Below are 144,179 nucleotides of genomic sequence, written 5' to 3'. Positions count from 1 at the left end.
GGCTTCGGTAAAAAATGTCAGAAGTTAGCAGATTCATTAAATTCAAAACAACATTCACAAAAACTGCCGTTTTGACCCCTTTCCCAACATTTTACAGAAAACAATGTTTTCTATATAAAATCTACCCCTACTCTTCTGCTTTTCAAGCAACAAGTCGGATTTCAAATCGGGTCTACCAATCTGTAACTAGAGCTATTTTTGTAACCCTTCGCCTGTTTTTCTGGCTTCGGTAAAAAATGTCAGAAGTTAGCAGATTCATTAAATTCAAAACAACTATCATTTTGACCACTAAACCAAAGAGTTTGACAAAAATATATTGGATTTAAACTTCCCTCTACTTCTCTGCTTGTCAAATGCGGAGAAGGTTTATTCAGTATGGAGCTTACGTTACAGCAGTTTTACTAAATGCACTACCATGTGTTTTTTAAACTTTCACAAACAACTGCCGTTTTGACCCCTTTCCCAACATTTTACAGAAAACAATGTTTTCTATATAAAATCTACCCCTACTCTTCTGCTTTTCAAGCAACAAGTCGGATTTCAAATCGGGTCTACCAATATGTAACTAGAGCTATTTTTGTAACCCTTCGCCTGTTTTTCTGGCTTCGGTAAAAAATGTCAGAAGTTAGCAGATTCATTAAATTCAAAACAACTATCATTTTGACCACTAAACCAAAGAGTTTGACAAAAATATATTGGATTTAAACTTCCCTCTACTTCTCTGCTTGTCAAATGCGGAGAAGGTTTATTCAGTATGGAACTTACGTTACAGCAGTTTTACTAAATGCACTACCATGTGTTTTTTAAACTTTCACAAACAACTGCCGTTTTGACCCCTTTCCCAACATTTTACAGAAAACAATGTTTTCTATATAAAATCTACCCCTACTCTTCTGCTTTTCAAGCAACAAGTCGGATTTCAAATCGGGTCTACCAATCTGTAACTAGAGCTATTTTTGTAACCCTTCGCCTGTTTTTCTGGCTTCGGTAAAAAATGTCAGAAGTTAGCAGATTCATTAAATTCAAAACAACTTTCACAAAAACTGCCGTTTTGACCCCGTTCCCAACATTTTACATTTTCTATATAAAATCTACCCCTACTCTTCTGCTTTTCAAGCAACAAGTCGGATTTCAAATCGGGTCTACCAATCTGTAACTAGAGCTATTTTTGTAACCCTTCGCCTGTTTTTCTGGCTTCGGTAAAAAATGTCAGAAGTTAGCAGATTCATTAAATTCAAAACAACTTTCACAAACAACTGCCGTTTTGACCCCTTTCCCAACATTTTACAGAAAACAATGTTTTCTATATAAAATCTACCCCTACTCTTCTGCTTTTCAAGCAACAAGTCGGATTTCAAATCGGGTCTACCAATCTGTAACTAGAGCTATTTTTGTAACCCTTCGCCTGTTTTTCTGGCTTCGGTAAAAAATGTCAGAAGTTAGCAGATTCATTAAATTCAAAACAACTATCATTTTGACCACTAAACCAAAGAGTTTGACAAAAATATATTGGATTTAAACTTCCCTCTACTTCTCTGCTTGTCAAATGCGGAGAAGGTTTATTCAGTATGGAACTTACGTTACAGCAGTTTTACTAAATGCACTACCATGTGTTTTTTAAACTTTCACAAACAACTGCCGTTTTGACCCCTTTCCCAACATTTTACAGAAAACAATGTTTTCGATATAAAATCTACCCCTACTCTTCTGCTTTTCAAGCAACAAGTCGGATTTCAAATCGGGTCTACCAATATGTAACTAGAGCTATTTTTGTAACCCTTCGCCTGTTTTTCTGGCTTCGGTAAAAAATGTCAGAAGTTAGCAGATTCATTAAATTCAAAACAACTATCATTTTGACCACTAAACCAAAGAGTTTGACAAAAATATATTGGATTTAAACTTCCCTCTACTTCTCTGCTTGTCAAATGCGGAGAAGGTTTATTCAGTATGGAACTTACGTTACAGCAGTTTTACTAAATGCACTACCATGTGTTTTTTAAACTTTCACAAACAACTGCCGTTTTGACCCCTTTCCCAACATTTTACAGAAAACAATGTTTTCTATATAAAATCTACCCCTACTCTTCTGCTTTTCAAGCAACAAGTCGGATTTCAAATCGGGTCTACCAATCTGTAACTAGAGCTATTTTTGTAACCCTTCGCCTGTTTTTCTGGCTTCGGTAAAAAATGTCAGAAGTTAGCAGATTCATTAAATTCAAAACAACTTTCACAAAAACTGCCGTTTTGACCCCGTTCCCAACATTTTACATTTTCTATATAAAATCTACCCCTACTCTTCTGCTTTTCAAGCAACAAGTCGGATTTCAAATCGGGTCTACCAATCTGTAACTAGAGCTATTTTTGTAACCCTTCGCCTGTTTTTCTGGCTTCGGTAAAAAATGTCAGAAGTTAGCAGATTCATTAAATTCAAAACAACTTTCACAAACAACTGCCGTTTTGACCCCTTTCCCAACATTTTACAGAAAACAATATTTTCTATATAAAATCTACCCGTACTCTTCTGCTTTTCAAGCAACAAGTCGGATTTCAAATCGGGTCTACCAATCTGTAACTAGAGCTATTTTTGTAACCCTTCGCCTGTTTTTCTGGCTTCGGTAAAAAATGTCAGAAGTTAGCAGATTCATTAAATTCAAAACAACTATCATTTTGACCACTAAACCAAAGAGTTTGACAAAAATGTATTGGATTTAAACTTCCCTCTACTTCTCTGCTTGTCAAATGCGGAGAAGGTTAATTCAGTATGGAACTTACGTTACAGCAGTTTTACTAAATGCACTACCATGTGTTTTTTAAACTTTCACAAACAACTGCCGTTTTGACCCCTTTCCCAACATTTTACAGAAAACAATGTTTTCTATATAAAATCTACCCCTACTCTTCTGCTTTTCAAGCAACAAGTCGGATTTCAAATCGGGTCTACCAATATGTAACTAGAGCTATTTTTGTAACCCTTCGCCTGTTTTTCTGGCTTCGGTAAAAAATGTCAGAAGTTAGCAGATTCATTAAATTCAAAACAACTATCATTTTGACCAATTAAACCAAAGAGTTTGACAAAAATATATTGGATTTAAACTTCCCTCTACTTCTCTGCTTGTCAAATGCGGAGAAGGTTAATTCAGTATGGAACTTACGTTACAGCAGTTTTACTAAAAGCACTACCATGTGTTTTTTAAACTTTCACAAACAACTGCCGTTTTGACCCCTTTCCCAACATTTTACAGAAAACAATGTTTTCTATATAAAATCTAAATCTGAATTTAATGAATCTGCTAATTTCTGACATTTTTACCACATCCGGTTTGGAGCGAGCGGTCGCATTTGCATTCGCTCTGCAGGTAATATAACTTTTCATTACATTTCATTACATTTCATTATAGTACAACGGTTTAATTTGTCCAACCTTAGCAATTTCTTCTTAGCTAGCTACATAGCCGTCTGTGTATCAAAGATAATTGCGTAATTATCGTATTTCGTCGTCTATCGTAGTCCACACTGCTATCTGCCCAGCAGCTAGCCAGCTAGCAAACGTCCACCGTCTACCGAATAGTAGTATAACTTTTCATTACATTTCATTATAGTACAACGGTCTGATTTTCATTTTCATTACAGTACAACGGTTTGATTTGTTTGATCTTAGCTAGCTACATAGCCGTCTTTGTATCAAACATAATTGTGTAGTTATTGAGGTTCGCTAGCCAGCTATTCTCGTCCTAACGTAACGCAACGTAGCCAACACTGCTAGCTAGCCAGCTTGCCACCGAATAGCAGCATTGTAGAAACGAGTGCATTACAACGGAACGACTTGATCAGTGTAGTGTTAGCTGGCTACACAGTTGTCTTTGCTATCTTTGATTTGTTTGATCTTAGCTAGCTACTTAGCTGGCTACATAGCCGTCTTTGTATCAAAGATAATTGTGTAGTTATCGAGGTTCACTGAGGTTCGCTAGCCAGGTATTCTCGTCCTAACGTAACGTAACGTAGTCAACCCTGCTAGCTAGCCAGCTAGCCACCGATTAGCAGCACTGTAGATACGATTACATTACAACGGAACGACTTGATTTGTGTAGTGTTAGCTAGCTACATAGTTTTCTTTGCTATCTTTGTATCTAAGATAATTGTGTAGCTTTGATTAATTATCGGTTAGCTAGCCAGCTATTTTCGCCTGCCGCGCTGCCGTCCTCCTACCTAGCCAACACTGCTAGCTAACACTGCTAGCTAGCCAACTTCTACCGAATAGAGCACTGTAGAAACTTACATTACAACGGAACGACTTGATTAGCGTAGTGTTAGCTAGTTGTCTTTGCTGTCCTTGTATCCATGATAATTGTGTAGTTTAGAGAAATTTAGAGAAATTGTCGAGGTCACCTAGCCAGCTTCACTTTCAACAACGCAGCCACTGCTAGCCAGGCTACTTCACCAGCCAGCAGTACTATATCATTTTAGTCAATCAGATCAGATTTTTTTGCAACGTAAGCTTCACTTTCTGAACATTCGAGACGTGTAGCCCACTTGTCATTCTAATCTCCTTTGCTTTAGCGTAGCCTCTTCTGTAGCCTGTCAACTATGTGTCTGTCTATCCCTGTTCTCTCCTCTCTGCACAGACCATACAAACGCTTCACACCGCGTGGCCGCGCCCACCCTAACCTGGTGGTCCCAGCCCGCACGACCCACGTGGAGTTCCAGGTCTCCGGTAGCCTCTGGAACTGCCGATCCGCGGCCAACAAGGCAGAGCTCATCTCAGCCTATGCGTCCCTCCAGTCCCTCGACTTCTTGTCACTGACGGAAACATGGCTCACCACAGATAACACTGCTACTCCTACTGCTCTCTCTTCGTCTGCCCACGTGTTCTCGCACACCCCGAGAGCTTCTGGTCAGCGGGGTGGTGGCACCGGGATCCTCATCTCTCCCAAGTGGTCATTCTCTCTTTCTCCCCTTACCCATCTGTCTATCGCCTCCTTTGAATTCCATGCTGTCACAGTTACCAGCCCTTTCAAGCTTAACATCCTTATCATTTATCGCCCTCCAGGTTCCCTTGGAGAGTTCATCAATGAGCTTGATGCCTTGATAAGCTCCTTTCCTGAGGACGGCTCACCTCTCACAGTTCTGGGTGACTTTAACCTCCCCATGTCTACCTTTGACTCATTCCTCTCTGCCTCCTTCTTTCCACTCCTCTCCTCTTTTGACCTCACCCTCTCACCTTAACCCCCTACTCACAAGGCAGGCAATACGCTTGACCTCATCTTTACTAGATGCTGTTCTTCCACTAACCTCATTGCAACTCCCCTCCAAGTCTCCGACCACTACCTTGTATCCTTTTCCCTCTCGCTCTCATCCAACACTTCCCACACTGCCCCTACTCGGATGGTATCGCGCCGTCCCAACCTTCGCTCTCTCCCCCGCTACTCTCTCCTCTTCCATCCTATCATCTCTTCCCTCTGCCCAAACCTTCTCCAACCTATCTCCTGACTCTGCCTCCTCAACCCTCCTCTCCTCCCTTTCTGCATCCTTTGACTCTCTATGTCCCCTATCCTCCAGGCCGGCTCGGTCCTCCCCTCCCGCTCCGTGGCTCGACGACTCATTGCGAGCTCACAGAACAGGGCTCCGGGCAGCCGAGCGGAAATGGAGGAAAACTCGCCTCCCTGCGGACCTGGCATCCTTTCACTCCCTCCTCTCTACATTTTCCTCTTCTGTCTCTGCTGCTAAAGCCACTTTCTACCACTCTAAATTCCAAGCATCTGCCTCTAACCCTAGGAAGCTCTTTGCCACCTTCTCCTCCCTCCTGAATCCTCCTCCCCCTCCCCCCTCCTCCTCCCTCTCTGCAGACGACTTCGTCAACCATTTTGAAAAGAAGGTCGACGACATCCGATCCTCGTTTGCTAAGTCAAACGACACCGCTGGTTCTGCTCACACTGCCCTACCCTGTGCTTTGACCTCTTTCTCCCCTCTCTCTCCAGATGAAATCTCGCGTCTTGTGACGGCCGGCCGCCCAACAACCTGCCCGCTTGACCCTATCCCCTCCTCTCTTCTCCAGACCATTTCCGGAGACCTTCTCCCTTACCTCACCTCGCTCATCAACTCATCCTTGACCGCTGGCTACGTCCCTTCCGTCTTCAAGAGAGCGAGAGTTGCACCCCTTCTGAAAAAACCTACACTCGATCCCTCCGATGTCAACAACTACAGACCAGTATCCCTTCTTTCTTTTCTCTCCAAAACTCTTGAACGTGCCGTCCTTGGCCAGCTCTCCTGCTATCTCTCTCAGAATGACCTTCTTGATCCAAATCAGTCAGGTTTCAAGACTAGTCATTCAACTGAGACTGCTCTTCTCTGTATCACGGAGGCACTCCGCACTGCTAAAGCTAACTCTCTCTCCTCTGCTCTCATCCTTCTAGACCTATCGGCTGCCTTCGATACTGTGAACCATCAGATCCTCCTCTCCACCCTCTCCGAGTTGGGCATCTCCGGCGCGGCCCACGCTTGGATTGCGTCCTACCTGACAGGTCGCTCCTACCAGGTGGCGTGGCGAGAATCTGTCTCCTCACCATGCGCTCTCACCACTGGTGTCCCCCAGGGCTCTGTTCTAGGCCCTCTCCTATTCTCGCTATACACCAAGTCACTTGGCTCTGTCATAACCTCACATAGTCTCTCCTATCATTGCTATGCAGACGACACACAATTAATCTTCTCCTTTCCCCCTTCTGATGACCAGGTGGCAAATCGCATCTCTGCATGCCTGGCAGACATATCAGTGTGGATGACGGATCACCACCTCAAGCTGAACCTCGGCAAGACGGAGCTGCTCTTCCTCCCGGGGAAGGACTGCCCGTTCCATGATCTCGCCATCACGGTTGACAACTCCATTGTGTCCTCCTCCCAGAGCGCTAAGAACCTTGGCGTGATCCTGGACAACACCCTGTCGTTCTCAACTAACATCAAGGCGGTGGCCCGTTCCTGTAGGTTCATGCTCTACAACATCCGCAGAGTACGACCCTGCCTCACACAGGAAGCGGCGCAGGTCCTAATCCAGGCACTTGTCATCTCCCGTCTGGATTACTGCAACTCGCTGTTGGCTGGGCTCCCTGCCTGTGCCATTAAACCCCTACAACTCATCCAGAACGCCGCAGCCCGTCTGGTGTTCAACCTTCCCAAGTTCTCTCACGTCACCCCGCTCCTCCGCTCTCTCCACTGGCTTCCAGTTGAAGCTCGCATCCGCTACAAGACCATGGTGCTTGCCTACGGAGCTGTGAGGGGAACGGCACCTCAGTACCTTCAGGCTCTGATCAGGCCCTACACCCAAACAAGGGCACTGCGTTCATCCACCTCTGGCCGGCTCGCCTCCCTACCACTGAGGAAGTACAGTTCCCGCTCAGCCCAGTCAAAACTGTTCGCTGCTCTGGCACCCCAATGGTGGAACAAACTCCCTCACGACGCCAGGACAGCGGAGTCAATCACCACCTTCCGGAGACACCTGAAACCCCACCTCTTCAAGGAATACCTAGGATAGGATAAAGCAATCCTTCTGCCCCCCCCCCCCTTAAAAGATTTAGATGCACTATTGTAAAGTGGCTGTTCCACTGGATGTCATACGGTGAATGCACCAACTTGTAAGTCGCTCTGGATAAGAGCGTCTGCTAAATGACTTAAATGTAAATGTAAATGTACCCCTACTCTTCTGCTTTTCAAGCAACAAGTCGGATTTCAAATCGGGTCTACCAATCTGTAACTAGAGCTATTTTTGTAACCCTTCGCCTGTTTTTCTGGCTTCGGTAAAAAATGTCAGAAGTTAGCAGATTCATTAAATTCAAAACAACTTTCACAAAAACTGCCGTTTTGACCCCGTTCCCAACATTTTACATTTTCTATATAAAATCTACCCCTACTCTTCTGCTTTTCAAGCAACAAGTCGGATTTCAAATCGGGTCTACCAATCTGTAACTAGAGCTATTTTTGTAACCCTTCGCCTGTTTTTCTGGCTTCGGTAAAAAATGTCAGAAGTTAGCAGATTCATTCAATTCAAAACAACTATCATTTTGACCACTAAACCAAAGAGTTTGACAAAAATATATTGGATTTAAACTTCCCTCTACTTCTCTGCTTGTCAAATACGGAGAAGGTTAATTCAGTATGGAACTTACGTTACAGCAGTTTTACTAAATGCACTACCATGTGTTTTTTAAACTTTCACAAACAACTGCCGTTTTGACCCCTTTCCCAACATTTTATAGAAAACAATGTTTTCTATATAAAATCTACCCCTACTCTGCTTTTCAAGCAACAAGTCGGATTTCAAATCGGGTCTACCAATCTGTAACTAGAGCTATTTTTGTAACCCTTCGCCTGTTTTTCTGGCTTCGGTAAAAAATGTCAGAAGTTAGCAGATTCATTCAATTCAAAACAACTATCATTTTGACCACTAAACCAAAGAGTTTGACAAAAATATATTGGATTTAAACTTCCCTCTACTTCTCTGCTTGTCAAATACGGAGAAGGTTAATTCAGTATGGAACTTACGTTACAGCAGTTTTACTAAATGCACTACCATGTGTTTTTTAAACTTTCACAAACAACTGCCGTTTTGACCCCTTTCCCAACATTTTACAGAAAACAATGTTTTCTATATAAAATCTACCCCTACTCTGCTTTTCAAGCAACAAGTCGGATTTCAAATCGGGTCTACCAATCTGTAACTAGAGCTATTTTTGTAACCCTTCGCCTGTTTTTCTGGCTTCGGTAAAAAATGTCAGAAGTTAGCAGATTCATTCAATTCAAAACAACTATCATTTTGACCACTAAACCAAAGAGTTTGACAAAAATATATTGGATTTAAACTTCCCTCTACTTCTCTGCTTGTCAAATACGGAGAAGGTTAATTCAGTATGGAACTTACGTTACAGCAGTTTTACTAAATGCACTACCATGTGTTTTTTAACCTGTTGAGGATGGGGGCGCTGTTGAGACTATTTATGCTAATTGGGTAATTTTTGAAACGGCTTCCCACAAAATCCTTGATCGTACAATATGCATATTATTATTATTATTGGATAGAAAACACTCTATAGTTTCTATAGGAGTTGAAATTTTGTCTCTAAGTGGAACAGAGCCCATTCTACAGCAATTTCCCTGACATGGAGTCAGATTTCAGAAATGTTGGCCACTGTTCTGAAGTCAGTTAAAAGGGCACTGTTATTGCTATGACTATACAGACACTGCTTACGTCTTCCCCTGGATGCCTTTACGTGATGACGATTTCAATGGGGTCGATTGCGCGTTAACAGGCACTACAAATGAAAAAACCCTGAGGCTAGTCATTCTTTGGGAGCTGCGTCATGCGCCTAGAGGACACCGGCCCGCACCTGTTCCAAGCATTAGTGAAGGGGGTAATATTACTCTGGTCATGTTTCTACTCGTTATGGGAGTTAAAAACATCATAAGGTAGTTAATTTAAAGCGTTTTATAGCAATTTATATCCGTTTAGTGCGATTTTGGGACATTTATTTCTTTAACGCTGTGAATAGCTGGGCACGCTTTCAGTTCATCCCGAACGCAGTTGGCATTTCCACATGGCAAGAGGACAGCTTTCCACCAAAAGACGATTAGACCCAAGAAAGGATCCTTTGCCCAAGATACTGATGGAAGAACAGCTCAAAGTAGGACATTTTTATTATGATAAATCGTGTTTCTGTGGAAAAATTTTAGTGGCTTAGGATGCCATGTTTTTTGACGTAGCTTCGCTTGGCGCAAACTGTATTGAAAAGTAAGGATAAATTAAAAAATGTAATTCCGCAATTGTATTAAGAATTAAATTGTCTATCAATCCCTGTCCACCCTATATTTTTTAGTCACGTTTAGGAGTATTTATGTATAAGAGTAGATCACTGTCTAAGTGGCGCAAGGACATTTTCTGACCAGCTGAGCTACATTTCACATTGTCTAACCATGATTTTGGTGGCTAAATATAAACATTTTCGATCAAACTCTATATGGATTGTGTAATATGATGTTACAGGAGTGTCATCTGAAGAATTCTGAGAAGGTTAGTGAAAAAATTTATATATTTTTGGCGATGTTGACGTTATCGCTCTCTTTGGCTAGAATCAATGCTGGGCTGCTATGTGCTATGTGCTATGCTAATATAACGATTTATTGTGTTTTCGCTGTAAGACACTTAGAAAATCTGAAATATTGTCTGTATTCACAGGATCTGTGTCTTTCGATTCGTGTATGCTGTGTATTTTTACGAAATGTTTGATGATTAGTAAGTAGGTAAACACGTTGCTCAATGTAGTTTTTCTATTCCATTTGTGACGGTGGGTGCAATTGTAACCTATGCCATCTACCTGAAATATGCACTTTTTTCTAACAAAACCTATCCCATACCATAAATATGTTATCAGACTGTCATCTGATGAGTTTTTTTGTTGGTTAGGGGCTATAAATATCTTAGTTTAGCCGAATTGGTGATGGCTACTGGTGTTGGTGGACAAATAAAAGATGGTGGATTATGCTAATGTGTTTTTAGGTAATAGATGTACATCTTTACATATTGTGTCTTCCCTGTAAAACATTTTAAAAATCGGACATGTTGACTGGATTCACAAGATCTGTGTCTTTCATTAGCTGTATTGGACTTTAATGTGTAAAAGTTCAATATTTAAAAAAAATATTTTTTTTGAATTTCGCGGCACTGGTTTTTCAGTGGGGGGGGGGGTGTGCCGCTAGCGGCACGCTGATCCTAGACAGGTTAACAAAAATAAAATCTCTCCATATTTTTTTTACTTCTAAAATACATACATTGTCCCAATGTGTTTCTTGCAGGCATAAAATATCCAAATTCTTAATTTTAACTATTCTTTGAAATTTTTCCATTGTTCTTAAGACGAGGCCCGAACCCAAATCTTGCCAAGGCCTCTAACAGGAGCCAATGCTCCACCCGATCAAAGGCTTTATTCAGATCTAGACATAGCACCGCCCCACCCACTTCCCCCATCTGCTTCACTACATCCCGGGTAGTGCAGAGGGTGTCCACTACATCCCGCCCTGGAACTCCATAGGCCTGAGTAGATGCTATGATGCTTCCCATCACCTTATTCAACCTATTGGCCATTATCTTAGCAAGCACCTTATTGTCTGAGTTCAAAAGGGTTATTGGTCTGTAGTTCTCTAATTTCAGTCTGCTCCCATTCCCTTTATATAACACAGTCAACACACCCATAGCTAAAGATTCAGGGACTACCCTCTTCTCCTAAATACACACATACACACGCAGCATCAGTAGGGCCAGTATGTCCCTAAACTCACGATAAAACTCTGCAGTAAGACCATCTGAACCCGGGCTCTTATTCAAGTTCAGGCCCAAGATAGCAGCTTTAACCTCTGCCAATGTAAAATCAGCATCACACATCTCTACATCCTCAGTCGACACCCTAGCCTCCACTGCGTCTAGCACTCTTCTCATACACACTTCATCTACCCAGCCTGACGTAAACAAACCCTTCAAAAAGAATGCACTGTATTCAAAATACCTTCCAGATCTGTCACCCTCTCCCCACTCTCATTTAACAGCTCAGTTAGAAAACTCCTTTCCTGCTTCCTCCTTTCTAACCCCAGGAAAAAATCAGTATTCCTCTCCCCCTCCACCACATACTGTGCTCTACTCCTCAAAACTGCCCCCATACACCTGTGCCTCTCTACTACCCTCAACTCCTCCCTCACCCTCAGGTACTCTGTAACATCATAGCCTGGACAGTTTTCTACCTTTTCTAACTCCAATAACAGGCTGGATTTAAGAATCCTCTCCTCCCTCCTCCTTAACACATTTGCCTGTCTTGCACTAGATATTGCCAGCCGCTTGAACTCCCCTTTTAATCCTTCCCACCACACACTCACATCAGACTCAAATAGAGGATCTGAGACGACGTCATTCACACACTCTTTCACTGCTGCCTTAACAATGGCAGGGGGAATTCAAGTGGTGTTGCTATTTTATTGAGGAAGGATGTGGTGGATAATGTGAAACAGATATATAATGATAATAATGGGAGGATTTTAACTGTAGATTTTGAATATATGAGTATGGTTTTTAGAATTATAAATATTTATGCGCCTAATACTGAAATAGAGCGCAAAGATTTGTTTTTAGAAATAGGAAAATGGTGTGAGGGAAACTGTATTGTAGTTGGGGATTTTAATGTTAAAATTGATAGACTGGATATGACAAGAGGAGCTATTTTTAGAAGTGATGTATCTAGGGGGGTTTTAAAAAAGATTATGTTAGAAAAAGGAATGATTGATATATGGAGAGAGGAAAATCCAGAAAAAAGAGAATTTTCTAGAAGGCAGGTGGTTTTCGGGGATTTGAAACAAAAGAGGATAGATCTGGTTTGAGTAAAAGAAGGGTTAAGGAATTTTATGAAAGATATTAAGTATGTTTTTACAACTTTTAGTGATCATGCAGGTTTAACATTTTCAGTGGGATTAGATAAGGAAAGAACAGGGGGTGGAATATGGTGTATGAATGCAGGGTATTTAGGAGATGAGGAATATGGGAAACAACTTAAATCTTTGATAGCATGTGAAATGCAGGATAAGCAGAAAGAGAATGATAAGTGTTTATGGTGGGATAAGGTTAAGGAAAAAATTAAAGTTTTTAGTATAAGATATGCAAGGAAAAAGAGAGGTAGGATGAAAAGAGAAGAAAATGAGTTGAGAGCTAAATTGGATGAAGAAATGAGGAAGTGTGACAGTGAACCTAATTATAATATGGAAAAGTTTTGGGAATTAAAAGCACAATTGACTAAATATGAAATAGATTAGTGTAAGGGTGCAATTATAAGAAGTAAGGCAAAGCATGTTTTGGAAGGGGAGAAATGTACTTTATTTTTACTTGGTTTAGAGAAGAATAAACAGAGGAGAACATATATTAGAGAGATCGAAAATATAAATGGTGAAGTTGTCAATGATTATGTAGAGGTTTTAGAAACAGTGAAGAATTTTTATAAGGATTTATTTAAGAAAGGGGAGGTGGATGAGGGGTGTGTAAAGGAGATATTGGCTAGTGTGGATGTGCAAATCAATGTAGAGGATAAACAAATGTGTGATGGGAAGATAACATTGCCTGAAGTTAAAGATGCGATTAAGGGTTTACAAGTAAATAAGAGTCCTGGAGTAGATGGAATAATTGCAGAGTTTTATAAAATATATGCCAGTTTTTTAGCACCTGTTTTTGTCACGCCCTGGCCTTATTATTCTTTGTTTTCTTTATTATTTTAGTTAGGTCAGGGTGTGACATGGGGGAATGTTTATGTTTTGTTAGTTTTGGGTGTTTATTTGGTAAAGGGGTTATGGTGTATAGTATATGGGTTTGTGTGGAGTACATGTTTCTAGTATTGTCTATGTATGTTTAGTTGTCTAGGAGAGTCTATGGTTACCTGAATGAGTTCCCAATTAGAGACAGCTGATTTCGGTTGTCTCTGATTGGGAGCCTTATTTAGGGTAGCCATAGGCTCTCATTGGTTGTGGGTAATTGTCTATGCACAACGTTTGTAGCCTGTCTGTCTATGCACAACGTTTGTAGCTTCACGGTCGTTTTGTTGTTTTGTTTGTTTGAAATAGTGTTTTTTCGTTTCATGTTCATCTTCGTTCGTTTAATTAAAAGAGAAGATGTATTCATATCCAGCTGCGCCTTGGTCCTCATTCTCTCCAGTACACGATCGTGACAGTTTTATTGGAAGTTTATCAATATATGGAGGATAACGATAGTATTTCCGAATCTATGGTGACAGGGCTGATAACGATTTTATATAAAAATAAGGGGAGCAAATTAAAACTGGAAAATTATAGGCCAAATAGTTTATTAAATTCGGATTATAATATTTTAGCTAAGATACTGGCAAATAGAATGAAGCAAGTTTTAAATGATATTATAGCACCTACACAGAATTATAGTGTGCCTGGTAGAGATATTGCTGATACAATTAATAGAATTAGAGATGTGATAAATAAAATGAATCATGATAAGATGGGGGGAATTGTTTTAAGCATAGATTTAAATAAAGCTTTTGATAGGGTGGAACATGATTTTATGTTTAGGGTAATGGATAAATATGGTTTTGGTAATAGAATAATAGGATGGATAAAATTATTATATAAGAAGGCAAAAAGTAGGGTGAAATGTAATGGGGTTTTAACTGATTCTTTTATTCTTGAGAGATCTGTGAGACAGGGGTGCCCTTTATCAGCTTTATTATTCGTTTTATCGGTAGAACCTTTAGCAGCATTTCTTAGAAAAGATAATCTTATAAATTGTGTACAGACTCCGCAAGGAGGTTTTAGTTTGATTCATCAATACGCAGATGATACCACTATAACAGTTAGATGCGGGTAGTGTAAAAAGGGTGATGGAGTGTTTTAAAGTATATGGACAAGCATCGGGTGCAAAGGTTAACATGGAGAAGTCAGTAGTAATGTATATTGGGAAGATTAATGAGGGGAATTTTCCTTTTAAAGTGGTTAAAGATTATTTGAAGGTGTTTGGAGTGTTTTTAGGGGTGAAAGAAATGGAAGCTAGGGATTTGACATGGAGTGGTGTAATAAATAAAGTTAGAAAGGTTGTAAATATGTGGAGGGGGAGGTCTTTGAAATTAAAAGGGAAAGTAATTGTAATAAATTCATTGTTGATGTCAATTTTTATTTATGTAATGAATGTTTTGGATATGCCAGAATGGGTTTTATCTGAAATGAATAAAATTGTAGTTGATTTTTTTTATGGGAAGGGAAAGGGGTGAAAATAGCTTTTAAAACTTTGATTGCAGGTTATGAGGAGGGGGATTTGAAGTTGGAAGATTTAAGTGTAAGGAAAACAGTAATTAGAGTAAAAATGGTACGGAAATATTTATTTGGTGAATTGGATTATGGGTGGAAAAGGTATTTTAAAGAGTATTTGCAGGAGATTGGGAGGATGGGGACAATGGTTTATTGATGAGTATGAAGAAGGAAATGTTAGGTAATATACCTTTGTTTTATAGAGAAGTGTTTGAGGCTTGGGGGCAGTTTTTACCAAATGTTTATTATGAATGTACCATTTTAGAAAATATTTTAAATCAGCCGATATTTTTAAATCCAAAGATAAAGTGCAATAATATGATGTTGTTTTGTAAATATTTTATGAGGGCTGGAATGAGGCAGATAGGTGACATAGCATATGAGGTAATTCCTGGGTTTCTTCCATTTCAGGCTATATATGATAATGTGGTTGAAGTAGATGAAGAGATAAGTAAAACTACTGTGGAGAATATGTACAAGAAAATATTAGGATGTATTCCTGGGGAGTGGGTGATTTTAATAAACAAAGAGGTGGTCAAAAAATCTAGGGCTTTACCGGTTTTATAATATGAAAATAATGGGGAAACATGATTTATCAGGTCTAAAAGTTAAAATGGTTTATAGAAAATGTATTTTAACCTGTCTAGGATGAGGGTGCCGCTAGAGGCACCCCCCCCCCACCCCCACTGAAAAGGCAGAGCCGCGAAATTAAAAAAAAATATATTTTTTAAATATTTAACTTTCACACATTAAAGTCCAATACAACTAATGAAAGACACAGATCTTGTGAATCCAGCCAACATGTCCGATTTTTAAAATGTTTTACAGGGAAGACACAATATGTAAAGATGTAAATCTATTAGCTAAAAACACATTAGCATAATCCACCATTTTTCTTTGTCCACCAACAACAGTAGCTATCACTAATTCGGCTAAACTAAGATATTTATAGCCCCTAACCAAGAAAAAAACTCATCAGATGACACTCTGATAACATATTTATGGTATGGGATAGGTTTTGTTAGAAAAATGTGCATATTTCAGGTAGATGGCATAGGTTACAATTGCACCCACCGTCACAAATGGACTAGAATAACTACATAGAGCAACGTGTTTACCTACTTACTAATCATCAAACATTTCGTAAAAATACACAGCATACACTAATCGAAAGACACAGATCCTGTGAATACAGACAATATTTCAGATTTTCTAAGTGTCTTACAGCGAAAACACAATAAATCGTTATATTAGCATAGCACATGTGCAAACATTACCCCAGCATTAATTCTAGCCAAAGTGAGCGATAACGTAAACATCGCCAAAATATATTATTTTTTTCACTAACCTTCTCAGAATTCTTCAGATGACACCCCTGTAACATCACATTACAACATGCATGTACAGTTTGTTCGAAAATGTGCATATTTAGCCACCGAAATCATGGTTAGACAATGGGGAAAGTAGCCCAGCTGGTGAGAAAATGTCCGTGCGCCATATTAGACAGTGATCTACTCGTATACATAAATACTCATAAACGTGACTAAAAAATATAGGGTGGACAGCGATTGATAGACAATTTAATTCTTAATACAATCGCGGAATTACATTTTTTAAATTATCCTTACTTTTCAATACAGTTTGCGCCAAGCGAAGCTACGTCAAAAAACATGGCGTCCTAAGCCACTAACATTTTTCGACAGAAATACGATTTATCATAATAAAAATGTCCTACTTTGAGCTGTTCTTCCATCAGTATCTTGGGCAAAGGATCCTTTCTTGGGTCTAATCGTCTTTTGGTGGAAAGCTGTCCTCTTGCCATGTGGAAATGCCAACTGCGTTCAGAATGAACTGGAAGCGTGCCCAGCAATTCACAGCGTTTCAGAAATAAATGTCCCAAAATCGCACTAAACGGATATAAATTGCTATAAAACGCTTTAAATTAACTACCTTATGATGTTTTTAACTCCAATAACGAGTCTTAACATGACCGGAGAAAGATTTGTCCCAACACTAATGCTTGGAACAGGTGCGGGTCGGTGTCCTCCACGCGCATGACGCAGCTGCAAAAGACTTACTAGCTACAGGGTTTTTTAATTTATAGTGCCTGTGAACGCGCAATCGACCCCATTCAAATCGTCATCACGTAAAGGCATCCAGGGGAAGACGTAAGCAGTGTCCGTATACTCATAGGAATAACATTGGCTTTAAAACTGACTCCAGAACAGTGGCCAAAATTTCTGAAATCTGACTCCATGTCAGGGAAATTGCTGTAGAATGGGTTCTGTTCCACTTAGAGACAAAATTTCAACTCCTATAGAAACTATAGACTGTTTTCTATCCAATAATAATAATAATATGCATATTGTACGATCAAGAATTTTGTAGGAAGCCGTTTCAAAAATTACACGATTACATAAATAGTGACAACAGCGCCCCCAGCCTCAACAGGTTAAAAGAGATAAAAAGTCCTCCTTCGGAGAAAGTGTGGTCTAGTGTGTTTCCAAATATGGATGTGAAATCAATATGGAAGAATGTAAATGTAAAATATAATTTTATAGAATGTGAAGACAATGATTTTAAATTGAAACATAATAGGTATTTTACAAATGTGGTTTTGCATCAAATAAAAAGGGATATTAAAAGAGAATGTGATATTTGTGGTTCGGGGGTGGAAAATGTTATGCACTTTTTTGTTGAATGTAGTAGGTTGAAAGATTTTCACGAGTTTTTAAAAGGGCTTTTAGTAAAACATTGGGGGGAAGAGATTTTTACTGGGGTGGAGTGGATGAGGTTGTTTCTTTTTGGTTTAAATGGGAAAAGTAAAGTTTTACATTTTAATTTGGTGAATTTTGTACTAAGTCATGCTAGATATGCGATAAGATTAAGAAGGAATTTAGGTCATTATGAAGGGAAAATTGTGAGTGTGGAAGGTTTTTTTTAGGAGTATTTTAGAGAAAGACATAGAGATAATATATAGATACGGTGGAGGAAATTTTGAAAAATTGTTTGTGTGGGGGAGTACTTTTATTGAAATTCTGTCAAATGGAAAACTTGTATTTAATTATTAATTGGTTTTAGTGAAGGAATTGTGATATTAATTGTTTTTCTTTTCATTTTCTGTTTTTGAAAAAAGCGTGAATTGTTCATCCTTATTTATTATTGACTGAATGTTGTAAAAATTGTTTGGTTTTCATAATAAAAGATAAAAATAAAAATAAAATAAATAAATAAAAAATACGCCCTATCTTGTCTGAACTTGGAAGCTAAGCAGGGTTGGGCCTGGTTAGTACTGTGGATGTCCCGTGTATGTCCCGTGTAGCTCAGTTGGTAGAGCATGGCGCTTGCAACGCCAGGGTTGTGGGTTCGATTCCCACGGGGGGCCGGTACAAAAAAGTATGAATGTATGTACTTGTAAGTCGCTCTGGATAAGAGCGTCTGCTAAATGACTTAAATATTCAAAATATAAATAAATATTAAATATACTTGCATGGGAGACTACCTGGGAATAACAGGTGCTGTAAGCATTTTGTCCACTAGGGTGTGCTCTTGCATTATTTCATCAGCAACACTGCCTTGTCGTAAGCATTTGATGCTACAGTACATGTAATTTCTTCCACTTTTTGAGTGACCCAAAGTTCAAGCTGCTTATCTAATTGGTGAAAATGCAATGTCTGTTTATCAGACTCACTTTGACTTTATATGGTGTACCAGGAGTTGTTCCTTTGTTACCGGCCATACCAGCCTGAATACGCTATTCCTGATTGGAGAAGTGACGACAGGTGCGAGCTTTGAGCTGTGAGTGAGTGTTTGCTTGAGAGTGTTTGCTCGAGAGCTTTGTTAGTTTATTTTTGTGGATTTCGCAATATAATATATTGTTTTTTTCAGTTGAATAGATTTAAGTTTGGTTAGTTTTCCCCCCTTGGAGTTTTGCTGCTTGGGGGAGAGCTTTTTTGGATTCATTTTTGTACTATGATGGACAACATGGAAACAACAAACAGAATGGACAAGGACAACGAAAATGCGCAACGAAAATGCGCAACGGAAGGAAAATGAAGATAAAGGAGGAATGAAATATAGCAAATAATACACGGTGGCAATTGAGTTGGTAGGAGAAGAAAAGGTGACGACAATGGAACTACTGCGAGCAATTAAGGAGGTGTGTGGAGAGGTGGAGGGATGCCGAATGAAAGGGGATAAGAAGTATGAAATTACGATGAGAAACGAAAAAGGAAAAGAACGGCTAATGGATTGATTACGGATAAAGGACACCAGGATTCTAGCGAGAGATATGAATGTGAAAGAATTGGTGGTATCTTTCATGAATCTCCCAGTATACGTAGAAGATAGTGGGCAAGCTGAGTAGCTGGGGAGTAACGGCCGTCTCGGAGATAAGGAGGAGAGTTTGGCTAGGAACGGAGGTGGTTAACGGGACACAATTTTGCAAGGTAAAATTCACAGAAAAAGTTACATCATTGCCATATTCTACAAGAATTGAGACGCTGGAGGGAGCAGAATACTTCAGGGTAATTCATGACAGACAGGTCAGAGTTTGTAGATTGTGTATTCAACCCGGGCACATAGTTAAAGACTGCCCGGAATTTAAGTGTTTCAAGTGTGGCAATCAAGGCCACTATGCGAGAGAATGTGCCGGAGAGAAGGAAAGGAATTTCTGTGGTGGATGCAGAAAGACGGAGTGGCGGAGTGCAACTGTGGGGAGGTAATGGCTGAAGAGGGGAGTCAAGCACTATTCGAGGAAGCAGTTGTATTGTCGCAAGAAGGAGAAGAAGATGGAGGAGAGGACGTGGTAGAAGGTGGAGAGACGGCGGAAGGAAGAAGCGAGAAGAAGGACCAGAAGATGAATGAAATTGGGAGCAGTATGGACTCAGAAATAAGACGAGGGAGTTTTCAGGAGGAGGGGGCGAGTGGACTGGGGGGAAGCACGGGGGACTCACAGGTTTTGGGGGAACTCACAGGTTTTGGGGGAAAGCACAGCACTAACACAGCACTACCTCGGGGGGTGAAGAAATGGAGAGGGTTTTGGATTTGATGACAATAACAGAAACGGAGATGAACACGGGGAGCACAACGACGACTATACATGAGACGGAGATGAACACGGGGAGCACAACGATGACAATACCAGAGACGGCGATGGACACGGGGAGCACAACGACTATACCAGAAACGGAGATGAACAAGGGGAGCACAACGGATGTGGATGTCAAGAGTGTGAGTTGGCTGGATAACATGGACTTGGAGGAGATATCGGACACGGATGATGGGGAAAAGATGGAAAGAACGAGGGAAGAATACAGGAAGAGGAAAGCGGCGGGAGGAGGGGGAGAGAAAGGGTGGAAGAGGAAAGAAACTGGATAACAGGTAGAGGATAATGAAATTATATTTTATCATTTTATTATTTATTAGAATGGTAAATATAATGTCAATAAATGCAAATGGTTTGAGAACAATGGGAAAATTTAATAGAATAGTACAAATGAAGAATTCAGGTATTTTATGTATTCAAGAGACGCACTGGGATAATGTATGTGTTTTAGAAGTAAAAAAAATATGGAGGTATTTTATTTATGTAAACAATGGGAGGGGAAATTCAAGTGGGGTTGCAATTTTATTAAGGAAGGATGTAGTAGAAAATGTGAAGAAGATATAAAATGATAAAAATGGGAGGATTTTAATTTTGGATTTTAACTTCTTGCGACTACAGGGGGTGCTGTTTTCTCATCAGCATAATTGCATTACAGATTAAACGGCTTCCTACTAAATTCTTGCTCGTACAATATGCATATTATTACTATTATTGGATAGAAAACACTCTCTAGTTTCTATAGGCGTTGGAATTTTGTCTCTGAGTGGAACAGAACTCATTCTACAGCAATTTCCCTGACATGGAGTCAGATTTCACACATTTTGGCCCCTGATCTGGAGTCAGTTTAAAGGCCAATGTGAAAGCTATCAGGATACGGACACTGCTTACGTCTTCCCCTGGATGCCTTTACGTGATGACGATTTGAATGGTATCGATTGCGCAATCACAGACCCTATAAAACAAAAACACGTGTAGGTAGGAACTCTTTTCCAGATGCGTCGGGCGCCCGGTGGACACCGACCTGCTCTTTTTCCAAGCATTAGTGTAGCCAGTTATATTTCTCCGGTCATGTTTCTACTCGTTATAGGAGTTAAAAACATCATAAGGTAGTTAATTTAAACCGTTTTATAGCAATTTATATCCGTTTAGTGCGATTTTGGGACATTTATTTCTGAGACACTGTGAATCTCTGGGCACGGTTCCAGTTCATGCCGAACGCAATGGGCATTTCTACATGGCAAGAGGACAGCTTTCGACCAAAAGACGATTAGACCCAAGAAAGGATTCTTTGCCCAAGATTCTGATGGAAGAACAGCTCAAAGTAGGAACAATTTATTATGATAAATCATGTTTCTGTCGAAAAATGTTAATCGCTTATGACGCCATTTTGTTTGACGTAGCTTCGCTTGGCGCAAACTGTATTGAAAAGTAAGGATAATTTAAAATATATAAATCAGCGATTGTATTAAGAATTAAATTGTCTATCAATCGCTGTCCACCCTATATTTTTTTGTCACGTTTATGAGTATTTATGTATACGACTAGATCACTGTCTAATATGGCGCACGACATTGTCTGACCAGCTGGGCAACTTTTGTCATTGTATAACCATGATTTTGGTGGCTAAATATGCACATTTTCGAACAAACTGTATATGTATGTTGTAATGTGATGTTACAGGAGTGTCATCTGAAGAATTCTGAGAAGGTTAGTGAAAAAATTAATATATTTTGGCGATGTTTACGTTATCGCTCTCTTTGGCTAGAATCAATGCTCTGGTAACGTTTGCATATGTGGTATGCTAATATAACGATTTATTGTGTTTTCGCTGTAAGACACTTAGAAAATCTGAAATATTGTCTGTATTCACAGGATCTGTGTCTTTCGATTAGTGTATGCTGTGTATTTTTACGAAATGTTTGATGATTAGTAATTAGGTAAACACGTTGCTCTATGTATTTATTCTAGTCCATTTGTGACGGTGGGTGCAATTGTAAATTATGATATCTACCTGAAATATGCACATTTTTCTAACAAAACCTATCCTATACCATAAATATGTTATCAGACTGTCATCTGATGAGGTTTTTTCTTGGTTAGTGGCTATCAATATCTTAGTTTAGCCGAATTGGTGATAGCACCTGATGGAGTAAGAAACTGATGGAGTTAGAAAAGTGGTGTCTTTTGCTAACGTGGTTAGCTAATAGATTTACATATTTTGTCTTCCCTGTAAAACATTTTAAAAATCTGAAATGGTGGCTTTATTCACAAGATCTGTATCTTTCATTAGGTGTCTTGGACTTGTGATTTAATGATATTTAGATGCTACTATTTAATTGTGACGCTATGCTAGGCTATGCTACTCAGTGTGGGGGGGTGGGGGGTGCTCCCGGACCCGGGGTAGGTGAAAAAGAAGGCCAGAGAAGATTTATATTACGGAGTTAATTAATGATAAGGGGGAAAAGGTTAATGATTTGGTGGGAATTCTGGATACGGTCGAGAGATATTATGAATGTTTATTTAAAAAAGAAAAGGTCAATGAATCCTGTATGGATAAGGTGCTTGATCATGTGGATACTAAGTTAAACAGAAGGGGAAAAAAACATGTGTGATGAAGATATGAGTCTAACTGACATTAAGGAGGCCATATTAGCTGCTAATTGCAATAAGAGCCCGGGGTCTGATGGCCTAACTGCAGAGTTTTATAAATCTTTTGCAGATTTGTTGGCTCCAATTTTAAGAAAACTGTATGAATATATTGAAAAGACTCAAGTGGTGCCAGATTCGCTGGCCACAGGAGTTTTAACCATATTGTATGAAAATAAAGGGAGTCGTGTAAATTTGGACAATTATCGACCGTTGACACTTTTAAATTGTGATTATAAGATTTTAGCCAAGGTCTTAGCTAATAGAGTTAAAAATGTTATGGGAGGAGTAATAGCAGAGACACAAGTATATAGTGTACCAGGGAGGGATATTTCTGACACAGTGGGAACAATAAGGGATGTGATAAAGCATATGGGGGATGAAGGGGGGTTTGTGATGAGTTTGGATCTAAATAAGGCTTTTGATAGAGTTGATCATTCCTTTTTATTGCGTACACTTGGGAAATTTGGTTTTGGTGAAAGAATGATAGGTTGGATTAGATTACTGAATGGATCTGCAAGGAGCAGAGTAAAATGTAATGGGATTTTAACAGATTCTTTTCCTCTGGAGAGATCTGTTAGGCAGGGGTGTCCGTTATCAGCTGCTCTTTATAGTTTATCGGTGGAGCCGCTTGCAGCAATGATTAAAGCAAACAAATTAATTCGAGGTATACGGATACCGGATGGGGGGGAGAGTGTTATACAGCAATATGCGGATGATACTACATGTACTGTGATAGATGTTGAAAGTGTGAAGAATGTAATGGAGTGCATTGAGGTATATGGCAAGGCATCAGGGGCAAAACTTAATGTTGAAAAATCTGAAATAATGTATGTGGGGATAGATGAAAATGTGGACTGTGGATTCCCTTTCAAAAAGGCTGAAGGTAATATAAAGACTTTAGGGGTGGTTTTGGGGGTGGATGAAGAACGGACGAGAGATGTGACATGGACTGGGGTTTTGAATAAAATAAAACATACTCTATCCTATTGGAAGGCAAGAAAACTGTTTTTGAGGGGGAAAGTGGTGGTGATTAATTCATTGGTGGCATCCAAATGTATCTATGTTTTAAGTTCGTTGGATATGCCACAATGGGTGTTAAAAGAATTCAATGGTTTGGTTACAGATTTCCTATGGGAGGGGAAGGGGACTAGGATTGCAAGGGCAACTCTTATCTCGGATTTAAAGGATGGGGGGTTGAAATTGGTGGATTTGGATGTGAAGAGAAAAGCAATGAGAATAAAAACTGCGCAAAAATACTTATATGGGGAGATGGATGGAAAAGGTTTTTTAAATATTTTTTGTACAAAAGTGGGGGTTGTGAAGAAAGTGGATTATTGATGTCATGGAAGAAGGATATGTTGGAGGATTTGCCTGAGTTCTATAAAGAGGTGTTCTTGGCATGGGGGGAATTTCTTCCTCAGATTGAGTACACATGTACACATAAGGACAACATATTTAATCAGCCTGTGTTTTTAAATCCGAAAATAGAGAGTGATGGGAAGATGCTGTACAACAAATTGTTTATGAAAGCTGGGTTAATATTGGTAAAATATTTTCTTTACGAGGTTATACCTGGTTTTTTAAGGGGGCAGGCAATTCTGAATACTGTGTGGGAGTTTGATGATACAGTGGAGAGAAAATTAGTATTAAAGATATATGAAAGAATTAAATTATGCATTACGGGTGAGTGGATAAAAGTGATAAATGGGGAGGGGGAATATGAGGACTTGTATGTGCTGCCAAGTCTCTATGTGGGTAAAGGATCGGGGAAACAATTATTATCAAAAGTAACACAGAAAAGATTGTACAAGTGTATGTTGAAGTCTGTGTGTGTGAGGCCTGCGGCTGAGAGGATGTGGAGAAAAATGTTTATTGATTTGGATGTTTCTTTGCTGTGGGAGAATTTGGTTTTGTTTGGGAATAAACGGAATTGTGAGAACATGGATTTTATGTTAAGGCATAATCATATATACACAAATATTATTTTACATCAGATAAACAGAGATGTACGTGTGTATGTGATGTATGTGTATGTGAATGTGATGTGTGTATGATGAAGCCAGAGTCTTTGATGCATTTATTTGTTGAATGTCCATGTCTGACAGATTTTTTCAATTAAGTAAAACTTTTGTTGTGGAGGCACTGGAGAAGAGAGTTTTTAGAAAGTTTTGTATGGGATAGGTTAATATTATTTGGAGTGGTGGGGAAATGTTTGCGTGTGAATGTGTACCTGTTGAATATTGTTTTGAGTTTTGTGAGGTATGCAATTTACTGTAGAAGGAATATGAAACATTTTGAAGGAAAAAAGGTGAATGTCTGGGTAATCTTTAAAGCAGGTTTAAGAAAGCAGGTGGAATTAATGTATAATGCAAAACTAGAGAAATTTGAAAGTATGTTTATAAAGGGGAGTACTTTAGTGTCTATGAAGGAGGGAGGAGGGGGATTTAGGGTGAACTTCTGAAATGGTGTATGTCTAATATCTATATTAGATTAGGTATTTTATGTTGATTAGTGAATAATGAAGGTGTAATTGTGTTAATTTGCAGTTTTGTTTTGTTGATTTTTTTTTTTTGTAATTTGGTTTGTTGGTGTTTTGGAAAATGTTTTTTTTTTAATTAATTGAAGGATTGTTAGTAGTTATGTGATTTGGTTGTAAATTACTATGACATTTTTATAATAAAAAGATTAAAAAAAAAAAAAAAAAAACGCCCGACCTTGTCTGATCTTGGAAGCTAAGCAGGGTTGGGCCTGGTTAGTACTTGGATGGGAGACCGCCTGGGAATACCATGTGCTGTAAGAATTTTGTCCACTAGGGTGTGCTCTTGCATTATTTCATCAGCAACACTGCCTTGTCGTAAGCATTTGATGCTATAGTACATGTCATTTCTTCCACTTTTTGAGTGACCCAAAGTTCAAGCTTCTTATCTAATTGGTGAAAATGCAATGTCTGTTTATCAGACTCACTTCGACTTTATATGGTGTACCAAGAGTTGTTCCATTGCTTACGGCCATACCAGCCTGAATACGCACCTGTTGTTGGGTAATTGACACAGGTGTGAGTGATTGCGCTGAGTCTGAGTGTTTGCTCCAGAGAGTTTGTGTTTGAGTTTTGGGCCCTTTTGCCACATTTTACAGAAAAAAATGTCTGCTACATAAACTCTTCCCCTACTTGTCTGCTTTTCAAGTACGAAGTCGGATTTCAAATCGGGCTACCAATCTGTAAAATATGTCAGAAGTTAGCAGATTCATTCAATTCAAAACAACTATCATTTTGACCATTAAACCAAAGAGTTTGACAAAAATATATTGGATTAAAACTTCCTCTACTTCTCTGCTTGTCAAATGCGGAGAAGGTTTATTCAGTATGGAACTTACGTTACAGCAGTTTTACTAAATGCACTACCATGTGTTTTTTAAACTTTCCCAAACAACTGCCGTTTTGACCCCTTTCCCAACATTTTACAGAAAAAAATGTCTGCTATATAAAATCTTCCCCTACTCGTCTGATTTTCAAGCACGAAGTCTGATTTCAAATCGGGTCTACCAATCTGTAACTAGAGGTATTTTCGTAACCCATCGCCTGTTTTTCTGGCTTCGGTTAAACATGTCAGAAGTTAGCAGATTCATTCAATTAAAAACAACTGTCATTTTGACCACTAAACCAAAGAGTTTGACAAAAATATATTGGATTAAATCTTCCCCTACTTGTCTGCTTTTCAAATACAAAGTTGAATTTCAAATCGGGGCTACCAATCTTTGTGTTAGTGCATTTAGTAAAACTGCTGTAACGTAAGTTCCATACTGATTTTTTTTTTACGCATTTGACATGCAAAAGTAGAGGAAGGATTTAACTAGAGCTATTTTCGTAACCCATCGCCTGTCTTTCAAGCCTCTGTAAAACATGTCAGAAGTTGGCAGATTCATTCATTTCAAAACAATTATCAATTTGAGTTAGACACAAATATTTTGGATTAAATCCTTCTTCTACTTTTGCATGTCAAATGTGGAAAAAAAAAATCTGTATGAAACTTACGTTACAGCAGTTTTACTAAATGCACTAACATGTGTTTTTCAAACAACTGCCCCTTTGACCGCTTTCGCAACATTTTACAGAAAATAATGTCTGCTATATAAAATCTGCCCCTACTTGTCTGCTTTTCAAATACAAAGTTGAATTTCAAATCGGGGTTACCAATCTTTAACTAGAGCTATTTTCGTAACCCATCGCCTGTCTTTCAAGCCTCTGTAAAACATGTCATAAGTTAGCAGATTCATTCATTTCAAAAACTTCAATTTGATCACTAAACCAAAGAGTTAGACAAAAAAAATTGGGATTAAATCCTTCTACTTTTGCATGTCAAATGTGGATTTTTTTTTTTCAGTATGAAACTTACATTACAGCAGTTTCACTAAATGCACTAACATGTGTTTTTCAAACTTTCCAAACAACTGCTATTTTGACCCCTTTTGCAACATTTTACAGAAAATAATGTCTACTATACAACATCTGCCCCTACTTGTCTGCTTTTCAAATACAAAGTTGAATTTCAAATCGGGGCTACCGATCTTTAACTTGAGCTATTTTCGTAACCCATCGCCTGTCTTTCAAGCCTCTTTGAAACATGTCAGAAGTTAGCAGATTCATTCATTTCAAAACAACTATCAATTTGACCACTAAACCAAAGAGTTATACAAAAATATTTTGGATTAAATCCTTCCTCTACTTCTGCTTGTCAAATGCCGAAACATGTTAAACCATTTTAATGAATTTGTGCAGATTTTTTTTCATATTCGTGACCCAGAAACGGTGACTCCGGACATACCAAACTAGCAAAATTCTGGAAAGGCCTAAATAAATATTTTCAAAACTATTTCATAAAAAAGTAAAAAAACATTTTTCTCATATTCGTGAGCCAGAAATGGTGGCCTTCTGTATAGGCCTAAAAAAAGATTTGTAAAACCATTTTAATGAATTTGTGCATTTTTTTTTTCATATTCGTGACCCATGCTGAAATGGCGATATTCTGGCAAGGCCTAAAAAATAGATTTTAAAACCTTTTCACAATTTTATTTTTATTTTTTTCATATTCATGACTCCGGTCATGCCGAACTAACGACTATCCGGATAGGCCTAAAAAAAAGATTTTAAAAACTATTTCAGGAAAATGGGAAAAAAATTTTTTCTCATATTCGTGACCCAGAAATGGTTACTCCGGTCATGCTGAACTAGCTACATTCTGTATAGGCCTAAAAAAGATTTGTAAAACCATTTTAATGAATTTGTGCAGATTTGTTTTCATATTCGTGACCCAGAAATGATGACTCCGGTCATGCCGAACTAGCGACATTTCGGAAAGGCCTAAAAAAACGACATTCTGGATAGGTCTAAATAAAATATTTTATAACCATTTTCACGAAAAAGTGCAGATTTTTTTTCTTCATATTAGTTACCAAGAAACGGTGACTCCGGTCATGCCGAACTAGCGACATTTCAGAAAGGCCTAAAAAAAATATGTTAAAACCATTTTCACAAAAAAGTGCAGATTCTTTTTTTCATATTCGTGACCCAAAAATGGTGACTCCAGTCATGCCAAACTAGCGACATTCTGGCAAGGCCTAAAAAAATATATTTTAAAATAATTTTCACGTAAAAGTAGTATTTTTTTCATATTCGTGACCCAGAAATGGTGACTCCGGTCATGCCGAACTAGTGACATTCCGGATAGGCCTAAAAAAAGATAATAAAATCTTTTTTTAGGCCTATCCGGAATGTCGCTAGTTCGTCATGACCGGAGTCACCGTTTTTGGTTCAATGATCTGGCTTAAGATGAGAAGTGGTGGTGAGGAACCAGAACTTTCAGTTAGCTGGGAAGGGACCATTGTGTAAGAGTGGGAGGGGTCTGCAGCTATAGTGGGAGAGCGAGCTTAGGAGAAAGGGGTCAGCTATTCCTTTAGGATACATGGCAAATAAAGCATATAGGAGGGAAATACTCAGACTACTAAAGCATTGGAGCTGCGTTGGACTTAATGCAACCTTTGAGATACACGTCTTCATAATAAGCCCAGAGATATTTTCCACAGTGTGTGAGAGATGATTGATGACTAGTGTTGGAGTCGTGGGAAAGGAGAGGCAGATCTTAGTATGACAATATAGAGAGGAGTTGACCTGCTTGTGATTGAGGATGTTATGTATAATGATGCTGTTGTATCAAGGGTCACTAATGTGGAAATGAGCTCCTGTTCCACTTGTAGACTCACAAGGTCTGTGCAACAGAGAAAGGTAAGGACGACTTGATGACTACTTGTACATTGGCTGAGTTTTATAATATTGTGTTAATTTCTTGTCCTGTGTCAAAATTCTAGGACCTCAACAAGGCTGATGAACGATAATAATGTGATATTATGTATGTCCTGCTGTATATCCAGAAGTTTGTGAACCCCTGGTGATTTTTCATCTTATCTACGACATAGTATACAGCATCAAATCACATTTTATTGTTCACATACACATGGTGGGAGTGTAGCAAAATGCTTGTGCTTCTTAGTTCCGACAGTGCAGTAATATCTAACAAGTAATCTAACAATTCCCCAACAACTACCTAATACACACGAATCTAAAGGGGTGAATGAGAATATGAACATATAAATATGGATGAGCGATGGCCGAGTGGCATAGGCAAGGTGCAATAGATAGTATAAAATACAGTACATTCATATGATATGAGTAATGTAGGACATGTAAACATTATTCAAGTGGCAGATATGCAGTCTAAAAGGGGCTGCTTGGGAAACTCTACCCAAGATCTTCTCAGAGGCCAGTGAACTGAGAGACAACGCCCTGAGACCCGAAAGACAGAGACAGAGTTGACTCTCATAGAGGAGCGAGCTGGGTGGTTAAAACATTAATATTCGCCATTGTGACAGTGACGGGGGTTAAAAAGTATCAGTACCCCCACTCCAATAGTGATTTGTGACTCAAATGTTTTATTTGTGTACTGACTTAGCCCCTCATGGGATCTGAACTACTTTTGTCATGGTTTTGTATGAGACTTAACTGGCTGTGCAATATACTGTAGGAAACCAGATGTGAGATGTGAATGAGAGGTGGAAAATCAGTTATAGGATATTATTCTTACACTGATCCAGTCTCACTGGGACAGAGATGCCTCTACTCTAGATGTCTGGCTAGGGATTTTTTGGGCTTCATAGACATATCTACATGACTCTAGAACTAGGATTAATGGAATCCAAAATATCTGATCTCTCTCTTTCTGCTGTATCCCTTTGTGTGTAACTGTAATTTAAAACGTGTCTCTATCTTCCTGTCTCTCTATCTACAAGTGTATGCTGAGAATGGAGTTTGCTAGCAGGATGACTGCAGGGCAGGACTGCCTTCACCAAATTGTCAACAAGTGAGTATGATGAGAGTGGGGACCTGTAATGTAGGGGGAATATTTATGGGTCCATTGAAAAAAAGATCACCAAGAAGATCATGGTTACAACGTAAAGTGGTTACCTTTAAGCCATACTATTCTTTCAACTACTAATACATTTCCCAATTCAAAACCATCAACACACATACAACTAATTCAATTTCTCTTTAATTAACGACTGTTACGTTTTTATTTGGGTGCAGAATGCTTACTTCCTCTATTTGCTTATTTCCATCTAAAACAAAACATTTTTAGATGTCTCTGGTCCAAGTGGCTCTGGTCCAAGTATGTGTTTGTTTACTGAAGATCTGTGAGAAGAATATGGTCAGTCACAGGCCTGTCCTCATGACATCTATGCTACCGCCAGCCTAAAGACCCTGACTTTCCCATCAATGACTGAACAGACTGGAATGTTCCTTAACTTCTTATGGCTGCAGGGGCAGTATTGAGTAGCTTTGATGAAAGGTGCACAGAGGTGCACAGAGTAAACGGCCTGCTCCTCAGTCCCAGTTACTAATATATTCATATCATTATTAGTATTGGATAGAAAACACTCTGAAGTTTCTAAAACAGTTTGAATTATGTCTGTGAGTAAGACAGAACTCATATGGCAGGCAAAAACCTGAGAAAAAATCCAAACAGGAAGTGGAAATTCTGAGGCTGGTCGAGTTTCAACCAAGATTCCATTGAAATCACAGCGAGATATCAATGAGTATTCGCTTCCTATGGCTTCCACTAGATGTCAACAGTTTGTAGAACTTTGTCTGATAACTCTAATGTGAAGGGGAGCCGAATGAGAGGAGAATTAGTCACCACTGCCATGAGGTGAACATTTTTTGACCATGCGCGTTCACATGAGAGGCAGCTCCGTTCCATCGCTCATCTGAAGTCAATGTAATTCTCCGGTTGGAACGTTATTCAAAATGTATTTTAACAACATTCTAAAGATTGATTCAATACATCGTTTGACATGTTTCTACTGACTGTTACGGAACTTTTGGACATTTCATCAGGTTTTAGTGAACGTGCTTCGTGACTTTGGAAATGTTTACCAAACGCGATAACCAAAGTAGCTAATTGGACATAAATAACGGACATTATCGAACAAATCAAGCATTTATTGTGGACATGGGATTCCTGGGAGTGCATTCTGATGAAGATCATCAAAGGTAAGGGAATATTTATCATGTAATTTCTGGTTTCTGTTGACTCCAACATGGCGGCTAATTTGACTATTGTTCTGAGCTCCGTCTCAGATTATTGCATGATTTGCTTTTTCCGTAAAGTTTTTTTGAAATCTGACACAGCGGTTGCATTAACATAAATGTTCAATAATGTTCCAACCGGAGAATTCCATTGTCTTCAGAAATGCAATGGAACAGGGCTCCCTCTCATGTGAACGCGCATGGTCAGAACATGGTTAGCTCATGGCAGACCTTACTCATTCCTCTCTCCTTCGGCCCAGTAGAAGCATCAGACAAGGTTCTAACAACTGTTGACATCTAGTGGAAGCCGTAGGAAGTGCAAACTGACCCATATCCCACTGTGTATTCGATAGGCGATGAGTTGAAAACCTACAACCTCAGATTTCCCACTTCCTGGTTGGATTTTTTTCTCAGGTTTTTGGCTGCCATCGTCATTCTGTTATACTCACAGACATCATTTGAACATTTTTAAAAACTTCAGAGTGTTTTTTATCCAATACTACTAATAATATGCATATGTTAGCAACTGGGACTGAGGAGCAGGCAGTTTACTCTGGGCACCTCTGGGCACCTTTTCATCCAAGTTACTCAATACTGCTCCTGCAGCCACACAAAGTTAAATGAGTCTTTTTATGTTGACTAAATAGAGAATTTGAGGTCTACAACATATTTAAAGTCTATTTTGCCTGAATTGAACATTTAAGGTTGTGTTTGAGGTCTAAAAGTTTTAGTTGCCTGTGTTAATATGGGTTTGTAGCCGTTGTGTTGACTACCATTTGGACTGATATTTCAGACCACTGCGTCGTGACCTGCTGAAAGGGGACAGTGCACCTACAGACCCTAACAACAGACAAGGGCAGTCCCAGGACAGGGAGGGGCAAACCGAGATGCCCCTCATCTCCCTAGACAACCTGAACAACAAGCTAGAGGTCCCAAGCATAACTATGCAGGCTGAGAGGAACACCTTGGCTGGGGGAAGAACACTCTCCAAACCTCCCCATGCCACCATCAAAGACAAGATCTCAAAGTGGGAAGGAAAGGAGTTTTCCCCATCCCCAACATTAACAACAGCTACAACTACGCCCACACAGAGTATTGTGGAAAGAACTGACTCCTTAATTAACAGTGATTCCAAACCCACCATGGAGGACTGCAAAAGACCAACCAGCAGGGAGAAGCAGAAGAACAATGGGAAGGAGAACATAGGAAAGGCTGGGGATTCAATACATATCTCCCCAACAGTCCCTACAGTTCCTCTTGGGAAAATAACAGAATCCCTGAAAAAGATTGACGCCAGACCCACCATGGAGCACTGGAGTAGACCAGCCAGTAAGGAGACACATCAGAACCATGGGAAAGATAATGTAGGAATGGCTGGGAATTTGAGGAATACCTCGCCTGTGGGGCCTGTAAAGGACACTACTGTGAAAATAACTGAATCCCTGCAGAAGAAGGATGTCAGACCCTCCGAGGAGCAGCATAAAGGACACTGCAGCATGCTGGCCAGCAGGGAAAAGCAGCAGAACCTTGGGAAAGCGATCATAGGAAGGGCGGGGTTTTCTCAGCCTACTGTGGATCCTGTGAAGGAGCAGGTGATGGGGATGCTGAAGAAAGACAACGGTAGGAGACTGGTGGAGCAGAGAGCTGTCTTCACTCTCTTCAAGAAGCTGGAGCAGACCATGAGGGAGGAGAACCCCAGCAAGAGTCCTCTAGAGCTACCTGGAAACTACTTCTGCCCTCCTAGCAGAGATGCACAAGTAGAGGCCAAGAGAAGAGAGATAGAATCCATTTTAGGAACATTGGACGCTGACCAGATGTTTGGGGAGTCAAGGCAAGGTGGGCAAGAGGGACGAGACCTACAGAATGTGTACACAGAGCCAGGGTCAACACCCATAAACCCGGTCCCCAAACCCCAGCGCACCTTCCAGCAATGTACCTTTCAGCATCTCTCCAAATTTGAAGTGAGGACCCGCTCATTACCGAGAAATGGGAAAGGGCAGAGGAATCTGCCCCCACTGCCTTCCATCTTCCCTCCACCTCTGTCCAACCAGCCTTTCCCCAACATCTACAGGAGACCCAGAACAGACAGACAAAGAGATAGAGACAACCCCAAGAGGTAAAATAGCCATACAGAACAGACAACACTAAATTCACACTAACAGTAATTAATTCACTCTCATATAAACATACACACAATATATTCTAATTATTTTCCCCTTTATTTATTTTGTTCCTTCACAGGAAATCATTTGAGTTCGAGGACATTCCATCATGTCATCCGCCTTATCATCATTATGAAATTATTACAGGTGAAGAATAAAATACTGATCGATCACAAATAATATTTGAACCTAAATTCAATAGTGTTTAATTATCTTTGGTCTTTCTGCAGACTCTTCCAAGGAGAACCCATATGAGGACATTGAGGTATCCAGTCATTGCTCATCACAACCTTCTCTACCTTCCTCTCCTGGGTCAGAATGCTCCAAGGTACATAACACTGTCTTAATGATGACAACATATGTCATCAACAGTCATGACAGTTTGTGTCAGTGTAGCAGATGGGGATCTGTGATGCTCACTCCTCAGCCTGAAGAGTCCACATGCGCTGTTAGAAAGCCAGCTTTTCGGTGGCATGACTGGGTAAGATGGTCATGTGTGTTTGCGGGGCAGTGATGTGGGTTTGAGTTTTATGAGCCACATCAGGAGGTACTCGCTAAAGCAAGCAGTGTGATGTCCTTAACATTAGCTAATGACTTTACTTCACAGATTGATCAGATTATTTTTAATCTCTGTGCAGATCTCCAGGCCTGGTTTCTTCAGACAGAACTCTGGTGGGAGTTGCAGTTTCAAGCTTCCAGATCTGCGTAAGACCAACCACCACCGTAGTGATAGTGGAGGAGTAGCATCTCCCCCCCGGCTCAGCCCTCCGTCCACCCCTCACAGCGCAGATGAGCTGCCCCACTGGCTGTCTGGAGGAGATTCCTATAACCCCGCCTGCAGGAGGATACCAACAGTAAGAGACTGTGGGGGAATCTCAATAGTCTTAAGTGGCTTCATCTCCTCTCCTCGTTTCCTCTCATATACACTGAGTATACCAAACATTAGGAACACATTACTAATATTGAGTTGCACACCCCCTCCCCCCTTTTGCCCTCTGAACAACATCAGTTCATCGGGGCATGGACTCTACAAGGTGTTGAAAGAGTTCCACAGGGATGCTGGCCCATGTTGTCTCCAATGCTTCCCACAGTTGTGTCCAGGTGACTGGATATCCTTTGGGTGGTGGACCATTCCTGATAAACATGGGAAACTGTTGAGTGTGAAATACCCAGCAGCATTGCAGTTCTTGACACAAACCGGTGTGCATGGCACCTACTACCATACCCCATTCAAAAGGCACTTAAATATTTTTTTTGCCAATTCACCCTCTAAATCGCACATATACTACACAATCCATATATCAATTGTCTCAAGGCTTAAACATCCTTCTTTAACCTGTCTGTGTCACGGCCGTGAAAAGAAGTGGACAAAGGTGCAGCGTGGTGAGCGTACATTTTCTTTTATTTAATAAAAATGACGCCGAACTAAACAATAAACACTACAAAAAAACTAACCGTGAAGCTAAAGGCTATGTGCCCTAAACAAAGTCAACTTCCCACAAACACAGGTGGAAAAAAGAGCTACCTAAGTATGGTTCTCAATCAGAGACAACGATAGACAGCTGCCTCTGATTGAGAACCACACCCGGCGAAAGAAAAAGCAAACATAGAAATAAAGACACTAGAAGGCCCACCCTAGTCACCAAAAGAGAGAATAAAAACCTCTCTATGGCCAGGGTGTGACAGTCTGGTCCCCTTCATCTACAGTGATTGAAGTGGATTTAACAAGTGACATCATCAAGGGATCATAGCTTTCACCTGGATTCACCTGGTCAGTCTATGTCATGGAATGGCATTCTTAATGTTTTGTATACTCTGTGCATATCCAATATTGATATTTCTAACATTCATTCTTCCAACAGGATGTGCTTAAAATCAACAGCATCTTCGAGGCTCGTGTTGGAAAGAAACATCTGAGGAGGGTCTATCACATTGCTGAGACCAGCTCAGGGAGAGGTGAGTGTGAGATTCTTTCAACCCCCAAAACTTGATTAACATTATTTTAATGCTCTCCATTTTGTAACACTTTTTTCATTTTTGTTGCAGTCACAGATGAAAAGACTGACTCAGAGAGTGAAACAGAGGACAGGGTTAAAGGTACTATGTGACCAACTGACATCTTTCACATTTCCATGAAGTGCTTCTGTCAGTATCAAATTAATATTCCCTTTATCTACCCCTCTCCTTCATTACCGTTGCCTTCCCTTCCTTTCCTTCCATACCCTCCTTCCGCTCTCTCAGCCCATCGGCAGCGTCTGTCCTCAGTCCAGTCTATCCTGAGCCAGCCGAGTGAGGGTCAGTACTGTAACAAACACAGCTCTCTGGACCTTAACAGGAATCTGAAGGAGCTACATCAACGCCAGCTCTTTGAGTACTTTCTGGTTGTGGCGCTGCACAGCACCAAGGCTGGCGCCCACTACCTGCCGGAGGTCACACAGCACTTTCCCCTCAAGGTGAGGAGAATGAAGGAGTTTGAACATGGAGCTGCCGTCTTAGAGGCTCCTGCTGTTTTTAAAATAATTGTCTATGCTGATCTTAGATTTTATTGCACATAATGTCTCCGCCATAATTTCCTATGACCGAAAACAGCTTCTGGACATCAGCACAGCGATCAATAACCTGCATACAAGGCCCTCCCTTGCCCTCCCTTTGGCAAATCAGACCATATCTCGATCCTCCTGATTCCTGCTTACAAGCAAAAAAACTCAAACAGGAGGTAGTGTGTTGTTTACCTCGAAGCGAGCGTAGTTCAATATGGAAGTGGTCTGACAAAGCAGATGTTAAATTACAGGACTGTTTTGGTATAGCACAGACTGGAATATGTTCTGAGATTTACAACATCAGTCACCAGCTTCATAAATGAATTAATCGACGTCGTCATCCCCATTGTGACTGTATGTACATAACCCAACCAGAAGCCATTGATTACAGTGAACATTAGCACTGAGCTAAAGGCTAGAGCTTCCGCTTTCAAGGAGCGAGACATTAATCAAGACGCTTATAAGAAATCCCACAACAACCACCGGTGAGCCATAGTTCAGGCAAGGCGCCAATACAGAACCAAGACCGAATCCTTCTACGCTGACTCTGATGCTCATTGGAAGTGGCCATGAAATGCTTTGAAAGGCCAGTCATGGCTCACATCAGCACCATCATCCCAGACACCCTGGACCCACTCCAATTTGTGCACTGCCCCAACAGTGATGAGGGGTGGTTGTTTGACCGTGGACCCATAGCGGATGCAGGCAATGAGGCAGTGATCGCTGAGATCCTGACTGAAAACAAAAGATGATCATCCACAGATGATCTCTATTGCACTCCACATTGCCCTCACCTACCTGGACAAAAGGGAATACCTACATAAGAATGCTGTTCTTTGACTACATCTCAGCATTCAACACCATGGACCCCTCCAAGCTCATCATCAAGCTCAGGACCCCGGGACTGAACACCTTCCTGTGCAACTGAATCCTGGACTTCCTGACGGGCCACACTCAGGCAGTGCGGGTAGGGAACAACAGATCCGCCACATTGACCAACACAGGGCCCCTCAGGGGTGGGTGCTTAGTCCTCTCGTACTCCCCGTTCACCCAGGGCTGCGTGGCCATGCACGACTCCAACACCATCATCAAGTTTACAGATGACATGACGGTGGTAAGACTGATAACCGATGACGATGAGGCATTCTTTAGGGAGGAGGTCAGAGAGCTGGCAGTGTGGTGCCAGGACAACCTCTCCCTCAACATCAGCAAGACAACGGAGCTGATCGTGGACTACAGGAAACGAACGACGGTGCGAGCACGCCCCCATCCACAGCGATGGGGCTGTAGTGAAGCGAGTCGAGAGCTTCAAGTTCCTCTGTGTCCACATCACTGAGGAATTAACATGGTCCACATACACCCCACGCAGTTGTGAAGAGCGCACGTCATTACCTCTTCTCCCTCAGGAGGCTGAAAAGACTTGGCATGGCCCCTCAGATCTTTGAAAAGTTCTACAGCTGCATCATTGAGAGTATCTTGACTGGCTGCATCACTGCTTGGTACTGCAACTGCAAGGCACCCGGCCACAAGGTGCTACAGAGGGTGATGAGCACGGCCCAGTATATCACTTGGGCTGAGCTCCCTGCCATCCAGGACCTCTACACCAGGCGGAGTCAGAGGAAGGCCCAAAGAATTGTTAGACTCCAGCCACCCAAGCCATAGACTGTTCTCTCTGCTAGCGCAAGGGAAGTTGTACCAGTGCACCAAGTCTGGAACCAACAGGACCCTGAACAGCTTCTACCCCCAAGCATAAGAATACTAAAACAAGACTGCTAAATAGCTAATCAAATGTCTACCCGGACTACCTGCATTGACCCTTTTTTGCACTAAATCTCTTGCACTGACTCTATGCACACACACTAAACTCTACCCACACACTAACACATACTTACGCTGACATCCTAACACTTACATACACACACACACACTACATATGCCCACACACATACAGTGCCTTCAGAAAGTACTCACAGCAGTGGCGGCTCCTCAGAGGAGGAAGGAGAGGACCATCCTCATCTGTGAATTTCATAAAAATTCAAATTGTAAAACCAATAAAAAGTTATAATTTTTTGTTTAAACTATACGAAATATAATCACGTCACCAAATAACTGATTAAAACTTTATTTTGCAAAGAAGGTCTACAGTAGCCTCAACAGTACTCTGTAGGGTAGCACCATGGTGTAGCCAGAGGACAGCTAGCTTCCGTCCTTCTCTGGGTACATTGACTTCAAAATAAAGCCTAGGAGGCTCATGGTTCTCACCCCCTTCCATAGACTTACACAGTAATTATGACAACTTTCGGAGGACGTCCTCCAGCCTATCAGAGCTCTTGCAGCATGAACTGACATGTTGTCCACCCAATCAAAGGATCAGATAATTAATCTAGAACTGAAAGCACAAGCTACAGCTAGCTAGCACTGCAGTGTATAACATGTATTGTAGTTGAGTCAAAGAGAGAGAAAGAACAGTTTTGAACAAATTTCTTCCAAAATGAAGGAGAAGCAGAAGAGAAAGAGAGAGAGAGTAACTTTATTCCACTTTCAGTTTCACTTACTTAGCTAGCAAATGCAGCTAGCTAGGTTACCCTACTGAAACACCCTGCTCAAACAGAGTGATGCTATGTTAGCTAACTGGCTATGACTTTCCAACACAACACTGGAACTCTTCCAAGTCATGGTAAGCTTTTGGTATTACTCATTTATTGCCACCGGGGCCCGCCGGTGTATCTGCTTACTATTAGCTATGCTGACTATGACGTTACTTTAGCTAATATGGTGACAATGATGTAGGCTGTGTGTAGCGGTTTGGCTTGGAGAGTTTCTTTTCACCTGGTTACATACTGCTGATGTGTTGTGCATTGAAGTCCAGAAGCGAAGAGATGAGGTGAGAGGAGGAGAGATGCAATAAGGAATACAACGTGGCTGCTGTGAGCTGTGTTATGCGTGATCAGGGGTGTATTTAATTGCCGATTCTGTTGAAAAAATGTCTTAAATGGAAGCATACGGAACAAAACGGGGATAACATACCTGAATTTGTCCATTAGAAACTCTTGTCTGCAACTGTTGGACTAATGATTACACTATCAGCTAGATGCAGGCAAGAGCGTGCAAGGTATTGAATGTCACTATCTGTCCATGTTTCAATGTCTCAAATTTGTCTCTAGACCTGTGTGCACTTACATTGTAGCAAACTCATGATGGGAAAATTAGAGTATCATGTAGTAGGCTAAACCTATCGCTGTTACATTGAACTGGGTGAATGGAATATGAATGAGAGTCATCCAATATGCTATAATAGAAGTAAGCCCATGCTCATGAAAAAAAATCCTCCCGCTACACCATGGCGCTACAGAGTGCCAAGCGTGGCTACTTTGAAGAATGTCAAATATAAAATATGTTAGATTTTTTAACACTTTTTTGGTTACGACATGATTCCATATGTGTTATTTCATAGTTTTGATGTCTTCACTATTATTCTACAATGTAAAAATAGTAAAAACAAGTTATAACAGTACACAATACAATCGAGGTGATGGCGTTGAAAACGCTTTTGGCTGTTAATCTGCTTCTGTTCTGTAGGTGGCACTGTGTGGTCTTTTTAAATGGTGGGTCCCAATCTCTCAAAGGCCCTAAGACCCAGGTGGACGGGGGGGTCTGCCAGTCACCGGGACGACAACATGAGATAGGGGGAGGTTTTAGCGGGTGGAAAAGTCAAGAACGATCGGAGGTTTTCTGAGTAGCAGTGCAAATATCATGGTACCGCTATATGGACACTCAATCATCATGGTACTTTTTAATGGTACATTTACAAACATATATTATGATAAATGTGTTTATGATGGTCGGGCACCATCATATGTATAATGGTGCCGAAGGAGAAGGCTGCCATCTTATCGGCTCTTAACCAACCATGTCCTTTTGTTCGTCTTTTTGCGTTGTTCGTAACTTGTTTTGAACAGGATGTTGCTGCAACCGTCTCTTATGAGAAAAAAAAGCTCATGGACATCAGAACTGCAATTGCTCACCTCAAACTGGAAGAAGAGTTCTTCTTCAATGAGTCAGATGGGAGGGATATAATACAAACACCCGACCAGGCCCAGATCCCCGTTATTAGCTGGAGAAAGATTTCACTGAAAGAGATCATGGTGTTTTGTGAGGATCAGGCAACGAGTGGCTAATCTTCCTTCCGTCCTGCTAGCTAACGTTCAATCGCTGGAAAATTGGACGAACTGAAAGCACGTTTATCCTACCAACGGGACGTTAAAAACTGTAATATCTTATGTTTCATCGAGTCGTGGCTGAACGATGGCTCTAAGAACATGGCGGGTGGGTTATACACTATCGGCAGGACAGAACAGCAGCTTCTGGTAAGACACAGGGTGGAGGCCTATGCATTTATGTAAACAACAGCTGGTGCATGATATCTAAGGAAGTCTAGAGGTTTGCTCGCCTGAGGTAGAGTATCTCATGATAAGCTGTAGACCACACTATCTACCTAGAAAGTTTTCATCTGTATTTTTCGCAGCTGTCTACATACCATCACAGACCGACCCTGGCACTAAAACCGCAGTCAATGAGCTGTATACCGCCATAAGCAAACAGGAAAATGCTAATCCAGAGGCGGCGCTCCTAGGGGCCGGAGACTTTAATGCAGGGAAACTTAAATCAGTTTTACCAAATTTCTATCAGTAGGTTAAATGTGCAACCAGAGGGAAAAAATTCTAGACCACCTTTACTCCACACACAGAGAAGTATACAAATCTCTCCCTCGCCCTCCATTTGCCAAATCTGATCATAATTCTATCCTCCTGATTCCTGCTTACAAGCAAAAATGAAAGCAGGAAGCAACAGTGACACGGTCTCTAAAAAAGTGGTCAGATGATGCAGATGCTAAACTACAGGACTGTTTTGCTAGCACAGACTGGAATATGTTCTGTGATTCTTCCCATGGCATTGAGGAGTACACCACATCAGTCACTGGCTTTATCAATAAGTGCATCGATGACGTCATCCCCACAGTGACTGTACGTACATAACCCAACCAGAAGCCGTGCATTACAGGCAACATTTGCACTAAGCTAAAGGCTAGAGCTGCCACTTTCAAGGAGCCGAACTCTAACCCGGAAGCTTATAAGAAATGCTATGCCCACCGAAGAACCATCAAACAGGCAATGCTTCAATACAGGACTAAGATCGAATCGTACTACACCGTCTCCGACCCTCGTCAGATGTGGCAGGGCCTGCAAACTATTATGGACTACAAAGGGAAGCACAACCGCGAGCTGCCCTGTGACACGAGCCTACCAGACGAACTAAATAACTTCTATGCTCGCTTCGAGGCAAGTAACACTGAAACAAGCATGGGATTATCAGCTGTTCCGGACAACTGTGTGATCACGCTCTCCGCAGCTGATGTAAATAAGACCTTTAAACAGGTCAACATTCACAAGGCTGCAGGGCCAGATGTATTACCAGGACGTGTACTCCAAGCATGCGCTGATCAACTGGCAAGTGTCTTCACTGACATTTCCAAACTCTCCCTGTCTGAGTATGTAATACCAACATATTTCAAGCAGACCACCATAGTCCCTGTGCCCAAAAACACTAAGGCAACCTGCCTAAATGACTACAGACCCGTAGCACTCACGTCCGTAGCCATGAAGTGCTTTGAAAGGCTGGTAATGGCTCACATCAACACCATTATCACAGAAACCCTAGACCCACTCCAATTTGCATACCTCCCAAACAGATTCACAGATGATACAATCTCTATTGCACTCCACACTGCCCTATCCCACCTGGACAAAAGGAACAGTTATGTGAGAATGCTATTCATTTACTACAGCTCAGCGTTCAACACCATAGTAACCTCAAAGCTCATCACTAAGCTAAGGATCCTGGGACTAAACACCGACCTCTGCAACTGGATCCTGACGGGCCACCCCCAGGTGGTGAGGGTAGGTAGCAACACATCTGCCACGCTAATCCTCAACACTGGAGCCCCCCAGGGGTGCGTGCTCAGACCCCTCCTGTACTCCCTGTTCACCCATGACTGCATGACCACGACTCCAACACCATCATTAAGTTTGCAAACGACACTACAGTGGTAGGCCTGATCACCGACAACGACGAGACAGCCTATAGGGAGGATGTCAGAGACCTGTCCGTGTGGTGCCAGAATAACAACCTATCCCTCAACGTAACCAAGACTAAGGAGATGATTGTGAACTACAGGAAAAAGAGGACAGAGCACGCCCCCATTCTCATCGACGGGGCTGTAGTGGAGCAGGTTGATAGCTTCAAGTTCCTTGGTGTCCACATCAACAACAAACTAGAATGGTCCAAACACACCAAGACGGTCGTGAAGAGGGCACGACAAAGCCTATTCCTCCTCAGGAAACTAAAAAGATTTGGCATGGGTCCTGAGATCCTCAAAAGGTTCTACAGCTGCAACATCGAGAGAATCCTGACTGGTTGCATCACTGCCTGGTACGGCAATTGTTCGGCCTCTGACCGCAAGGCACTACAGAGGGTAGTGCGTACGGCCCACTACATCACTGGGGCTAAGCTGCCTGCCATCCAGGACCTCTACACCAGGCGGTGTCAGAGGAATTCCCTAAAAATTGTCAAAGACCTCAGTCACCCCAGTCATGTTATCTCTACTACCGCATGGCAAGCAGTACCGGAGTGCCAAGTCTTGGACAAAAAGGCTTCTCAACAGTTTTTACCCCCAAGCCATAAGACTCCTGAACAGGTAATCAAATGGCTACCCGGACTTTTTGCATTGTGTGCCACCCAACCCCTCTTTTACGCTGCTGCTACTCTCTGTTTATCATATATGCATAGTCACTTTAACTGTACATTCATGTACATAATACATTAATTGGCCCGACCAACCAGTGCTCCCGCACATTGGCTAACCGTGCTATCTGCATTGTGTCCCGCCACCCACCACCCACCAACTCCTCTTTTACGCTACTGCTACTCTCTGTCCATCATATATGCATAGTCACTTTAACCATATCTACATGTACATACTACCTCAATGAGCCCGACTAACCGGTGTCTGTATGTAGCCTCGCTGTTTTTATAGCCTCGCTACTGTTATTTTTCAGTCTTTTTAATGTTGTTTTTATTTCTTTACTTACCTATTGTTTACCTAATACCTTTTTTGCAACATTGGTTAGAGCCTGTATGTAAGCATTTCATTGTAAGGTCTACCTACACCTCTTGTATTCGGCTCACGTGACAAATAAACTTTGATTTGTTTTGATAGGCTCAATCAAGCTAGTCGTCTTCACTACTTTCTTATGTCCTTCTCGCTGGCACCAAAGGTTTAAAACGTGTTGATAGGATACAGAATGTGGTCGGACCATCAAATAATTGGAATATACATCACTCTTACAGAATTTCCACATGGGCGAGGATATTGGAAATGTAATCAAAGGCTATTGGATGACTTGTTTTTAACCAGGACAGAATAATTTACAACTGACTTTCCCAACATAGCATAGATACAGCAGATCCCATTATTGTATGGGACACTTTTAAATGTGTCTTTAGAGGTCATGCAATTCAATACTCATCTTTTAAACAAAAGCCATTTAGGTCAAAAGAGTTCATATTAACAATGGAAATAGTACAGATAGATATAAAAAAAAAAGTCCCATAGAGACACAGAACTTTTTTTAGGAAAAACTAATAGAACTGGAGGAACTTAATTCAAGAAGATCAAATATAATATACACTGCTCAAAAAAATAAAGGGAACACTTAAACAACACAATGTAACTCCAAGTCAATCACACTTTTGTGAAATCAAACTGTCCACTTAGGAAGCAACACTAATTGACAATAAATTTCACATGCTGTTGTGCAAATGGAATAGACAAAAGGTGGAAATTATACGCAATTAGCAAGACACCCCCAATAAATGAATGGTTCTGCAGGTGGTGACCACAGACCACTTCTCAGTTCCTATGCTTCCTGGCTGATGTTTTGGTCACTTTTGAATGCTGGCGGGGCTTTCACTCTAGTGGTAGCATGAGACGGAGTCTACAACCCACACAAGTGGCTCAGGTAGTGCAGTTCATCCAGGATGGCACATCAATGCGAGCTGTGGCAAAAAGGTTTGCTGTGTCTGTCAGCATAGTGTCCAGAGCATGGAGGCGCTACCAGGAGACAGGCCAGTACATCAGGAGACGTGGAGGAGGCCGTAGGAGGGCAACAACCCAGCAGCAGGACCGCTACCTCCGCCTTTGAACAGGAGGAGCACTGCCAGAGCCCTGCAAAATGACCTCCAGCAGGCCACAAATGTGCATGTGTCAGCATATGGTCTCACAAGGGGTCTGAGGATCTCATCTCATCTTGGAGTGTCATCTGATGAAGATCATCAAAGGTTAGTGATTCATTTTATCTCTATTTCTGCTTTTTGTGACTCCTCTCTTTGGCTGGAAAAATGCCAGTGTTGCCAATCATTTGGTGTGCTTTCGTCGTAAAGCCTTTTTGAAATCGGACACTGTGGCTGGATTTAAAACAAGTTTATCTTTAAAATGGTGTTAAATACTTGTATGTTTGAGGAATTTTAATTATGAGATTTCTGTTGTTGAATTTGGCGCCCTGCACTTTCACTGGCTGTTGTCAAGTCGATCCCGTTAACGACATCTCAGCCATAAGAAGCTAGCTTGCTAGCTAAGTCCAATCAAAGCTATGCTAGATATAGCGTGATTTGACGTCATTTTATCTGTTGCCAATGAGCCTTCTTGGATTTGCACTTCTAATGTAACTCTATTGCAGCACCCAAAGGTCTTGAATTTTTGAGCTCACCGTATATTTTGCGTTGATGTAGTGTGCCCATGAATGACAGAACACTGAGCCAATCACAGCGCAACTAGAGAACATTACCAACTCCTATGCTCAGTATTTTCCGTTGGCTGCCCCACCACCATAGAAAGCACTGAGCTGGGTTGAAACACCTGCATTTTGGAGCTGCCTTACTCAAGAAAGCAAAAAAGAGACCTTGTTTGCATGCGACTTTATTAACTCAATTGTTTTTTGTTTTTACATTGTTTGCAAACTGATATTTGACAAATCAATTTAAATCAAATCAAATCAAATGTATTTATATAGCCCTTCGTACCTCAGCTGATGTCTCAAAGTGCTGTACAGAAACCCAGCCTAAAAACCCAAACAGCAAGCAATGCAGGTGTAGAAGCACGGTAGCTAGGAAAAACTCCCTAGAAAGGACAAAACCTAGGAAGAAACCTAGAGAGTAACCAGGCTATGAGGGGTGGCCAGTCCTCCTCTGGCTGTACCGGGTGGAGATTATAACAGAAAATGGCCAAGATGTTCAAATGTTCATAAATGACCAGCATGGTCAAATAATAATAATCACAGTAGTTGTTGAGAGTGCAGCAAGTCAGCACCTCAGGAGTAAATGTCAGTTGGGTTTTCATAGAGCCATTAAGAGTATCTCTACCGCTCCTGCGGTCTCTAGAGAGTTGAAAACAGCAGGTCTGGGACAGGTAGCACGTCCGGTCAACAGGTCAGGGTTCCATAGCCGCAGGCAGAACAGTTGAAACTGGAGCAGCAGCACGGCCAGGTGGACTGGGGACAGCAAGGAGTCATCATGCCAGGTAGTCCTGAGGCATGGTCCTAGGGCTCAGGTCCTCCAAGAGAGAGAAAGAGAGAATTAGAGAGAGCATACTTAAATTCACACAGGACACCGGGTGAGACAGGAGAAGTACTCCAGATATAACAAACGGACCCTAGCCCCCCGACACAAACTACTGCAGCATAAATACTGGAGGCTGAGACAGGAGGGGTCAGGAGACACTGTGGCCCCATCCGATGATACCCCCGGGCAGGGCCAAACAGGAAGGATATAACCCCACCCACTTTGCCAAAGCACAGCCCCCACACCACTATCTTCAACCACCAAACTACCATCCTGAGACAAGGCCAAGTATAGCCCACAAAGATCTCCGCCACGGCACAAACCAAAGGGGGGCGCCAACCCAGACAGGAATATCACGTCAGTGACTCAACCCACTCAAGTGACACACCCTTCCTAGGGACAGCATGAAAGAGCACCAGTAAGCCAGTGTCTCAGCCCCTGTAATAGGGTTAGAGGCGGAGAATCCCAGTGGAGAGAGGGGAACCGGCCAGGCAGAGACAGCAAGGGCGGTTCGTTGCTCCAGAGCCTTTCCGTTCACCTTCACACTCCTGGGCCAGACTACACTCAATCAAATGACCCGCTGAAGAGATGAGTCTTCAGTAAAGACTTAAAGGTTGAGACCGATTCTGCGTCTCTCACATGGGTAGGCAGATCATTCCATAAAAATGGAGATCTATAGGAGAAAGCCCTGCCTCCTGCTGTTTGCTTAGAAATTCTAGGGACAATTAGGAGCCCTGCGTCTTGTGACCGTAGCGTACGTGTAGGTATGTACAGCAGGACCAACTCGGAAAGATAGTTAGGAGCAAGCCCATGTACCGCTTTGTAGGTTAACAGTAAAACCTTGAAATCAGCCCTTGCCTTAACAGGAAGCCAGTGTAGGGAGGCTAGCACTGGGGTAATATGATCAAATTTTTTGGTTCTAGTCAGGATTCTAACAGCCGTATTTAGCACTAACTGAAGTATTTAGTGCTTTATCCAGGTAGCCGGAAAGTAGAGCAGTGCAGTAGTCTAACCTAGAAGTAACAAAAGCATGGATTAATTTTTCTGCATCATTTTTGGACAGAAAATTTCTGATTTTTGCAATGTTACGTAGATGGAAAAAAGCTGCCCTTGAAACAGTCTTGATATGTTCGTCAAAAGAGAGATCAGGGTCCAGAGTAACGCCGAGGTCCTTCACAGACTTATTTGAGACGACTTTACAACCATCAAGATTAATTGTCAGATTCAACAGAAGTTCTCTTTGTTTCTTGGGACCTAGAACACGCATCTTTGTTTTGTCCGAGTTTAAAAGTAGAAAGTTTTCAGCCATCCACTTCCTTATCCTGTTAGGGGTGCAGCCCGACACCGGTACACTTATGACAACATCCAGCTCAAGTGCAGGGCGCGAAATTCAAAAGATATTTTTTTTAAATATTTAACTTTCACACATTAACAAGTCCAAGACACCAGATGAAAGGTGCACATCTTGTGAATCAAGCCAACATGTCCGATTTTTAAAATGTTTTACAGGGAAGACACAATATGTAAATCTATTAGCTAATCACGTTAGCAAAAGACACCAATATTCTTACTCCATCAGTTTATGACTCCATCAGTAGCTATCACAAATTCGGCCAATTAAAGATAAAAATAACCATTCCCAAGAAACAACCTCATCAGATGACAGTCTGATAACATATTTATTGTATAGCATATGTTTTTTTCGAAAAATTTGCATATTTCAGGTATAATTCATAGTTTACATTTCAGCTACAATCAGAAATTGCACCGAAAGCAGCCATAATATTTACAGACAATAACGTCAAATACCTAATTACTCATCATAAAACATTTCTGAAAAATACATAGTGTACAGCAATTGAAAGACAGGCATCTTGTGATTCTAGACAATATTTCCGATTTATTAAATGTTTTACAACGCAAACAAAATGTAGCGTGATATTAGCATAGCCACAATAGCCAGAAACACTTGGGCGCCCACGAACAGTCAACATGCACGACAGATATATGAAATAACATCATAAATTGGGTCTTACTTTTGCTGATCTTTCATCAGAATGTTGAACAAGGTGTCCTCTGTCCAGATGAGTCGTTGTTTGGATTCAGAATGGCAAATTTCCCTCTTCACTTAGCATTGGCACTAGCCGAGTGGCACAAATCTCTCCGACGTAAACACAATCAGAGGACGGAACACGGCAAAACTCCCGAAAAAATTTCAATAATCTGATTAAACTATATTGAAAAAACATACATTACGATGATATGTTCACATGTATCAAAAAAATTCAGAGCCGGGGATAGTTGTCGTCTATTTCGGCAGCAAAACAGAAGGCAATGGCACTTCCTTGTCGCGCGTTTCAGAGTACCGGAAGTGGACGGTCACGTCAAAGAAATAGCTTTTATTCCACCCCAGACCAAGATGAACACAAAATTTCTTCTCTCACATCCTCTTGACACCAAGAGGAAGGCGTATGGAGTGTAAGTAGACTCCTAAGTGTCATGACCATGTATAGGCATCAAGTTGAACAGAACACATATTTCTGACATTTCACTTCCTGGTCAGGGAAAGTGCTGCCAAATGAATTCTGTTTCACTCAGAGAATTAATTCCAACGGTTTTAGAAACTAGAGAGTGTTTTCTATCCAATATTAATAATAATATCCATATTGTACGAGCAAGAATTGAGTGGGAGGCCGTTTGAAATGGGCACGATTTCACTGGCTACTCAACACTTTCCCTTGCAGCCAGAAGAAGTTATCCTGTTTGGGGTGCAAGCCCGAAATCGGAACGAAAATGACAACAGCTGCAGGGCGCGAAATTCAAAATCTATTTTTTAAAAATATTTAACTTTCACACATTAACAAGTCCAATACAGCATTTGAAAGATAAACATCTTGTCAATCCAGCCAACATGTCCGATTTTTTAAATGTTTTACAGAGAAAACACCACATATATTTATGTTAGCTCACCACCAAATACAAAAGTGGACAGACACGTATGAATATGATTATGATGTATGAATTATGATTCAAGTAGCATGCACAAGCCAACCGAAATAAACTAAAACCAACCTAAAGAACCCAGAAAAAACTACCTCAGATGACAGTCATATAACATGTTACACAATAAATCTATGTTTTGTTCATAAAAAGTGCATATTTTAGCTATAAATCAGTTTTACATTGATGCTACCATAAATGCTACCACATAGCTACAGCCTGAATCCAGACGGGAGTAGCCAGAGAAAATACATACACCAACGTCGACTACTAATTACACCTCATAAAACATTTCAGAAAAACATATGGTGGATAGCTAATGAAAGACAGATATCGTGTGAATAAAGCCAATATTTCCGATTTTTGAAGTGTTTTACAGCGAAAACACAATATATCGTTATATTAGCTAACAACATAAGCTAGCATAAGGCAGCACTAGCATAAGTCAAGCGCTAGCCTAGCACAGTTAGCAGAGTTAGCATAGCACAGTTCGACAGATATATGAAAAAGCATCCCAAATTGGTTCCTTATCTTTGTTGATATTCCATCAGAATGTTGTAACGGGGTCCAATGTCCAGTAGAGTCTTTAGTTGGGTTCCAGAACGAACTATTTCCCTCTTTGGTTAGCAAGCACAATAGCATTGCGGCGCTAACCTCTCCTTCTTCAAAAAATTCTTCCAAAACATCACGTCTAAAGTCCAGAATAAATTGCAATAATATAATTAAAGTATATTAAAAAAACATACTTTAGGATGATTTTGTGACATGTATCAAATAATATCGAAGTCAGAGATCATATTCACCTTTATCGAGCTTCTTCCAGGAGCCGAGACCAAATTATGCTTCGCGCCCGGAATTTTTTTTTAACTGCGCAGGTCTTACAAGAAGGTGTGTTATTCAGTCCATGGACGAGATATTCAACTGCTTTCAATTCTCACTTCCGCATTACAGCCTGATGAAGGCGTGTGACGTGTTTCTACGGTCCTAAGTGTAATGACCTTTTATAGACAAGGTCTTAAAGAGACACATCGCATTTTGGAAATCTCAATTCGGCTGGGAAAATGGCTGTAAAAATATTTCTGTTCGACTTAGAGAAACAATTCAAACCTTTTTAGAAACTATAGACTGTTATCTATCCAACAGTAGTAAATATATGCATATTGTAAAATAAAAAGTTTCTTAGGAGGCCGTTTGAAAATGTGCACATATTTTCCAGTTTTTTCAACATTCAGCTTGCAGCCCAAACAGGTTTTAACTTCACTGCTATGCGGATGACACACAGCTGTACATTTCAATGAAACATGGTGAAGCTCCAAAATTGCCCTCGCTAAAAGCCTGTGTTTCAGACTTAACATTATGTTTTCGAATGACATCCCCAAGAGTTAAAATATATGGTGAAAACAATAGTGGTCCTAAAACGGAACCTTGAGGAACACCAAAATGTACAGTTGATTTGCCAGAGGACAAACCATTCACAGAGACAAACTGATATCTTTCTGACAGATAAGATCTAAACCAGGCCAGAACTTGTCCGTGTAGACCAATTTGGGTTTCCAATCTCTCCAAAAGAATGTGGTAATCAATGGTATCAAAGGTAGCACTAAGGTCTAGTAGCACGAGGACAGATGCAGAGCCTCAGTCTGACGCCATTAAAAGGTAATTTACCACCTTCACAAGTGCAGTCTCAGTGCTATGATGGGGTCTAATACCAGACTGAAGCATTTCGTATACATTGTTTGTCTTCAGGAAGGCAGTGAGTTGCTGCGCAACAGCTTTTTCTACAATTTTTGAGAGGAATGGAAGATTTGATATAGTTAGTAGATAGTTTTTTATATTTTCTGGGTCAAGGTTTGGCTTTTTCAAGAGAGGCTTTATTACTGCCACTTTTAGTGAGTTTTGTACACATCCGGTGGATAGAGAGCCATTTATTATGTTTAACATAGGAGGGCCAAGCACATGAAGCAGCTCTTTAAGTAGTTTAGTTGGAATAGGGTCCAGTATGCAGCTTGAAGGTTTAGAGGCCATGATTATTTTCATCATTGTGTCAAGAGATATAGTACTAAAACACTTAAGTGTCTCTCTTGATCCTAGGTCCTGGCAGAGTTGTGCAGACTCAGGACAGCTGAGCTTTGGAGGAATATGCAGATATGCAGAAGAGGAGTCTGTAATTTGCTTTCTAATGATCATGATCTTTTCCTCAAAGAAGTTCATGAATTTATTACTGCTGAAGTGAAAGCCATCCTCACTTGGGGAATGCTGCTTTTTAGTTAGCTTTGCGACAGTATAAAACTTTTTGGGGGGATTGTTCTTATTTTCCTCAATTAAGTTGGAAAAATAGGATGATCGAGCAGCAGTGAGGGCTCTTCGATACTGCACGGTACTGTCTTTCCAAGCTAGTCGGAAGACATCCAGTTTGGTGTGGCGCCATTTCCCTTCCAATTTTCTGGAAGCTTGCTTCAGAGCTCGAGTATTTTCTGTATACCAGGGAGCTAGTTTCTTCAGACAAATGTTTTTAGTTTTTAGGGGTGCAACTGCATCTAGGGTATTGCGCAATGTTACATTTTTGTCCTCTGACGTTCTTGGGTAGGCAGAAGGAGTCTGGAAGGGCATCAAGGAATCTTTGTGTTGTCTGAGAATTTATAGCACGACTTTGATGCTCCTTGGTTGGGGTCTGAGCATATTATTTGTTGCGATTCAAAACGTAATAAAATGGTGGTCCGATAGTCCAGTATTATGAGGAAAAACATTAAGATCTACAACATTTATTCCATGGGACAAAACTAGGTCCAGAGTATGACTGTGGCAGTGAGTAGGTCCAGAGACATGTTGGACAAAACCCACTGAGTCGATGATGGCTCTGAAAGCCTTTTGGAGTGGGTCTGTGGACTTTTCCATGTGAATATTAAAATCACCAAAAATTAGAATATTATCTGCTATGACTACAAGGTCCGATAGGAATTCAGGGAACTCAGTGAGGAACGCTATATATGGACCAGGAGGCCTGTAAACAGTAGCTACAAAAAGTGATTGAGTAGGCTGTATAGATTTCATGACTAGAAGCTCAAAAGACGAAAACTTCATTTTTTTTTTTGTAAATTGAAATTTGCTATCGTAAATGTTAGCAACACCTCCGCCTTTGCGGGATGCACAGGGGATATGGTCACTAGTGTAACCAGGAGGTGAGGCCTCATTTAACACAGTAAATTCATCAGGCTTAAGCCGTGTTTCAGTCAGGCCAATCACATCAAGATTATGATCAGTGATTAGTTCATTGACTATAACTGCCTTTGAAGTGAGGGATCTAACATTAAGTAGCCCTATTTTGAGATGTGAGGTATCACGATCTCTTTCAATAATGGCAGGAATGGAGGAGGTCTTTATCCTAGTGAGATTGCTAAGGCGAACACCGCCATGTTTAGTTTTGCCTAACCTAGGTTGAGGCACAGACACAGTCTCAATGGGGAAAGCTGAGCTGACTACACTGACTATGCTAGTGGCAGACTCCACTAAGCTGGCAGGCTGGTTAACAGCCTGCTGCCTGGCCTGCGCCCTATTTCATTGTGGAGCTAGAGGAGTTAGAGCCCTGTCTATGTTGGTAGATAAGATGAGAGCACCCCTCCAGCTAGGATGGAGTCCGTCACTCCTCAGCAGGCCAGGCTTGGTCCTGTTTGTGGGTGAGTCCCAGAAAGAGGGCCAATTATCTACAAATTCTATCTTTTGGGAGGGGCAGAAAACAGTTTTCAACCAGCGATTGAGTTGTGAAACTCTGCTGTAGAGCTCATCGATCCCCCTAACTGGGAGGGGGCCAGAGACAATTACTCGATGCCGACACATCTTTCTAGCTGATTTACACGCTGAAGCTATGTTGCGCTTGGTGACCTCTGACTGTTTCATCCTAACATCGTTGGTGCCCGACGTGGATAACAATATCTCTATTCTCTCTACACTCGCCAGTTTTAGCTTTAGCCAGCACCATCTTCAGATTAGCCTTAACGTCGGTAGCCCTGCCTCCTGGTAAACAGTGTATGATCGCTGGACGATTTGTTTTAAGTCTAATACTGCGGGTAATGGAGTCACCAATGACTAGGGTTTTCAATTTGTCAGAGCTAATGGTGGGAAGCTTCGGTGTCTCAGACTCCGTAACCAGAGGAGTAGAGGCAAGTGAAGGCGCCGCCTCCGACTCGCTGCTTAATGGGGAAAACCGGATGAAAGTTTCTGTCGGCTGAATGAGCGACACCGGTTGAGCATTCCTACAGCATTTCCCTCCAGGAGCCATGAGAAAGTTGTCCGGCTGCGGGGACTGTGCGAGGGGATTTATACTACTATCTGTACTTACTGGTGGCACAGACGTTGTTTCATCCTTTCCTACACTGAAATTACCCTTGCCTAACGACTGAGTCTGAAGCTGGGCTTGCATCACAGCTATCCGCAATTAGAAGGCATCATGTGAATGTTACTACTTAGCTTCAGCTGTTGAAGGTGCTGATGAACCATGTCCAGATAAAGCGTCCGGAGTGAAAAAGTTGAATGAAAAAAAAAGTTGAGGGAAAAAACGAAAAAAATATAAACGGTAATTAAAAAGTAAAAACCGTAAAGTTGTCAGGTAGCAAAGTAAGGTTGGCAACAAAACGCACAGCAACACGTCTGCAAGTTGCCTGGTGGTGACCTATGTGACAGGTATTATTAATAAAATGACATGCAAAACAGGCAACAAAAATATATATTATTATTATTATTATATATACGGTCAAAAGTTTTAGAACACCTACTCATTCAAGGGTTTTTCTTTATTTTTTTTACCTTTTTCTACATTGTAGAATAATAGTAATTAACCTCTCTGGGATAGATGGGACGCTTGCGTCCCAACAGCCATGTCAAAATGTAGAGCGCCAAATTCAAAAAAATTATATAAAATTAAACTTGATTAAATCACACATATAAGATATCAAATTAAAGCTACACTCGTTGTGAATCCAGCCAACATGTCAGATTTCAAAAAGGCTTTTCGGCGAAAGCATAAGATGCTATTATCTGATGATAGCCCAATGTAAACAAGAGAGTGTAGCCTATTTCAACCATGCTAGCGCTACTCAAAACGCTAATATAAAATATAAAACATGCATTACCTTTGACGAGATTCTTTTGTTGGCACTCCAATATGTCCCATAAACATCACAAATGGTCCTTTTGTTCGATTAATTCCATCCATATATATCCAAATTGTCCATTTATTTGGCGCCGTTGTACCAGGAAAAACAGCGTTCAATTTGAACAAAATCACGACACAATATCTAAAAAGAATTACCTCTAAACTTTGCCAAAACATTTCAAAGTACTTTTGTAATACAGCTTAAGGTATTTGTAAACGTTAATAATCGATCAAATTGAAGACAGGTCAATCTGTTTTCAATACAGGATATCAACAAACTCACGGAACATTTCACGTCTTGCCCAAATCTCAAACATAAACAAACGACGTCCCTCCACTTCCGGGTCAATATCTTGTTCACCTCACTAAGAAAAAACCTTAACCATTTTCCATACAATGGCGACATCCAGTGGAAGCAGTAGAAACTGCGCATTTACTGATTAGAATTCTGGTTTGCCCAAAACAATCCATTGAACATAGAGGAACTTAACAATAAAAAAGTTAGTCCTCAGGGTTTTGACTGCTATATAAGTTCTGTTATACTTACAGATATGATTCAAACAGTTTTAGAAACTTCAGAGTGTTTTCTATCCAAATCTACTAATTATATGCATATCTTATATTCTGGGGATGAGTAGCACGAAGTTGAAATTGCGCACGCTATTTTTCCCTAAGTGAAAATTCTGCACCCTATCATCAAGAAGTTAAGACATCAAAACTATGAAATAACACATATGGAATCATGTAGTAACCAAAGAAGTGTTAAACAAATCACTATATACGTTATATTTCAGATTCTTCAAAGTAGCCCTATTTTGCCGTAAAATGTACATAGGTTCAGAACATTTGCGAAACATCACAGTTTAAAATATATGGAAAATAGACATCAAAACTGGATGGTCTTCAGAGATAACTAATGTAAAATAATGTAAAATATACTGTGTCCGTGAAATTTATATAGAATGTATATATGCAATATTAAAGCTGATCCACCCCCCTTTAAAGATACTGTTTTATTTTTCATTAATGTTCATTAATCTTCTACTTTGACATTAAAGAGTATTTTGTGTAGATTTTGACAAAACAATTATTAAATCCATTTGAATCCCACTTTTTAGCACAATAAAATGTGGGAAAAGTCAAGGGGTGTGAATACTTTCTGAAGGCACTTTATAGCACGTGCACGCACACACTCATACTGACGTCACAAATACGCACGTACACACACATACACACACACACACACACACACACACACACACACACACACACACACACACACACACACACACACACACACACACACACACACACACACACACACACACACACACACACACACACACACACACACACACACACACACACACACACACACACACACACACACACACACACACACACACACACACACAAGCTGCTCCTACTGTCTATCATCTATCCTTTTGCCTAGTTACTTTATCCTCTACCTACAGTATATGTACATAGCTAACCTTAATTACCTTGTACCCCTGCACATTGACTCGGTACTGGTACTCCCGGTATATAGCCATGTCACTTTTTTCTTTATTATTATTCACTGTGTATTTATTCCTCGTGTTACTATTTACATGTTTTATTCTATATCTTTATCTTAACTCTGTATTGTTGGAAAAGGACCAATAAGTAAGGCTTTCACTGTTAGACTACAACTATTTTTTTACGAAGCGTGTGGCAAATAGAATGTGATTTGATTTGACTGCCTGGACAGAAAATGTGTCCTGACCTAGTCCCTTCTTCTTTTCGATTTGCAGATATAAAATTATGCTGCACAGAAATTGCACTTTGGGGAGTATAAAAATGTTCTGAATTTTAAAGTGACAGGATAGTTAGCAATCTGTCGATGGTTCTACTTAACCTTCCAATTGTCTTAGCATTGAGTAATCCTCTGAGATCTGCAATGGGTCTTCAGGAAAGTGTTTAGAAATTAAAGGCTAAGTGTTGATTTCAGTCGGGATTAGACTCGGTTTTTGATGGATTTCGTATTTTGACCCAGACTTATGCTGTTTTGTCCTGCTCTGTCTGCAGCTGGAGCGGAGCTTCAAGTTCATGAAGGAGACAGAGGACCAGCTAAGGATCATCCCCCAGTTCTGTTTCCCTGATGCTAAGGACTTGAAGCCAGTAGAGAACTACCCCAGGTCAGCAGGATCACACTCATAATGAACTAATCTAATATAACCTACATGTCTTTGTAATCATACACAGTTCTAATGTTTGAGAAAAGCACTTTATAGATAGAATGTATTTAGCTATTTATTATGGATCTGTACCATACTTTACTCTTATTAACCTCATAAACCAAAATACTGACCTTGGAGACTATGTGGCCCAGTAAACATTACCCCATTGGCCCCATGTCGGTATTCAGTGGGAAAGGTGGGCACGGGGCTAGCCCACAGCAATCCAACAACATCCCAACACACTAAGCCCACACCAGCCCCAAACGGGCTATTCCACAACAAGCCCAACACAGGGTAGCCTACACCAACCAAACAAAGGTTATCCTACACCCATCCCACATCAGCCCAACATGGGCTAGCCTACACCAATCCCAAATCAGCCCAACACAGGCTATGTATTTGGGGCCAAAGCATACATTGGAGGGGGGAAAAAACACTTAAAACATCTCAAACTTGTATCTCAAACAGACCACTTAAAAATGCTTGCCATTTTGTCATAGATGAGCTGGCCAATCAGCGGTCTACTCACAGAAAAGCAGCTTTTTAATTAATTCAACTTTTATGAAAGGAAAATTATTTCACTCATACTGTAATTAATTATTGGTCATATTTCATAAAAATCAGAAAACACTGGACAGTGACTTTATGTTCTGTTATGTGATGAGACATTTTTGGGGAATCTTGTACACTGCCAAAGATGAGGTCTATAAAATTACTTAAATAAGTGCCAAATGTGATATATGAGACACTTAACAGTTTCTCTTGTAAAAATATACTTTGAAAGCAACATCTTGGTCATCCATGATCCCTTAAATACCTTTAAGTCTTGACAATTATGCAATTCATGCATTGAAATAAAGTATAATTAATTAATTATAAATAAATATATTCCTATGAAATTGCAACAGCGTATTGGCCTAATGTGGGCAGCTTACATGGGGCCAATATTTTTGTCCGCATTGGGCCCACATCGTTCTAATATGGACATGTTTGCTGGGAAAGGACAGGCTTATTTCAGGCAAAGTGAGGGCTGCCCTCACCAGATATGGGCTGCCCACATTGGGTCACACTGGGCAAAGGCACATTGGCCCAATATGGGGAGTCAGCATGGAGACAATATGTTTGCCTGCAATGGGCCCACATCATACCAATGTGAACATGGTTTCTGGGGGGTTTATATCACAAACCAATAAGCATATTATACATACATTTATTGTATTTTATTTTTCCACAGTGAAATGTTCTCCTTTGTTTTGACTGGCGAAGATGGAAGCAGGAAGTTTGGATACTGTCGTCGTCTACTGGTACATTTTGCATGTATTCCTTCAGTACACATATACACTACTTGACCAAAAGTGTGTGGACACCTGTTCATTGAACATCTCATTCCAAAATCATGGGCATTAATATGGAGTTGGTCTGCCCCTCCACTTGTCTGGAATAACTTTCCACTAGATGTTGGAAAATTGCTGTGGGAACTTGCTTCTATTTAGCTACTAGAGCATTATTGAGGTTGGGCACTGATGTTGGGCGATTAGGCCTGGGTCGCAGTCGGTGTTCTAATTCATCCCAAAGGTATTTGATGAGGTTGAGGTCAGGGCTCTGTGCACGTCAGTCAGTTTCTTCCTCATCGATCTTGACAAACAATGTTTGTATGGACCTCGTTTTTGCATGAGGGCATTGTCATGCTGAAATAGCAATGGGCCTTCCCCAAACTGTTGCCAGAAAGTTGGAAGCACAGAATCGTCTAAAATGTCATTGTATGCTGTAGCGTTAAGATTTCCCTTCACTGGAATTAAGGGGCCTAGCCTGAACCATGAATAACCGCTGCAGACCATTATTCCTCTCCTTTACCAAACTTTACAGTTGGCACTATGCATTTCGGGCGGGTAGCGCTCTCCTGGCATCCACCAAACCCAGATTTGTCAGTCGGACTGCAACAGTGAAGCGTGAATCATCACTCCAGAGAACGCGTTTCCACTGCTACATAGTCCAATGGTGCTTTGCACCACTCCAGCCGACGCTTGGCATTGTCCACGGTGATATTAGGCTTGTGCCCGACAAACAGTTCTTGTGCTTATGATGCTTCCAGAAAAAGTTTGGAACTTGGTAGCGAGTGCAGCAACAGATGAATGTTATGTGCTACGTGCTTCAGCACTCGGTGGTCCCATTCTGTGAGCTTGTGTGGCCTACCACTTTGTGGCTGAGCTGTTGTTGCTCCTAGACATTTCCATTTCACACTAACAGCACTTACAGTTGACCGGCGAAGCTCTAGCAGGGCAGAAATTTTATGAACTGACTGGTTGGAAAGGTGGCATCCTATGACGGTGCCACGATGAAAATCACTCAGCTCTTCAGGCCATTCTACTGCCAATGTGTGTCTATGGAGATTGCATGGCGTGTGCTCGATTGTATACACCTGTCAGCGATGAGTGTGGCTGCAATAGCCAAATCCACTAATTTGAAGGGGTGTCCACATACTTTTGTGTATATCTATAGTGTACCATACAGACAGACAGAGTCACGGACAGGAAGTGGTTATCTATGATGTTGGCTGAGTAAATAACCATGATACTGCAAATAGAGATGGACTGGTGGGAAAATGTTATTCCCTGAGATGGATTCAGCGTAAATATGTGTGTGTATGTGTGTGCTTTACTGTGTGTATGGTGTTGTAGATGCTTGTGTGTTGTTATTTTTGTGAAAACATCCTCAGTCTCTTTCACCCTGCTGAAAGAAACAGCATAGACCAGCATACATTTCAAGCTGGTCAGTGCTGGTCTATGCTGGTTAGTGCTGTTCAGATGCTGGTCAAACTGGTATGACCAGCATGGTCTAACTGGTCAAGCTGGTCTGATCAGCATGGTCTAGCTGGTTATGCTGGCAGACCAGCCTTCATTGTGTTTTCGCTTGTGATCAGCATTTGTTGTGTTTTTGCTGGTGACCAGCCTTCGTTGTGTTCTCGCAGGTGACCAGCCTTTGCAAAAACCAGCATCAAAACACATTATGCTGGCCAGCCAGAGTGGATTTTCGCAAACTACATTCAGAATAGAGAGCAATAGTAATTGCTTTTTTTTGTAGGCACTAACTCCGCCATGGCTCGTTGGCCAAAGCCTATGGAGAAATTTATGTTTTTTTGTAGGGTCTTTGAAAAAACACGGAAAATAAGATCTGTGGTAAACTCAAGCTTGGGAGATCTGATGCATTTCGTTCTATGAGTTCATCTTCATCAGCTGACAGCACTTGTGAATTTTGAAGCATTTTGTAATCAAAGCAACCACATAAAGCACATAATGGCTTGAAAATTCATAAAGGTAATGTAATTTTGGGGGCTCCTGAGTGGCGGAGCGGTCTAAGGTACTGCATCTCAGTGCTTGAGGCGTCACTACAGACACCCTGGCTTGATTCCAGGCTGCATCACAACCGGCCGTGATTGGGAGTCCCATAGGGCGGAGCACAATTGCCCCAGCGTCGTCCTGGTTTGGCCGGTGTAGGCCATCATTGTAAATAAGAATTTGTTCTGAACTGACTTGCCTAGTTAAATGAAGGTTAAATAAAAAAAGGTAACTGATATTATTTATTAGATTGAGCCTGTGATAAAGGTGAACTGCACTGACTGATTCTGCATGTGTTTGTTCCGGTGCTCATTTATAAATGCAGTGGTTATTACTGAAGCCCAAACGGGTTGTCTTTGGAGTGTGGTTTAATGTCGGTGTTTCTTAGGTCTGTCTTTGCCATTCAATCGCAACAAACAAACAAGGGCAGTAGGGAGTAACTTAGTGACAGCGAGGTAAGCTATGCTAGCTTTGTTATGGAGTTAAGTTTTGAAGTTGAGGACTTCTCCTTACTGACTCGCCATCAGAAGATATTCTTGTTTTTAGCCAACTTGACAGCAGCTAGCTAGCTAGCATAGCTTGGGGATAGCTAGCATATCTAGGTAGCTGATATTTCTCTGTCAAATCACAGTTATGCCAAGATAGCAAGAAGTACCAGCGTCTGGAATGTGTTTCATGAGGCACTCGTTCTACAACACCTTGCTACTAAAGTAAAGTAAAGACATGTTACAGTGGAAACAATATCAACTGCCAACACAATATTCTACAACTGGCTAGTTACACTTTACCTATCAAATGAAAATAAGTTGTGGGTAGAGTACAACGATAGACAGAACAAGGGTTATATCTGTGGTTATATTCTACACACAATTAAAATAAGTTGTGCACCAAATTCACCATATTCTTTTTTCATCTTCAACATAGAAATGCTGCCAAAAATAACTTACTGAAACTTGTTACAAATGACGGAGTCATCCATGATTCACCAAACTATATTTTGAAAGAGGAAGCAAAATTACTTTAAGCATATGTTTTCGTTTCATACTCCTCCATCTCTACTAACCGAAGTTAATTGTATGGATTTTTTTTCTATTAATAATGTAAAACTAACAGCCTTACAGAAAGACTCAGGTAAAGGCCAAATTACAGATGAGGAACTTCTTGATGCAATAGCAAAAGTGTGCAAAGCTGTCATCAAGGCAAAGGGGGTCTAATTTAAATAATCTAAAATCTCAAATATATTTTGATTTGTTTAGCACTTTTTTGGTTACAACATGATCCCATATGTGTTATTTCATAGTTTTGATGTCTTCACTATTGTACTACAATCTAGAACAGTACAAATACACGTTTGACTGGTACTGTATATCTTCCATTGCCGATACAGATACTGTAACTATCATAATTTTGTCTCTTAGTTGTCATCGTTTCGTATGGTGTCCCATATAAGACACTTCTCTGACATGTTTGAAGAATACACAGGGTCTAGTTTGGAAGTTTTTTATATTTTTATTTCACCTTTATTTAACCAGGTAGGCCAGTTGAGAACAAGTTTTAATTTAGAGCTGGGACATGGCCAACATAAAGCAAAGCAGTGCGACAAAATCAACAACACAGAGTTACACATAAACAAACGTACAGTCAGTAACACAATATAAAAATCTATGTATGGTGTGTGCAAATGAAGAAGAGTAGGGAGGTAAGGCAATAAATAGGCCATGGAGGCGAAATAATTACAATTTATCATTAACACTGAAATCGACACCTACACCACCCGATGTCACAGGAAGGCTATAAAGATCATCAAGGACAACAACCACACGAGCCACTGCCTGTTCACCCCGTTATCATCCAGAAGGCGAGGTCAGTACAGGTGCATCAAAGCAGGGACCGAGAGACTGAAAAACAGCTTCTATCTCAAGGCCATCAGACTGTTAAACAGCCACCACTAACATTTAGTGGCCGCTGCCAACATACTGACTCAACTCCAGGCACTTTAATAATGGGAATTGATGGAAATGTATGTAAAAATGTATCACTAGCCACTTTAACACAATGCCACTTAATATAATGTTTACATACCCTACATTACTCATCTCATATGTATATGTATATACTGTACTCTATAGCATCTACTGCATCTTGCCATCTTTATGTAATACACTTTAAACTATGCCACTTTATGTTTATATACCCTACATTACTCATCTCATATGTATATACTGTACTCTATACCATCTACTGCATCTTGCCTATGCCGTTCTGTACCATCACTCATTCATATTTCTTTATGTACATATTCTTTATCCCTTTACACTTGTGTGTATAAGGTAGTAGTTGTGGAATTGTTAGGTTAGTTTACTCGTTGGTTATTACTGCATTGTCGGAACTAGAAGCACAAGCATTTCGCTACATTAACATCTGCTAACCATGTGTATGTGACAAATAACATTTGATTTGATGATTTGATTTAATTTGCTATGGGTGGGTGTTGCTATGGTGACAAGTGAGCTGAGATAAGGCGGGGCTTTACCTAGCATAAACTTATAGATGACCTGGAGCCAGTGGGTTTGGCGACGAGTATGAAGCGAGGGCCAGCCAACGAGAGTGTAGAGGTCGCAGTGGTGGGTAGTATATGGGGCTTTGGTGACAAAACGGATGGCACTATGATAGACTGCATCCAATTTATTGAGTAGGGTATTGGAGGCTATTTTGTAAATAACATCACCGAAGTCGAGGATTGGTAGGATGGTCAGTTTTACAAGGGTATGATTGGCAGCATGAGTGAAGAATGCTTTGTTGCGGAATAGGAAGCCAATTCTAGATTTAACTTTGGATTGGAGATGTTTGATGTGAGTCTGGAAGGAGAGTTTACAGTCTAACCAGACACCTAGGTATTTGTAGTTGTCCACATATTCTAAGTCAGAGCCGTCCAGAGTAGTGATGTTGGACAGGCGGGCAGGTGCAGGCAGCGATCCGTTGAAGAGCATGCATTTAGTTTTACATCTATTTAAGAGCAATTGGAGGCCACGGAAGGAGAGTTGTATGGCATTGAAGCTCGCCTGGAGGGTTGTTAACGTCTCTGGGATAGGTGGGACGCTAGCGTCCCACTTGGCATAAATCCAGAAAAAATGTAGCGCGCCAAATTCAAATATATTACTATAAAAATCAATCTTTCATGAAATCACACAAATTAAGACACCAAATTAAAGCTACACATAATGTGACTCCAGCCAACATGTATGATTTCCAAAAGGATTTACGGGGAAAGCACACCAAACAATTATGTTAGCTCAGTACATAGCCACAGAAAAACACAGCCATTTTCACAGTAAAAGATAGTAGTCGCAAAAATCAGAAAGAGATAAAATGAATCACTAACCTTTGATGATCTTCATCAGATGACACTCATAGGACATCATGTTACACAATACATTTATGTTTTGTTCGATAATGTGCATATTTATATCAACAAATCTCGGTTTACATTGGCGCCATGTTCAGAAATGCCTCCAAAATTTCCGGAGTAATTGCCGAGAGCCACGTCAAATAACGCACAATGTATTGCGCAATAAAGTTAATTTTACAAATGTAACAAAGCGATTGCATTAAGAACTAATTTGTCTGTCATATGCTGTCCACCCTGTATTTTTTAGTCAAGTTTATGATTATTTATTGATTAGAAGAGGTGCCTCTCCAAGATGCCGCCCGACATTTTCTGGGCAGCATGGCAACTTTTCTCATTGTATAAACACGAATTGTGCGGCTAAATATGCACATTTTCGAACAAACTCTATATGTATGTTGTAATATGATGTTACAGGACTGTCATCTGAAGAATTCTGGGAAGGCAATGTAAACTATGATTTATACCTGAAATATGCACATTTTTCTAACAAAACATATGCTATACAATAAATATGTTATCAGACTGTCATCTGATGAAGTTGTTTCTTGGTTAGTCGCTATTTATATCTTTATTTGGTCGAAATTGTGATAGCTACCTATGCAGGAAAAAAATGGTGGGAAAAAAAGTTGTGTCTTTTGCTATCGTGGTTAGCTAATAGATTTACATATTGTGTCTTCCTTGTAAAACATTTTAAAAATCAGAAATGATGGCTGGATTCACAAGATGTGTATCTTTCATCTGGTGTCTTGGACTTGTGATTTAATGATATTTAGATGCTAGTATTTACTTGTGATGCTATGCTAGGCTATGCTAGTCAGCTTTTTTTACTGATGGGGGTGCTCCCGGATCCGGGATTGTGTGCAAGTAGAAGTTAACATAGACCAGTCTCAGAATTTTCACTTCCATTTTGAATTTTTTTCTCAGGTTTTTGCCTGTGATATGAGTTGTGTTATACTCACAGACATCATTCAAACAGTTTTAGAAACTTCAGAGTGTTTTCTATCCAATAGTAATAATATGCATATATTAGCATCTGGGACAGAGTAGGAGGCAGTTCACTATGGGCACGCAATTCATCCAAAAGTGAAAATGCTGCCCCCTATATCAAAGAAGTTAACACAGTGTCCAAAGAAGGGTCAGAAGTATACAGAATGGTGTCGTCTGCGTAGAGGTGGATCAGAGACTCACCAGTAGCAAGAGCGACATCATTGATGTATACAGAGAAGAGAGTCGGTCCAAGAAATTGAACCCTGTGGCACCCCCATAGAGACTGCCAGGGGCCCGGACAACAGACCCTCCGATTTGACACACTGAACTCTATCAGAGAAGTAGTTGGTGAACCAGGCGAGGCAATCATTTGAGAAACCACGGCTGTCGAGTCTGCCGATGAGGATGTGGTGATTGACAGAGTCAAAGCCTTGGCCAGGTCAAGGAATACGGCTGCACAGTATTATTTCTTATCGATGAGGGTTAAGATATCGTTTAGGACCTTGAGCGTGGCTGAGGTGCACCCATGACCAGCTCTGAAACCAGATTGCATAGCGGAGAAGGTATGGTGGGATTCGAAATGGTCAGTAATCTGTTTGTTGACTTGGCTTTCGAAGACCTTAGAAAGGCAGGGTAGGATAGATATATGTCTGTAGCAGTTTGGGTCAAGAGTGTCCTCCGCTTTGAAGAGGGGGATGACCGCAGCTGCTTTCCAATCTTTGGGAATCTCAGACGACACGAAAGAGAGGTTGAACAGGCTAGTAATAGGGGTGGCAACAATTTCAGCAGATAATTTTAGAAATAAAGGGTCCAGATTATATAGCCCGGCTGATTTGTAAGGGTCCAGATTTTGCAGCTCTTTCAGAACATCAGCTGACTGGATTTGGGAGAAGGCTTGGGCGAGTAGCTGTGGGGGGTGCAGTGCTGTTGACCGGGGTAGGGGTAGCCAGGTGGAAAGCATGGCTAGCCGTAGAAAAATGCTTATTGAAATTCTCAATTAGAGTGGATTTGTCGGTGGTGACAGTGTTTCCTATCTTCAGTGCAGTGGGCAGCTGGGAGGAGATGTTGCTATTCTCCATGGACTTTACAGTGTCCCAGAACTTTTTTGAGTTTGTGTTGCAGGAAGCAAATTTCTGCTTGAAAAAGCTAGCCTTGGCTTTTCTAACTGCCTGTGTATATTGGTTTCTAGCTTCTCTGAAAAGTTGCATATCACGGAGGCTGTTCGATGCTAATGCAGAACGCAATAGGATGTTTTTGTGTTGGTTAAGGGCAGTCAGGTCTGGAGAGAACCAAGGGCTATATCTGTTCCTGGTTCTAAATTTCTTGAATGGGGCATGCTTATTTAAGATGGTGAGGAAGGCATTTTTTTTTAATAACCAGGCATCCTCTACTGACGGGATGAGATCAATATCCTTCCAGGATACCCAGGCCAGGTCGATTAGAAAGGCCTGCTCGCTGAAGTGTTTCAGGGAGCGTCTGACAGTGATGAGTGGAGGTCATTTGACCACTGACCCATTACTGATGCAGGCAATGAGGCAATGATCGCTGAGATCTTGTTTGAAAACAGCAGAGGTGTATTTAGAGGACAAGTTGGTTAGGATGATATCTATGAGGGTGCCCGTGTTTACGGCTTTAGGGTGGTACCTGGTGGGTTCATTGATAATTTGTATGAGATTGAGGGCATCAAGCTCAGATTGTAGGATGGCTGGGGTGTTAAGCATGTTCCAGTTTAGGTCGCTTAGCATCACGAGCTCTGAATAGATGATAGATGGGGGGCAATCAGTTCACATATGGTGTCCAGAGCACAGCTGGGGGCAGAGGGTGGTCCGCAGGCGGCAACGGTGAGAGACTTGTTTTTAGAGAGGTGGATTTTTAAAAGTAGAAGTTCAAAATGTTTGGGAACAGACCTGGATAGAAGGACAGAACTCTGCAGGGTATCTTGCAGTAGATTGCAACACCGCCCCCTTTGGCCATTCTATCTTGTCTGAAAATGTTGTAGTTAGGGATGAAAATGTCAGAATTTTTGGTGGTCTTCCTAAGCCAGGATTCAGACACAGCTAGGTGTTCTGGTTTGGCAGAGTGTGCTAAAGCAGTGAATAAAACAAACTTTGGGAGCAGGCTTCTAATGTTAACATGCATGAAACCAAGGCTATTACGGTTACAGAAGTCCTCAAAAGAGAGTGCCTGGGGAATAGGAGTAGAGCTAGGCACTGCACTGCAGGGCCTGGATTCACCTCTACATCACCAGAGGAACAGAGGAGGAGTAGGATAAGGGTATGGCTAAAAGCTATGAGAATTGGTCATCTAGAATGTCTAGAACAGAGAGTAAAACGGCGATGAAATAGCTTCAAGGAATAATGTACAGACAAAGGTATGGTAGGATGTGAATACAGTGGAGGTAAACCTAGGTATTGAGTGATGATGAGAGATATATTGTCTCTAGAAACATCATTGAAACCAGGTGATGTCATCGCATATGTGGTGGAACTGAAAGGTTGGATAAGGTATAGTGAGCAGGGCTAGAGGCTCTACAGTGAAATAAGCCAATAAACACTAACCAGAACAGCAATGGACAAGGCATGCTGACATTAAGGAGAGGCGTGCTTAGTCGAGTCATCATAAGGGTCCAGTGAGTAGAGGTTGGTTGGGGTCACGGCGATTCAGACAGCTAGCCGGGCTATCGGTAGCAAGCTAGCATAGGATGGAGGTCTGTGTTTTAGCCACCTCGTGCGTTTCCGTCGGTAGATTAGTGGGGTTCCGTGTGGTAGAGGGGATCAATCCAATTGGCAAAAAATATATAGTTATAGTGACCTAAGAAAAATTGTCCGATAGACTTATTCAGATAGCAGCCGATAAGACAGCTAACGATTAGCGGGCCGCAGATGTGCGTTCAGGTAAAGTCGCGACGGAGGTGCCAGTTGGATAACTCCCTCGGGCAGATAACGTCGGTAGTCAATCTTGAAGGCCCGGAGTGGCTCCGCATTGGCAGTAAAAAGGGTCCGGATAGGTGATTGTAGCCCAGGAGTGGCTGATGGAACTCTTCAGCTGGCTAGCTCCGGAATAATTGATGTTTGCTCCGGGATTGACGTAAGCCAATAGTCACACGGGTGGCAGCTAGCTAGCTGCGAAATCAAGGTGTAAATGTCCAGAGCTTGCGGTTGAAATCCGGGGATAAGGAGAAAAATAGGTCCGGTATGTTCTGGTCTGAGTCGCGTTGTACAAAAGTGGCGATAGATTATCGAGCTAAAGGAATAGCTGATGACCACAAACTGTGGTTAGCTGAAATACTAACGTTAGCCAGTAAATTGGGTAGCTTCTGGCTAGCTTCAGCTTAGCTTCTGGCTAGCTTCTGGCTAGCTTCAGGTTAGCTTCTGGCTAGCTTCTGGCTAGCTTCAGGTTAGCTTCTGGTTAGCTTCTGGCTAGCTTCTATTGTGGATTTTCAGATTTGAGGTAAATAATTAAAGAAAATTGTAATTGGTGAGACGGGTTGCAGGAAAGTGTTTTGAAGTTGAGTTTTTGGAAAATAAAATATACAAAAGATATGCGAAGAAAGGTGTAAATATATATATATACGGGACACGACAAGACAAGGACAAAGGACGTCTGACTGCTATGCCATCTTGGATGAGACCATATATGGTTCTATGTAGAACCCTTCTTGCTTTCCAAAGAATCCATCGTGCCTTTCAAAGAATCATCAGAAACCCCTTTCCTCCAAAAACAGGTCTTATGATGTTAAAGGCTCTTGGTAGAACCCTTTGCCTTACAAATAATTATTCTCTTCCAAAAAGGTTTATTCAGATCCAAACGGTTCTTGCAGATGCTGGGGGTTTTACAGCAGGGACACGGCTTAGTTTTTCCTAGAGGGGCTATGACAAAGCATTAAAATATCCTCTTCTCGTCTCCCAGCCCAGTGGGAAAGGAAAGCGTCTCCCTGAAGTCTACTGCATCGTCAGCCACCTGGGATGCTTCCACCTCTTCTCCAAGGTATAGTGTACTGTACTTCAGCCTCCTGGTTGCCACCTCTCATCCTGTTTCCCATCAAGCGCAGGATTCATGTTGGCAACTGTTCCATTGTTGGCTCATCTCTCTAATGTCTAGGCTACCTGCTGATCTCTCTGTCCTGCCGTGTGTGTGTGTCAGATCCTGGATGAGGTGGAGAGGAGGAGAGCCCTGTCTCCAGCCCTGGTCCAGCCCTTCATGAGGGCCATTATGGAAGCTCCGTTCCCTGCTCCTGGCAGACCCATCACCATTAAAACCTTCCTGCCCGGATCTGGTACTGCGGTAGGTCCTTGATTTTACGTTTGTCGCCAAAGAAGACTTACAATAATATTACATACAGGTGCCATGCAAACTGTTTGAGTTGAAGTTTTCTATGCTGCATCCGTTTTGTATTACTTAGTAAAATATGTCTCACTCTCCATTCACTTTGTCTCTCTCTCTCTCCTCTTCTCGTTCTCTTTCTTTCCATGTCACTCCCTGTCTGTTTCTCGCTCCCCCCTTCTTTCTACCCACCCCTCCACCTGTCTCAGGTAATGGAGCTATGTCGTCCGTCTGACTCTCGTCTGGAGCATGTGGACTTTGAGTGTCTCTTCTCCTGTCTGAGTCTGCGTCTGCTACTCAGGGTCTTTGGTTCTCTCCTGCTGGAACGTAGGGTCATCTTCACTGCAGACAAACTCAGGTGTGATGCCATTAGCCTGATAGGCTACTCAGCTACTGTATGGCAAAGTTAATAAGTAGAAAACAAAACAATGATGTATTATTTGACAATTATATTATATTTCAAAGCATCCCCAAAGAGGGTAGTGAAACTGGGACTGTGGATTTTATAGCTGAGAGGAAAGATACAAAACATAATAAACAGAGAAAATAAAATAGTGGCACAGCCTCATGGTTCAAATGTTTTTCTTCAATGTGACAGGGAGATAATGAGTGATGCCTGCTGTTGTGTTGATTCTGTCCCTTTTAGAAATTGTTTATTTCTCTTTGGAAAAAGCCTGTGAGAGCCAGAGATGAATAGGGCAACTGGGGTCAGTGTAGTAGAGAAGAGGTACGCAGAATGGAATGACATAGTTCTAGAGCTGGGTTCCCCAACTGGTGACCCACGGGTGATTACATTGATGGACATAAAAGACTGTAAAAGACTGTAAAAACAAAAGCAAATCAGCTTGAAGTGATTTTAATTGAGGAAATCTGTTCCAAAGTATTCCCACGCATAATAGAGAGATATACACTGAGTATACCATACATTGCACACACATCCAATGCTTCCCACAGTTGTGTCAAGTTGGCTGGATGTCCTTTGGGTGGTGGACCATTCTTGATACACACGGGAAACTGTTGAGCATTAAAAACCCAGCAGGGTTACAGTTCTTGACACAAACTGTTGCGCTTGGTTTGTCTTTCCCACACACCCTCTGAAAGGCAGATATACACAATCCATCTCAAGGCTTAAAAATCCTCCTTTAACCGGTCTTCTCCGCTTCATCTACACTGTTGAAGTGGATTTAACAAGTACCACCAATAAAGGATCATAGCTTTCACCTGGATTCAACTGGTCAGTCTATGTCATGGAAAGAGCAGGTGTTTTGTATACTCAGTGTACGTGATCATATACAAATGTAAGCAAGTTTGAAATGATTGGGTTTTAGTCAAATTTTATATCTGCTTGGGCTACTTATGGTCAATTTCCAGCTACATATTATTTGTAATTATGTTCCGGCCCCCTGACCATCCACTCAAAATCAAATCAAATGAAATGTCATTGGTTACATACACATATTTAAATCAAATCAAATCAAATTTTATTAGTCACATACACATGGTTAGCAGATGTTAATGCGAGTGTAGCGAAATGCTTGTGCTTCTAGTTCCGACAATGCAGTAATAACCAACAAGTAATCTAACCTAACAATTCCACAACTACTACCTTATACACACACAAGTGTAAAGGGATAAAGAATATGTACATAAAGATATATGAATGAGTGGTGGTACAGAACGGCATAGGCAAGATGCAGTAGATGGTATAGAGTACGGTATATACATATGAGATGAGTACTGTAGGGTATGCAAACATAAAGTGGCATAGTTTAAAGTGGCTAGTGGTACATGTATTACATAAAGATGGCAAGATGCAGTAGATGATATAGAGTACAGTATATACATATGAGATGGGTAATGTAGGGTATGTAAACATTATATTAAGTGGCATTGTTTAAAGTGGCTAGTGGTATATTTTTACATAATTTCCATCAATTCCCATTTTTAAAGTGGCTGGAGTTGAGTCAGTATGTTGGCAGCGGCCGCTAAATGTTAGTGGTGGCTGTTTAACAGTCTGATGGCCTTGAGATAGAAGCTGTTTTTCAGTCTCTCGGTCCCTGCTTTGATGCACCTGTACTAACCTCGCCTTCTGGATGATAGCGGGGTGAACAGGCAGTGGCTTGGGTGGTTGTTGTCCTTGATGATCTTTATGGCCTTCCTGTGACATCGGGTGGTGTAGGTGTCCTGGAGGGCAGGTAGTTTGCCCCCGGTGATGCGTTCTGCAGACCTCACTACCCTCTGGAGAGCCTTACGGTTGTGGGCGGAGCAGTTGCCGTACCAGGCGGTGATACAGCCCGACAGGATGCTCTCGATTGTGCATCTGTAGAAGTTTGTGAGTGCTTTTGGTGACAAGCCGAATTTCTTCAGCCTCCTGAGGTTGAAGAGGCGCTGCTGCGCCTTCTTCACGACGCTGTCTGTGTGGGTGGACCAATTCAGTTTGTCCGTGATGTGTACACCGAGGAACTTAAAACTTTCCACCTTCTCCACTACTGACCCGTCGATGTGGATAGGGGGGTGCTCCCTCTGCTGTTTCCTGAAGTCCACAATCATCTCCTTTGTTTTGTTGACGTTGAGTGTGAGGTTATTTTCCTGACACCACACTCCGAGGGCCCTCACCTCCTCCCTGTAGGCCGTCTCGTCGTTGTTGGTAATCAAGCCTACCACTGTAGTGTCATCCGCAAACTTGATGATTGAGTTGGAGGCGTGCATGGCCACGCAATCGTGTGTGAACAGGGAGTACAGGAGAGGGCTGAGAACGCACCCTTATGGGGCCCCAGTGTTGAGGATCAGCAGGGTGGAGATGTTGTTTCCTACCCTCACCACCTGTGGGCGGCCTGTCAGGAAGTCCAGGACCCAGTTGCACAGGACGGGGTCGAGACCCAGGGTCTCGAGCTTAATGACGAGTTTGGAGGGTACTATGGTATTAAATGCTGAGCTGTAGTCGATGAACAGCATTCTTTCATAGGTATTCCTCTTGTCCAGATGGGTTAGGGCAGTGTACAGTGTGATTGCGATTGCATCATCTGTGGACCTATTGGGGCGGTAAGCAAATTGGAGTGGGTCTAGGGTGTCAGGTAGGGTGGAGGTTATATGGTCTTTGACTAGTCTCTCAAAGCACTTCATGATGACAGAAGTGAGTGCTACGGGGCGATAGTCATTTAATAATTTACCTTAGCTTTCTTGGGAACAGGAACAATGGTGGCCCTCTTGAAGCATGTGGGAACAGCAGACTGGGATAAGGATTGATTGAATATGTCCGTAAACACACCAGCCAACTGGTCTGCGGATGCTCTGAGGACGCGGCTGGGAATGCCGTCTGGGCCTGCAGCCTTGCAAGGGTTAACACGTTTAAATGTTTTACTCACCTCGGCTGCAGTGAAGGAGAGCCCGCAGGTTTTGGTAGGGGGCCGTGTCAGTGGCACTGTATTGTCCTCAAAGCGGGCAAAAAAGTTGTTTAGCCTGTCTGGGAGCAAGACATCCTGGTCCGCGACGGGGCTGGTTTTCTTTTTGTAATCCGTGATTGACTGTAGACCCTGCCACATACCTCTTGTGTCTGAGCTGTTGAATTGCGACTCGATTTTGTCTCTGTACTGGGACTTAGCCTGTTTGATTGCCTTGCGGGGAGAATAGCTACACTGTTTGTATTCGGTCATGCTTCCGGTCACCTTGCCCTGGTTAAAAGCAGTGGTTCGCGCTTTCAGTTTCACGCGAATGCTGCCGTCAATCCACGGTTTCTGGTTTGGGAATGTTTTAATCGTTGCTGTGGGTACGACATCGTCAATGCACTTCCTAATGAACTCGCTCACCGAATCAGCATATTCGTCAATATTGTTGTTGGACGCAATGCGGAACATATTCCAATCCGCGTGATCGAAGCAGTCTTGAAGCGTGGAATCAGATTAGTCGGACCAGCGTTGAACAGACCTGAGCGCGGGAGCTTGTTGTTTTAGTTTCTGTTTGTAGGCTGGAATCAACAAAATGGAGTCGTGGTCAGCTTTTCCGAAAGGGGGGCGGGGGAGGGCCTTATATGCGTCGCGGAAATTAGTATAACAATGATCTAGGGTTTTTCCAGCCCTGGTAGCACAATCGATATGCTGATAGAATTTAGGGAGTTTTGTTTTTAGATTAGCCTTGTTAAAATCCCCAGCTACGATGAATGCAGCCTCAGGGTGTGTGGTTTCCAGTTTACAAAGAGTCAGATAAAGTTCGTTCAGGGCCATCGATGTGTCTGCTTGGGGGGGAATATATACGGCTGTGATTATGATCGAAGAGAATTCCCTTGGTAGATAATGCGGTCGACATTTGATTGTGAGGAGTTCTAGATCAGGTGAACAGAATGACTTGAGTTCCTGTGTGTTGTTATGATGATCACACCACGTCTCGTTAATCATAAGGCATACCCCCCCGCCTCTCTTCTTACCAGAAAGATGTTTGTTTCTGTCGGCGCGATGCATGAAGAAACCAGCTGGCTGCACCGACTACGTTAGCGTCTCTTGAGTTAGCCATGTTTCCGTGAAGCAGAGCACGTTGCAATCCCTGATGTCTCTCTGGAATGCTACCCGTGCTCGGATTTCATCAACCTTATTGTCAAGAGACTGGACATTGGCGAGTAGTATGCTAGGGAGTGGAGCGCGATGTGCCCGTCTCCGAAGCCTGACCAAGAGACCGCTACGTTTGCCCCTTTTACGGCGTCGCATAGGGTCCCCGGCTGGGATCAGATCCATTGTATTGGGTGGAAGGCAAAACACTGGATCCGTTTCGGGAAAGTCATATTCCTGGTTATAACGATGGTGAGTTCACGTTAATCGTATATTCAGTAGTTCCTCCCGACTGTATGTAATGAAACCTAAGATTACCTGGGGTACCGATGTAAGAAATAACACATAAAAAATCAAAATACTGCATATTTTCCAAGGAACGTGAAGCGAGGCGGCCATCTCGGTTGGGGCCATCTTTACAGCTGTAGCAGATGCTATTGCGGGTGTAGAGCAATGTTTGTGTTCCTAGCTTCCTAGCTCTGCAGTAGTATCTACCAATTCACAACAATACACACAAGTGTAAAAGTAAAAGAATGTAATTAAGAAATATATACAGTGGCTTGCAAAAGTATTCACCCCCTTGGCATTTCCCCCCTTTGGCATTTGTTGCCTTACAACCTGGAATTAAAAATGATTTTTTGGGCATTTGTATCATTTGATTTACCTTTCTCTGCAATTACAGCTGCAAGTTTCTTGGGGTATGTCTCTATAAGCTTGGCACATCTAGCCACTGGGATTTTTGCCCATTCTTCAAGGCAAAACTGCTCCAGCTCCTTCAAGTGGGATAGGTTCTGCTGGTGTACAGCAATTTTTACCTGTCTAGGATGAGCCTGCCGCTAGCGGCACTCCCCCCCCCACCCCCACTGAAAAGGCAGAGCCGCGATATTCAAAAAAAATATTTTTTTAAAATATTTAACTTTCACACATTAAAGTCCAATACAGCTAATGAAAGACACAGATCTTGTGAATCCAGCCAACATGTCCGATTTTTAAAATGTTTTACAGGGAAGACACAATATGTAAAGATGTAAATCTATTACCTAAAAACACATTAGCATAATCCACCATCTTTTATTTGTCCACCAACAACAGTAGCTATCACCAATTCGGCTAAACTAAGATATTTATAGCCCCTAACCAAGAAAAAAACTCATCAGATGACAGTCTGATAACATATTTATGGTATGCGATAGGTTTTGTTAGAAAAATGTGCATATTTCAGGTAGATGGCATAGGTTACAATTGCACCCACCGTCACAAATGGACTAGAATAACTACATAGAGCAACGTGTTTACCTACTTACTAATCATCAAACATTTCGTAAAAATACACAGCATACACTAATCGAAAGACACAGATCCTGTGAATACAGACAATATTTCAGATTTTCTAAGTGTCTTACAGCGAAAACACAATAAATCGTTATATTAGCATAGCACATAGCACATAGCAGCCCAGCATTGATTCTAGCCAAAGAGAGCGATAACGTCAACATCGCCAAAATATATTATTTTTTTCACTAACCTTCTCAGAATTCTTCAGATGACACCCCTGTAACATCACATTACAACATACATATACAGTTTGTTCGAAAATGTGCATATTTAGCCACCAAAATCATGGTTAGACAATGTGAAATGTAGCCCAGCTGGTGAGAAAATGTCCGTGCGCCATATTAGACAGTGATCTACTCTTATACATAAATACTCATAAACGTGACTAAAAAATATAGGGTGGACAGCGATTGATAGACAATTTAATTCTTAATACAATCGCGGAATTACATTTTTTAAATTATCCTTACTTTTCAATACAGTTTGCGCCAAGCGAAGCTACGTCAAAAAACATGGCGTCCTAAGCCACTAACATTTTTCGACAGAAACACGATTTATCATAATAAAAATTTCCTACTTTTAGCTGTTCTTCCATCAGTATCTTGGGCAAAGGATCCTTTCTTGGGTCTAATCGTCTTTTGGTGGAAAGCTGTCCTCTTGCCATGTGGAAATGCCAACTGCTTTCAGCATGAACTGGAAGCGTGCCCAGCGATTCACAGCGTTTCAGAAATAAATGTCCCAAAATCGCACTAGACGGATATAAATTGCTATAAAACGCTTTAAATTAACTACCTTATGATGTTTTTAACTCCTATAACGAGTCTTAACATGACCGGAGAAAGATTACTCCCAACACTAATGCTTGGAACAGGTGCGGGTCGGTGTCCTCCACGCGCATGACGCAGCTCCAAAAGAGTGACTAGCTACAGGGTTTTTTAATTTGTAGTGCCTGTGAACGCGCAATCGACCCCATTCAAATCGTCATCACGTAAAGGCATCCAGGGGAAGACGTAAGCAGTGTCCGTATACTCATAGCAATAACAGTGGCCTTTTAACTGACTCCAGATCAGGGGCCAACATTTCTGAAATCTGACTCCATGTCAGGGAAATTGCTGTAGAATGGGTTCTGTTCCACTTAGAGACAAAATTTCAACTCCTATAGAAACTATAGACTTTTTTCTATCCAATAATAATAATAATATGCATATTGTACGATCAAGAATTTTGTAGGAAGCCGTTTCAAAAATTACAAGATTACCATAAATAGTGACAACAGCGCCCCCAGCCTCAACAGGTTAAGTCATGCGACAGACTCTCAATTTGATTGAGGTCTGGGGTTTGACTAGGCCAATCCAAGACATTTAAATGTTTCCAAATAAACATCTTGAGTGTTGCTTTAGCAGTATGCTTAGGGTCATTGACCTGCTGGAAGGTGAACCTCCTTCCCAGTCTCAAATCTCTGGAAGACTGAAACAGGTATCCCTCAAGAATTTCCCTGTATTTAGCACCATCCATCATTCCTTCAATTCTGACCAGTTTCCCAGTCCCTGCCGATAAAAAACATCCCCACAGCATGATGCTGCCACCACCATGCTTCACTGTGGGGATGTTTGTCTCGGGGTGATGAGAGGTGTTGGGTTTGCGCCAAAAAGCTCAATATTAGTCTCATCTGACCAGAGTACCTTCTTCCATATGTTTGGCGATTCTCCCCCATGCCTTTTGGCGAACACCAAACGTGTTTGCTTATTGTTTTCTTAAGCAATGGCTTTTTTCTGGACACTCTTCTGTTAAGCCCAGCTCTGTGGAGTGTACGGCTTAAAATGGTCCTATGGACACATACTCCAATCTCCGCTGTGGAGCTTTGCAGCTTTATAACCTAACCCTGATCTGTACTCCACAACTTTGTCCCTGACCTGTTTGGAGAGCTCCTTGGTCATCACGGTGTCGCTTACTTGGTGGTGCCCCTTGCTTAGTGGTGTTGCAGACTCTGGGGTCTTTCAGAACTGGTGTTGTGTGTGTATATATACTGAGATCATGTGACAGATCATGTGACAATTAGATTGCACACAGGTGGACTTTATTGAACTAGTAATGTGACTTCTGAAGGTAATTGGTTGCACAATATCTTATTTAGGGGCTTCATAGCAAAGGGGATGAATACATGTGCACGCACCACTTTCCTGTTTTTTTGAATTTTTTAAGTAATTTTTTTCACTTCACCAATTTGGACTATTTTGTGTATGTCCATTACATGAAATCCAAATAAAAATCCATTTAAATTACAGGTTTTAATGCAACAAAATAGGAAAAATACCAAGGCGGATGAATACTTTTTGCATGGCAATGTAAATATTAGGATGAGCAATGTTTGAGTGGCGTTGACTAAAATACAGCAGACAACAGTAAATACATATGAAATGATTAACCCAGTACGTAAACATAATTAAAGTGGCTAATCAATTTATTTGTCACATTCACTAGAATACAACAGGTGTAGACCTTCCCTTGAAATGCCTACTTACAAGCCCTTATGAAAATATTAACTAAAGTAAAAAAGCAAAAGTAACACAATAAAATAAAAATAACGAGGCTATATACAGGGGGTACTGATACTGAGTCAATGTGCGGGGGTACAGATTAGTCAAGGTAATTTGTACATATAGGTAGGGGTAAAGTGACTATGTGTAGATAATAAATGGCGAGGAGCAGCAGTGGAAAAACAAAGGGGGTGTCAATGTAAATTGTCCGGGTGGACATTTGATTGATTGTTCAGCAGTCTTCATGGTTTGAGGGTAGAAGCTGTTAAGGAGCCTTTTGGACCTAAACTTGGCGCTCCGGTACCGCTTGCCATGCGGTAGCAGAGAGAACAGTCTATGACTTGGGTGATTGGAGTCTTTGACCCTTTTTTGGGCCTTCCTGTGACACTGCCTAGTATATAGGTCCTGGATAGCAGGAAGCTTGGCCCTAGTAATGTACTGGGACGTACGCACTACCCTCTGTAGTGCCTTACGGTCGGATGCCGAGCAGTTGCCATACCATGCGGTGATGCAAATGGTCAGGATGCTCTTGGTGGTGCAGCTGTAGAACTTTTTTATTTTTTTATTTAACCTTTATTTAACCTTTATTTAACCAACTTTTTGAGGATCTGGGGACCCATGAGAAATATATTGTGGGCCCTCTTCACGACTGTCTTGGTGTGTTTTGACCATGATAGTTCTTTGGTGATTTGGACAACAAGGAACTTGAAACTCTCGACCCGCTCCACTATAGTCCTGTCAATATTAATGGGGGCCTGTTCAGCCTTCCTTTTCCTGTAGTTCACGATCAGCTCCTTTACCTTGCTCACATTGAGGGAGAGGTTGATGTCCTGGCACCACACTGCCAGGTCTCTGACCTCCTCACTGTAGGCTGGCTCGTCATTGTTGGTAATCAGGCTTACTACTGTTGTATCGTCTGCAAACTTGATGATTGAGTTAGGCGTGCTTGGCCATGCAGTCATGGGTGAACAGGGGGTACAGGAGGGGGCTGGAGCATGCACCCTTGTGGGGCCCATGTGTTGAGGATCAGCGTAGTGGAGGTGTTGGTTCATGCTTTTACTACTTGGGGGCGGCCCGTCAGGAAGTCACGGACACAGTTGTACCGGGCAGGGTTCAGACCCAGGGCCTGAGCTTAATGATGAGCTTGGAGGGTACTATGGTGTTGAATGCAGAGCTGATGTCAATGAACAGCATTCTTACATAGGTGTTCCTCTTGTCCAGATGGGATAGGCAGTGTGCAGTGCAATGGTGATTGCATCATCTGTGGATCTATTGGGGCGGTATGCAAATTGAAGTGGGTCTAGGGTGTCAGTTAAGGTGGAGGTGACATGATCCTTAACTAGCCTCTCAAAACACTTCATGATGACAGAAGTGAGTACTACGGGGCGATAGTCATTTAGTTTAGTTACCTTTGCTTTCTTGGGTACAGGAACAATGGTGGACATCTTGAAGCAAGTGGTGACAGCAGACTGGGATAGGGAGAGATTTAATATGTCTGTAAACACTCCAGCCTGCTGGTCTGCACATGCTCTGAGGATGTGGCTAGGCATACTGTCTCGATGGCAGCCTAACAAGGGTTAATACGCTTAAATGCCTTACTCACGTCAGCCATGGAGAACGAGAGCCCAAAGTCCTTGGTAGTGGACCACATTGGTGACACTGTGTTATCCGTAAAGCAGGCGAAGGTGTTCAGCTTGTCCGGGGGCAAGAAGTCGGTGTCTGAGACATGTAATCCGTGATTGTCTGTAGACCCTGCCACATACGTCTCGAATCTGAGCTGTTGAATTGTGACTCCACTTTGTCTCTGTACTGACGTTTTGCCTGTTTGATTGTCTTACAGAGGGAATAATTACACTGTTTGTATTCAACCACATTTCAACCACATTCAACCACATTCCCAGTCACCTTGCCGTGTTAAATGCGGTGGTTCACGCTTTCAGTTTTCCGCAAACGCTGGTCAGAACGTTGAATAGACCTTACCACGGGTACTTCCTGTTTGAGATTCTGCCTATAAGAACGGCAGAGCAGAATGGAGTCGTGATCTGATTTTACCGAAGGGTGGGCGGGGGAGGGCCTTGTAGCCATCCTGGAAGGGAAAGTAACAATGGTCAAGAGTTTTTGTAGTGCGAGTACTACAGACAACGTGTTGATAGAACTTCATTAGTGTTTCCCAGCTACAAGGAATAAATATTTGACACCACACTTTCTCACTAGTGGTGAAAATACTCAAATACAAACTTTTTAAAGAGCAACTGATGGCAATAAACATCTTCTCTGGTACAAAATGGCCTATGTGTCATTAATATGAGTCATTAAAATATATTCTAAAAATATTCAAAATTGACTACAAAGTATAAATATATAAAACAGAGATTTGCGAGATATTTAGGAGAGTGTAACGGGTGTCGCTTTCCTCATCCTCAGATGAGGTGAGGAGAGAAGGATCTTCTGACCAAAATGCGGGTTCAGGGAAATATGCCATCTTTATTATATATACGAAAACTGATGACACGAAAACAAAACACTTTCAAAACATACAAAATAACAAAACGACGTAGAACGGAACCTGAACATAAACTCACATGACAAACGTAAACTCACGAACAGGAACGTTACATTGAAACGTACGAACAGCCAAACAGTCCCAATAGTGAATAACATCGAACACAACGAAGACATCACAGGAGACAATCACCCACAAACAAACAGTGAGAAATGCCCTACCTAAATATGACTCTTGATTAGAGGAAAATGCAAACCACCTGCCTCTAATCAAGAGCCATACCAGGCAAACCGAAACCAACATAGAAACAGATAACATAGACTGCCCACCCAAAACACATGCCCTGACCAAAAACACATAAAAACTAACATAAATAGGTCAGGACTGTTACAGTACCCCCCCCCCAAGGTGCGAACGCCGGGCGCACCAGCACAAAGTCCAGGGGAGGGTCCGGGTGGGCAGTTGACCACGGTGGTGGTTCCGGTTCAGGACGCTGTCCCCGCACCACCATAGTCACTCCCCTCTTCTTTCTACCCCTTCCACTGACCACCCAAACATTACCTTCCCCTAAATAAACAGCTAGCACCAGAACAAGGGGCAGCACCGGGACAAGGGGTAGCACCGGGACAAGGGGCAGCACAAAAACAAGGGGCAGCACCAGGATAAGGACCATCACCGGAATAAGGGGCAGCACCGGGACAAGGGGCAGCACCGGGACAAGGGGCAGCACCGGGACAAGGGGCAGCACCGGGACAAGGGGCAGCACCGGGACAAGGGGCAGCACCGGGACAAGGGGCAGCACCGGGACAAGGGGCAACACCGGGACAAGGGGCAGATCCCGGCTGAAGGACTCTGGCAGGTCCTGTTTGGACGGCTCTGGCAGGTCCATGCAGGCTGACGGCTCTCGACGCTCATGGCAGACTGACGGCTCTCTACGCTCATGGCAGGCTGACGGCTCTCGACGCTCATGGCAGGCTGACGGCTCTGGCTGCTCATGGCTCTCTGACGGCTCTGGCTGCTCATGGCTCTCTGACGGCTCTGGCTGCTCATGGCTCGCTGGCGGCTCTGGCAGATCCTGTCTGGTTGGCGGCTCTGGCAGATCCTGTCTGGTTGGCGGCTCTGGCAGATCCTGTCTGGTTGGCGGCTCTGGCAGATCCTGTCTGGCGGGCGGCTCTAGCGGCTCCTGTCTGGCTGACGGCTCTAGCGACTCCTGTCTGGCGGATGGCTGTGTAGGCTCATGGCAGACGGGCGGCTTTGCAGGCTCCTGGCAGACGGGCGGCTTTGCAGGCTCCTGGCAGACGGATGGCTCAGACGGCGCTGGGGAGACGGATGGCTCAGATGGCGCTGGGGAGACGGATGGCTCAGATGGCGCTGGGGAGACGGATGGCTCAGATGGCGCTGGGGAGACGGATGGCTCAGATGGCGCTGGGGAGACGGATGGCTCAGATGGCGCTGGGGAGACGGATGGCTCAGATGGCGCTGGGGAGACGGATGGCTCTGGCCGGATATGGCGCACTGTAGACCTGGTGCGTGGTGCCGGAACTGGAGGCACCGTGCTAATGACAAGCACCTTCCTACTAGTGCGGGGAGCAGGAACAGGGCACACTGTATTCTCAAAGCCTACTCTATCCCTGATGCGTGGTACCGGCACTGGTGACGCCGGGCTGAGGACAAGCACATCAGGATTAGTAGGGGGAGAATATACAGTGTGTACAGGGCTCTGGAGACGCACTGGTAGCTTAGTGCGTGGGGCCGGAACTGGAGGCACCGGGCTAGATACACGCACTACAGGGAGAGTGCGTGGAGGAGGAACAGGGCTCAGGATACGCACTGGTAGCCTAGTGCGTAGTGTATACACTGTAGGTACTAGGCTGGGGCGGGGAGGTGGTGCCGGAAATACCGGACCGTGCAGGCGTACTGGCTCTCTTGAGCATTGAGCCTGCCCAACCTTACCTGGTTGAATGCTCCCGGTCGCCCGCCCAGTACGGGGAGGTGGAATAACCCGCACCGGGCTGTGTAGGCGAACCGGGGAAACCCTGCGTAAGGCAGGTGCCATGTATGCCGGCCCGAGGAGACGCACTGGAGACCAGACGCGTTGAGCCGGCCTCATGACACCTGGCTCAATGCCCAATCTAGCCCTACCAGTGCGGGGAGGTGGAATAACCCGCACTGGGCTATGCACACGTACAGGAGACACCGTGCGCTCTACTGCGTAACACGGTGTCTGCCCGTACTCCCGCTCTCCACGGTTAGCCTGGGAAGTGGGCGCAGGTCTCCTACCTGCCCTTAGCCCACTACCCTTTAGTCCCCCCCAAGAAATTTTTGGGAGTTACTCACGGGCTTTTCGGGCTTCCGTGCAAGACGAGTCCCCTCATAATTCCGGTTACGAGCTTGATTCTCCGGCTTCCATCCACGTCTCCTAGCTGCCTCCTCATACCAGCGCTCCTGGGCTGTGGCTGCCTCACTCTTCTCACGAGAGCAGCGATATTCTCCAGTTTGCGCCCAGGGTCCTCTACCAGACAGGATCTCCTCCCAAGTCCAGAAGTCCTTGTTGCTCCGTCGATTCTTCCCATACCGCTTGGTCACATTTTGTTGGTGGGTGATTCTGTAACGGGTGTCGCTTTCCTCATCCTCAGATGAGGTGAGGAGAGAAGGATCTTCTGACCAAAATGCGGGTTCAGGGAAATATGCCATCTTTATTATATATACGAAAACTGATGACACGAAAACAAAACACTTTCAAAACTTACAAAATAACAAAACGACGTAGAACGGAACCTGAACATAAACTCACATGACAAACGTAAACTCACGAACAGGAACGTTACATTGAAACGTACGAACAGCCAAACAGTCCCGATAGTGAATAACATCGAACACAACGAAGACATCACAGGAGACAATCACCCACAAACAAACAGTGAGAAATGCCCTACCTAAATATGACTCTTGATTAGAGGAAAATGCAAACCACCTGCCTCTAATCAAGAGCCATACCAGGCAAACCGAAACCAACATAGAAACAGATAACATAGACTGCCCACCCAAAACACATGCCCTGACCAAAAACACATAAAAACTAACATAAATAGGTCAGGACTGTTACAGAGAGAAAAAAATTGTCACAGAATGAAGGGTAACCATTAATGTTTTTTGGGGGTTGGGTTTATTTCAATCCTGCTCACATGCCCGCAGCACCCAATTAATCATCAATTTGGACCGCAGCGGCATGCGACCCGAACGTATTGCCCATGTACATTACACAATGTACATGGGACAATATTTTTCAATGTCAATAGCTTCATATTTCAATGACTTAACCTCAAACCAAATATCAATTTAAAAATGCATATACAAAGATTGAAAGCATGTAGCCCTTTCCTGCAGTCAAATGACCAAAATAATAAACTTTTTTTTTATCCGGTGTTTCTATGTCAAACAGTTTTGTTATAGTTCAGTCTTCTGTGATCTATATAGTGTAATATTGGAATGCAAACAAAAAATGGAATACAAATCAACTTTATATCTGACATGGTACAGGTGTTTTTCTTTTTGTTAAGCCCATAACCATGTGTGTGAGGTGTATACTTTTGTTTCAAAGTAGATTTGTTTAAGACTACCAAGAAACACTGTGACCCTGATTTAGCCCACTGCAGTAAAATGCTATTAATGAGACAACTAAAAGGTGTGCAACTATTTACATTGTGTAATTTATTGATGGTCCCTAACTTGCCTCGGAGCTAGACGTCCAAGGTCAAACCAGCTCTGCCACGGTCACACACCAGCAGACTGAAGCTAATTGGCAAAATAAGTTGCCTAACCCAGGCAACTTCAAGACAGGTTAGACTGTTTAAAGTTAGTCTTTCACCCTTCCAGATAACTCTATACTGTTTTTTCACAGTGAATGTACAAACGCTTGCCACATACGAACACACACACACACACACACACACACACACACACACACACACACACACACACACACACACACACACACACACACACACACACACACACGAGGTCACCCACATTAAACCAAACCCCCAAGACAACTTTCATTTGGCTACGGTCGTGGCTGCTGCATTTCTTAATGAGCAAGCTAAAAAACTAGGCCAAATCATGACCCTTTTTTAGTATGCAGCAAAGAATACAGTGAGTATATCATGAAACCTGTTGTGATTCAACTTGAAGGATAACTAACTAACTGTTTTAACTTGAATCACTTACCATTTCTCTTCTCTGCAGTACTCTGTCTCAGTGCTGCCATGCGGTGGTGGCTCTACTCTACCCGTTCACCTGGCAGCACACCTACATCCCCGTACTGCCCCCTGCGATGCTGGACATAGTGTGTACCCCCACCCCCTTCATCGTAGGGCTACTGTCCAGCTCCCTCCCTCAGCTCACAGAGCTACCCCTAGAGGAGGTGAGAATACAACCCCTGTCTGGTGGTCGAATCTCAACAGGAGAATATATGTACTGTAGATATGTTTTGGGGTGCTGTAATCCATAAGGAATTGAAGTTTGCTGCTTTCCCTACTCTACAGGTGCTGGTGGTTGACCTTGGAAACAGTCGCTTCCTCAGACAAGTACTGTTTCTTCACTGATTACCCTGAAAGACACACATTTAGCCTAGTTCTGGACTCAAATGCAGCTTCATTGAGTACACTTCAACTAAGTCTATGATATTTAGCTAATCATGTATACTGTATTTCTCTTGAATTTCCATGTCAGCTGGATGATGAGGACTCTATCCTGCCTTCTAAACTCCAGTCAGCCCTAGAGACAGTCCTGGAGAGGAGGAGAGAACTGGCGTCAGAGCGAGGAGGAGACGGTCTTAATGGTACAATTATACTGTTGCGATAACCCGCGCAACTGCTGCAGTAGAGAACCAGAGAGAAAATTGTCTCCTTTGATTACTTGTGATTGGCCGACGACAACAATGCCATTTTTGTGAAAAACCTGAGCAGCAGCATAAAATGGCACTAGCATCTGGCTCTGTGTGCCGTGGCAAACAAGTTAGGAGATCAATGGAAGATGAACTAAAATGACGGAATTAAAGTTAATGAGAAGGATAGGCTACAATGACCAAGAGCCAACAGGTAGGCTGCTACTTAATACTCTGAATGAAGTTGTTGTAATTGTGTAAGATGGGCAAAGAGCAGCCTATGTAGCCTCAGTTAGACTACCCTACTAGCTAGGTAGCTAGTTTACGTAGCTTTTCTTCTGGGTTTGATGCAGTCAAAACAGTTACTATGTAATCAGATTGATGATAAATAACCTAGCTTTGGCAGCTAGAAGTTAGTAACTAGTGTGATTCAGCTTGGTTGCTGCTGTCTCTCTCCCTTCTCCAAGCTGCCTGCACCTCACGCTACTTACACACACTCCATGCACAGCGCCTCCCCCGCCTGCTGCTAGAATACCTCTCTCCCTCGGGTCCCGGCTTGTGCATTAACAGCTTAAGTTAATAGCCTACCTTAACTTCAGTCAAACGCTGAGTCTCAAATAGCCGACTGTCCCTAATAGCCGGGCAACGGCACACATTTCAGCAAATAAACGCCTCTTTCAAATAAACAGCGGCAAGTAAGAACTGCTGAAATGCACAGTCAAAGAGGAGAATAAATATTCTGTCAAGGAAACTTATTTTTCCTTCTCGAAATAGAGGCATATTAAGACAAAAGAAATGTGACCGTGTGTAAATGATAACGCATTAGTGCAGGAAATGATAGTCCTCTGTGGCTCAGTTAGTAGAGCATGGTGCTTGCAATGCCAGGACCAGGAAAAAAAATTATCCACTCTGGATAAAGCATCTGCTAAAAGACAAAAATGTAAATTAAGAAATTGATAAAAATTCTGCAATGAAACAATTAAGTATGCACATTTGCTAAACCTGTGTGCATTAAGGATATAGATGCCTGACTCAAATAGAAGCGTGTCTCTAAGTGCCTGTTGTGTTTAGTGATTTAAGCAAATAAACACCAGGCTATTAATATTAGTTTTCGCTATAAGTCGGTAAAAATTGACTTTTCCTCTGGTTCCCTCACTTGGACGGCTCAGATCAGGTCTGGTCTGGACAGGTCTATACAGGGCTGGGTCTGGTTGTCCTCAGTGCCATTTGGACCGGGTCTCTATGTTTATTTATTCAGGTAGGGTCCGTGGAGGACATCCCCCGGGTCCATTTCAGAACTGGTCAAACTTTAGACCCTTGAGACCATTAGTTTGAGGTAGACAGACCAGTGTTTGGACTGTAGCAATTTTGACTCTCTCTCTCACTCTCTCACACAGACTCTGGCCACCTCAGCACCGTTGTGTCCGAGGCCTTTGTGCGTTTCTTTGTAGAACTCGTCAGCCACTATCCGCTCTTCATCACCCAAAGGGAGGTTGAGGCCTCCTCCCCCATCCCCTCTTCCTTCCAACGCGAGTCCTTCCGTAAGTCTGTGTCGTCTAAGAGTCTGAGGCAGTTCCTGGAGGTCTTCATGGAGACACAGATGTTTGGACTGTTCATCCAGGAGAGAGAGCACCACAGACAGGCACTGAGAGGTACGGGTCAAAGTTCAGATTCAAAGTTCTAAAGCTTTATTGTCCAACTTTAGATAACACAAAGTGTGTTTGTTTTTCTACAGGACTGTTTGATGTGAGGTTGCATGAATATTTGGACTCAATTCATGGTAACGAGCATCGCAGGGTTAACAAGTTCCTCAAAGGACTGGGTAAGGATTACAACATTACATTGGAGAGTATGAACTGAGTCTTAATAGAGTGTGAGAAGACAAGCTGCTGCTCATATTGTTTAAGTATGTACCTGTGCTAAAAGGTGGCATGTTTTTTGTGTTTTTTTTTACCTCCAGGAAATAAAATTAAATTCCTGTCCAAAAAGTGATCCCCTCTTCGACCGATAATCTGTTAAACCAGTAGTCTACAGCCAGATGAAGATGGGACTGGACACATTAATGACTGAAGAACCAAGAGACCGACTGACAATGAGTTTGTTGTGACAGAGGCCATGTCTAGACTTGACAGTTAATGCAGTTTTTGTATTCTGATCATGGAGTTCTGATCATGGAATTTCGAATAAATAATTACATTTTATATAACTGTATTTATTTAGGGGGAAACGCATTGAGACCTAGGTCTCATTTGCAAATGTGCCCTGGTAACAATACAGAAATACAATTATACACTATTTAAAACACCAAATTTAATAAATAGAAAATATTACATAAACAATCAAACAAAAACAAACACATTTATATATAAAAATCCCCAGCCTTTCTCCTAAATTGACCCAGAGACAACAGCACATTCAAATGATTATTCCACACGATAGGGGCCTGGTAGGAAAAGGCAGATTTACCCAACTCTATGGATACACGTGGAGTCTCCAGCAGTAACCAACCCTGTGACCTAATGTTGTAATCCGCAATTCTATATTTCAACAATGCTGTTAAGAAAATTGGTAGTTTATTGAGTAAGGCTTCATAAATAAAAACAGAATAACGAAGTGACCTACGTGTTTTTAGCTAGGTCCAACCAACTTTATGATAAAGGATGCAGTGGTGAGTGTCAAAACTGTCAGATGTTATAAAACATGTGCTATGATCAATTGTGTCCAAGGGCTTCAAAACACTGGTAGCAGCATTCATGTATATAATATCACCATAATCTATAACAGGAATAAATGTAGCCTGAATGATCTGTTTTCTACTATTTAAAAGAAAGGCTGGCCCTATTCCTATTAAGCCCAACTTAAATATGAATTGCTTGACTAACTCGTCAACATGCTTTTTAAAAGATAGCATGCATCTACACCTACATTTCAATGTGTCTACCGTGTCCACATTGTGTTCTGGCTTGCATTTATGAGGCCGGCAAACGTTCCTCACACGCTAGAAACATAGTTCCTCCAACGTTATAATGAAAAGGGAGCTATCTCTGAACACAATCAGACCACCTGTCTTTTGAATCCGATCCTCATATTCTGATAGCAGAAGTCGCATGTAAGTGTCAAGTGTAGACATGCCCTCAGGGACACATGAAGCCTGCAGTGTGTACATGATAGACTCAACAGAGATAATCCTGTATACTGGGAGACTATATAGCACAGCCTGTAGAGAGACTGGTATTGTACTATATACTGTACTTATCCAGTCTAAATTATCCAAACTGCATTTAAGAGGCCACAGGAGGGCAGTAGTTCATTTTATTTTAACATGGCACTACAGTGTATGTATAATGTAATTGCTATGAGTATGGTTGATTTGATGAATACAGATACTTTGCCCTGACCATTGTTCTTGTGAATGAGACTCTGACCAGGACGCAATCAGATTGAGTGTTAGCCAGCATTGACCGATATCCACATGGCAAATGTATTGGTGGTGTTGGAGGTGTAACTGCAGAATGAGCTGACATATCGGTGAGCGGCTGCTCGAGTGTCACAAACCACTCCATTATTTATTATACCTATTGCGTTAGAAGTTCAAAACGGCGCTAGAAAGTGAAGGATCATCTATCGATCTTCGAAATAATGACTCTCAAATGTCAAACCATTGATGTTAGGCTAATGCATGTTGTCATGTTAATTTGGATTCGGAGATTTATGCCTATCAATATCATTTTAGTGTTTGGACTTGTAAAGTGGCTGTATGGGATTTGTCCTGCTGCCCTCTGACTGGAGAATTATTTGCGGACAAAACCAACGGCTTTTGTTTCCCTTGAATTCCTTTGTTTATTTCTGTGTTGTGTACAATACATGTCAGTACAGTGAGGGTCTAAAAAACGGACAACTTAAAATCTACTGTATGAAGTTGAAGATGCATACTCATTCCTAGCATGCATGTTTGTCAGCCTACATGTTCAACAGGCTACCTATATTTAGCTAGCAGGCTTAAAGTTGGCAGGAAGACGTCTATGTGGCAGACTGAAGCTTTGCTTGTTTAGGATGGCAGAAAGGCAGGGCATTATGCCACATTCATGTTAAGTTGGAAACTCAGGAACTCTGAGGTAAAATGAACGTAAGTTATTTGCGTAGAGCCTCCTATTGGTTGATTCTGGTATCTCCCAAGTGGGAAACTCGGGATCCAACTCTTCCTGCTAGGTTTGCAAGTCGGAATTTTCAGAGTTTCCGACATGACATGAATGCCGCATTAGCCCTGGATGGGTTTCATGTCCAGGTCCAACACGACAGCTGTATGGACATCCATCAGCTGTCACCCCATGGATTCTCCACCTCTCCTCTCCTCCTACTCTCCAGAAACATGGACAGTCCAACACCTATCCCCAGCACCTTCCCTTAGCACCTACTACTTCAGTGGTTGGAGTCCTGATTTGGAACTGGATATGTTTTAGTTCCAATGCGCATTGAGACAGAAACAGTTGAAAGGGTATTAGGTTGTTTCACAGAAATAGATGGCATTGGTATTCATAAACCTTGGAATGTGTTTGGTTGGAACTTAAAATTAAAAGTTTATAGTCTAACATTCTGTTCTGGGCTTTGAGTCATTGAAACTCAACAGATCCTCAGAGAGGATCAAATACTTCACTAGGGGAAAGCATTACATAACACAGCTGCTGACTGCTGAGTATACTCTTGTATTGTCTCAGCCACACGTCTTTACCCTTTGCCCGGTGAGCCAGCCTGTATGCCCCAAGGACATCCACATCAACACAACAAACTCACAGCCACAAGTTTGCACCGTAAAGCTGTCAGAGTATAACAAAAATTAATTGTACCATCAAATCAGACAGTGACGTTCATTACCTTGCTGCAAACTCCTCCCAGGATCCAATGAAATATCACAATAGTTTGAAGAAGATGAATCATCTGTTGAAAGAAGTCTGTTGACAGATGTTTGCCTCATTCCAGGATAAAATTCTCTCTCTCTATAGCAGCCGGGTTGCTACCTGGTTATTCTATCCAATGCAGCACACCTGCAGTGCAACCACCTGTCTGTTTGTCAGTATGTCAGTTGTGGATTACTAACAAGGACTCCTGGTTCTTAATGCAATGCTAATGACCTGTTACTGAGGGCTCAATACAACATTAATACAGATGGAATTGGTTGTGCTGGGGTTTAGCCATGTGTATACTACTGAGCTATAATATGGTGGCCAACATGTCTACATGTATGACATTCCTGTAAAAACTGAGCTGGTATTCACCCTTGACATGTATGATATTCCTTTTTTTTACCATTCATTTGTAACATTGGAAAGGAATTGAACAGTTTTAAAAAAGAAAGCGGGCTGTAAGCAACAAGGGCCACCAACTCAGTGCTATACAAAGCACACTATTACAGCCCATTAAAAGCACATTACAAAGGCATCCTATGCTGCTCCTGCTATACCAGAGATTTTCCACAGCCAAACTTTATTTCCAGAGTAAAGTCATAGGGTGCGGAAGAGCCTTGCTCAAAAGTTGCGCACTATGAGGAGAATAGGGTGCCATTTGGTATGCAGATTACTTAGTTACTTGATTTATAAAGGGAGGTGGGGAAGATAACTAATCTACAACTACTGTATGATCAATCAATTACTATTTTATTGAATCTCTCTGTAGTGAATTGTACCTTAAAGCAGGAAGCACCAGTGACTCGGTCTATAAAAAATGGTCAGATGAAGCAGATGCTAAACTACAGGACTGCTTTGCTATCACAGACTGGAACATGTTCCGGGATTCTTCCGATGACATTGAGGAATACACCACATCAGTCACTGGCTTTATCAATAAGTGCATTGAGGACGTCGTCCCCACAGTGACTGTACATACATACCCCAACCAGAAGCCATGGATTACAGGCAACATTCCCACTGAGCTAAAGGGTAGAGCTGCCACTTTCTAGGTGCGCGACTCTAACCCAGAAGCTTACAAGAAATCCCGCTATGTACTGCGACGAACCATCAAACAGGCAAAGCGTCAATACAGGCCTAAGATTGAATCATATTACACCTGCTCCGACGCTCGTCAGATGTGGCAGGGCTTGCAAACTATTACAGATTACAAAGGGAAGCACAGCCGCGAGCTGCCCAGTGACACGAGCCTACCAGACGAGCTAAATCACTTCTATGCTCGTTTCGAGGCAAGCAACACTGAGGCCGACGTAGCCGACGTGAGTAAGACCTTTAAACAGGTCAACATACACAAGGCTGCGGGGCCAGACGGATTACCAGGACGTGTGCTCCGGGCATGTGCTGACCAGCTGGCTGGTGTCTTCACTGACATTTTCAACATGTCCCTGATTGAGTCTGTAATACCAACATGCTTCAAGCAGACCACCATAGCCCCTGTGCCCAAGAACATAAAGGCAACCTGCCTAAATGACTACAGACCCGTAGCACTCACGTCCGTAGCCATGAAGTCCTTTGAAAGGCTGGTAATGGCTCACATCAACACCATTATCCCAGAAACCCTAGACCCACTCCAATTTGCATACCGCTCAAACAGATCCACAGATGATGCAATCTCGATTGCACTCCACACTGCCCTTTCCCATCTGGACAAAAGGAACACCTATGTGAGAACACCTATGTGTTCATTGACTACAGCTCAGCGTTCAACACCATAGTACCCTCAAAGCTCATCACCAAGATAAGGATCCTGGGACTAAACACCTCCCTCTGCAACTGGATCCTGGACTTCCTGACAGGCTGCCCCCAGGTGGTGAGGGTAGGTAGCAACACATCTGCCACGCTGATCCTCAACACTGGGGCCACACAAGGGTGCGTTCTCAGCCCTCTCCTGTACTCCCTGTTCACCCATGACTGCGTGGCCATGCACGCCTCCAACTCAATCATCAAGTATGCAGATGACACTACAGTGGTAGGCTTGATTACCAACAATGACGAGACGGCCTACAGGGAGGAGGTGAGGGCCCTCGGAGTGTGGTGTCAGGAAAATAACCTCACACTCAATGTCAACAAAACAAAGGAGATGATCGTGGACTTCAGGAAACAGCAGAGGGAACAGCCCCCTATCCACATCGACGGAACAGTAGTGGAGAAGGTGGAAAGTTTTAAGTTCCTCGGCATACACATCACGGACAAACTGAAAATGTCCACCCATACAGACAGCGTGGTGAAGAAGGCGCAGCAGCGCCTCTTCAACCTCAGGAGGCTGAAGAAATTCGGCCTGTCACCAAAAACACTCACAAACTTTCACAGATGCACAATCGAGAGCATCCTGTCGGGCTGTATCACCCCCTGGTACGGCAACTGCTCCGCCCACAACCGTAAGGCTCTCCAGAGGGTAGTGAGGTCTGCACAACGCATCACCGGGGGCAAACTACCTGCCCTCCAGGACACCTACACCACCCGATGTCACAGGAAGGCCAAAAAGATAATCAAGGACAACAACCGCCCGAGCCACTGCCTGTTAAGGACTCTGGGACTAAACACCTCCCTCTGCAACTGGATCCTGGACTTCCCGACTGGCCGCCCCCAGGTGGTAAGAGTAGGCAACAACATGTCTACCATGCTGATCCTTACGGTCAGATGCCGAGCCTCTCAGGGGTGTGTACTTAGTCCCCTCCTGTATTCCCTGTTCACCCCCGACTGCGTGGCTAAATACGACTCCAACATCATCATTACGTTTGCTGACGACACAACAGTGGTAGGCCTGATCACCGACAATGACGAGACAGCCTATAGGGAGGAGGTCAGAGACCTGGCCGGGTGGTGCCAGAATAACAACCTATCCCTCAACGTAACCAAGACTAAGGAGATGATTGTGGACTACAGGAAAAGGAGGACCGAGCACGCCCCCATTCTTATCGACGGGGCTGTAGTGGAGCAGGTTGAGAGCTTCAAGTTCCTTGGTGTCCACATCAACAACAAACTAGAATGGTCCAAACACACCAAGACAGTTATAAAGAGGATAAGACAAAGCCTATTCCCCCTCAGGAAACTAAAAAGATTTGGCATGGGTCCTGAGATCTTCAAAAGGTTCTACAGCTGCAACATCGAAAGCATCCTGACTGGTTGCATCACTGCCTGGCAATTGCTCGGCCTCCGACCGCAGGGCACTACAGAGGGTAGTGCGTACGGCCCACTACATCACTGGGGCTAAGCTGCCTGCCATCCAGGACCTCTACACCAGGCGGTGTCAGAGGAAGGCCCTAAAAATTGTCTAAGACCCCAGCCACCCCAGTCATAGACTGTCTCTCTACTACCGCATGGCAAGCGGTACCGGAGTGTCAAGTCTAGGACAAAAAGGCTCCTTAACCTGTTTGGGCTGCACGCTGAATATTGAAAAAACTGGAAAATGTATGCACATTTTCAAACGGCCTCCTAAGAAACTTTTTATTTTCCAATATGCATATATTTACTACTGTTGGATAGATAACAGTCTGTAGTTTCTAAAAAGGTTTGAATTGTTTCTCTAAGTCGAACAGAAATATTTTTACAGCCATTTTCCCAGCCGAATTGAGTTTCCCAAAATGCGATGTGTCTCTTTAAGACCTTCTCTATAAAAGGCCATTTGACTTATGACCATAGGGACACGTCAGAGGCGTTCGCCAGACTGTAATGCGGAAGTGAGAATTGAAAGGAGTCGAATATCTCTTCCCTGGACTGAATAACAGAACTTCTTGTGAGACCTGCGCAGTTAAAATAAAAATCCGGGCGCGAAGGATAATTTGATCTCGGCTTCTGGAACAAGGTAGATAACGTTGAATATGATGCCTGACTACGATATTATTTGCTACATGTCACAAAATCATCCTAAAGTGTGTTTTTTCAATATACTTTAATTATATTATTGCAATTTATTCTGGACTTTAGATGTGAAACGACGGAAGAATTTTTTGAAGAAACGCTTTCTGGCGCAGCAATGCTACCGTGCTAGCTAACCAAAGAGGGAAATCATTCGTTCTGGAACCCAACTAAAGACTCTACTGGACATTGGACCCCGTTACAACATTCTGATGGAGTACCAAGAAAGATAAGACCCAATTTGGGATGCTTTTTCATATATATGTCGAACTGTTGAATGCTAACTCTGCTAACTATGCTAGGCTAGCGCTTGACTAGAATCAATGCTGCCTTATGCTAGCTTATGATGTTAGCTAATATAACGATATATTGTGTTTTCGCTGTAAAACACTTCAAAAATCGGAAATGTTGTCTGTATTCACAAGATATCTGTCTTTCATTAGTTATCCACCATATGTTTTTCTGAAATGTTTTATGAGGTGTAATTAGTAGCCGACGTTGGTGTATGTATTTTCTCTGGCTACTCCCGGCTGGATTCAGACTGTAGCTATGTATTAGCATTTTTGGGTAGCATCAATGTAAAACTGATTTATAGCTAAAATATGCACTTTTTATGAACAAAACATAGATTTATTGTGTAACATGTTATATGACTGTCATCTGAGGTCGTTTTTTCTGGGCTCTTTAGGTTGGTTTTAGTTTATTTCGGTTGGTTGTGCATGCTACTTCAATCATAATTCATACTTCATAATCATAATTCATACGTGTCTGTCCACTTTTGTATTTGGTGGTGAGCTAACATAAATATATGTGGTGTTTTCTCTGTAAAACATTTAAAAAATCGGACATGTTGGCTGGATTGACAAGATGTTTATCTTTCAAATGCTGTATTGGACTTGTTAATGTGTAAAAGTTAAATATTTTTAAAAAATAGATTTTGAATTTCGCGCTCTGCAGGGGTGTCATTTTCGGTCCGAGGTCGGGCTTGCACCCCAAACAGGTTAACTGTTTTTACCCCAAGCCATAAGACTTCTGAACAGGTAATCAAATGGCTACCCGGACTATTTGCATTGTGTGTCCCCCCAACCCCTCTTTTACGCTACTGCTACTCTCTGTTCATCATATATGCATAGTCCCTTTAATCATATCTACATGTACATCACTACTTTTATAGCCTCGCTACTGTATATAGCCTGTCTTTCACTGTTGTTTTATTTCTTTACCTACCTACTGTTCACCTAATATATTTTTTGCACTATTGGTTAGAGCCTGATTTGATTTGATTTTAACTTCTTATGGCTGCAAGGGGCAGTATTGAGTAGCCAGTTAAATGGTGCCCATTTCAAACGGCCTCGTACTCAATTCTTGCTCGTACAATATGCATATTATTATTACTATTGGATAGAAAACACTCTCCAGTTTCTAAAACCGTTTGAATTATTTCTCTGAGTGAAACAGAACTCATTCTGCAGCACATTTCCTGACTAGGAAGTGGAATGTCAGAAATCGATGCTCTGTTCAACTTCCTGCCTATACATGGGCATGATACGTAAGAGTCTACGTACACTTCATACACCTTCCCCTGGTTGTCAAGAGGTGGTGAGAGAAGAAATTTCGTGTTTATCTTGGTCTGAGGTGGAATTAAAGCTCTTTGTATGACGTGACCGTCCATTTCCTGTTTCTGGAGCGTGCGAAAGGGTACATGGATTTGCCTTCTGTTTAGCTGTCGTTATGGACGACTAACATCTCCGGTTTAGATTTTATTTGATACATGTGACCATATCATCGTAAAGTATGTTTTTTCAATATAGTTTAATCAGATTATTGAACATTTTTCGGGAGTTTTGCCGTGTTCCGTTCTCTGACTTTGTTGACGTTGGAGAGATCCTGTAACGGTCCTGACCTGTTTTATGTTGTTTTTGTATGTGTTTAGGTCAGGGCATGTGTTTTGGGTGGGCAGTCTATGTTATCTGTTTTTATGTTGGTTTTGGTTGCCTGGTATGGCTCTTAATTAGAGGCAGGTGTTTTGCGTTCTCCTCTAATTAAGAGTCATATTTAGGTAGGGTGTTCTCACTGTTTGTTTGTGGGTGATTGTCTCCTGTGTCTGTGTCGATGTTACACCATACGGGATTGTTTCGGTTTGTTCGTGCGTTTTTGTAGTAAGTACTTGTTCGTTCGTTCTGCGTGTGTTATGTCAGTTCGTCGTACGAGTCTGTCTATTTTCGTTTTGTTATTTTGTTAGTTTATTCAAGTATAGTTTGTTTCGTTTTGTCTTATAAATAAAACTCATCATGTTTTCACAACCCGCTGCGCCTTGGCTCGATCACTACTCCTCCTCTTCTTATGAAGAGAGAGAGGAACGCCGTTACAGATCCGTGCCACTTGGCAAGTGCCCATGCTAAATGATGAGGGAAATTTGCCGTTCCAGATCCAAACAACTGTTCTGGACAAAGGACACCTTGTCCAACATTCTGACGGAAGATCACCAAAAGTAAGAAACATTTTATGATGCTATTTCTAATATCTGTCGTGCATGTGAACTGGTCGTCGGTGCCCAAGTGTTTCTGGCTATTGTGGCTACGCTAATATAACGCTACATTTTGTTTACGCTGTAAAACATTTAATAAATCGGAAATATTGTCTGGAATCACAAGATGCCTGTCTTTCAATTGCTGTACACTATGTATTTTTCAGAAATGTTTTATGATGAGTAATTAGGTATTTGACGTTGGTGTCTGTAATTATTATGGCTGCTTTCGGTGCAATTTCTGACTCTAGCTGCAATGTAAACTATGATTTATACCTGAAATATGCACATTTTTCTAACAAAACATATGCTATACAATAAATATGTTATCAGACTGTCATCTAATGAAGTTGTTTCTTGGTTAGTGGCTATTTATATCTTTATTTGGTCGAATTTGTGATAGCTACTGATGGAGTAAAAAACTGATGGAGTAAGAAAAGTGGTGTCTTTTGCTAACGTGGTTAGATAATAGATTTACATATTGTGTCTTCCCTGTAAAACATTTTAAAAATCAGAAATGATGGCTGGATTCACAAGATGTGTATCTTGCAGCCACCATCACAACTCTCACCAAAGCGACTAGAATAACTACAGAGAGCAACGTGTATTACCTAATTACTCATCATAAAACATTTAAAAATACACAGCGTACAGCAATTGAAAGACACAGATCTTGTGAATCCAGACAATATTTCAGATTTTCTAAGTGTTTTACAGCGAAAACACAATATAGCGTTATATTAACTTACTACAATAGCAAACATCACAACAGCATTGATTCAAGCCAAACATAGCGATAACGTATAAACCACCAAAAGATATAAATTTTTTCACTAACCTTCTCAGGATTCTTCAGATGACAGTCCTATAACATCATATTACACAATGCATATAGAGTTTGTTCGAAAATGTGCATATTTAGCGGCACAAATCGTGGTTATACAATGAGAAAAGTAGCCAAGCTGCAAAGAAAATGTCAGGAGAAATCTTGGGAAAGGCACCTATTCTAATCGAAAACTATTCATAAACTTGACTAAAAAATACAAGTTGGACAGCAAATGAAAGATAAATTAGTTCTTAATGCAATCGCTGAGTTAGATTTTTAAAATTAACGTTACTGCGCAATACAGCGTGCGCTAAAGCGAGACCGCCCCATAATTCATGGCGGAATTATTATTTTACATTTGTCAACATAAGTACGAATTAACAGCATAAAGACTGCTTACTATTAGCTGAGCTTCCATCAGAATCTTGGGCAAGGTGTCCTTTCTCCAGAACAATCGTCTTTGGGTTGAAAGATGTCCTCTTGTCCGGTCGAAATAGCCGCTAATGTTAGCCACCAACTGGAGAGGTGTCCAACTCGTGAAAGCGCATGACAAAGATATCCCAGAAAATCGCAATAAACTGCTATAAACTGCTATAAGTCGGTTTAAATTAACTACCTTATGATGTCTTTAACACTTATAACGAATAAAAACATGACCGGAGATATAGAACTACTAAAACGAAAGCGTTTGCAGGACGCCATTGTGATGTCTTCTTGCGCCAGGCGCACCGTTGAAAAGGACGGTACTTCCGTTCCACGGTCTTATATAAGGTCCCAGATTGCGCAATCCACTCCATTCAAATTCTCCCCGCTTACTGACATCTAGAGGAAGACGTATGCAGTGCATGTAGCCCGATGGCTTACATGGGGACTTATAAACTGACCTCAGAACAGGGACCTCGATTTCTGAAATCTCACTCCCTGTCAGGAAATGTGCTACAAAATGAGTTCTGTTTCGCTCAGAGAAATAATTCAAACGGTTTTAGAAACTAGAGAGTGTTTTCTATCCAATAGTAATAATAATATGCATATTGTACGAGCAAGAATTGAGTACGAGGCAGTTTAATTTGGGAACAAATTTTTACAAAGTCGAAATGGCGCCCCCCTATTGACAAGAAGTTTTAACCCAACAAAAAAAATAAAAACGATTCATCTACAGACATGGACGATTTACTTACCACTGAGGTAGAGGCTAGTGCTCTGGCTGGAATCCATGCAACACTGGAAAAGTTGTGTGAGGAGTTAGCAGGGCTAAGGGGGATTTGGAGTTCAGCCAGAGTGAAATTCTCACGCTCCAAAGAGAAAACAAGACACTCACAGCCAAGGTAAAAATCCACGATTCCAACATGGATTGTCTACTCAGGGAAAACAGGGTGATGAAGGACTCGCTACTAGACATACAAAGTCGTAGCATAAGTGAAAATCATTTTTTCCCTGCGATTTCTGAGGACGCATCCAATAATCCAGAAGGCGCGATCAGAGAATTCATGCAATCCGCCTCGAAACTTCCTATAGAGACTGTAAACAAGGTGGCTTTCCACCGAGTACAGACTTGGAGCTTAGAGCGACTAGACCAAGGGTCCCCGACCGATCATCGCAAAAGTTGAACTACCTACAAAAGGAGCTGATCAAAAGCAGGGAAGGGAGCTTAATTGGACCAAATTCAGTCTCAATTACCAATTTCCAAGTGAGATAAACGAACTTCGTAAGAAACTGTACCGATACATAGACAACAAAGGAAGGATGGTAGTCGTGCCTTTATCATTATGGCAAACTCTTTATAGGGGGCGGCAGTGTAGCCTAGTGGTTAGAGCGTTGGACTAGTAACCGTAAATGTTGCAAGTTCGAATCCCCGAACTGACTTGCCTAGTAAAATATAAAAATAAATAGATTGAAAGCTATTCCGAGACAGCTCCATAACACCGTGGCTGTACTAAAATCTACAGAGACTTCATGTTACTAAAAAAAAGAAGGTATGGGAACTGTAAAAATATCTGAACATTATGAAGTGGATATGAACACACACATACTCAATTACATGCTTGCTTACACATATGGACTTATACACACACACACACCTGATCTTGCTCTATTGTCGAGAACTGTTTTATAATTTAATGTGTTTATTCATCAATATTCATTGTATACTATCCATCACGTCACTTCCTCTTGAATTTGCAGACGTTTTGCTGTGCGTTTTGTTGCTGTGCGTTTTGTTGCCAACTTTACTTTGTTAGCTGACAACTTTACGTTTTTTTTTTCTTTTTAATTACCGTTTATATTTTTAGTTTTTCCATCACAACTTTTTTCCCTCATTCAACTTTTTCACTCCGGACGCTTTATCTGGACATGGTTCGTCAGCACCTTCAACAGCCGAAGCTAAGTAGTAACATTAACATGATGTCTTCTAATTGCAATCGCTGTATTAATAATATACAGGAGAACGATCGCCTTACGGCGAGGATAGCTGTGCTGCAAGCCCAGCTTCAGAAGCAATCGTTAGGCAAGGGTAATTTCAGTGTAGGAAAGGAAGAAACACCAGTAAGTGTGCCACCAGTAAGTACAGATAGTAACGTTAGTATAAACCCCCCCCCCCCCGCACAGTCCCCGCAGCCGGACAACTTTCTCATGGCTTCTGGAAGGAAATGCTGTTGGAATGCTCAACTGGTGTCGCTCATTCAGCCGACAGAAACTTTCAACCGGTTTTCCCCATTATGTAGCGAGTCGGAGTCTGAGGCTGAGTCTTCTCTTGTCTCTACTCCTCCCGCTACGGGGTCTGAGACGCCGAAGGCTCCAACCATTAGGTCTGACAAATTGAAAACCTTAGTCATTGGCGACTCCATTACCCGCAGTATTAGACTTAAAACGAATCACCCAGCGATCATACACTGTTTACCAGGAGGCAGGGCTACCGACGTTAAGGCTAATCTAAAGAAGGTGCTGGCTAAAGCTAAATCTGGCGAGTGTAGAGAGTATAGAGATATTGTTATCCACGTCGGCACCAACGATGTTAGGATGAAACAGTCAGAGGTCACCAAGCGCAACATAGCTTCAGCGTGTAAATCAGCTAGAAAGATGTGTCGGCATCGAGTAATTTTCTCTGGCCCCCTCCCAGTTAAGGGGAGTGACGAGCTCTACAGCAGAGTTTCACAACTCAATCGCTGGTTGAAAACTGTTTTCTGCCCCTCCCAAAAGATAGAATTTGTAGATAATTGGCCCTCTTTCTGGGACTCACCCACAAACAGGACCAAGCCTGACCTGCTGAGGAGTGACGGACTCCATCCTAGCTGGAGGGGTGCTCTCATCTTATCTACCAACATAGACAGGGCTCTAACTCCTCTAGCTCCACAATGAAATAGGGTGCAGGCCAGGCAGCAGGCTGTTAGCCAACCTGCCAGCTTAGTGGAGTCTGCCACTAGCATAGTCAGTGTAGTCAGCTCAGCCATCCCCATTGAGACTATGTCTGTGCCTCGACCTAGGTTGGGCAAAACTAAACATGGCGGTGTTCGCCTTAGCAATCTCATTAGGATAAAGACCTCCTCCATTCCTGTCATTATTGAAAGAGATCGTGATACCTCACATCTCAAAATACTTAATGTTAGATCCCTCACTTCAAAGGCAGTCATAGTCAATGAACTAATCACTGATCATAATCTTGATGTGCTTGGCCTGACTGAAACATGGCTTAAGCCTGATGAATTTACTGTGTTAAATGAGGCCTCACCTCCTGGTTACACTAGTGACGATATCCCCTGTGCATCCCGCAAAGGCGGAGGTGTTGCTAACATTTACGATAGCAAATTTCAATTTACAAAAAAAAAATGACGTTTTCGTCTTTTGAGCTTCTAGTCATGAAATCTATGCAGCCTACTCAATCACTTTTTATAGCTACTGTTTACAGGCCTCCTGGGCCATATACAGCGTTCCTCTCTGAGTTCCCTGAATTCCTATCAGACCTTGTAGTCATAGCAGATCATATTCAAATTTTTGGTGATTTTAATATTTGGAGAAGTCCACAGACCCACTCCAAAAGTCTTTCGGAGCCATCATCGACTCAGTGGGTTTTGTCCAACATGTCTCTGGACCTACTCACTGCCACAGTCATACTGTGGACCTAGTTTTGTCCGATGGAATAAATGTTGTAGATCTGAATGTTTTTCCACATAATCCTGGACTATCGGACCACCATTTTATTACGTTTGCAATCGCAACAAATAATCTGCTCAGACCCCAACCAAGGAGCATCAAAAGTCGTGCTATAAATTCTCAGACAACACAAAAATTCCTTGATGCCCTTCCAGACTCCTTCTGCCTACCCAAGGACGTCAGAGGACAAAAATCAGTTAACCACTTAACTGAGAAACTCAATTTAACCTTGCGCAATACCCTAGATGCAGTTGCTCCCCTAAAAACGAAAAACATTTGTCATAAGAAAATAGCTCCCTGGTATACAGAAAATACCCGAGCTTTGAAGCAAGCTTCCAGAAAATTGGAACGGAAATGGCGCCACACCAAGCTGGAAGTCTTCCGACTAGCTTGGAAAGACAGTACCGTGCAGTACCGAAGAGCCCTCACTGCTGCTCGATCATCCTACTTTTCCAACTTAATCGAGGAAAATAAGAACAATCCAAAATGTATTTTTGATGCTGTTGCAAAGCTAACTAAAAAGCAGCATTCCCCAAGAGAGGATGGCTTTCACTTAAGCAGTAATAAATTCATGAACTTCATTGAGGAAAAGATCATGACCATTAGAAAGCAAATTACGGACTCCTCTGAATCTGCGTATTCCCCCAGGGCTTAGCTGTCCTGGTTCTGCACAGCTCTGCCAGGGCCTGGGATCGTGTGGGACACTTCAGTGTTTTAGTACTATATCTCTTGACACAATGATGAAAATAATCATGGCCTCTAAACCTTCAAGCTGCATACTGGATCCTATTTCTACTAAACTACTGAAAGAGCTGCTTCCTGTGCTTGGCCCTCCTATGTTTAACATAATAAACAGCTCTCTATCCACCGGATGTGTACCAAACTCACTAAAAGTGGCAGTAATAAAGCCTCTCTTGAAAAAGCCAAACCTTGACCCGGAAAATATAAAAAAAACTATCGGCCTATATCGAATCTTCCATTCCTCTCAAAAATGTTAGAAAAAGCTGTTGCGCAGCAACTCACTGCCTTCTTGAAGACAAACAATGTATACAAAATGCTTCAGTCTGGTTTTAGACCCCATCATAGCACTGAGACAACATTTGTGAAGGTGGTAAATGACCTTTTAATGGCGTCAGACCGAGGCTCTGCATCTGTCCTCGTGCTACTAGACCTTAGTGCTGCCTTTGACACCATCGATCACCACATTCTTTTGGAGAGACTGGAAACCCAAATTGGTCTACACGGACAAGTTCTGGCCTGGTTTAGATCTTATCTGTCGGAAAGATATCAGTTTGTCTCTGTGAATGGTTTGTCCTCTGACAAATCAACTGTACATTTCAGTGTTCCTCAAGGTTCCGTTTTAGGACCACTATTGTTTTCACTATATATTTTACCTCTTGGGGATGTTATTCGAAAACATATTGTTAACTTTCACTGCTATGCGGATGACACACAGCTGTACATTTCAATGAAACATGGTGAAGCCCCAAAATTGCCCTCGCTAGAAGCCTGTGTTTCAGACATAAGGAAGTGGATGGCTGAAAACGTTCTACTTTTAAACTCAGACAAAACAGAGATGCTTGTTCTAGGTCCCAAGAAACAAAGAGATCTTCTATTAAATCTGACAATTAATCTTGATGGTTGTAAAGTCGTCTCAAATAAAACTGAAGGACCTCGGCGTTACTCTTGACCCTGATCTCTCTTTTGACGAACATATCAAGACTGTTTCAAGGACAGCTTTATTCCATCTACGTAACATTCCAAAAATCAGAAATTTTCTGTCCAATAATGATGCAGAAAAATTAATCCATGCATTTGTTACTTCTGGGTTAGACTACTGCAATGCTCTACTTTCCGGCTACCCGGATAAAGCACTAAATAAACTTCAGTTAGTGCTAAATACGGCTGCTAGAATCCTGACTAGAACCAAGAAATTTGATCATATTACTCCAGTGCTAGCTTCCCTGCAAGGGCTGATTTCAAGGTTTTACTGTTAACCTATAAAGCGTTACATGGGCTTGCTCCTACCTATCTTTCCGAGTTGGTCCTGCCGTACATACCTATACGTACGCTACGGTCACAAGACGCAGGCCCCCTAATTGTCCCTAGAATTTCTAAGCAAACAGCGCGAGGCAGGGCTTTCTCCTATAGATCTCCATTTTTATGGAACGGTCTGCCTACCCATGTGAGAGACGCAGACTCGGTCTCAACCTATAAGTCTTTACTGAAGACTTATCTCTTCAGTAGGTCATATGATTGAGTGTAGTCTGGCCCAAGAGTGTGAAGGTGAACGGAAAGGCTCTGGAGCAACGAACCGCCCTTGCTGTCTCTGCCTGGCCGGTTCCCCTCTCTCCACTGGGATTCTCTGCCTCTAACCCTATTACAGGGGCTGAGTCACTGGCTTACTGGTGCTCTTTCATGCCGTCCCTAGGAGGGGTGCGTCACTTGAGTGGGTTGAGTTACTGACGTGATCTTCCTGTCTGGGTTGGCGGCGCCCCCCCCCCCCTTGGTTTGTGCTGTGGTGGAGATCTTTGTGGGCTATACTCGGCCTTGTCTCAGGATTGTAAGTTGGTGGTTGAAGATATCCCTCTAGTGGTGCGGGGGCTGTGCTTTGGCAAAGTGGGTGGGGTTATATCGTTCCTGTTTGGCCCTGTCCGGGGGTATCTTCGGATGGGGCCACAGTGTCTCCTGATCGCTCCTGTCTCAGCCTCCAGTATTTATGCTGCAGTAGTTTATGTGTCGGGGGGCTAGGGTCAGTTGGTTATACCTGGAGTACTTCTCCTGTCTTATCCAGTGTCCTGTGTGAATTTAAGTATGCTCTCTCTAATTCTCTCGTTCTCTCTTTCTTTCTCTCTGAGAACCTGAACCTTAGGACCATACGTCACGGCAAACCAGGCATGATGACTCCTTACTGTCCCAAGTCCACCTGGCCTTGCTGCTGTTCCAGTTTCAACTGTTCTGCCTGCGGTTACGGAACCCCTACCTGTCCCAGACCTGCTGTTTTCAACTCTTAATGATCGGCTATGAAAAGCCAACTGACATTTATTCCTGATTATTATTTGACCATGCTTGTCATTTATGAACATTTTGAAAATCTTGGCTCTCTAATTTTCTCCTTCTCCCTTTCTTTCTCTCTCTCGGAGGACCTGAGCCCTAGGACCATACGTCAGGACTACCATTCATGATGACTCCTTGCTGTCCCCAGTCCGCCTGGCCTTGTTGCTATTCCAGTTTCAACTGTTCTGCCTGCGGTTATGGAACCGCCACCTGTCCCAGACCTGCTGTTTTCAACTCTTAATGATCGGCTATGAAAAGCCAACTGAAAATTATTCATGATTATTATTTGACCATGCTTGTCATTTATGAAAATTTTGAAAATCTGTTAATTCTGTTATAATCTCCACCCGGCACAGCCAGAAGAGGACTGGCCACCCCTCATAGCCTGGTTCCTCTCTAGGTTTCTTCCTAGGTTTTGGCCTTTCTAGGGAGTTTTTCCTAGCCACCGTGCTTCTACACCTGCATTGCTTGCTGTTTGGGGTTTTAGGCTGGGTTTCTGTACAGCACTTCGAGATATTAGCTGATGTACAAAGGGCTATATAAAATAAACTTGATTGATTGATTGATTGTATGTCTATCTTTTTTATGTATTTGTCTACAAGTTTACAACAAGCAAGGGGAAGATATCAGAATAGGGGCATTGGGGAATAATAACATAATGTATGGAATACTGTAGTGAAGCCGTCTCTAGAGTAATGCAACAATGGGGATGTTTTGCTATGGAAATGCTGGGATGTGTTTTTCAATTATGGTAAAGGTAATTATGATGCAACAATGATGGTGATACAATATGGATTACAATTATCATCATGAATATTAAGGCTATACGCACTACATGTGTAACGGTAGTCCTCCTCCTCTTCAACCGAAAAGGAGGAGTAGTGATTGAACCACAACCACCAGGTTGTGAATACATAATTTATTTAAAGAAAAGACGAAAACACGAACTTCACTATAAACTAACAAAACAACAAACGGAGTAGACAGACCTGGACGACGAACTTACATTAAACACGAAGAACGCACGAACAGGGAAAATAGACTCCACAAAATGTACAAAAACAAACCGAACAGTTACGTATGGTGCGACAAACACTGACACAGGTGACAACCACCCACAACGAACACTGTGAAACAACCTACCTAAATATGACTCTCAATTAGAGGAACGCCAAACACCTGCCTCTAATTAAGAGCCATACCAGGCAACCCTAAACCAACATAGAAACAGACAACATAGAATGCCCACCCAAACTCACGTCCTGACCAACTAACACATACAACAAACTAACAGAAATAGGTCAGGAACGTGACATAACCCCCCCCATAAGGTGCGAACTCCGGGCGCACCAGCACAAAGTCTAGGGAGGGTCTGGGTGGGCATCTGACCACGGTGGTGGCTCAGGCTCAGGGCGAGGTCCCCACCCCACCATAGTCAATCCCAGCTTACATCTCCCCCTACAAATGACCACCCTCATCTTACACCCACTAAATCTTTTAGGTAACATCGACACAAGGGGCAGCACCGGGATAGAGGGATAGCTCAGGACAGAGGGATAGCTCAGGACAGAGGGATAGCTCAGGATAGAGAGGTAGCTCAGGATAGAGGGGCAACTCCGGACTGAAAGGCAGTTCTGGATAAATAGCCGCTCTGGGCTGAGGGACAGCTCATGACTGGCTGACGACTCTGAACGCTCATGGCTGGCTGACGGCTCTGGACGCTCATGGCTGGCTGACGGCTATGGGACGCTCATGGCTGGCTGACGGCTCTGGACGCTCATGGCTCGCTGGCGGCTCTGGACGCTCATGGCTCGCTGGCGGCTCTGGCAGATCCTGTCTGGTTGGCGGCTCTGGCAGATCCTGTCTGGTTGGCGGCTCTGGCAGATCCTGTCTGGTTGGCGGCTCTGGCAGATCCTGTCTGGTTGGCGGCTCTGGCAGATCCTGTCTGGTTTGCGGCTCTGGCAGATCCTGACTGACGAATGGCTCTAGCGGCTCCTGACTGACTAACGGCTCTGACGGCTCGGGACAGACGGGCGGCTCTAATGGCTCGGGACAGACGGATGGCTCAGACGGCGCTGGGGAGATGGATGGCTCAGATGGCGCTACGGAGACGGATGGCTCAGACTGATCCTGTCTGGCGGAAGGCTTTGGCTGCTCCTGTCTGGCGGAAGGCTCTGTAGGCTCATGGCAGACGGGCAGTTCACGCGGCGCTTGGCAGACGGACAGTTCAGGCGCCGTTGGGCAGACGGCAGACTCTGGCCGGCTGAGACGCACTGTAGGCCTGGTGCGTGGTGCCGGAACTGGAGGCACCGGACTGGAGACACGCACTTCAAGCCTAGTGCGGGGAGCAGGGACAGGGCACACTGGACTCTCAAAACGTACTATATGCCTGGTGCGTGGTACCGGCACCTGTGGCACCGGGCTGAGTGCACGCACCTCAGGACGAGTACGGGGAGAAGGAACAGTGTGTACAGGGCTCTGGAGACGCACAGGTGGCTTAGTACGTGGTGCCGGAACTGGAGGCACCGGGCTGGAGACACGCACCATAGAGAGAGTGTGTGGAGGAGGAACAGGGCTCTGGAAACGCACTGGAAGCCTGGTGTAGGCACTGGTGGTACTGGGCTGGAGCGGGGAGGTAGCGCCGGAAATACCGGACCGTGCAGGCGTACTGGCTCCCTTGAGCACCGAGCCTGCCCAACCTTACCTGGTTGAATGGAGGAATGGACTTGGGACGATGTTTTGGAGGGTAAAGGTTGCTACACATGGGAGGAGATCCTGGCTGGAAGGGATCGCCTCCCATGGGAACAGCTGGAGGCACTGAGGAGAGCAGAGGCAATCGGAGAAGGGAACCGGCTCCTCCTCTTCATCCGAAGAGGAGGAGCAGGGATTGAACCAAAATGCAGCGGATTTTGAAGACATGATATTTATTAAAGTAAAGACGGAAAAAACAGGAAAAAACGAAATACACTTGACTAATAAACAAAAATAACAAATCGGAATAGACAAACCTGGACATACGAACTTACAATAAAACACGAGAACGCACGAACAGGGAAAATAGCCTACACATAAATGACGATGAACAAACAAACCGAACAGTCCCGTATGGTGCGACAAACACTGACACAGGAGACAACCACCCACAACGAACACTGTGAAACAACCTACCTAAATATGACTCTCAATTAGAGGAACGCCAAACACCTGCCTCTAATTAAGAGCCATACCAGGCAACCCATAAACCAACATAGAAACAGAAAACATAGAATGCCCACCCAAACTCACGTCCTGACCAACTAACACATACAACAAACTAACATAAATAGGTCAGGAACGTGACAACATGTTACACACATAGACACTCAAACAGGCAAACAGGCAAGGGAATAAAATTAATATCGCTAGAACCTATTTCTTGAATTCTAAATATCAGACATTTGAAAGCTCTAGTTTTGACCTTCATAATACCTCTGATGGCAGTAACTTTACAAGCACTAATTATGGTCAATGTAGACTGAAAAAAGTATCTAGTTGTGGTAAGTGGTGAATTAAGTATAGCCAGTTATAATAGTAACGGTTTAGCAGATTATAAAAAAGAAGATCAGTCTTTACATGGCTAAAAGAAAAGGAATATAACTTCTTGCGACTATAGGGGGTGCTGTTTTCTCATTAGCATAATTTGCATTACAGATTAAACGGCTTCGTACTCAATTCTTGCTCGTACAATATGCATATTATTACTATTATTGGATAGAAAACACTCTCTAGTTTCTATAGCCGTTGGAATTTTGTCTCTGAGTGAAACAGAACTCAATCTACAGCACTTTTCATGATAGGGAGTCAGATTTCAGACATCTTGGCACCTGATCTGGAGTCAGTTTAAAGGTCCGTGTACACGCTATGGAGAAACAGACACTTCTTCCGTCTTCCCCTGGATGTCAGTGCGTGATGACGATTTGAATGGGGTCGATTGCGCAATCAGTGCATCTATAAATCAACAAATACCGGAAGTAGCTTCCCTTTGCTGCCTGCGTCTTGCGCGAGAAGGACATCGGACTCGCCTCCTTCCAACCTGTTGTTTAGCCAGTAATATTTCTCCTGTCATGTTTTTACCCGTTATAGGTGTTAACAGCATCATAAGGTAGTTAATTTGAACCGTTTTATAGCAATTTAGATCCGTTTAGTGCGATTTTGAGGCATTGCTTTGTTATGCACTTTCAAGCACCGGGCACATTTCGGGGTCCCGGTCGAACGTTAGTGGGCATTTCGACGGACAGAGGACATCTTTCGACCAAATGAAGATTAGACCCAAGAAAGGATACATTGCCCAAGATACCGATGGAAGATCACCTCATAGTAAGAAATATTTAAGATGATAAATCGTTGTTCTGTAGAAAAATGTTAAACGCACGTTCCGCCATCTTGTTTGCTATAGCTTTGCTTGGCGAACCCTGTATTGCACAGTAAGGATAATTTTAGAAATGTAATTCCGCGATTGCATAAAGAACTAATTTGTCTTTCGATAGCTGTCCAACTTATATTTTTTTTGTCAAGTTTATGAATAGATATCCATGAGACAAGATCACTGTGAAAGAGGGCGACCGACATTTTCAGGCTAGTTTTGCTAGTATTGTCATTGTATAACCACGTTTTTTTATGGCTAAATATGCACATTTTCGAACAAACTGTATATGTATGTTGTAATATGATGTTACAGGAGTGTCATCGGAAGAATTCTGAGAAGGTTAGTGAAAAAATTAATATATTTTGGCGATGATTACGTTATCGCTCTCTTTGGCTAGAATCAATGCTCTGCTAACGTTTGCATATGTGGTATGCTAATATAACGATTTATTGTGTTTTCGCCGTAAAACACTTAGAAAATCTGAAATGTTGTCTGAATTCACAAGATCTGTGGCTTTCCATTGCTATGTGCTGTGTATTTTTAAGAAATGTTTTATGATGAGTAAATTGGTAATACACGTTGCTCTGTGTAGTAATTCTAGGAGCTTTGGGGAGATTTGTGATGCTGGCTGCAATGGCAAACTATGATTTATACCTGAAATATGCACATTTTTCTAACAAAACCTATCCTATACCATAAATATGTTATCAGACTGTCATCTGATGAGGTTTTTTCTTGGTTAGTGGCTATCAATATCTTAGTTTAGCCGAATTGGTGATAGCTACTGGTGTTGAGAGAAAATGGTGGACAAAGAAAAATGGTGATTTTTGCTAACGTGTTTAGCTAATAGATTTACATATTGTGTCTTTCCTGTAAAACATTTTAAAAATCTGAAATGGTGGCTTTATTCACAGGATCTGTATCTTTCATTAGGTGTCTTGGACTTGTGATTTAATGATATTTAGATGCTACTATTTAATTGTGACGCTATGCTAGCGATGCTAATCAGTGTGGGGGGGTGGTGGGGGGTGCTCCCGGACCCGGGATAGAGGCTCGTGAAAGGATAACATCTACTGTTTACAGGAAACTCACTCTACATCCTTAGATGAAGTTGCGTGGAAAAGGGAATGGGGTGGTGAAATAATTTTCTGTCATGGACAAAGGAACTCAAAGGGTGTGATGATATTAATTAACAAAAATTTCGATCGAAATGTGCAAATAGTCAGGAATGATTCGCAAGCAAGGTGGATCCTTTTGAATATGAAAGTGGACGAAAAAAACTTTTGTCTCTAATCTTTATGGTCCAAATCAGGATGATCCACACTTCTTCGAAAACATTTATACCAATTTATTGAATTTACAGGCAACAAATAATCTAATCATTATGGTGGGAGACTATAACACAGTGTTAAGTACCTCAATGGACCGTAAAGGTAATCACTCTACAAACTATCATCACCGTGCCCTTAAGGAAATCACAAATATTATGGACACATTAGAAATAGGCCAACCCTCTAGGCGCACTTTGAACGGAACGCCTTGACAAACTCGTCAAAAACTTCCTCACCTTTGTCCGCGTTCCAGGTAAGCCCAAAGGACACTGAGACGTTCTTAACTGATATAGAGGACACCTTGGATGGCTACCCGAACACTACAGGTTCTGAAAGGCATTACATGTTGAAGCGAACGTCGAATAGACACGTGACAAGGTTCATTCGTCGAAAACAGCAACACGTGCAAAACAATTACACTAAACTTGCCACGGCTTTGAAAATAGAATTCAGTTGTTCTGTGACTCCCGACAGCTCGCTGGCTAACACTGTCAAACAAGCTCGGAATGAACACCCACAAGCACACTGTCATCAGCTTCGTTCAGCTTACTTTGGCCTACTCACTGAAACAGAAATGGAAGAGCTATTACCATTCAAACAAATGTTTCCATGTTGGTTTGCCAATCTCAGACCTTGCTAGCACAGCTTTTGAGGCATCAAAAGTATGCAACGCTAAGAGCCTTGAAATCCCGGGTTTCAAGATTGAACAGGAGCAGTCACTCCAGTTAGAGGGTGCATTCTCAGGTATTGGAGCATTGAGAGATGACGCACAACAGCGGTTTCTACCATGAAACCACGATACCAATCCCTGCCGTGGTCAAAATAACTGTAAAGTACGTTGCCAGCGAAAATGACTAGCACTAGAAAACCTGATCGCTACGTTTTGGTACCCAACCCACACAAAGTGTCAGAGCACAAGGGTAACAAGGGTAACAAAGGGTTCAATGACAATCAAAACATACACCGATGTTCTCTAGATGTTCTAGTACGTGAAGTGCTAAAGCGAGGAACGTTTGAGAAAGTTGAAAAAGGTACGTCACTATGACTAGACGTGGAATTGCCGGACAACAGGTCCGCTGGAATTAACACCCTTAGCAAGGATGTAAACAATCAAATAACTCCCGCTCTGACTCGAGACCCTATCCAGGGCCCGCTCGGTCAAGAAACAAGCCCACAGGCTTTGTCTATAGACAAATGTTGCAAAGCAAAATGTAAAAAAACATTGCGATAGCCATTTCCACTCGAACCCGGATGAGTCGATCTGTCTTCACCATGAACACAAATGACACATCACGTCGTTACGAACAACCACTCCACTTGTGGGCACTTTGTGGGCAACTCAAAGTTGCCATACCTGGATTAGAACTGGAGGACTGCTTCCCCGTTATGCGCTATTGATTCGGGGTCGACAACGTTGCTCATCTCTCAAACGTTGTTCAATGATCTGAAATGGACTTTGAACAAAGCTGAACGTTTATTAAAAATGGAACAATGCAACACTACACTGAGATTTCACTCAGACTACCTCGCCTCTCACATTGAGACTCATGCTGAAACTGTCCTTCTAAGACGTATCGCTTGTTCACTTAGAGCAGACTTGATGGATCATTGGATGCCACTAATGGATTGGAAAACCAACCAAGTATGTTCACAGGTAACCGTGCCGTCTCCACTGACCACACTGTCTTCTCCTAACGCTAGTCATCCACAAGTGGTATCTGTCAGCAACACCCCTTGGGGAAAAGACGTTTCGAAACCTCTTGATGTAGAATCTGACCCAAGGAGATATTACAATATCTCGTCACATTCAATCAGCAAACCTGATTGATTATTATGTTCATGATTTCGAGCCAGCAGTCTCTGTGAATGAGCAACTTCCCTCCTCCTTGGAGTCATGCGATGCTGTAGCTGAGATTAACGTATCTTGTCCTTCGGACATTTCCACAAGCACTGCGGGCATCCCAGGAATAAAAGCATCAACTTGTAGAGTGGACTCTGCTTCCAATGTTATATTTTCTCCTTTGAGGGGGACTGAAACCCCTTACAATGAAACTAACAGCGTCAGTCCGCAACTGACCTGATGACTCCCACTGGTGAAACGCTGTGCGATATTGCAGAAAGATATCCGTATCTCAGTTCGCAGGTACTGGAATGGTTGCCACACGGGGATTCTGTGGTGACTGCCAGGCCATGACAGCCACTAAGCGTTTTACAGCACAAACACTGGGAGATTTGGCTGAAAGGTTACAGCCAATCTAATAACAATGTGGCTGCTGACAGCTCGTACAAAGGGTCCAAACTTTTCATTTGTGCCTCGGACACCACCAACCGCTGGTGGGGGGGTCCCGAGACACAAAGGGGGGGAATACTAGCCCAGACCCACGATGAGCCTCGTCGAGGCTGGTGGGGGAGGGGGGTCGAGACTACATGCAATACCATACGAGACCGCCGGAGCAGGAAACAAATCTAGTTGTAAACTTCCCCACGAGAACAGAGAGGAGTGGACAAGCCCCTCAACAGGGATAACCTTTTGAATGGATACGAGGTATCACTGAGGTGTACCACACTGGTCATAAAATAAGTCCAGTGGACTTTCCACCTCCAAAAACAAATGGTAACAATAGCCCTTCCTTGCCATGTGTAGTCTGCACTACAATGCAACTAGTAAAATGCTCTAATCATGTGTTCCGGTAGGATAACATTTTGGAATGAAATGGTCCCCTTGGGTACTAGTACCAATGCCAGCAACAGTCAGTACAGCCACAATCAGTAAGAAGGTTAGAGACCTAACAATTTGAATTGCCATTGATAACAGCGACAAAGGAGTTAGTAGTCACTCATATTGGAACACTTGGAAGGGAATCTCCAAAACACTCTTTTGATGGTCAACACACATGCCACTAATAAATAGAACCCTCTTTTCAGGATGAAAGTTGTTAGAAGTCATGAACCATGTTCACACCGCGTTTGACTAGTTCACTGCTAGTCAGGTCCCCTTAGCATATGACTTGAGGTTGGCACCGACTCTTACTGACACACGGTCATTGGCACAGAAAATATCTGATGAAGTTAGACTCATTCTGAACAGGACACTTTCCCTTGGCATGCACGCTTGTGTAAGCATAAACGCACATGTACAACGGAACATTTAATGAGGATTTAGGCAAGAATCACTTAAGGGTCCGAGCAAAATACCAGCCTTGGTAGTTGAAAATTTACCCTGAGGCCTTTGACTCTCCAACTACTAAGTTTCTCCTCAGAGAAAGGTCATTGTGTAAACTGTCTGAAGCTTGTGCATTACAGCTGTAGACTTATGTCTAACTTAGGATAGTGCCCTAAACAACACACCACTAAGTAGGAACACCCTAGATATGACACAATACCATGATATAGTAATTTAGCCAAGACCGTGGACATACTGTATATAGAATACAGTCCAATTAGATGATTAAGGTGTGGTAATTATATTTTGTATATATTTTGTTTGTGTTTTTGTTCATTTTTGTTCCATTTCCTTTGACACTTAGGAAGTGATAGAGCCACAAACAAGTTCCCCATACAACCACCAGTTAGAGCCACAACGCCACTCATTTGAGGAAGAAACGTAATCACGTATTATTGTGAGGGTTGTGCGTTGCTAACATCGGCCTAAAGTACTGCCTAGATCTACCAGTCTGGACAAATTGTCACACCCTGATCTGTTTCACCTGTCTTTGTGATTATCTCCACCCCCCTCCAGATGTCGCCCATCTACCCCATTATCCCCTGTGTATTTATACCTGTGTTCTCTGTTTGTCTGTTGCCAGATCGTTTTGTTTTGTCAAGCCTACCAGCGTTTTTTCCTCTGTTCCTGTCTCTTGATTGTTCCGGTTCTCTAGTTTTCCCGGTTTGACCTCTGTCTACCCTGAGCCTGCCTGCCGTCCGGTACCTTTGCCCCACCTATCTGGATTATTGACCCACCTGTCCTTGACCTGTCTTTGACCTGTCACGTTCCTGACCTATTTCTGTTAGTTTGTTGTATGTGTTAGTTGGTCAGGACGTGAGTTTGGGTGGGCATTCTATGTTTTCTGTTTCTATGTTGGTTTAGGGGTTGCCTGGTATGGCTCTTAATTAGAGGCAGGTGTTTGGCGTTCCTCTAATTGAGAGTCTTATTTAGGTAGGTTGTTTCACAGTGTTCGTTGTGGGTGGTTGTCTCCTGTGTCAGTGTTTGTCGCACCATACGGGACTGTTCGGTTTGTTTTTGTACATCGTCATTTTGTGTAGTCTTTTTTCCCTGTTTGTGCGTTCTTCGTGTTTATGTGAGTTCGTCGTCCAGGTCTGTCTACACCGTTTGTTGTTTTGTTAGTTTATAGTCAATTTCGTGTTTTTTCGTCTTGTCTTTGAATAAATTATGTGTTCACAACCCGCTGCGCCTTGGTTCCATCACTACTCCTCCTTTTCGGTTGAAGAGGAGGAGGACCACCGTTACAACTGCCCCTGTTGCAATATAAAACTGTTGTTAATTCGATGTTTTCAGCATCTGGGTCTTACCTTGAAACATGATACTGATATGAGGTAATGATTAATAAGTGACTGTTAAATATATAACTTTTAAATCTTTAGAGTTTAATTCGGGAGATGGTAACTCTATAAACAACTTCTTCTTTGTTACATGATTAATTTAATTGGGTAACAATTAAACATAGTTAGTGGATTGAATAAATAACAATCTTCAGATTAATGAGTCACATCATGACAGCAGTGTTATTAAGGCTTTAAACCATTGTAAATATTATTCCGAAATTAGAACGCTCCGGCTGGAAAGGGTTAACTCTGCAATTTACTAAAAAGAAAAGGCACCCTGGAAAATATGCAAATTACACTTTACACCATATTGCTTTAAAACAAAACCTCAAAATGATTTACTGTAACACTACAGGTGTAAATGTCTAAGCAGTGAGTCCAGTTTACTCTAAATCAAGTGTTATGTTGCGTATTACTCTACAGTAGAGCTATGCAAACCCCACAATTGAGTTCCTTTGAACAGTTTAAAAGTATAATGAGGAATACTGCAACAGAGTTAAATCTTTAACACCTTAAAAAGTGTTATTTTAACACCAGTAAAGTGGGATCACACATTCACTGAAAATAGTGTACATTTTACACTTTCAGTGTTAAATGTACACCATTGATTTTGCTTTGTGGCTGATATGCCACTCAAATGTTCAAACAATGACTGAATGAATTCTATAATTATTTTATGATAAAGCACCTGAGCTCATTTTGCGTGTGTTCAGTTTAACATTGACTACACTTTAAACAGGAACAAATAAGTATTGGAGCTGCTAGTGATTTGCACCACTCGCTTTGATCTTCAAAAGAAAGCATTGGGTTTAACATGTTTTCAGAATAATGCAAAATCTGGTATCTCATGCATGAATCACAATATTGTTGAGTGTGTTTGAATCTGCTTCCGAAGTGCAAAAGACAAACAGTTTGAAAGGGAATAAGGGCCACTAAATAGACAATTCCCCTGGGATAATCTTTTCATACATGACCAAGGTTTTCAACAGGAAAGCTTCTTGACTATTTCCTTAAATGCATTTCCATATAGTTAGGCGTTGATACTCATTCTTTAATACTAGTTTTGATATTCCAAGTATCCTTTGGTAAATTAGCCATAGCAAAATTAAAGCAGGACCTGGCAACAGAGAACCGCAATAATGGTATTTTGGTCTTTGATGAAAGTTCCCTTAGTGTTAATTTCAGTGACGTGTTCAGTAAGACCCTCAGAATGGTACTGTAAACAAGCTTCTTAGGCACAGAGAGGAATTTGTGAGTGATCTCTTATCAGAGGGGTGGTCAAAACACATCGATCGGCCCCTCACGTGCATGGGCACACACACGCACGTGTATCCTCACCCATGAAAGTCTTAAGACTGGGGGCAGGGGGGAGGGTTTCCTGCATGATTGTGTGTGTTTGGGGAAGTGAGAGAGGTTGGTGCAATATCGTGACCTAGATACCATCTGAGAAACAGGGTGCGTCCCAGATGGCAACCTATTGCCTATATAGTGCACTAATGGGTGGCAGATAGCCTAGTGGTTAGAGTGTTGGGCCAGTGACTGAAGGGTTGCTAGTTTGATTCCCAAGGTGCAAAATATGCTGATGTGCCCATGAGCAAGGCACTTAACCCTAATTGCTCCAGGGTCATTGTTTTTCACACCCTGGCCTGTGAACCCAGTCAGGGATAGTTGGTATATGCAACAACAACAAAAACATTTCCAATTCACATATGAAATTTGACAAATATGAACACCCACCAAATTATTATTATTACTGATTTTAAAAGTAGTCCACTCCATAAGGAGTAGGGTGCCATTTGGGACCACCATTTATTATGAATTTTATTATTATAGCTTTTAAAAGTAGTGCACTCCATAGGGAATAGGGCTGTGTAAGGGCTATTTGACCAAAGAGAGTGATGGAGTACTGCATCAGATGACCTGGCCTCCACAATCACCCGGCCTCAACCCAATTGAGATGGTTTGGGACGAGTCGGACTGCAGAGTAAAGGAAAAGCAGCTAACAAGTGCTCAGCATATGTGGGAACTCCTTCAAGACTGTTGGAAAAGCATTACAGGTGAAGCTGTTTAGAGAATGCCAAGAGTGTGCAAAGCTGTCATCAAGGCAAAACTGTTATCGAGGCAAACGGTGGCTACTTATTAATATATTAATAATATATTTTGTATTTTGTAATATAATATATAATATATTAATATATTTTGATTTGCTTAACAATTTTTTGGTTAATACATGATTCCATATGTGTTATTTCATAGTTTTGATGTCTTCAATATTATTCTACAATGTAGAAAATAGTACAAATAAAGAAAAACCCTTGAATGAGTAGTTGTGTCCAAACTTTTGACTGGTACTGTACATGAAAGGGTTTCGGTGTGGGAAAGAGAATCTAAAGGTTAAATTCGAAACCTCTGCAGAGACAGAGTCCACACAGTTCATAGAGAAAGAGAGAGAGGGATAGAATAATGTAATCAACAGAAAAAGTTTTGAATCGAGGCTTCTCTGACAAATATGGTCTTTGACACGCTTCCCAAACAAGAACTCTTCCAAGCCTGGAGTATTTTCACGTGGGCTCCTCATCATTCTTCATTAATATTTCTCTTCTTGGCAGGAACCCGTATCCAGGGTGACTTGCATAGCTTACATTTTTACGTATTGTGTGTTTACGCAGCTGCCCTACTTCTCTGAGCTGGTTCTGGTCAAGTGTGTCCGTGCATATTTCCCCCTTCCAGTCGTCCTGTGCCATCTGGTTGCTGTGTGTGGCTGTGCCTCTCTGGCTGGACTATGCATGGACTGTGAATTTATGGTTGAGGAGGTTAGAAGGTAGAGGGAGGGTGGGTTGGGGGTTGGTGGAAGGGGATGCAGATACAAACTTTTCTATGGTGGGATTTTAACATTTGCAAAGTGTGAAACACCAAGTCTGCGACATAGTCTAATACCATTCACCCAGTGACCATGTGCTGTCATCATTCGCCATGGTCAACATATGGCTGATGGTTTGTCTTCTGCCCTTAGGACACCATATGGATGCAATAAGAGATGCCCCATGTCTGTCTCCAGGCATCTATTATTCATAACATACTGCAGTATCTCTGTAGTGTCAGATGCTGAAGTGTATGTCCATATAATGACAGATGCAGTCCCAGCTCCTGCTGCTTAGCCCTAAGATTCATACGGGTTAGAAATATAATCCAAAGTTCATTCAAGTCCACATATTGAAATCAGTTGGTTTTACTACACTTCATTAATAGAAAGCACATTCCCAATCAGGAGTAAAAAAATATACCTGCAGTATTCTGTTGGAAAGTGAAAAACTGTGGAAACATCTGGACTATGCCTGGCTTGGACCTGACTCTACTGTGTGGAGACCCTGTATTGTGAGGCCAAGCTAACTGCTCTGCCCCACTCACAGGCTGCTGACTAAAACAGACAATGGGCGATCATGTTACAAGCCATGCACCATGATGCTCATCAATATGGAAGGATCCTCAACTGTCTGCCTGTCTAAAACTGTCTAAAAAAGAGAGAAATTCATCTCCCGACCAGGTCATGCCCAATAATCGCTGAGACGCTCAACAACCGTTAAGCCTGCCCTTCCTCGTCTTGAGGAGTCGCAGGTCACCGTAGAGGTATTATGTGTCCCAAAAGGCACCCTAATCCCTATAGTTGTCCCGCGTGCTCCCTCTCCGGCCTCTAGGTCACCAGGCTGCTCGTTATGGCGCACACCTGTCACCAGCGTTATGCGCATAATGACACTCACCTGGACTCCATCACCTCCTTGATTACCTACCCTTTATATGTCACTCCCTTTGGTTTCTTACCCAGTCGTCATTGTTCCTGTTTCATGTCAGTTCGCTGTTTGTGTTTAATGTTTTGTTAATTTATTAATTAAATGTATTCACTCCCTGAACTTGCTTCCCGACTCTCAGCGTACATCATTACAATAGTGCACTACTTTTGACCAGAGCCCTAAAGGTTCAAAAGTAGTGGACTATATAGGGAATACGGTGCCATTTGGGATTTACACGCTATAGATTAGAAAGATGGAAATTGGATATTAACTTTCCTCATTAAAAATCACTTGACGATGTCTGTATGTCTCTCTGTCTGCTGGTATTGTACCTAGGCTATGTCCCAGCCCACTGAGCCTTTTCTTTGTCTAACAGGAAACTGTCACCCAAACACACATACACACACACACACACAAACACGTGTATGGACGCACACACGCACATGCATGCATAAATATACAGATGCAAGCTTGCAAGCACAAACACACGCATGCACGCATGCACGCACACACACACACACACACACACTCCTGTCTGCCATTGGACTCTATGATTTGGCACAGCTGTAATAATAAATCAAAGGATTACAGGTTGTTTAGGGCAGAGAGAGGAAGGGATGAAGGAGGGAGTAAAGAAGAGGATGCAGCCCCACGTTCAGACGTGTTGAAACAGTAGCTAGCAACGGGTTGGTTGACAGGATGGGAGTTTTTTTTCTCTCTCTAGACAAGGGTGGAGTTTTATTGCTCTGAAACTAGACCTTTAAGAGACCTCTGAGAAACTAGCCTCTCTTCCCAAAGGTGGGTGGCTTAATGACCTGTGGAGTTAGTCCTGCTGTCTCAAAGATGTGATGCCCTCAGAGAAAGGAGAAAATGTACAAAATGGAATTCAAATAATTGAACCGATGTTAGTCAATTAGTTGTTTAAAAAACAATAATTAACTGAAATTAGGCTAAACGCTCAGCACTACAGAGAAGACAGGGAAGAAACAACAATGTGGCTATCTCTAGGCTGCTATACATTCTGTATTTATTTGGTTTGCCATTCTATAATTTTTCATGGAATTTTAGTGGTAAATAAATATAAATATAATTCCAGAAATAGTTTTACCAGCTTCACGTATTCTCAAATAAAAAAAAGTGAGGGAGCGCCACTCCTCTGTGCTCGGGAGCACTACACCCCTGGTGCACATGCACCTTTGATAAATGAGCCCCCTGCTTAACCTTGCTGCTGCCAATGGATTAATAGTAGTTTCACTCTACTTCTTCACTGGCCAGTCTGATTACACAACCTGCATGGATCAAACACCTTTATTCAAATTCCATATGGGAAAATAATCAACAAGTTTCTTCCATGTCTTCCTGGAAACTGGGAAAAGCTGGGAAAGGTAACTAACATGTGTGTGTGTATTATCCCAGGGACTTAAGTTTAACTTTCATCTCACAGAAATACCAAAACAATCCCCTGCCATAAAACTCAAATTTGGCTCACCACCATATGAAGATGCATGCAGTTGTGTAAAGTACTTAAGTAAAAATACTTTAAAGTACTACTTAAGCAGTTTTTGGGGTATCTGTACTTTACTATTCATATTTTCGCCAACTTTTACTTTACTACATTCCTAAAGAAAATAATGTACTTTTAACTCCATACATTTTCCCTTTCAACCAAAAGTACGCATTACATTTTGACAGGAAAATGGTCCAATTTGCATACTTATCAAGAAAAATTCCCCGGTCATCCCTACTGCCTCTGATCTGGAGGACTCACGAAACGCAAATGCTTTGTTTGTAAATAATGTCTGAGTGTTGGAGTGTGCCCATGGCTATCTGTCAATAAAAAAAATTAAGAAAATGGTGCTGCTGTCTTTGCTTAGTATTGTAATGAATATCCAGGGAGAAAAATGTATAGATTCACATGCAGAGCGCAGCAGGTGTTTATTTCACCTTCACATAAGGCAGAAATCGTGGTCACAGGCAGGCAATGGCCATGCACAGGTAGGCAAACAGGCAGGTGAATCAAAACTAGGACTGAAGGCTAACTGGTTCTCACAAACGAGCTAGGACAAGGCTTAGTAGAGTCAAAACGAACAATACCTCATAAAGGCACAAACAGAATGAACTGAACTAAATAAGAAGCTGATGAGACCAGGTAACTAACACAGGTAAAATCAATGAACACAAATGAAAGACAGGGCTATGTTCAAGAACACAAAGAAACAGGGCTACGCTCAAGAACACAACGAAACAGAACACAAGGTTGACTAAGAAAATAAATACAGAACCTTACAAAAATCAGGAATTAGAAATGATTTATACTTTTACTTTTGATACTTAAGTACATTTTAGCAATTCCATTTACTTTTGATACTAAAGTATATTTAAAACCAAATACTTTTAGACTTTTACTGGGTTACTTTCACTTTTACTTAAGTCATTTTCTATTAAGGTATCTTTACTTTTACTCAAGTATGACAATCGAGTACTTTTTCCACCACTGGATGTATTTCTCCCATGAGTGCCTTTTAAAGGGAAATTACTATAGAGTGCTATAGAAGGCAGATAGAAATACAGTTTTTTTTGCCCACTTCTCACTGGAAACACAAGTGCGCACACGCACGCACACAACACACAAACACACACACTCAACTCAGCCGTACTGTGGTCCAGGACTAGTAATTCAGCGTCCCCATGCTTTTATAAGGCTGTCTGCCAGAGGAGGGAAGTGAATCAGCCCTGGGCCTACCTACTCTTGTGTGTGTGTGTGTGTGTGTGTGTGTGTGTGTGTGTGTGTGTGTGTGTGTGTGTGTGTGTCAGCCCTAACTACGCATCCCAACAATATAAAACAGTTCTCACAGAGCAGCTGTGTCTCAGCTATGCCACCCAAAATCATTGCAGTCATATTTTCTGTTTATTTGTCTTGCCCTCATCTCTGGCATGATGGTGTGTGTTGACTGGCAATATTTATCTTGAGTGTTAAGATATTTAGATTTTTAGAGAGACTTCTATACAAGTTTGTGCTTGAGTGTTGATTAGTGTTGATTCCCTGAGCTCTATTGAGATGGCAGCAGGCCTTGGTATCCATGGATATGTTTGATTAACATACAGTTAATACATAGAGTTAATGTATTCTGTAGCATCCTTGTGCTGTTTTGTGATTGGGAGTTTGGGAGTGAGTTTACACTGAGTACAAGGTTACATCACCTAAACTGATGACATCACTCTATAGGAGCAACATGGTCTCATGAACTCTCTCTCTCTCTCACACACACACACAAACTACACTGTTAGGGAAACAGGAAAATCATAGTATCTAGTCATAACCCATTACCATTGTCATTTGTCATCTGTGTCTTCCTCATCATGGTCAAAGGATGAGCAGGATGTTATGAAGCCCATAAAGATCAATGAAGAGAACGTCAGTGGGCTCATCCTTTGCTGTCAATGACAGTGAAGTGAAACATGTGGACTGTGTCCCAAATGGCACCCAATTCCCTTTATAGTGCACTACTTTTGACCATGGTCCATAGGGCTCTGGTCAAAAGTCATGCACTATGTAGGGAATAGAGTTCCATTTGGGACACACATGATCAAAGAAGAGAGGAGTGTTATAATTGGATGCGTATGTCTTGAAAGGCATCTTATCCAATATTTCTGTAACCAAATTCTTATGATAATAGATTTTAAAAGGGTAGGTGTTGACTGGAAGCCTACTGAACTGCCATAGCTTTCAGGCCTATAGCTGTTTCCCTTAGGAAAGTTAACCAGGAAGAAAGAAAGAAATTCTGTTTTGTAATTATGCCCAACTTTGCACTACTAAAATGGTTCCCCTATGGCGTTGCTCTCAAGAACATTATTTGGTTCCAACTTGCACCTTTATTTTTAAGAGTGTAGCTACCAGCAGGCCTACAGTAGAGTACAAACAGAGCTTGATTAACTTTGAGTAAAATAGTATTAACCAGAGAAAGGTTTTAGTTAAATAATTGTTGAATAAAGTATAAATGTACCTTTATTTCTCTACTAACATGCAGAGAATGAATGACAATAGCTGTCCTAGCAGAAAGAAAAAAAAACGTCAGGGTATTCTTCTCTGCACCACTTTCGAAAACAACACTCAGACCACTTGAGAATACTCCAGGCTTGGAAGAGCTTTGTTTGGCACGAATTCCCTTGCACAGAGAATCTGGAAGCGTGCCAAAGACAATATTTGTCAGAGCAGCCTCGTTTGAAACCTTTTTCTGTTGATTATTTTCTCTCTCTCTCTCTCTCTCTCAAAACCGCTCCACTGTTTTAATTTAGAAACTATAACGAAGAATATTTCAAACAAGATGGCTTATCCACCAATCATCAATTCTGTATTTTGGATCGGATTGCAATATATCTACTACAGCACGGCATCTATGTTTATGGTTAATGGCTTCCAAGTTCTCTAGTGTTGCAGCACGGAAAGGACTGGTTGTAGGGACTAACTGTGACAGATATAATCTTGACCTGGTTTCCTCCAGAGTCTCGCCTGTCCCCTTTATTGCCCAAAATATTGGTTTAAATAAATGTGAAAAGAATATATTAAAAAATGTTTCCTCATCTTTCTTATATCTCTCAGATATAGGAGAGACACTTCAGAACTTCCTTTTGATATTTTGTTGGGACTATCTGTTGTTCCATGTAGTGAATATGTGATTCAATGCGTTTGTATAGGCTAATAGCGGTAAGGCCAAAAATATTGTTTCATCAAATATATATGTATATATTTTTAGGATAATTCAAACGCTCCTAAAATTCCAAATGAAATAGTTGAATGATCCTTGGAATGACCTTCTTAAAACAATTACATGTGGCTTTGTAGAACCCCCCTCCCCCGGCTTAGATAGGGCTTAGACTCTGATGGGTTAATGTTCAAAGTCTCTGCTCTGTGTCAACCCATGGTAAAATAATAGTACGTATGAGGCAGGAAGGCTTGGTACAGTACAGGATGAGTGCTAAAAAGTGAGGAGCTGATTTTGGACTTCAGGAGACAGCAGAGGGAGCACACCCCAATTTCCTCTGTCACGTTCGCTGGAATAAATGTCGGACCAAGGCGCAGCGGATGTTGATTTCCACATTATTTATTAGAAAGTCAAACTTAGTAAAGACAAAAACAAATAAACAATAAATTAACAACGAACCGTGACTACAGAGATGCTACGTGCACTAACTCAAAACAATATCCCATAAACACAGGTGGGAAAAACAGCTACTTAAATATGATCCCCAATTAGAGATCATGATACCAGCTGCCTCTAATTGTGAATCATACAAATCAACAACATAGAAAATAAACCAGAACACCACATAGAAATAATTAAAGTAGATCACCCCCAGTCACGCCCTGACCCACTTCACCATAGAGAAACAATGGCTCTCTATGGTCAGAGCGTGACATCCTCAGTGTATACATCACTGACAATCTGAAATGGTCCACCCACACAGATAGTGTGGTGAAGAAGGCACAATAGGAGGCTGAAGAAATTCGGCTTGGCCCCTAAGACCCTCACAAGCTTTTACAGACGAACCATTGAAAGCATCCTGTCTCAGACTGTCACACCTCCAGGTATGGCAACTACATTGTCTGCTACCACAAGGCTCTCCAGAGGGTGGTGAGGTTAGCCCAACGCATCACCAGGAGCACACTGCCTGCATTTCAGGACATCTACTGCACCCGGTGTCACAGGAAGTTCAAGAAGATCTGAGCTAAGGCCTGTTCACCCCACTGTCATCCACAAGACGACGTCAGTACAGGTGAATCAAAGCCGGGAAAACACCTATCTCAAGGCCATCAGAATGTTAAATAGCCATCACTAGCCTGCCTTCACCCAGTACCCTGCCCTGAATTTAGTCACTGAAACTAGCCAGCTACGACCAGGTTACTCATCCCTGCACCTTAGAGGCTGCTGCCCTATGCACAGTTGAAGTTGGAAGTTTACATACACCTTAGCCAAATACATTTAACTTCTTATGGCTGCAAGGCAAAGTGTTGAGTAGCCAGTGAAATCTAGCCCATTTCAAACGGCCTCCTACTCAAATCTTGCTCGTACAATATGAATATTATTATTCTTTTTGGATAGAAAACACTTTCTAGTTTCTAAAAGAGTTGGAATTTTTTCTCTGAGTGAAACAGAAGTCCTTCTGCAGCACTTTTCCTGACCAGGAAGTGAAATGTCAGAAATCGATGGTCTTTTCAACTTGATGCCTATACATGGTCTTAACACTTAGGAGTCTGCTGACACTCTATACGCCTTCCTATTGGTGTAAAGAGGATGTCAGAGAAGAAATTGTTGTGCTCCTCTTGGTCTGTGGTGGAAAAAAAACTATTTCTTTGACGTGACCGTCCACTTCCGGTACTCTGAAGGAAGTGGGATTGACTTCTGTTTTGCCTTGGTAACGAACGGGCTAACGTCTCCGGCTCGAATTTTTTTTGATACATGTGACCATATCATCGTAATGTATGTTTTTTCAATATAGTTTAACCTCTTGGAACTATAGGGGGTGCTGTTCCGCATTAGCATATTTGTGTCTCCAAATTAAACTGCCTCGTGCTAAATTCTTGATCGTACAATATGCATATTATTGTTATTATTGGATAGAAAACACCTTCTAGTTTCTATAGAAGTTGAAATTTTGTCTCTGAGTTGTACAGAACAATTTCTACAGCACTTTTCATGACAGGGTTCAGATTTCAAATTTTTTTACCTCTGATCTGGGGTCTGTTTTTAAGGCGACAGTGAATGCTATGAAGAAACCGACACTGCCTACGTCTTCCTCTGGGTGTCTGTACGTCATCACGCTTTCAATGGAATCGATGGGATTTTCACAGCCATTATAAAAGACCAAAATGTATAGAGACCGCCCTTTCTCGTCGTGCGCCTGAAGCGTCAAGGACATCGGACCTGCCTCGTTCCAAATCGTTTTCTAACCAGCAATATTTCTCCGGTCATGTTTTTACTCGTTCTAGGTGTTAAAAACATCATAATGTAGTTAATTTGAACCGTTTTATAGCAATTTATATCCGTTTAGTGCGATTCTGAGGAATTTATTTGTCGTGCACTCTGAAAGTTTGGACACGTTTTGGGATGTCGGTCGTTGGTGGTGGACATTTCGAAGGACAGAGGACATCTATCGACCAAAAGACGTTTATAACATAGAAAGGATACATTGCCCAAGAATCTGATGGAAGAACAGCTCAAAGTAAGCAATATTTAATATGATAAATCGTGTTTCTGTCGAAATATTTTAAACGCATATTTCGCCATTTTGTTTGGTATAGCTTCACTTGGCGAACCCTGTATTGAAAAGTAAGGATAATTTTAAAAATGTAAATCAGCGGTTGCATTAAGAACTAATTTGTCTTTAGATTCCTGTAAACCCTGTATTTTTTAGTCAAGTATATGATTAGCTATTAATTAAACTAGATCACTCTGAAAGATGGCGACCGACATTTTCAGGCTTGTTTTGCTACTATTTTCATTGTGTAACCACGGTTTTGTATGGCTAAATATGCACCTTTTCGAACAAACTGTATATGTATATTGTAAAATGATGTTACAGGAGTGTCATCGGAAGAATTCTGAGAAGGTTAGTGAAAAAATTAATATCTTTTGGCGATGTTGACTTTTATCGCTCACTTTGGCTAGAATCAATGCTGGGCTGCTATGTGCTATGTGCTATGCTAATATAACGATTTATTGTGTTTTCGCTGTAAGACACTTAGAAAATCTGAAATATTGTCTGTATTCACAGGATCTGTGTCTTTCGATTAGTGTATGCTGTGTATTTTTACGAAATGTTTGATGATTAGTAGTTAGGTAAACACGTTGCTCATTGTAATTATTCTAGTCCATTTGTGACGGTGGGTGCAATTGTAACCTATGGCAGCTACCTGAAATATGCACATTTTTCTAACAAAACCTATCCCATACCATAAATATGTTATCAGACTGTCATCTAATGAGTTTTTTTGTTGGTTAGGGGCTATAAATATCTTAGTTTAGCCGAATTGGTGATGGCTACTGGTGTTGGTGGACAAATAAAAGATGGTGGATTATGCTAATGTGTTTTTAGGTAATAGATGTACATCTTTACATATTGTGTCTTCCCTGTAAAACATTTTAAAAATCGGAAATGGTGGCTTTATTCACAAGATCTGTATCTTTCATCTGGTGTCTTGGACTTGTGATTTAATGATATTTAGATGCTACTATCTACTTGTGAAGCTATGCTAGCTATGCTAAACAGTGTGTGGGGGGTGGGGGGTGCTCCCGGATCCGGGTTTCTGAGGCAGTAGAAGTTAATCAGATTATTGAAACTTTTTTCGGGAGTTTTGCCGTGTTCCGTCCTCTGACTGTTTACGTTGGAGAAATTTATGCCACTCGGCTAGTGCCAATGCTAAGTGAAGAGGGAAATTTGCCATTCTGAATCGAAACAACGACTCATCTGGACAGAGGACACGTTCTTCAACATTCTGATGAAAGATCAGCAAAAGTAAGACCCATTTTATGATGTTATTTCATATATCTGTCGTGCATGTGAACTGGCCGTGGCCGCCCAATTATTTCTGTCTATTGTAGTTACGCTAATATAGCGATACATTTTGTTTTCGCTGTAAAACATTTAATAAATCGGAAATATTGTTTGGAATCACAAGATGCCTGTCTTTCAATTGCTGCAGACTATGTATTTTTCAGAAATGTTTTATGATGAGTAATTAGCTATTTGACGTTGGTGTCTGTAAATATTATGGCTGCTTTCGGTGCAATTTCGGATTGTAGCTGAAATGTAAACTATGGTTTACACATGAAATATGCAAATTTTTCGAACAAAACATATGCTATACAATAAATATGTTATCAGACTGTCATCTGATGAATTTGTTTCTTGGTTAGTGGCTATTTATATCTTTATTTGGTCGAATTTGTGATAGCACCTGATGGAGTAAGAAACTGATGGAGTTAGAAAAGTTGTGTCTTTTGCTAACGTGGTTAGCTAATAGATTTACATATTTTGTCTTCCCTGTAAAAGATTTTAAAAATCGGACATGTTGGCTTGATTCACAAGATGTGCACCTTTCATCTGGTGTCTTGGACTTGTTAATGTGTGAAAGTTAAATATTTAAAAAAAATAGATTTTGAATTTCGCGCCCTGCACTTTTAGCTGGATGTTGTCATAAGTGTACCGGTGTCGGGCTGCCCCCGTAAAAGGATAAACTCAGTTTTTCACAATTCCTGACATTTAATCCTAGTAACAATTCTCTATCTTAGGTCAGTTAGGATCACCACTTAATTTTAAGAATGTGAAATGTCAGAATAATAGTAGAGAGAATGATTTATGTCAGCTTTAATTTCTTTCATCACATTCCCAGTGGATCAGAAATTTACATACACTCAGTATTTGGTAGCATTGCCTTTAAATTGTTTAACTTGGGTCAAATGTTTTGGGTAGCCTTCCACAAGCTTCCCACAATAAGTTTGGTGAATTTTGGCCCATTCCTCCTGACAGAGCTGGTGTAACTGGGTCAGGTTTGTCGGCAACCTTGCTTGCACACGCTTTTTCAGATCTGCCCATACATTTTCTATAGGATTGAGGTCAGGGCTTTGTGATGGCCACTCCAATACCTTGACTTTGTTGTCCTTAAAACTTCTTAGGGCTGCGATCATTAACGGGATCGATTTGACAACATCTGGGGAAATTTCAGAGCGACAAACTAAAAATACAACATCGTAACATTAAACATTCTTGAAAATTCAAGTGTCTTACATCCTTCAAAAGATTAGAATCTTGGTAATCAAACTGCATTTTCTGATTTAAAATAGCTATTACAGAGAAAAAATGCCATGCTTTTGTTTGAGAAGAGCGATCAACAACAACAAACTTTTTCCGCCATGATAGGTTTGACACATTCACATCTGAAGGTAAAATTATGACTTACATTCTGATATCTTGCTCTTATTTCTCCTCCTGAGGGTCCCAGTGATCAAATGAAGTGTCGTTTTCTTTGATGAAATCCATTTTTATAGCATAACCACTTGTGTCGTGAATTCCGTCTCTATCAAGCGTAACGAACTTAATTTGCCATTGACGATCAGACTTGGTGCAGGCAAACGCGATACGCACAACAGTATTTTGTGAAGAGTATTTTCAACAATTTCATAGAAAACATCATGGCGAATAAATCAGGAAAAGCGAAGTCAAAATCGAAGGATACAGATTTGCACCAAAACTTAGGAGAAAAAGATAGGGAAAGTGAGACAGATTTGTGGCTTGAAGAATCTTTGAGTGAGCATAGTTCTGACTCAAAGACCGAAGAGATGTTTCTGCAAGGAGAGGACATAATTCTGGACTGGTAAGTGCTAATGCTGTTGTTTGAAATATAAGTAATTTGATATTTTTTTAGCAAAAATATATACAGATATATATTTTTTCTTTTGCAATTTATAGAAATATAATCAGTAATGAAATGTGTGATGAAATGTGTAAGTACACATTGGCTATACATAGTGTGTGTGTATGTATGTGTATGACTCATAACCTGTGTGTGTGTGTATATATATATATATTCCATGTCAGATATACAGTCAATCAATCAATTTTATTTTATATAGCCCTTCGTACATCAGATAATATCTCGAAGTGCTGTACAGAAACCCAGCCTAAAACCCCAAACAGCTAGAATGCAGGTGTAGAAGCACGGTGGCTAGGAAAAACTCCCTAGAAAGGCCAAAACCTAGGAAGAAACCTAGAGAGGAACCAGGCTATGAGGGGTGGCCAGTCCTCTTCTGGCTGTGCCGGGTGGAGATTATAACAGAACTATGCCAAGATGTTCAAAAATGTTCATAAGTGACAAGCATGGTCAAATAATAATCATGAATAATTTTCAGTTGGCTTTTCATAGCTGATCATTAAGAGTTAAGAGTACACCCCTCACATTTTTGTAAATATTTGAGTATATCTTTTCACGTGACAACACTGAATAAATGACACTTTGCTACAATGTAAAGTAGTGAGTGTACAGCTTGCATAACAGTGTAAATTTGCTGTCCCCTCAAAATAACTCAACACCCAGCCATTAATGTCTAAACCGCTGGCAACAAAAGTGAGTACACCCCTAAGTGAAAATGTCCAAATTGGGCCCAAAGTGTCAATATTTTGTGTGGCCACCAACATTTTCCAACACTGCCTTAACCCTCTTGGGCATGGAGTTCACCAGAGCTTCACAGGTTGCCACTGAAGTCCTCTTCCACTCCTCCATGACGACATCACGTTAGAGACCTTGCACTCCTCCACCTTCCATTTGAGGATGCCCCACAGATGCTAAATAGGGTTTAGGTCTGGAGACATGCTTGGCCAGTCCATCACCTTTACCCTCAGCTTTTTTAGCAAGGCAGTGGTCGTCTTGGAGGTGTGTTTGGGGTCGTTATCATTTTGGAATACTGCCCTGCGGCCCAGTCTCCGAAGGGAGGGGATCATGCTCTGCTTCACTATGTCACAGTACATGTTGGCATTCATGGTTCCCTCAATGAACTGTAGCTTCCCAGTGCTGGCAGCACTCATGCAGCCCCATACCATGACAATCCCACCACCATGCGTAACTGTAGGCAAGACACACTTGTCTTTGTACTCCTCACCTGGTTGCCGCCACACACGCTTGACACCATCTGAACCAAATAAGTTTCTTGGTCTCATCAGACCACAGGACATGGTTCCAGTAATCCATGTCCTTAGTCTGCTTGTCTTCAGCAAACTGTTTGCGGGCTTTCTTGTGCATCATCTTTAGAAGAGGCTTCCTTCTGGGACGACAGCCATGCAGACCAATTTGATGCAGTGTACGGTGTATGGTCTGAGCACTGACAGGCTGACCCACCACCCCTTCAACCTCTGCAGCAATGCTGGCAGCACTCATACGTCTATTTCCCAAAGACAACCTCTGGATATGACGCTGAGCACGTGCACTCAACTTCTTGGGTTGACCATGGCGAGGCCTGTTCTGAGTGGAACTTGTCCAGTTAACTTTTTATGGCTGCAGGGGCAGTATTGAGTAGCTTGGATGAAAGGTGCCCATTTCAAACGGCCTCGTACTCAATTCTTGCTCGTACAATATGCATATTATTATTACTATTGGATAGAAAACACTCTCAAGTTTCTAAAACCGTTTGAATTATATCTGTGAGTAAAACAGAACTCATTTTGCAGCAAACTTCCTGTCAGAAAGTGAAAAATCTGAAATCGATGCTCTGTTCCAGGGCCTCCCTAATCATTTGCTTGAAATCTATTAGTATACATGCACTTCATACGCCTTCCACATGTCAATAGGCTGTGAGAGGTGAAATGGAGTGTATAGCTATTTCTATGGTCAAAAGAGAGAGCTTGGAATGACATGACCCCAAATTCCTTTGTTCAGGAAGGCGCAGGAAGTGCATCAGCATTGGCTTCTGAAAAGCTTTTGTTATAGACGGCTAATATCTCCGGCTTTGATTTTATTTGATAAATGTGACAATATCATCGTAAAGTATGTTTTTTCAATATAGTTTTATCAGAATATTGAAATTTTTTCGGGAGTTTGGCGTGTTCCGTTCTCTGCGTTTGTTCACTATGGACAGCTTCGCCGCCACTTGGCAAGTTTTGCTTGCTAATTCGAGAGGGAAAAAGGACATTCTCAAACCAAACAACGATTGTTCTGGACGAAGGACCCCTTGTGCAAGATTCTGAAGGAAGCTCAACAAAAGTAGGACCCATTTATGATGTTATTTCCTATTTCTGTCGAAAATGTGTTGTGTCTTCCGCCTTGATTTTTGGCGCTGTCTCGCTCTAACGTAAGCTGCATGTCGTACTAAAGTTATTTTTAGAATTCTAACACGGCGATTGCATTAAGAACTAGTGTATCTATCATTTGCTGTACAACAAGTATTTTTTAGTAACATTTATGATTAGTTATTTGGTCAGAATAGGTGAGTGTCAGAAATATATCCGGAGATTCTGGAAAATATTTGCTACGTTTTCACAATGTACAACCACGGATTTCAGCTCTAAATATGCAAATTTTCGAACAAACCATATATGTATTGTGTAATATGATGTTATAGGACTGTCATCTGATGAAGTTTATGAAGGTTAGTGAAATAATTAATATCTTTTGCTGGTTTTGTCGCTATCGCTACTGTTGCCTTGAATCAATGTAGTTGTGTGGTTGGCTATTGTAGTAAGCTAACATAATGCTATATTGTGTTTTCGCTGTAAAACACTTAAAGAATCTGAAATATTGGCTGGATTCACAAGATGTTGTCTTTCATTTGCTGTACACCATGTATTTTTCATATATGTTTTATGATGAGTATTTAGGTATTTCAATTTGGTCTCTTTAATTGTTCTAGCTGCTTCGGTGCTATTTCCGATTGTAGCTGCAATGTAAAACTATGATTTGTACCTCAAATATGCACATTTTTCGAACAAAATATAGATTTATTGTATAACATGTTATAAGACTGTCATCTGATGAAGTTGTTTCTTGGTTAGTTTGGTTGGTTCTTGGTTAGTTTGGTTGGTTCTGTCTGTGCTGTGCTTTTTTGAATTTGGTGGTGAGCTAACAAATATACGTGGTGTTTTCGCTGTAAAACATTTTTAAAAATCGGACATGTTGGCTGGATTCATAAGATGTTTATCTTTCATTTGCTGTATTGGACTTGTTAATGTGTGAAAGTTAAATATTTCTAAAAAATATATTTTGAATTTCGCGCCCTGCACTTGGACTGGCTGTTGTCATATGTGTACCGACACCGGGCTTGCAGCCATAAGAAGTTTATGCTAACTGCTGTATGGTCTTGGCCACTGTGCTGCAGCTCAGTTTCAGGGTCTTGGCAATCTTCTTATAGCCCAGGCCATTTTTATGTAGAGCAACAATTATTTTTTTCAGATTCTCAGAGAGTTCTTTGCCATGAGGTGCCATGTTGAACTTCCAGTGACCAGTCAGTATGAGGGAGTGTGAGAGCGATGACACCAAATTTAACACACCTGCTCCCCATTCACACCTGAGACCTTGTAACACTAACGAGTCACATGACACCGGGGAGGGAAAATGGCTAATTGGGCCCAATTTGGACATTTTCACTTAGGGGTGTTCTCACTTTTGTTGCCAGTGGTTTAGACATTAATGGCTAATGTGTTGAGTTATTTTGAGGGGACAGCAAATTTACACTGTTATACAAGCTGTACACTCACTACTTTACATTGTAGCAAAGTGTACTTTCTTCAGTGTTGTCACATGAAAAGATATACTCAAATATTTACAAAAATGTGAGGGACGTACTCACTTTTGTGATATACTGTATATATTTTCAATTTTTTATTAAGATGGAATGGATTAGAACAGCAAACACACACATGGCCACTGCGCCCGCTGCTCCACTCCACACCATTTCCATATGAAATAGCCATTGGATGCTGTTGGGGGGAGGGCAGGCCCACAACAATGGCCGGAGTTGAATGGAACAGCACTTCACCATAGTGACTGTGTTTCCTCTGCTCTATACAATACATATCTGTTTATGTTACGTGATTAACCTTTCTCGCCCAGGGGTTCCGCTAGCGGAACACCCACAACATTCCGCTGAAAAGGCAGCGCGCGCGAAATTCTAAAATATTTTTTTGAAATATTTAACTTTCACACATTAACCTGCTTGGCGTGCAAGCCCGACGTCAGTACACTTATGACAACAGCCAGCTCAAAGTGCAGGGCGCGAAAGACTTTTTTTTTTTAATATTTAACTTTCACACATTAACTTCTTATGGCTGCAGGGGGCGTATTGAGTAGCCAGATTATATGTGCCCATTTCAAACGGCGTCGTACTCAATTCTTGCTCGTACATGTATATTATTATTACAATTGGATAGAAAACACTCTCTAGTTTCTAAAAACGTTTGAATTATTTCTCTGAGTGAAACAGAAATCCTTTTCCTGACCAGGAAGTGAAATGTCAGAAATCTATGCTCTGTTCAACCTCATGCCTATACATGGGCATGTTACGTAGGAGTCTACAAACACTTCCTACGCCTTCCCCTGGTTGTCAAGATGCGGTGAGAGAAGAAATGTTGTGTCTATCTTGGTCAGAGGTGCAATAAAAGGTCTTTGTTTGATGTGACCGTCCATATCCTGTTTCTGGAGCGCGCGAAAGAGGACCCAGATATGGCTTCTTTTTAGCTGTCATTATGATAGACGAACATCTACGGTTTAGATTTGATTTGATACATGTCACCATATCATCGTAACGTATGTTTTTTCAATATAGTTTAATCAGATTATTGAAACTTTTTCGGGAGTTTTGCCGTGTTCCGTTTTCTAACTTTGTTGACTTTGGAGTAATCCGTGTCACTTGGCAAGTGCCCATGCGATATGAAGAGGGATATTTGCCATTCCAGATCAAAACAACGACTATTCTGGACAAAGGACACCTTATTCAACATTCTGACGGAAGACCACCAAAAGTAAGAAACATTTTATGATGCTATTTCTAATATCTGTCGTGCATGTTGACTGGTCGTCAGCGTTATATAACATTCTATTAGTTGCAAGAATTTTGTACAATAATTTAAATTGAAAAATTCTAAGTTTTGAATCCGGCGTTGTTTTGCGTATCAATTCATAAACCATGTGCCATGGAATGGGTACATCGAAAATCTCTTCCCAACTATTTTGCAATTTATATGGCACAGCTGTCAGTTTTTTGGTCCTTAAATTAAATTGGTATATGTTTTTATTTATCACACTTTTCTTTAACCATTTATGTTCTTTAATATAAGGCCGACATACAAGTTCCTTACTTTTATCCCCTTCTACCTGCCTCTTCCATTTTTGTGGTAATGCTGCAATTAATTGGTGGTAATTTTGGGTAGAGCAGACATTTCCATATGTCTGTGTTAGCTACATGTGTGACATTACTCCACCAGTCCTATTTATGATATCATTCACAAAAATTATACCTTTTTTAAGCATTTCTTCGATAAATACAGTTTTTTTTTATCAATTACTATATTTGAATTTAACCACAAGATTTGTTGTACTATTTGTTCCGTCCTTTCAGGTGGATTAAACTGAAATTGCAACCAACTTTCTAAGGCTTGTTTAAAAAATAAAGATATTTTGGAGATTATTTCCTTTTCAAGCAACCGTAAGTGAGCAGGTGTAATCTGAATAAAGGGAAAAAGGCCCTTCTTGAACATAGGATGAGACATTCGTACCAATCTACTAGAGAACCAGTTTGGATTTAAGTATAACTTTTGTATGACTGTTGCCTTTAGTGAGAGGTCTAATGCTTTAATATTTAATAATTTCTGCCCTCCGAATTCATATTCGTTATATAAATGGGCCCTTTTAATTTTATCTGGCTTGTCGTTCCAAATAAAATTGAATATTTTTTGTTCATATATTTTAAAAAGCAGGTCACTAGGTGTAGGCAAAACCATAAGCAAATAGGTAAACTGTGATATGATTAAAGAGTTAATCAGGGTGATTTTCCCACAAATAGACAGGTATTTTCCTTTCCATGGTAGCAAGATCTTATCTATTTTTGCTAACTTTCTATAAAAAAATTTTAGAGTGAGATCATTTCTTTCTTTTGGGATTTGTATACCGAGTATGTCCACATCTCCGTCAGACCAATTAATTGGTAAACTACATGGCAAAGTAAAATGTGTATTTTTTAGTGATCCAATACGTAATATGGCACATTTATCATAATTTGGTTTTAATCCAGAGAGGATAGCAAATGTATCTAGATCCTCTAAGAGGCCGTGGAGAGATTCTAGTTGTGCTTTGAAAAGAAAACATGAACCATCAGCGTACAATGACACCTTAGTTTTTAGGCCCTGGATTTCTAATCCCTTAATATTAATGTTTGATCTAATTTTAACAGCTAACATTTCGATGGCAATAATAAATAGATATGCCGATAGTGGACAACCTTGTTTTACTCCTCTAGCTAGTTTAAAACTTTCTGAGATGTAGCCATTATTTACTATTTTACACCTAGGGTTACTATACATAATTTTAACCCATTTTATAAGAGATTCCCCAAAATTGAAATATTCTAGGCATTTATATATAAACTCCAGTCGTACTTCATCAAAAGCCTTTTCAAAATCAGCTATGAAAACCAGGCCTGGTGTCCCCGATATTTCATAGTGTTCTATTGTTTCCAGTACTTGCCTTATATTATCTCCAATGTATCGTCCATGTAAAAAAACTGTCTGATTAGGATGAATAATATCTGACAAAACTTTTTTTATTCTATGCACCAAGCATTTTGCTAGGATTTTTGCATCACAACACTGAAGTGTAAGAGGTCTCCAATTTTTTAAATGGACTGGATCTTTATATATACCACTTGGGTCCTGTTTCAGTAATAATGATATCACACCTTCTTGTTGCGTGTCTGATAATCTATCATTTATATAGGAGTGGTTAAAACAAGCTAATAATGGTCCTTTGAGTATATCAAAAAAATGTTTGTAGACTTCCACTGGTATGCCATCCAGTCCTGGAGTTTTCCCATCCTTAAAGAACCCAATTGCATCAAGTAGTTCCTCCTCTGTAATTAGGCCTTCACATGAGTCTTTCTGTACAGATGTTAATTTTACATTATTATTAGGGAAAAAATACATACAATTAGTTTCAGTTAGTGGAGATGGAGGAGCCTGAAACGAAAATATATTCTTAAAGTACTTTACTTCCTCTTTCAAAATATCATTTGGTGAATCATGCGTGACTCCATCATTTGTAACAAGTTTTAATACGTTTTTTTTGGTAGCATTGCTATATTGAAGATTGAAAAAGAATTTGGTGCATTTTTCCCCATATTCCATCCAGTTCGCTTTATTTTTATAATATATTACACTGGATCTTTCTTGAATAAGTTCCTCCATTTCTTTTTGTTTTTCCTCTAACTTATTCTGTGCCTCTATGGTACCATTTTTATTGTTATCTAACTGTACTGTTAGTCCTTCAATTTCCTTTGTTAATATGGACTCTTTTGATGGAAATTGCTTTTGTTTTATAGATGAGTACTGAATTGCATGACCTCTAAAGGCACACTTAACCTGTTGGGGATGGGGGCGCTGTTTAGACTATTTATGCTAATGTGGCTAATTTTTTAAACGGCTTCCCACAAAATCCTTGATCGTACAATATGCATATTATTATTATTATTGGATAGAAAACAGTCTATAGTTTCTATAGGAGTTGAAATTTTGTCTCTAAGTGGAACAGAGCCCATTCTACAGCAATTTCCCTGACATGGAGTCAGATTTGAGAAACGTTGGCCACTTTTCTGAAGTCATTTAAACGGGCACTGTCGTTGCTATGACTATACGGACACTTCTTACGTCTTCCCCTGGATGCCTTTACGTGATGACGATTCCAACGGGCTCGATTGCTCGTTCACAGGCCCTACAAATGAAAAAAACCTTTAGCTAGCAAGTCTTTTCTTGCTGCGTAACGCGCGTGGAAGACACCGACCCTCTCCTGTTCCATGCATTAGTTTAGCCTGTTATATTTCTCCGGTCATCTTTTCACTCGTTATAGGAGTTACAAACATCACAAAGTAGTTAATTTAAAGCGTTTTATAGCAATTTATATCCGTTTAGTGCGATTTTGGGACATTTATTTTTGCAACGATGTGAAAAGTTGGGAACGCTTTTCAGTTCATCCCGAACGTAGTTGACATTTCCACATGGCAAGAGGACAGCTTTCCACCAAAAGACGATTTCTCCCAAGAAAGGATCCTTTGCCCAAGATACTGATGGAAGAACAGCTCAAGGTAGGACATTTTTATTATGATAAATCGTGTTTCTGTCGAAACATTTTAGTGGCTTAGGACGCCATGTTTTTTGACGTAGCTTCGCTTGGCGCAAACTGTATTGAAAAGTAAGGATAAATTAAAAAATGTAATAACGCAATTGTATTAAGAATTAAATTGTCTATCAATCCCTGTCCACCCTATATTTTTTAGTCACGTTTATGAGTATTTATGTATAAGAGTAGATCACTGTCTAAGTGGCGCAAGGACGTTTTCTTTACCAGCTTGTCTACATTTCACATTGTCTAACCATGATTTTGGTGGCTAAATATAAACATTTTCGATCAAACTGTATATGCATGTTGTAATGTGATGTTACAGGAGTGTCATCGGAAGAATTCTGAGAAGGTTAGTGAAAAAATTAATATCTTTTGGCGATGTTGACTTTTATCGCTCACTTTGGCTAGAATCAATGCTGGGCTGCTAATTGCTATGTGCTAAGCTAATATAACGATTTATTGTGTTTTCGCTGTAAGACACTTAGAAAATCTGAAATATTGTCTGTATTCACAGGATCTGTGTCTTTCGATTCGTGTATGCTGTGTATTTTTACGAAATGTTTGATGATTAGTAGTTAGGTAAACACGTTGCTCATTGTAATTATTCTAGTCCATTTGTGATGGTGGGTGCAATTGTAAACTATGAAGTCTACCTGAAATATGCACTTTTTTCTAACAAAACCTATCCCATACCATAAATATGTTATCAGACTGTCATCTAATGAGTTTTTTTGTTGGTTAGGGGCTATAAATATCTTAGTTTAGCCGAATTGGTGATGGCTACTGGTGTTGGTGGACAAATAAAAGATGGTGGATTATGCTAATGTGTTTTTAGGTAATAGATGTACATCTTTACATATTGTGTCTTCCCTGTAAAACATTTTAAAAATCGGAAATGTTGACTGGATTCATAAGATCTGTGTCTTTCATTAGCTGTATTGGACTTTAATGTGTGAAAGTTAAATATTTTTAAAAAATATTTTTTTTGAATTTCGCGGCACTGGTTTTTCAGTGGGGGGGGGGGGGGTGTGCCGCTAGCGCCACGCTGATCCTAGACAGGTTAAAAGTGTCCCATACAATATGGGAATCTGCTGTACCTATGTTATGTCTAAAAAAGTCAGTTATAAATTCTTCTGTCCTAGTTCTAAACAATTTATCATCTAGTAGGCTTTGATTAAATTTCCAATATCCTCGCCCACGTGGAAATTCTGTAAGAGTAATATATATGCCAATTATGTGATGGTCCGACCGCATTCTGTCCCCTATCAAACACTTTTTAACTTTTGGTGCCAGAGAGAATGATATAAGAAAGTAGTCAAGGCGACTAGCTTGATTAAGCCTCCGCCATGTATATCTCACTAGGTCAGGGTATTTAAGTCTCCATATATCCACTAATTCCAATATATCCATGACATTCCTGATTTCCTTAAGTGCCTGAGGGTGATAGTTTGTAGTGTGATTTCCTTTCCGATCCATAGAGGTATTTAAGACCGTATTAAAATCTCCCACTATAATAATAGAGTCTAGTGTTGCTTGTAGAGTTGATACATTCTTATATATATTGTCAAAGAAGCTTGGATCATCATTATTCAGACCGTATAGGTTAATAAGCCATATGTTTATTGTCCAATAACATATTTAAAATAATCCATCTACCTTGAGGATCTGTTTGGACAAGTTGCACATTTGGATCAAAGTTATTATTAATTAAAACCATCACCCCTTTTGAATTTCTTTGCCCATGGGAGAAATATATTTCGCCCCCCCGGTTATTTTTCCACAAAACTTCATCTAAAACTGTCGAATGGGTTTCCTGTAAACAGTAGATATTATAATCCTTCTCTTTTAGCCAGGTAAATACTGATCGTCTTTTCTTATTATCTGCTAAGCCATTACAATTGTAACTGGCTATACTTATTTCACCACTTACCATAATGAGACACACCTTTGAAATTATTTTTATAAAAATATATGTTTGTAAACGTCCTATTAAAAAGTAACATAATGATTGAGTGTCTATATAGTTGTACCATGACATTTGCATCTCCACTAAGCAAACCTCCAATTGGTCCCCACTATTCCACCCGCCAAAAGCCCCCATCTCGAGTTGGGTTGTCATCCCAGTGCCCGGCAGACCACCCCCGACCCCCCGCATCGCACAGCCCCGGACCGACTGGGATCCATCCTTCGAAAAGTGCACACATCGCCATCCACCGAACCGAAGCAGATCCATTGCCAAATGCATTTCCATCGCCCTCACCTCGATTTTTATTACATATTGCTGTGGATCATCCTCTATAGTCCCTAACATCTTTTACTTCTTCCTTCACAACAGTTGTGGGATACACACATACACCCACACACATTCAGCCCTTACCCCCACACAACCATAAGCTCAACCTCTCAACAATTGCACCATCCCAGAGCCCAACTCAAGACTGGTCATGATTTACAAATGTACTTGCAGTTGCAGCTGCATGAGAAGGCCTGCAAGAACGCGCAAAAAATGAGCATAAATGTAGAGATTTATTTACCATTGTCACATCCTAGATGATGGAGGTCAAATGTACACCTTCTTCCTGAAACACCCACAATACGGTCATCGGTTTTGACCATGTTCCCAAGCATCTCCATGCAGTCCGACTTTGATTTCGTGCCACCAGGGCCACAATAATATACCCCCTCTCTGAATGTCCGAGTGTGACCCCCTCCCCATGGGTTACTGCAGCTAGTGTTGCCAGCACTGCCACTGCCTGGGTGGGGGCACCCCACCGGAATCCCCACCGGCTAGGTACAAGGTCGTCAAGGTTCTCATTAGCAGCTTTGAGAATTTCCTTGTTTATTATGCTCTCCCTTTAGGGGGCTTTGGCTTTGCAGGACCAACCCTGCCAAGCAGGCTCAGAATCATGAGGGGGCAGTGCTGCTCTTGGTCCCTGACCTCATTTTGGCTGCATACAGACCGCTTACAGCATGCACATAAAACAGTTAGGGACTTCTCCTTAGTATCTGGGACATTCATGTGGGTGTCTAGGGTATAGGGCCATGGACCGTACCATTAAAACAGGATAATAAATAATTAGATATAATTTATTTAAAAAATGTAGTTCCCCATGATAGGACAATAAATAAATAAGACGTATAATTCATTATAAAAGTATACCCATCATCATCTTAACAACATTGAAAGCCCTCTCATACCCGGCTCACAGCAATACATTGGCTCTGGGATATGCAACCATTTCATTACTCACTCACTCAACTTTCCAAACATAACAAATAAAAATAAACACACACCACACCATCCACACATACTGTGCCTTCTGTTTACTTCACTATGTAGAAATAGTGCTTGTGTTCAATTAGTTATATGTGAAGATTTATAGAAAAGCTATATTTTGTATTGTATTGTTACAATCAATAACCGGGCTTGAATTGTGTTTATTTTCCTCATCTATGAGAACTTTGTAATTTTTTAAATAACCGTGGAGTAGTCTTTGTGTCTCTGAACAACTGGTTATGAATATATAGTTTATCAACGACGAGAGCTACTCGTTTCGCTTTTAATCTATTTTCTTTGAAAATTGGATACAGAACTTTGCGCCGTTCTGCAATTTCTTTCGGAAACTGATCATTCATGCCAATTTTGGTCCCAGCAAGTCTTTTACCCAGGATTTTAACCATTATTTTATCTTTAAATGAAGCAAATTTGGCAACGATTGGGCGTTCGTACCTCTGCCCTCTCTGTCCGAGGCGGTGTACACGTTCAAGTTGGATCTTATCGATAACTTCGCGTGGAATCTGAAGCGCTGCAAAAAGGAACTCTCTAACTACAGATTCAGGAACCTCTCCTTGTTTCTCTTGGATATTTGTAAGTACCAAATTTTCTCTCATGGATTTAGTTTATGTCCAGTAAGCAATCCTTCAGAACGGTGTTCTCCTTTTTAATTTCATTCATTTCGGTTTCAATCTTATTGACTGTCCCTTGTGTTTCCTTCTCCAATGCCGCAGCTTTTTCATCACTCATCTCTAGGCTTGCCTTCAACTCTTTTATATCCTTACTAACTAATTCAAGTATACCCAGTTTGTCATTTATTGATTTTAACAGATCGGTTTCGACCTTTACCATTGCCGGTGGTGAGAATATTAGATCATCAGTGTCTGTTGAAGAGTCACGTTTTTGTTTTTGAATCAGTTCCCCTGTCTTACTCTCCGTCATGTTTGGGTGTTGCTTGTTTTCGTAATATTTGTCGATAAATGTCTCTAGTCTTAGGATTTGTTTTGTGTTATTATCCAGATTGAAGGTTATCACCCACCAGATTATTTAGTGCTAATATTTTAGTCTAATTTAGCAGATATTTTGAATATTATGTTTTATCTTGAGGTGCTCTACATAACTTCGTTCAGTCCGCCATTACCTTTACGTTACCTTTACGTCCGCCGTCTACGTCTCGTGGTGCTGCCACTTGTTGTTAGCATGTTCAGCCCAGGAATCCATTTTCATGACGCATGAGCAATCCCTCCAGACAAAAACTCAACAAGTTCCGTTACAGGTCGTAGAAACAAGTCAAATGATGTATGCAATCCATATTTAGGATGTGTTTAACATTAATCATCAATAAGGATCCAACCGGAGAATTTCATTGTCTGAAGAAAGAGCATTGGAACGAGAGCACTCTCTCTGGCTCGAGCGCAAAATGAGACTGAGAAAGACTACTCAGTAAAATAGCTCCAATGAGCCCCTCCTTTATAGTAGAATCATATAACCAAAATCTAAAGACGGTTACATCTAGTGGAAGCCCTAGGAGGTGTTTGCTTATCCATAACTATATGGAGTATCATTTGGCACTGTTTTGAAAATCGAGTTCTCACTTCCTGTTTGGAAGTCTTCTCAGGTTTTTGTCTGCCAAATGAGTTCTGTTCTACTTACAGACATAATTCAAACTGTTTTAGAAACTTCAGAGTGTTTTCTATACAATAGTAATAATAATATGCATGTATTACCTTCTGGGACAGAGTAGGCGTAAATTCCGTTTGGGCACGCAATTTGTTCAAAGTGGAAATGCTGCCCCCTGTCCCTATGAAGATTTATGCAAGGTTCATACCTTGCTGTCTCATACCTTGCTGTGATTAACTGTGGGTAGTTAAGCAACATAGAGAAATGGTAATGCTAGCAAGGAGAAAACAACAAAGTCTAACCTAATGGATAGAATGAAAATATAGCTACAATGATTTATGTGTTTTCACTATAGTGCTGTGTGAGATGATCCTGATCCAACTCATCTTGGGTATTAATAATAGTATTCCACTGTATCGCTCTCTATCTATCCATCTATCTTGGAACACTGTCTGACTCAGCCTGACCTGACCTTACTGCAAGTCACACACGCGCACACACACACACACACACACATACAAACACACATGCACACATGCAAACACACATGCACACACACAGTCACATTCTAACGCAATTCTAAAATTATTTTAAGCCTTAACAAGTGAACTACCGGTAGAGTATTTGGTCCCTCCAGGATTTGTTGTCATATTTGTGGGCAAGTGAGCCAGCCATCCTTCCTTCCACCAGCAAAACACTTATTCTTTCCTGATTTGTAAAGCCAGCTGTTGGCAACGTTCTCTGTGTTTTTGTCCCAGACATGTAAGAAGTCCTGTCTGCCAGTTGGTTCCACATGCTCCGTCCCAATCAAACAATCAGAGTATAGCTCAGGTCACAGCGGCGGCCAAACAGGGAGCGGTTCCTCTGAGAGTGTACAGACAAAGAGGATGTCAGACTCACGTGAAGCCCCTGTTAGTAAGGAACTCAGAGAACATGCCTGTTAAATTAAGTCAAAAAACATTAGAAGTAGTGGTGGGGCTGAGGATGCGGCCTAGGGTGGTAGTTGGGGCTGGGCTTTGTGCCTGGGTTAGGGAGGAGAGGGTATAGACGGACAGTAGTCTATGAATTATACTATAACCCCCATATATTTCCAGTCATCGTCCATTAGTCACTCTTTCCATGCAAGCATAACACATTACGGTGACTTTCTATTTGATTAATCAATTACAGGTACCGGAGAAGAACCTAATAGGGTTCTTCTATTTGACCCTTCTCTGATTCAATTTGATTATTTAGTTATCCAAGGTAACTGTTTTCCTCCCTAGAGGAAGGAGAGTTATTTTTAACCTATAATAATTAAATGTACCTGGCCTCTCAATTATGTGTGTGTCCGTTCATGTGTGTGTCGGTGAATGTTTGTGTCGGTGAATGTGTGTGGTAAAAAAGGTACGATCTAGAACCTAAAAGGGCTCTTTGGCTGTCCCCATATGAAAACCTTTTGAATACCCCTTTTTGATTCCAGGTAGAACACCTTTAGTTCAAGGTAGAACCCTTTTAGGTTCCACGTAGAACCTTTTCCACAGAGGGTTCTACATGGAACACAAAAAGTTGTACCTGAAACCAAAAAGGGTTCTCCTATGGTGACAGTCAAATAACCCTTTTGGAACCCTTTTTTCAAAGAGTATACAGCGAGAAGTACTTATGTTTGTCTGTTAGCGTCCTTATTAAGGGTATTTTATGAGAGCTTATGCAGGTATTCCCAAATTGGGGTACGCGTAATGCCGTCGGGGGTACGCCAAATAAAAATGTGATTCACATTTTTTTTATAATCAAAAAAATTATGATAATATGTATTTGTTTAAAAAAATAAAAAAAAAATTCTAACAGTCCATTTTTATTGTCCAACGGGGTTATACATTTGGGTGAGTTTTTTTTCTTGACTGAGTAGCCTCGTTTCACTGCCAAAAATAAAAATAAACCATCTAGTGTTCAGCAAAATAACAACACAATGTCAAATGTAGGTAGCCGTGTCAAATAATGAACATCCAATCACATAAACCACTACTTTCTCGCGGGAATTCCTCTAACGGTCCGTATGTAGCCAAACGTAGCTGCTGCTCATTCCGTTTGATTGAAAATTGATAAATGGTTAAAAAAAAGTAAGGCACGCATCCATAGAGACACATACCAGCTCTACTGGTAGTAGTACTGCTACTACCAGCAGTACGACACCTGCACCTGTCGACGACACAAGTTGTTCTGCTTCAACGAGCACATCCAATGCTAGCATCAGTAATTCTAAATTTGTTATTAGCCCAGCTAGCATGGACACTGACAGGTGTGAATCTGATGCAGCCGAAAAGCACCAAACAACAAACAGGGATGTTGGACCATCGAAGAGATGCAAATATGTTGAGAACTACATTGATTTGGGGTTCACTTATATTGGGAGTAGTGCCTTTCCTCAGAGTGTGTTATATGTGCAAAAGTACTATCTCAAAACTCGATTAAACCTTCACTCTTGCGCAGACATTTAGAAACAAAACATGCCAATTTAAAAGATAAGCCAAGGGAGTTTTTTGAGCTATAATTAAGACGACTTTCAAATAGTAAGACATGTATCAAAGCAACAGATACCAATAATAAGAAGGGTCTAGAAGCGGCTTATATGGTGAGCCACCGAGTGGCTAGGAAAGGCAAGCCTCATACTATTGTGGAGGACTTCATTATTCCTGCTGCCGCGGATATGGTTGGGACAATGCTGGGGGAAAAGGCCAAAAAAACTATACAGACAACATTGTTTCACGACGCATCAGTGACATGGCAGGAGATGTCTTGAATCAATTACTGCTTCACATACAAGCCAGTGAATTCTATGCATTACAGCTGGATGAGTCAAGAGACGTGGCGGGCCTGGCACAGCTCCTGGTATATTATGTTTATGGGGGGTCAATTAAGGAAGACATCCTCTTCTGTAAACCACTGGAAACAGGGACAACAGGAGAGTATATTTTTAAAGTACTGGACAGCTTTGTGACATCAAATGGATTTTGGTGGTCAAGATGTGTTGGTATCTGTACTGATGGTGCAAAAGCCATGACAGGGAGACATAGTGGAGTGGTAACGTGCGTGCAGCATCTTGCTGACAAGGGAATGCCTGACAGCTTGAAAGATGTTTTGGAC

At 41.6% G+C, this 144,179-nt stretch overlaps 1 protein-coding gene across 1 annotated transcript; it reads left to right on the top strand.

Annotated features, from left to right (window-relative positions):
* The first annotated feature begins 28,475 nt into the window (after positions 1–28,475).
* LOC129838433 (DENN domain-containing protein 2A-like) lies at positions 28,476–88,418 on the top strand. Its single transcript, XM_055905377.1, has 20 exons — positions 28,476–28,874; positions 29,936–30,006; positions 32,026–33,348; positions 33,474–33,541; positions 33,625–33,722; positions 34,033–34,248; positions 35,257–35,350; positions 35,441–35,491; positions 35,636–35,847; positions 55,826–55,935; positions 57,212–57,281; positions 67,618–67,695; positions 67,852–67,992; positions 68,241–68,389; positions 83,190–83,367; positions 83,489–83,530; positions 83,676–83,784; positions 85,227–85,481; positions 85,565–85,651; positions 85,790–88,418. Exons 1-20 carry the CDS (start codon positions 28,782–28,784, stop codon positions 85,819–85,821), a joined length of 3,477 nt encoding a protein of 1,158 aa, XP_055761352.1. The 5' UTR covers positions 28,476–28,781; the 3' UTR covers positions 85,822–88,418.
* The last annotated feature ends 55,761 nt before the right edge of the window (positions 88,419–144,179 follow it).

Source organism: Salvelinus fontinalis, chromosome 39 (genome assembly GCF_029448725.1).
Source record: "Salvelinus fontinalis isolate EN_2023a chromosome 39, ASM2944872v1, whole genome shotgun sequence".
Classification (NCBI taxonomy): Eukaryota; Metazoa; Chordata; class Actinopteri; order Salmoniformes; family Salmonidae; genus Salvelinus; species Salvelinus fontinalis.
The sequence above is the reverse complement of the archived record's forward strand: the minus strand, read 5'-3'. Positions and strand labels throughout refer to the sequence as shown.

Excerpts from the sequence above, each read along its gene's own strand:
- LOC129838433 (XM_055905377.1), top strand. The coding sequence starts at position 28,782 with ATGTATAATGATGCTGTTGTATCAAGGGTCACTAATGTGGAAATGAGC. Across the intron at positions 33,349-33,473 it reads GATAGAGACAACCCCAAGAG|GAAATCATTTGAGTTCGAGG; the intron begins GTAAAATAGCCA and ends GTTCCTTCACAG. Across the intron at positions 83,785-85,226 it reads AGGAGGAGACGGTCTTAATG|ACTCTGGCCACCTCAGCACC; the intron begins GTACAATTATAC and ends TCTCTCACACAG.